Here is a 126,713-nt window from a genome sequence, read left to right as displayed (position 1 = left end):
CTGGGATCCTCCTGGCTTGACTTCCTGAGTTGCTGGTATTGCAGTGGTGCGCTGTAGTGCCCGGCTCAGTCCCTTTTTTCCCCCCTTTATTTTATTTTTATGTGATGCTGAGAATCGAAACCAGTGCCTCACACATGCTAGGCAAGCTACAACTGAGCTACAACCCCAGCTCCCAGTCACTTCTTAATGGCAGAGAGGACTCCGTTTGGGATTCTCCTCCTTCAGGATGCCTTCCATAAGAAGGTCTCTCTCTCTCTCTCTCTCTCTCTTACACACACACACACACACACACACACACACACACAAAAATGAATATATTGCTATAATTACCACCAATATCGAAAAAAATAAAATCTTCCTTAATTGTACACATAATCCGTGCCTTCTGGATAATTTATTATTACACATATGACTCACTTATCTTTAGCAGGCTCACTTCATAGGCTAAGAAGTTAGCTCCGAAAACCTAAGCAATTGGTCAAGGTCACACAGCTAATATGAAACACCATCAGAATTTGGTCCTATGTTTCTTTTAACTACATGGGGTGGGGTGTCTTCACTTTTTGTTTTATTTGTGTGTGGGGATTGAATTAAGGGTGCTTCACCACTGAACCACATCCGGAGCTCTTTTTAGTTTTTATTTTGAAACAGGGTCTTGCTAAGTTCCCGGTGCTGCCCTGAACTTGCGATCCTCCTGCCTCAGCCTCTTAAGTGGCTGGGATACAAGTGTGAACCACTGTGCCCAGAGTCTTTATTTTTTAATACTGTATAGCGGAGATGATAACACTTCTCTAAGTAGGCTCCTTATGAAGCTACAAGGGGAAATGCAGAGTGTGTAGGAATTTGGTAAGTGCATGCCAGAGAAAGCCACTTCTCTTCTGCAAAATAGGAATAATATCCATCTTACAGAATCTCCCCCTGCCTGTCCTGGGCATTCTTACTTCTTGTCCTACCTTGCCTGGCTTTCTTTTTTTTTCCATTCATCTTCCTCTATCATATAGGGTCTTGTGCATGCTAGGCAAATGCTCTACCTCTGAGCTAAACTGAGCCCATTTTTTATTTAATTTTAAAAAATATCTATTTTTTAGTTGTAGTTGGACACAATACCTTTATTTTATTGATTTTTATGTGGTGCTGAGGATTGAACACAGGGCCTCTCCCATGCTAGGCAAACACACTATTGCTGAGCCACAACCCCAGCCCTAATTTTTATATTTGCTTAATAATTGCTCTTGTGTGTGTATAGATACACTGTCTGTTTTGGGCCTTTGTGCATTCCCCTTCCTAAATGCAGTTTGTCTTTTTTTTTTTAATTTTAATATTTATTTTTTAGTTATCGGCGGACACAACACCTTTGTTTGTATGTGGTGCTGAGGATCGAACCCGGGCCGCACGCATGCCAGACGGGCGCGCTACCACTTGAGCCACATCTCCAGCCCCTGCAGTTTGTCTTTTATAATTATTTCTGGGAGATCTTTATATTTTAGAAAGATACTTTTTCTGTAGTATATATTGTATTTTTTTTCTTAATTTGGTACCTTTGTTATCTTGTGTGTTATTTTAAGTTTTTATTATGGAGATTTAAAAAAAAATTTTTTTTGGGTATACATGCACACAATATCTTTATTTTGTTTATTTTCGTGTGGTGCTGAGGATCCAACCCAGTGCCTCACAAGTGAGAGGCAAGTGTTCTGCCACTGAGCCACAACCCCAGCCCCTTATGGAGATTTTGGGGTTTGTGTGTGTGTGTGTGTGTGTGTTTTAGTGTAGTCAGTCAAATAATTATTCTTTTCTTGCATATTTTCTGAAGTTTGAGACATCATTAAAAAACCTTCCAGTTAAAGTGAATTTTCTCAGTTTTTCCCCCTAGATTTTTTCTTTTTCCTATACTAAGGATTGATCTCAGGGCTTTGGGTATGCTAGTTCAGCTGTTTACCAATAAGCTACTGCCTCAGCCCTATAGTTCCATTTTTTTCCACTTTGAATTTTTGACCCAGTTGGTATTATCTTTGTGTTTTGAGATAGGACTGCAACTGTTCTATCTAGATAATTACTCGGGTCTCGCAACAATATATAGACTGACTCCATAATTTGTGGGGGTCTGATGTAAAATGAACATGAGAGTCCTTTAAAAAAAAAAAAAAAAAGAGGGCTGGGGATGTGGCTCAGCGGTAGCGCGCTCGCCTGGCATGCGTGCGGCCCGGGTTCGATCCTCAGCACCACATACCAACAAAGATGTTGTGTCCGCCGAGAACTAAAAAATAAATATTAAAAATTCTCTCTCTCTCTCTCTCTCTCTCTCTCTCTCTCTCTCTCTCTCTCTCTCCTCTCTTAAAAAAACAAAAAAGAAAGAAAGAAAGAAAAACATGCCATCGCAAAGTAGGGTGACTATGGATAACAATAATGTAGTATAGATTTCAAAAATCTAGAAGAAAAGATTTATTGTTTGGTGCTGGGGATTGAACCAAGTGGCATTTTACCACTGAGTAAAATACACAGTCTTTTTAATTTGTTTCTTGGGACAGTTGCTGAAGGTGATTGGCTGGCACACGGTGGGCACTCAATTATGAATGTCAGGCACTATTTTTTTTCCTCAAGATACTAAGGATGGAACCGAGCCCACCTCAGCTGTGGGGGGAACTGATTCAAGAAGCTGGACACGTGGGTGCTGAGGGCCAAACATGGGGAGCTTGGTCTAGTTCTTAAAATAAGGGGGTCCGCTGGTGCCTTTATTTGAGCTTCACCACCCCTAGGGGAGCTGTGCCAACGAGACGCGATTCCCTTTTCTCAGCAGTGGGGGCAGCAGAGAGCAGCAAAGGCAGTCCATGCCAGAAGGGCATTTATCCATTTTCTGCTTACCTGTCTGTCCCATGATAAAACCAAGGTCTAGAGAGAGAAAGTCAAGGACACCAGGTGGTGGACAGACCGAGGCTCAAAGCCCAGCCTTCCTGTTCAGAGCCACCAGATCAGGTGGCTACACTCCATGATGGTGTCTGGTTTTATCTGAAGATGAACATTCCCGGCGCCCCCCACTTTCATATTTTTACATGTCAGAAAACAGGATGCATCTTATGTTTGATGCCCCAGAAAGCTGTGCTGCCATTATGGGACAGAGTCTGTCTTCTTTGCTTTCTTAGGGGTACAGAAAACAATAATGCCATGACATGTTAGACATTGTGAAATTTTATAATAAAAAAAGTCTCCATTGAGTCCTGTTTTAGAGATTTTTTTTAATTTATTTTTTAATTTTTGGCCATACTGGGGATTAAACCCAGGGCTCACTCATGCTAGGCAAGCACTCTAGCATTGAGCTACATCCCCAACCCTTTTTATTTTATTTTGAAAGAAGTTCTCACAGAATTGCCCAGTCTGGTCTCAAACTTGAGACCTCAGTTTCTTGAGGAGCTAGGACTGCAGGCATGTTCCACTGCACCTGGCTCTCCATTGCAATATTTTTAGAGTTATTTTATGTTAGATCCTTTATTTTTTTATTTTTATTTTTTTTAAAGAGAGAGTGAGAGACAGTGAGAATTCTTAATATTTATTTTTTAGTATTTGGCAGACACAACATCTTTGTTTTTATGTGGTGCTGAGGATCGAACCTGGGCCGCACGCATGCCAGAAAAGCGCGCTACCACTTGAGCCACATCCCCAGCCCTTTAGAGTTATTTTATATGCATATAAATGTGCTGTCAAGATAGATATCCAGCAACTAGCCTCTATTTCATCTATTGCATCTGGCAACTCTCATAAACCTATTGTTGCAAACAACAGCACTTCTTGGTGCTGGGAGAAGGAACCAGCAACTGTTTTACCAAAGGAGAAAAAGATCCAAAAAGGTTCAGCATCCCTCTGGGCCCATAGCAGAGCTGTGAAGTCCCTATCAGCTGTTCATATTTGGATGCCCCACTATGAGAGCTGGTATTTCCAGGCATTCCTTGAGGTCAACCAATAACCTTCACAGGGAAGCCTCCAAGACTGTGGTCTGCCTAAGTCCCCTCAGCAAATATGTGACAGAGCCAGGATTGAATTTGAATCTGTTTAATACCAAAGTCCAAGGTAACTCCACTACACAGCTGGGATTAACAGGTTCTTTGGAGCTGATCTGATACAAAGGTTGCTTTCCACCCTTCAGTGAAGGTTAGTGGATTTTGTATTTTCTTTTATCTTGACTCAACACAGACATTTATGGAAGGGGGAGAGTGAGGAAGAAGAGACAAAGGAGTGAGGAAAAGTAATTTCAGAGACTTTGGAGGGAGAGAGGGTCAACAGAGGGCCAGTGGTTGCTGCTGGAAACCTCTCAGGAGAAGTAGGGGGGAAAAAGACAGAAAGAAAAATGAGGAGACTTCCCTGCAGAATTGTTCCTGGGGCCCACTGAGACTTCACTCTAAGATGGGAAAGTGTCTTCTATCTGTTCAGGACCCTGGAGAGAAAGAAAGGAATTTAGCAGACTTACAGGTGTTTACCAGGAGCCTTGAGAAGAACAACCCCCCACCAAGGCAGGGTGGGGGACCTGCCCAGTTGCCCTGGCAGTGGCCACATTGTGAGGTGGTTGTGGTTATAGGCAGTGCATTTGGGGTAGGAGGTGACAGAGGTGGTGGGGGCACTGTCCTGGGCTGCCTGCCCCCACTCCCTGTTGGGGCTTCCACCATCCCACCATCATGGGTAGTGCCTACCACTGGGAAGCCCGGCGCCGACAGATGGCTTTGGACCGGAGGAGGTGGCTAATGGCTGAGCAGCAGCAGCAGCAGCAACAGCAGCAAGAACAGGTACATAGGAAGGACCAGGTCCAGCAGGGTTCTCCATGGAGTAGGAAGAAACCAGGAAAGACAATCCCCTAGGGAGAAGGCTGGTATTTGGTGAATGTTGCATACTGGGGTAGGAGGGAAGCACGGTCATTTAGAGTTCTCTCAGAGAAACTATGGTGGTGGTGGTGAGTTATCACCTTAGTTTTGCTGATGTAGGCTGGTGGGAACAGGGATATTAGGCCTGGGAGGGTTTTAGTTTGTCTGTTTTGGACTGAGGATTAAACCCAGAGGTGCCTAACCATTGAGCTACATCCTCAGCCATATATATATATATATTTATTTATTTATTTTGAGACAGAATCTCACTAACTTAGGGCCTCAAAAAGTTGCTGATGTTGGCTTTGAACCTGCAATCCTCCTGCCTCAGACTCCCAAGTCACTGGGACTACAGCATGTGCCACTGCGCCCAGCATGGCTGAAAGGTTTTGAAGCTGGGCTGTCTAATATAGCTGCCACCAGCCTCTAGGCTATTGAGCTACTGCAATGTGGCTAGTGAGAATGAAGAGCTGAGTTTACTATTTTATATAAATTTGATTAATTTAAATATAAAGTTTTTAGAACAAATATTCAACTTACATATTAGGAAAATTTTACGAATGTTTGGTATAACTCAGATGTCTAAATCTACATTTTCTTCTTTTGTTTTAAATACTTTTTAGTTGGGCTGGGGATGTGGCTCAAGCGGTAGCGCGCTCGCCTGGCATGCGTGCGGCCCGGGTTCGATCCTCAGCACCACATACAAACAAAGATGTTGTGTCCGCTGAAAACTAAAAAAAATAAATAATAAAATTAAAAAAAAAATACTTTTTAGTTGTATATGGACACAATACCTTTATTTATTTATCTTTATGTGGTGCTGAGGATTGAATTCAGGGCTTCATACATGCTAGGTGAGTGCTCTACCACTGAGCCGCAACACCAGCCCCCTGAATCTACACTTTCTTTTCTTTTCTTTTTTTAAAATATTTATTTTTTTTAGTTATCTGCAGACACAACATCTTTGTTGGTATGTGGTGCTGAGTATCGAACCCGGGCCGCACGCATGCCAGACGAGCGTGCTACCGCTTGAGCCACATCCCCAGCCCTAAATCTACATTTTCTACTGTAAATTTTATGAAATTTAAAAAAGATAAGAAAGAAAAAAAAAGAAATAGAGATCAACAATTTTGGTGAAAATTTAGTGTTCAAATGAAGATGTGCTATTAAGTATAAAATGTTTACTGCGTTTTGAAGACTTGGTATCAAAATAAAGAACATAAGATATTAATTTTATTTTTTGGTACCAGAGATTGAATGCAGGGACCTTAATTACTGAGCCACCCCTAGCTCTTTTTATATTTTATTTGGAAACCAGGACTTGTTAAATTGCTTAGGTCTCGCTAAGTTTCTGACTTTGAACTCCTGATCCTCCTGTCTTGGCCTCCTGAGCTGGTGGGATGACAGGCATGTGCCACTATATGTGGCTGAAATATTAATATTTTCATATTGATCAGGGGTTTGGGATGTATTTGGTTAAATAAAATATATTAAAATTAGCAGTACTTGGTGTTAACTGTAATCCCAGTTACTTGGGATACTGAGACAGGTGGAGTGCAAGTCAGGAACATTCTGGGTAATTCTGGAGACAATCTCAAAAATTAAAGAAAGAAAAGAAAGAAATAGGCTGGTAGATGTAGCTCAGTCCTAGAGACACTCTGGGTTCAATTCCCAGTACTGGGGGGTGGGGTGGGAATATATATATATATATATATATTTTTTTTTTTTCCTTTTTCATCTGTTCCTCCTGATCTCGTGTGTGGCTACTAGAATATGTAAAATTACACATGTGGCATACATTGTTTTTATTGGACAGTGGTGGTTCAAATTAAGGACCTGGTATCTGGCAGTCGCAGTGGCAGTGGGGAATGCCTGTAATCCCAGCAGCTTGGAAGGCCAAAGCAGGAGGATGGCAAGTTCAAAGCCAGCCTCAGCAATTTAGCAAGGCCCTAAGCAACTCAGAGAGATCCTGTCTCTAAATAAAATATAAAAAAGGACTGTGGATGTGAATCAGTGGTTAAGCACCTCTGGGTTCAATTTCCTGTGTCTCCCCCACCCTACCACCCCCCCCAAAAAAAATCAAAGTAAGGACTTATTCTTTATCCTCTGGCAATGAAAATTCCTTTCAGTGCCCGGCTCCAAGCCAGGCTCAGATGCTCAGACAGTGCCACCTCCTGGGAAGAGGCTGTGCTGGGTGGCACAGTCCCAGGAAATATTCTTGGACTTGTGGTAGGTGAGGGAAGGTAGCCTGGGCCCCATTCAGCCTCCAACTGCAGGGAACAGAGATGCTTCTAACCACCCTGGCCTCTCTATTCACTTGCCTCACTGTCTCAAACCTCTGTGGCCCCTGGGTGATGGGGTGGGAGGGTGGAAGATGCCACTTGGCTGGAGCTTCTTGTCAGCAACCAAAGAAACACCAAATGGAGGAATATCGATCTGAGAAAAAAATCCCAAACATATCAGGAGTTGGAGGAGTCCTGGGCTCCCCCCGCACAGCTGCACCAGCCATCCGTGCAGCCGAAGCCACCAGCGCAGCCAAAAACACCAGCAGAGCCAAAGCCACCAATACAGCAGCCACGGCACCAGCCACCACAAGCTCAGCTTCTGCCGCTGCAGCCAGAGCCACTGCTACCACCTCCCCCGCCACCACCACCACCACCACCACCACGGCCACCACAACGAAGTGATCAGGACCCGGTTACTCAGTGCAATTTTCCGTCCAGTGTCCAGGATTCCCAAAGGCAAGGACCCCAGCCTGACTCACTTGGGGCTCGTGAAGCTGGAGGGCAATTGTATAACCTCTCAGGTCCTGGTAAGTGAGGCTCCTGGGAGGGGAGAGGCTGAGGAGAGAACCCCTGGATCCCATCCCAGCCCCAGATCCAGAATCCCTATCTGCCACCACAGCTTGTCCAGTCCTCCTCAGCACCCTCAGCCTTTACTACCTCTGTAGCTACCGCCTCTGGGTGAATTTGTATCAAACTGGGGCTGCAAAGAAGCCTGTCATCTTCTACAGAGGGTGTCTGACGTGGTGTCAGCCTCTCTTCCACGGTGAAGATGACAGAAGAGGGAGTGGGGATGGTGGGATGTGAGTTGTAGCTTATCAGCAGATATATTGAGCCCTGGGAGATCGGGAACAGGGAACCACAGCATGGCTTCCTAGTTCCGAATCTTCAGGGTGGGTTCAGAATGTGTTTTGGGGCAGGGAGGGGTCTGCCCCTGACCATCAGACTTGTACCTGGGCCCCAGACATGATAAAAAGTCCAGTCCTGATGTGTTCTGTCCTCAGAAACTCCGGGATGAGCTGGGTACAGTGGAGCATGCCTGTAATCCCAGATACTGAGGAGGCTGGAGCAGGAGGCTCAAAACTTTGAGGCCAACGTCAGCAACTTAGTGAGACCTTGTCTCAACGTTAAAAAAAAAAAAAAAAAAAAAAAAAAGGGCTGATTTTGTAGATGTAGACGTATAGTTTAGTAGTACTACCAGAAAAAGAAAAAAGAAACTTTCAGATGAGTAACTTATGCTTGTTTCATCACCAGGTCTCATGAACTCCTGCCTTTCTAGCCTTAACAAACACCCTGGATATTCACGTTTCAAGGTGAGACAGAGCACAGAGGAAGAGAAACTCTGGCTGAGTGTTTGAGTGTGCCCTTGTGTGTGTGTAGTCCACAGAGGCATCCTTAGCAGGAGGCAGGGAAGGGAACTGGAATTATTTCAAAGTCACTCTGAATAGCCAATTTCTCTATTCTCTATTCCTTGACCCATAAAAATATCTGGCTAAGTCCTTTTGCTAACATTAAGCATAAGGGAGGAATTGAACAACCTGTTTGGAAAGATAGGTACCAAACAAGGTAAATAAGGGGGATTTTTTTTTTTTTTTGAGAAATGATCTCACTAAATTGCTTAGGGCCTCACTGGGTTGCTGAGGCTTGTCTTGAATTTGTGATCCCCCTGTCTTAGCCTCCCAAGGTGTTGGAATTATAGGAGTGAGCCTAAACTTCCAAGAATCTGTTTTTTTTTGTTTGTTTGTTTTTCTTTGAATATAGGGGCACTTTACTGAGCCACATCCCCAGCCCTTTTTATATTTTATTCAGAGGCAAGGTCTTGCAAAATTGGTTAGGACCTTGCTGAGTTGCTAAGGCTGGCCTTGAATTTACGATCCTCCTGTCTCAGCCTCCCAAGCCACTGAGATTATAGGCATGTGCCACCACACCTGAGAAGGGGCTGTTTTAAAGCTGGCTAAAGAGATAGAGGCAACTGGAAGAGGAGGAAAGCAAGACCTAAATCAGAGGCTGAGTCTCAGGATCACCACTCCCTTGTAGCATGATGTGAGCTCTGAGTCTCATACATAAATACCACTTTCTCTAGAGTAGTCAAGAGGACTGTATGTGGTAATTAAAGGGGATAGCATCAAAAGCACTCATCTGAGTCTGGCTCAATGTAGGCCATCAAATCTAGGATGGTAACAATATTTTTTTTCTTTAAATCAGTGACATAGTCACTTATAATCACTATAATATTGGTAATTTTTTTTTTCTGGTACTGGGATTGAACTCAGGGGCACTTGACCACTGAGCTATAGCCCCAGCCCTATTTTGTATTTTTATTTAGAGACAGGGTCTCACTGAGTTACTTTAGTGCCTCAAGTTTGCTGAGGCTGGCTTTGAACTCATGATCCTCCTGCCTCAGGCTCCCCAGCTGTTGGGATTACAGGCTTGTGCCACAGCGCCCAGCTAGAATGGTAACTCTTTTTTTTTTAAAGAATTATTATTATTAGTTGTAGTTGGATGCAATACCTTTATTTTTATTTTTTTTAAGTGGTGCTGAGAATTGATCTTAGTGCCTTGTGTGTGCTAGGCGAGTGCTCTACCGCTGAGCCACAACCCCAGCCCTAGAATGGTAACTCTTAAAAAAAATTTATAGTTGTAGATGGACACAATGCCTTTATTTTATTTGTTTATTTTTATGTGGTGCTAAGAATCGAATCCAGTGCCTCACACATGCCAGGCAAGTGCTCTACCACTGAGCCACAACTCCAGCCCCAGAATGGTAACTCTTAATGAGCATAAAAAGGTGCAAGCTTTGGAATGGTCTCTGAGATAGGCACAAAGGATGAGAGAACTCGAGGAGGTTTAGGATATGGACCAGGCTGCTGCCTTTCACTTTGATTCCTCTAACCTTGAGGTACTTAACACAGTGTCCTGAAGCCAGCATACCCAGGAATTGCTAACTTGTTTTGTTTCCTGTGTCTCCCTTTTCTTAGTCAATTAATTATATCCAGCAGTGGTAATCCAGGCACAGATTCAAGATTCCACTGTTCACCGCCAAAAACCAGATAAGCAATCATACCTTCTTATTACCCCTTAAAAGCCATCCACTCTGCAAGACTAGCTAGGAGTAAAATGTGATCTTTCTAAGAGCCAAGAGAGTGGTCAGTTTTCTGAGATTGGGATGAGGGGAATGGAGAGGATGGAAGAGAGAGGAAGGCCTCTCCTTGCATCTTGAAACAAAGCCATGGGGAGATCTTGGGCCCAAGTCTCCACCTCCTACTGACCTTTATTACCCAGTGGTAAGTCCATTGGGGCTTCCAGTTTATGCTCATCACTGGAGCCACTGTTCCTCCCGAAAGCCCATGCCTAAGGATGGAATCAAAAAGAAGACAGGGGGCTGGGGATGTGGCTCAAGCGGTAGCGCACTCGCCTGGAATGCGTGCGGCCCGGGTTCGATCCTCAGCACCACATACCAACAAAGATGTTGTGTCTGCCGAGAACTAAAATAAATAAATAAATAAATATTTAAAAAAAAAAAGAAGACAGGGCTATGTAATGCCATACCAGGCCCGGGGCAGCAGCAGAGGTGGCAGGCAGGGACATCTATCTAAGCCTTGTGCAGTGTCTGTCCCACAGTGGGCACTCAGCTGTTAAATGACTGATGGTGAAGGGAAGAACTCAGAAGAGAGGCTTTGGTTTTCCCAGGCCGGGGACACCTGACCCTGGGAAGGAAGAGAGTGGGGGTTTCCTACTGAAATTCTCAGGCCTGTCCCATTCCGGGTTTCAGCCTTTACATCTACCAGAGAAAACCAGGAGGCTCCAAAAGCCCCAGGCATCCCTCCCTCATCAGCCCCAAGTGGAAGAGAGGGCAGGGCTGGGGGACCCCCCAGTGTCAGGCTTCAGAAAGATGCAAGTCTGACATAGTCTTATGAGACAATGTCAAGTCAGACTTCCCTGAGATAGACAAAGGGCAGGATCTGATGCTGGTCCCTGAAAGAACTTTAGAAATCAGAGGGTGGTTGTGTGTATGTGTATGAAATTAACATCACACAAAGCTCCCTGTGCTGAGGGTGTGGGAAGGGATGAAGTGAGGCTCTTCCTTTGGAAGTCACTGCAGTCCTTCTTGGGGACTGTGGAGTTGTGGGAGATGTGGACCAGGTTTGCAGGTGCACAGGGTACAGGGATAGCAGTCGGGTCACGGTGGGTGAGGGATCAGCAGGTGTGGCACTGACGTGTTTCCCCGGCAGTCCACATATTCATAGCTCTCAAGAACCAGCTGCTCTGAATGGCTCAGGTGGGACAAGGTCAAGGTGCCTCTGGAGAGGAAGCAGGCCTTGTTATGTCTGGGAGGAAAAGGACAGGTCTGACCCTGTTTTGCTGTCAGGGGAAGATTGGCTCCCACAACCTCTCCCCCCACTTCCTTCTGTTCCCTGCTGTTCCAAGGCACCAGGAACAGCTGCCCCACCTATGTTCCAGCAACTTCCATTATGAGAAAGGCTGTCTGTCACCTCAGTCACATTCTGGGGCTGAGAAACCAGAGGGGTGTGTGTGTATGTGCATATGTGTATGCAGGTTAGGAATTGAACCCAGCAGTTTACCACTGAGCTATATCCCTACCCCTTTTCTATTTAAATTTTGAGACAGGGTCTTGTTAAGTTGCTGAGACTGGCCTTGAAATTATGATCCTCCTGCCTCAGCCTCCCAAGTTGCTGGGATTATAGGAGTGCACTACTACACCCAGCTCAGGTTATTTCACTGTAGTCCATTCAGCATCCACTCTGGGTCAGACTGAAGAAGCCAAGCCTGATCTTAGTGTAACCCAGGGATGTTTCCTGAGGGGAGCAGTCGGGGGGAGGGGGTTGGGATGGAGGGAAAGATACAGAATAGGAAGCTAAAGTTGGCAGAGAGCTTAGAGATTACACAATTAGAGGGAGAGAATGAGCTCCTGTGAATAATCTCTCAGAAGCCAGCAAAGCAGGATATGTTCTCAGCAGCCTTGATGCTCACTGGAACATTAAGAAATAGTTTATGATAAGACTAGTGTCTGCCAGCTCCTTCCTACTCTCAGAAGACTTTAACACACACACACACACACACAGTTGAATGTAGTTTATTGAGTACAATATAAATCTTTTACATTTGGTGACCTATATACAGAAGCTTCAGGCTGGACTCCTTGGACTTCTGCACTCTTGTTGGCACCAGCTTGATCCCAACTATCCAGGTGTGAGCTTAGAGCCAGCAGATTCCTTCCTCCCCCTCACAGTCCCAGCTAGTCTGCTAGTTCTTTTACCACAGTCCCCTCCATTTACCTTACTCCAGATTCAGCTTTCATCCACTGCCTAGCTTTGTCACTCCACATGTAAAGGCCTAACCTTATTTAGAGAACAGATATCATTCCTGCTTTGCTCAACTACAAAAATCGCCTCCACTTGAAGCCCTATGGGAATCTGGGAATTACCTGACCAACAGGAAAGGGAGGCTCTAGCCTGGTCCTCGTGGATGGGCTCCTTGTGTCAAAGCCTGGAGAGCAGGGGCTGTTCAGAGCAGAGGGTGGGATCTGGGGCAGAGGAAGAAGTAGAACAGAGCCCAGAAGTTTTGTCTAGACACTGAGAGCTTCATCCCCTGCAGGCTTTCACAAGACAGAAGCTGGGCCCAGTTTGAACTGCCTGGGTCCACTCACATAGACTCTGGCTTGTGGGCTTAGAAACTTTGATAAACACATTTGAAAATGATTCTGGCCATAACTTCTTTCTTGTGTAGACTCAGGGGGTTTCCAGGTGCCTCCTTCCCCTCCCCTTTTACTTTAACTCCTGCCATGAAATAAAAGTACAACTGTTCTGTCTAAAGGAAAAGCTTTTGATGCAGGCAGCTTTTTCTTCCTAGAAACCAGGGATGGTCACTAACCCACTAACAGGGGGTTAAAGGGCTTGCCACTCTGTTAGATGGGTGGAGGACAAGTTACCAGAGAGAAGAGGCTACCACTATCACTTTGTCATATGAGCAAAGCAGAGAGGCACAGGGGAATATCTGAGGGCCTTGTAGATAGCATTGGATGTCCCCTGCTATCACTGGGTGGAGAACCTAAAAAGGGTCAATGTTTTAAAAGCCAGATAAAACTACAGCTTTTCCCATGTTCAGATAGGTGGAGGACGTGTTGCAGTAGAGCTGTGCAATCAACATGCTCAGCACAGAAAGGACAGGTACCAGTCAATGGACTCCAAGGAATGCCCCAGGGAAGTCAGACTTTCTTCAAGACAGACCAAGGCAGAAGCTGATGCTCTAAAAGAACTTTAGAAATCAGAGGGTATATGTGTGTATGAAATTAACGTCACACAAAGCTCCCTGTGCTGAGGGTGTGGGAAGGGATGAAAAGTGAGGCTCTTCCTTTGGAAGTCACTGCAGTCCTTCTTGGGGCACTGTGGAGTTGTGGACCAGGTTTGCAGGTGCCCAGGGTACAGGGATGACAGTCGGGTCATGGTGGGTGAGGGATCAGCAGGTGTGGCACTGACGTGTTTCCCCGGCAGTCCACATATTCATAGCTGTCAAAGACTAGTTGCTCTGAATGGCTCAGGTGGGACCAGGTCAAGGTGCCCCTGGAGAGGAAGCAGGCCTTGTTGTCATGTCTGGGAGGAAATGGACAGGTCTGACCCTGTTTTGCTGTTGGGGAAAGATTGGCTCCCTCAACCTCCCTCCTCCTTCCTTCTGTTCCCTGCTGTTCCAAGGCACCAGGAACAGCTGCCCCACCTGTGTTCTAGCAACTTCCAGACAACCCTGGGACTGCCACACCAATAACTTATAAGCAAGGTGAGACCCAGAGAAAGGTGTGGACTTGCTATTCTCCAGACACAAATATTCACAGGGTCAGCTGCAACGACTCTCTCTCCCCATAGGAGATAAAGCTGAGTGAGAATAAAGTCAAAAGTGGGACAGGAGACACCAGAGCTCCAAGCCCTACTTACTGGATGTGCAAAAGTACATGGTGGACTTTGATTTTCAGCCAGGTACAGATTTTGCTGAGAGAGAGAAAGAGAGCATGGGGTCATGTTTCATACTGAACAGCCTCTCAGAAAACTTGGAGACCTGCAGGTCCTGAAGGGCCTCATGGCCCTGATTACAATATCACTCAAAGTCCCCAGTGCTTAGCCCAGGTACATGCTGGCCTTTGCCCTTAGCAGAAAACAAAAGACTCCTTTTACTCAGTGATTCAGATCCCCAAGATCACATATTGAAAAAATTAACCAGGGGCTGGGGATGTGGCTCAAGTGGTAGTGAGCTCGCCTAGTGTGTGTGAGGCACTGGGTTCAGTTCTCAGCACCACATAAATGTGATATAAAGATACTGTGTCCACCTAAAAATTAAAGAAATAAATATTTAAAAAATTAGAAAAGATTAACCAAATTCCAGCCTGTTTTTCATTCCAATCTGGGCCCAATAGGCAGAAGCTAAGGACCCTAAGTCCTTGTATGCTTAAGTCCCAGCTACAAGGGGACAGGACTTAAGAGGCTGAAGAGTTTGCTAAGCAATGAGGAAACCCAGTGGGTATTATATGGGTTTCCAAGTCAGGCAAGGGACTATGGGAAAAGAGGTCAAGAGGTACTCACTATGTGTTTTCATCCTGTATTCTGCTGGCTACTGCATAAAACACCTGTTAACCAAATGGGCACAAGGTTAGCCTCACCTTAGGCTGCCTCCTTCCCAATACCACACACATCTGAATATCTGCGGGCAAGGCTGGCTTGGGTCAGGGAAGTCACCTGTTCACTGGCCAAAGGGCCGATGTGTAGGAAGAGACTGTTGGAAACTTGTCCTACCACAAGGGACAGGTGCAGAACCTCGATGGTCAGCTGGGTCACAGTGATGGGGTAGTAGTTGGTATTGGAGATATTCAAGATACTCTGGGGATAAAGACAAGGAAAGGGAGGGTAAGAGTGGCTCATCTTTGAAAGGGAGAAGCCAAATAGTTTCAGAAGTCTGGCTCTTGGGCCGGATTCCCAACCAACCATGACAGATCTTAGGTGCAGAGAATCAGTACCAAGAGCTCCTCCAATTTTTTTTTTTTTTTTTAATACTGGAGACTGAACTTAGAGGAGCTTAACCACTGAGCCACATCCCCAGCTCTTTTTGAGACTGTACCTCACTAAGTTGCTTAGAGCCTCACTTAGTTGCTGAGGCTAGCCTTGAACTTGTGATCCTCCTGCCTCAGCCTCCTGAGCTACTGGGATTACAGGTGTAAACCACCATGCCCAGCTTCCAATGGGCTCTTTTTTTAAAACATGTATCAGGAGGATTCTGTTATAGGAAATCTGATATAAAGTTCACTGCTTAAGTCAGAAGCAGAATCGGACAAATGGAAAAAAGTTTTCAGGTACAGACACAAGGATTATTTTTAGTAATTTATTAATAGTAACGTGAACAGAATGCTGTGTTGATGGTTGGCTACTTGGGTCCCAACATTGAGTAGGAGGACCCGACAGCATGGCTTGTGGTATCACCACAATACGGAACAAGTAACTTCTTCAAACCCTACCATTGTCAGATGGTCTTTATGAACTGCACAAAATATGGAATGCTTCACGAACTAACCTGCAGGTCATTCGTGTGCAGGGGCCATGCCAATCGTTCCAATTTTAGTATATGTGCTGCCGAAGCGAGCACACCAATGGGCTCTTAATGGTGAGGGGTCACCTTTAAGAAGTTGCTCTGAGCCAGGTGAGAGGGCACATGTTTATAATCCCAGTGACAGATGAGGCTGAGGCAGGAGGATTACAAGTTTGAGACCATCTCAATAACTTAGCAAGACCCCATCTCAAGATAAGAAATAAAAACAAAACAAAAAAAAAAAGAAGCTACATTGAGCTGGGTGTGGCAGCACATGCCTGTAGTCTCATCTACTCAGGAGGCTGGGTCCCAACATTGAGTAGGAGGACCCAACATTTGAGTCCAGGAGTTTGGACCATCCTTGGCAACAGTGTGAGACCCACATTTCAAAACAAATGAACAAAAACCATTAGGATCTAATCCCATTTTATATGGCTTCTTTCCATTCTGTCTGTCCATCCAGAGTTTCAGGCACTGACAACTCTACTCCACACTATGATTTATTAATCTGACCTAGATTCTGATCCCTGATTGTGGAGAGTTCCAGTTCTATACAATTTGTTATCAGATAGCTCATGCTATTCCCTACTTCTCTCCTCTGAGTGCCACAAGATCCTTGGCTATCCACACCTAAGTTGGACAAAGGCTTTAGGGAAGTACAGAGGGCAGAGCCAGGGCACCTACTACACACACACCGTCATGTTGAGGTGGATGTCAGACTCATCAAAGGCCACGGTGGAGGAGTTGAGGCCTGCAGGCTGCACACCGATGGACCGGGGAAACAGGAAAAAGATGATAGAGGAGGAAGTCATCAGGCAGATGAACACTGCCAGGAACACAGAGAGCTTCCTGTGGGAAAGCAGCACACAGGATGGAGGAGTGTGAACACCAAGGAAACCTGGGGTTCTCACACTCCTCTCCAGATGCAAGGCTCTCCACACATATCACCTCCATGACTGCTCATTTAGCTCTCCAGATGTGGTTCAGCATGGGTAGTAAGGAGCCCAGCACTAGGAGGAAGGCAGCTTGGCTTCCATTCCCACCTTCCTGTCCCCATTGACCTCATAACGTCAAGCAGCACACCTACCCTCCCAAATTCCCACTTTCTTTGTAAAATGGAGATAATTGTACCTACGTAATAGAATTTGCTATGATATAATACATGGAAAAATACTAATCACAGGTCCTGGCATGTAGAAAAAGCTCAATGAATGCTAGTAAGTATCACTAGAAGAACTAAGTCCACGTTAATTTTTTGAGAATTCTGATTCGTATATTTAGTTAAACAATATTCAGAAACAGGAAACCATCCATCTAATTCAAAACAGATATAATTAGAGACAGTTGGGCTGGCCACTGGGTTCCATTTTCAGCACACATAAAAATGAAACAAAGGTAAAGGTATGCTATCCATCTACAACTACAAAATTAAAAATAAAAAATAGAGACAGTACTTTGTATCTTATTAGGGACATTGCTAGTTTCCAATTCTGATGTAGTGGTGGGAAGGCTGTATGGAGGGTCTCCAGCTCAAGCTGAGGATTTTGGGAGGAGGTTGCAGGGATTCATACCAAATGGACCCTGATCTCACAAACAGGGTCACAGACATGCCAAAAAAAAAAAAAAAAAAAAAAATCCAGGGCTACTTCTGAGGTTTTGAATTGTGCCAGAATAGGCAGCAGCTGGTTTTCTATCTCTAATTTGAAGAAAAAAAGCAGGTCTAAAGACTGCCAGGGCAAGAGAAGATCTTAAGAAAAACAACTTCTCAAATCAATTTGCAAACCAATTGCAGCCAGGTCCATCCCCTCCCTCCCAGGAGGATTTGCAGGTCCTTTCTGTTTTGGAGAAAGGACCATGCCTCTTGAAGCAGTGATACTCCAGGAAAGGTAGGAAGTGGCCTCAGACAATATTTGCTATGCTCATTTTTTTTGTGCGTGGGTGAGTGGGGGAAGAGTTTTATTCCTATTTTTGATGCACTAGGGATTGAACTCAAGGGCCTCACACCTGTCAGACAAGTGTTCTACCACTGAATCATTTTGTGTATGTTGTATTTATTCTTTAGGTTTTGTGGATTGAACCTGGGGCACTGTACCACAGAGTTATATCCCTAGACCTTTTTTTTTTTTTTTTTGCGGGGGGTACCAGGTATTGAACTCAGGGACACTCAACCACTGAGGCATCCCCAGCCCTATTTTGTATTTTATTTAGAGACAGGGTCTCACTGAGTTGCTTAGCGCCTTGCTCAAGCTTAGCACATTGCTGAGGCTGGCTTTGAACTCTAGATCCTCCTGCTTCAGCCTCCCAAGCTGTTGGGATTATAGGTGTGCACCACCGTGCCCAGCTTAGACCTTTTTGAGACAAAGTTTTGCTAAGTTTCTGGCTTTGAACTTGTAATCCTCCTTGCCCCAGCTTCCAAAATCACTGGGATTACAGGCATGCTCTACTGTGCTCAGTTTGGTTTTATTTTTATTTTTGGTGTAGTTGGACAAAATACCCCCATTTTATTTATTTTTATATGGTGCTGAGGATTGAACCCAGGGCCTTGCACATGCTAGGCAAGCTCCACCGCTGAACCACAACCCTAGCCCCTGTTTTTATTTTTAAAAAATAGTTTTGCATGGGCTGGGGATATAGCTCAGTTGGTAGAGTGCTTGCCTTGCATGCACAAGACCTTGGGTTCAATCCCCAGAACCCCCTAAATTTTTTTTTTTTTTTGCAGTGCTGAGGATCAAACCTAGGGCCTCGGGCTGGGGATGTGGCTCAAGCGGAAGCACGCTCGCCTGGCATGCGTGCGGCCCGGGTTCGATCCTCATTACCACAAAGATGTTGTGTCCGCCAAAAACTAAAAAATAAATATTAAAATTCTCTCTTTCTCCCTCTCACTCACTCTCTCTTTAAAAACAAACAAACAAACCCCCCCCAAAAAAAACCTTGGGGCCTCCTACATGGTAGGCAAGTGTTTTACCATTGAGACACAGCCCTAGTCTGTGAATTTTCTGATTGACAAATAATTGTACATATTTATGGGTACAATATAATGCTTCAATATAAGATATATTGCATATAACAGGGTAATTAGCATATATACAACAATTATCATTCTTTAAATTTTTGGGGGGATGGTGCTGGGAATTGAATTTATGGCTTCACAAATGCTAAGCAATGTTCAACCACTGAATAATCCCAGACCTGACACTTACCATTTTATATATACATGTTTAGTTGTTGATGGACCTTTATTTTATTTATTTGTATATATGCAGTGCTGAGAATCAAACCCAGTGCCTCACACATGCTAGGTAAGCATTCTACCTCTGAACTACAACACCAACCCCAACACTTATCATTCTTTTTTTAATACCTTTGTTTTGTTTATTTTTATGTGGTGCTGAGGATCGAACCCGCGCGCTAGGCCAGCGAACATTCTACCTCTGAGCCACAACCTCAGTCCCCCAACCCCCTATCATTCTTAAACCAGGAAAATCTTTGGAAACAAGGAGGCAGGTGAAGCTCAGACTACCTGGGGAAGAACCAATGGGAAAAATTTAGGAGGGATCACAATGGTGACTCTAATAGGTAAAGCAGCCCCCTGGGGTGATGACCTGTGGAGATGGAGGAAAAAGAGTGCTTACGTGTGTCTGGGCTTCAGCCTCTGGTCCCCATAGGGGATGAGGGCCACCAGCTGCTCCTCCAGCTCTGTAGAAAGATGATGAGAGGGAGTTCAAAGATGTATCATGACAAATGTTTCCTGAACCAGCCTCCTAAAAGCATCCTTCCTCCACTCTATATAGCAGTATCAGAGGCATGCAGCCTTAGCCTCAGAGCAGGACTGGGAGCCTTGGATTGTGCTACTGAAGTAGCTAGCTCAGCTTTGAACCAGAAGGTAAGTAAGATTTCCAATAGGTAAGAAGACTCTCTGAAAGTCACTAGTGAATCAGAAAGGCTTACCTTCTTTGGAGAGGTCATCTGTTAACTTCCTGAATCCTAAGACACAGAGTGATGCTTGGGGAGCAGAGTGGCAGAAAAATACATCTAATATAGGAAGGGGGGGTCTCTGCAGGGAGTCCAAGGCTAAATGGGTTAATACTGACTGAGCTGAGAGCACTATTCAACCATTCAAGGAGACTCAAAAGGGCTGCCTCAAACTCTGGCTAGCCAAGAGCACTTCCTGGATTCCAGGCTATTTCCAGAGCTTTGGTCAACTTACCTTGGGGGATTTTCCCACTGCCTTGGCAGGTAGGGCAGGGCACAAATTTGGCACTAGCAGGCACACAGGAACAAAAAGATTTGCTGCTTCCAAAGCTGGAGTAGCTGGGAGCTGTATCACCAATGGCTGAGTTGGGGGGCAGTATTGACTTGATTTCATCTTTCTGACAGCCTATCTGGGAGAACATATCACCCATTGTTCAAGGGGGACGGTTCACTAGTGAAAAAAGAACAAAGTTCAATATTAAACTTCTTTTTAAAATTTTTTTTTTAGTTTTAGCTGGACACAATATCTTTATTTTTTAGAGAGAGAGAGAGAGAGAGAGAGAGAGAGAGAGAGAGAGAGAGACTCTTTTTTGTAGATGGATACAACACAATGCCTTTATTTTTTTTTTAATGTGGTGCTGAGAATTGAGCGCTCAACCACTGAGCCATAATCCCAGCCCAATATCTTTATTTTTATGTGGTGGTGAGGATGGAACCCAGTGCCTCATGCATACTAGGCAAGCACTCTACCACTGAGCATCCCCAGCCCCATAATTCTGGTTTTAAGTTATCAAGATTAGCAAAGAACCAAGCATTGGGGCGCACACCTGTAATCCCATCAACTGGAGAGGGTGAAGCAGGAGGATAGCAAGTTCAAGGCCAGCATCAGCAATTTAGTGAGAAGCTGTCTTAAAACAAAAGGGCTGGAGATGCGGTTTACGGTTAAGCTCCCCTAGGTTCAATCTCCAGTACCCCCCGCAACCAAACAAAAAAAAAACTGGCATGAGCCCTACCATATCTAAGCAAGCTAAAACCTAAGGAAGATAGACTTGAAGAGTTATATGGGTTGAAGAGTTATATGACTTGAAGAGTTATATGGAACTTGAAATGCCTTTCAATTCCTTTAATTATTGTTAAGAGAAATCAATCTGCCTACAAAAAAAGAAAACCAAAGAAAAGCAGAAGTTATTTCACTTTAAGGAACTTCCACAAGAGAATGGTACAGTTCTTTTTTTCTTCGAAAGTTGCTGAGCTGTCATTTTAAAGGAAGGCAACTGGATAAAGCTCAGGGCAGGGAGGGCAGCAATCTGGAAGGTCCCTTCATCTTCCCCAATTACTCTAAAAAATGCCTCTAAGAGCACCCTGACAGAAAGGCTAAGGCTGCCTCCTGGGCGTTGCTGGCTTAATAGGAAGGCAGCTGCTCTTTAAACAAAGGAGAAAGGAAGCTACAGGTCACAGGTGTAGGTAAGAACCTGTCTAAAAATATCCCAGGTGCGAGCAAAAGTGTCTTCCTCACTACTTTTGAGATGGGGTAGGAAGAAAGCCCGGGGAATCCCTTAGTCATGTCAGGGACTGCCCTTTATTAGGAGAGAGCAAGACTAAATCTGGACCCCCCCCCCAAAAAAAAAAGACCCCCAAGAGTGGTACCAGAATGAGGTGGGTAAGTTGAGCCACTCTGATCTTTCTGGACTAAAATAAGCCTCACCTGGTTTAGGTATGGGATCCGGGATTCCTTTTCAGTTGCAAGAAGGTGAATCTTCTGGAATGTGCCTTTGGGGAGAAGAGCCTCCAGCGCAGGCAACTAGCCCTTCAGCGGAGTCGCAGGGGAACTTCGGAAGTTGGGGGGAGAAGGGGTCCTTGCCTCCAAGGCCAAGCTGTTTCCCAACCGGATCGGGGCTCTGCCAAGGGCCGGCTGGTGGGCGTGGACGGAAAAGGTCGGATTTCATTGAGGGAGGGCTTCAAATTCTATTAGACAGCTTTAGTCGAGTTTAGTACGTAGGGCGAGCAGGAGATACAAAAGGCCCTCGCCTCCAAAAGAGGAAAGCAGAGGAGGGTCCCGAGAATGCCTTACCCAGGGACGACGGCAGCGACAGAAACGGCAGCTTTCGGAATTGAAAGTGAGGGAACTGAGCCCTCGCCCCAAGCTTCGACTTGAAGCATCGGGAAGCTCCGCCCCTCCCCTCCGGCCCCTCCCTGCTCCAGGACCCCGCCCTCTCCACGAAAAGAAGGGAAGGTCTCCGATGTTCAAAGGTCACTGACTGGAGGGTACCGGCGCTGCTTCCGTAAGGACCAGCAGATACATATAGGAGTTTAAATGAACATTTATTTCACCATTCTTTAAGTGGCTGTGCACAAGAACAACCGGCCGGACTATCCGACCCACGGGCCCTTCTGGACCCCTATTGCAGGACCCAGAATGTCCAGGCAGGTCCTGCCCCAATCAATCCAATTACAGACACCCGCTCTAGAAGCCAAGATCAAAACATTTTAAATAATAAACAGCCTGGTTGGCTTGTAGTCTGAATTCTGGCTTATTTAGTAGCATTCAAGAGTTATACTGCAAATAAACATCATTATGACTAATTAAAATTGCCATTCATTATAAATGCCAACCAGATTAAATAATACTATTTTATTATCCTCACCCCTTAGGGTTGGGGGTTCAGATTCTTCCTTTTCAGGAAGCAATTTTCATGAATATAATTTAGCGTTTTTTGTTACCTCTTCCTTCACCAACTGTCCCCAAGATTCTCTTCTACAAACAAATGAGTACCTGGGTCCCTGGGAGCAATCTCTTTCTCACTTAACCTGGAGTTAAATCAGTGAGTTTGCCCCATCCAGGTTTTGAAAAACACCAACCACAACTTCCTGTTCTAGACTCTCTAGGGCTAGATAACCTTTGAAAGGATTTCAAATATTCAAGAAGTCAGTAGCATATCCTATTTGCCCCCCACCACATTCACTCCTCCAATCCTGAACTTAGATTAATATAGGAGCTTGCCTTTCACCTGTTTCCACTTCCCTTACTCTACTGTAAAATAAGATCTGCCCTGACATGAAGAAAAAAGGTAACTGTTAAAGTGACTTTTCCCTTTAAGTAATAGAGGGGGTATTTTCCTTCCCTATAAGACTAGCAAAATATTTCACACTACTATTTTTCTCCTTAAATAAAAGAAAAATATATGCAAAATTACTACAATAGACACTGCTCACTAGGTGCTGGTGAGTTAACTAGCACACTCTTCCCTCCTTTCATGAGATTCCTGCAAGGTGGATATTCAAATGCACCAATATGGTCCTCAGAAAGCAACAGTGTCATTTACTAAGAACTCTTGCAGGGAGATAATTTTTTTCTCTGAAAAAGGAAGAGCAGCAATACTTCTATCATGTTCTTGTATCCTCTTTCAATGCCACATTGAAAGTTACTGAGGGTAGGAGTTGGTTACAGAAATCATAAGTCTTGAAAACAACTTCCAGTTCAAAAAACTGACAACAGATATCCCCATTAAAAACATCCACATGAACTGAACAAAAATATTTAACTTCAATATAAGCAGGGAACAACAACAACAAAAAAAGGTTCTACAGGAAGTTCAAATTACACTCTTCAATGCACTGAAATGGAGAAGGGAATTTTATCCAAATCAATTGAAAAACAGCTTCCTCCTATTCATCCAATTCCTAAAGTGAAAATTTAAGTTCTGGTCTTTGATTTGTTCCAAAATATATTGTAATGGGTATTGTCTTGACAATTCAATGAATATCTCCATATAGACTCATCAGTTTAAAAAACAAGCAAGGGCTTCTACCCCACACCCCAATGAAAGAATAAAGATCATCTCTGAGCAGCAGGCAGTTATTTAATACAAGGTCACTCCTCAATATCGGTGGCTGTACCAGTCATTGTTGTTGACCTGAAGGAGTTCTGTCACAACCTGCAGGATGTTGTAATTGTGTTTCTTCAACAGCCTTAGGTTCAGCTGCCTGTCACAGAATCCCATTTCAAAGAGATGGGCCATCAGAGCTGCTGTCTGATCTTCAGAAACTATTGGCTGTGCAGACAAAAAAAAAAAGTAGACAACATTTTCTGTATAATTTGTTTATTCTGCAAATTTTTATTATCTTGCCATACTAGTCTTTCCAGATTTATTCAAAATGCAAAGAAACTAGATGCAAGGGTATGATATTCCTGTCTACCTGACATTAATGGGTCTTCTGAGCTGAGGAAATATGCTTCAAATTAGGTCTGTCAGTACCAAAGAAAAAGCTGGGAGATGATGAACTATCCTTAGAACTAGGAGAAGAGGTATGGGGCGGGGGGCGGGCGCCCTGGGGTTGTGGCTCAGTGGTAGAGCATTTGCCTACCATATGTGAGGCACTGGGTTCGATTCTCAGCACCACATATAGTAAAAGATCCACCAAAAAATAAAGGCTACATTTTAAAAAGAGAACTAGGAGATGGCTTCAGAGAGGACTTTCAGAAAGAAGCATTCTTTGACCAGATGAGGTAAAAGTAGAAAACAAGGCTTAGGGGCACTATGAACATGAAGATCATTGTGACGATGGGGCAAATATAAGCAAGGAAAGAGACTGTTACAGGAAGATGGCATGAGAAATTCTGTCTGATATGCAGAGGAGGTAGACAAAAACTGCTTGGGAAATTATATCCTATAGTATTTTTTACTTTTTCCTTCAAAATAAAGTGGTCCAAGTTATGAGGAAGCTAACATTCACTACTCCCCTCTTTAAGCTAAGCCCTTCTGTGGTCAAAATTACTTCCATAAATGGTTGGTCTGTTATTATCTCTACTTCACAGAGTGGGGAGGGGGAAACTGTAGAGCAGAAAGATGACTGACTTTGGAGGTAGACAAGCTTAGGCCCCAACCCTCACTCTACCATTAACTCACCAATTGGGGTGAGTGTCAATCCTAAATTTATGAAATGCAGATACATCATATCTCTATTTTGCAGGCTTGTTGAGAAAGTATGTAAACATGTTGAGCAGTCTCTGGCAATTTTCTCTATACCTAATTCCAATGGTTCCCTTCTTCCTCTTATTTCGGAATAGTTTATCAATCCTTCTTTCCAGGTTTAATCCTTCCACATGGACGTTGTTTTGTATCTCTTACCTCTTACCACCTCGGAAATCTTTCTCCATTAATTGTTCTATCATCTTTATTGTTAACCCCTTTCATTACTGGCTTGCACACTTCAAGTCTCACTCATCTTTACAAATGTCTCCTTCTGATATTTGCCCCCTTTCTTCTTCCCAGCACTGAGGCTTGAACCCAGGGGTGCTTTACCACGAAGCTACATACACAGTGCTTTTTAAAATTTTGAGACAGGGTCTTGTTAAGTTGCTGAAGCTGGTCTTGAATTTATGATCCTCCTGCCTTAGCCTCCCATAGCTGGGATTATAGGCATACCAACCATGCCCAAGACTTCTGCTCTCTTTCTCTCTTTGTAGTCTACTGGAAAGTGAGGCATACTTGAACTCTCAAAATTCCTCATTACCAGTTCACACCTCTCCGCAGAAGCTAACACTGCTGAATACATCCCTCTCATTAAAACTTCCTAAATTCTAGTAGATAATTCTTCATTTTCTTCCTAGTTTTGTCTTCTTTGCAGGATTTTCCTTTCCCTGATGTTAAGGCTCCTTTTTGCCTTCCCCATTCTTCCTGGATAATCTCATCCATCCACATGGCTCTTACTATAACCTGTATGCAAAAAGGCTCTCAAACTTTGTCACCAAGCCAAACCTCTCCCCTGTGATCCAGATGTATGTATTCACTGTATTCTGGTTATCTTTACTTTTACTAGGCTATGCCTCAAACAACCCTATCCAAAACCGAATTCCTATTCTCCTCTTACTCAAATATATCCTACCTGCAGAGCCGCTCATAATGCATGCTACTATGAACTATGTAACAGACTTGGGATTTATCCTTGACTTCTTTTTAGTCACTTAATTATGGTCTCCAAGTTCTGAGATTTATATTTTTAATTATTTCTTTGAATCTTCCTTTCTAGCTATATACGTGGGTTTTCATATGGATTTCTTTACTGGCTCTATCCAAGCCTCCAGATTATAGCAGAGTGATCTCACTAAGAACAAATATGTTCCTGTTAATCACTTCCTTAGAAACATTGTATGGTTCTTCATTAGTATTAAAATAAAATCTAACCCCTTAATCTACAGTTGGTCTTTTCTCTTCTTATTCTTTTCAGACCAGAAGCACCCTCTACATTCATATTTCCAAGTCTTTTTTATTACTAGCTATTCCCTTTGTCTACAACACTCTTTTTGTTTTAAAGAGATGAAAGTCTTGCTGAGTTGCCCAGGCTTGACTTGAACTTGTGACCCTCTTGCATCAGCCTCCTGAGTAGCTGGGATAATAGGTGTGCACCATCATGCCTGGCTTATAATACTCTATCACTCTTTTTATTTTTTATAACTTTATTTTATGTATTTATTTTTATGTGGTGCTGAGGATCGAACTCAGGGCCTCGCATGTGCTAGACAAGCACTCTACTGCTGAGCCACAACCCCAGCCCCATAATACTCTATCACTCTTCCCTGACAAACATTTGCTTTATCCTTTAGGACTCAGTTCAGGTATTATCTACTAGTGAGGCTGAAATGTTTCATCTGTTTGATTATACCAGCATAGTATCTTACCCTGTACTGTAAATGTGTTCACCTCTCTTGTTTCCCATTATCTTTGGGCAAGAACCAGTGTGTTATTTATCCCAAAGTGCCAACACTTGGACTAGCTCCTCTCTCAATCTAAAGCCTATGCTCTTTCCACAATGTTAGTTTACTGGCCAATCCAGACAGATGCCATCGTTTTCATTGGTGATTTGTGAGTTGAGGTTCAGGAAAATAAAACATACACTAACCTGTGCAGTGACTGGTGGTGCAGAAAATAGGGCCTTGTATGCAGAGGCAGCAACAGACAAAGCCCCCTTTACCAGTCCTCCAGCAATGCTGCTCCCATGGTGGTACCTACAGAGGAAAACCAAATTATCTCCCCAAATACAACAAACCATTACTTCTTATAAAATAATCTGGGTGCTAATCCCTGAAAAAAAAATTTCCTTAAGGAAAAAAAAAAATCAGACGTAAAAGACAATGTGATGATTTTTATCAGTTTTCTAGCTATCTTGGTTTGATGTAGGGCCCAGCTCTACTGGTACATTGTATGGGCACTGCAGGAATCACACCACTCTGGTTATCATGACAGCTTTCAGTCCTAGTTGATTATTAATGTGGTCATGGGCACACTGGGGTACTGACTGACAGCTCACCTCAGAGAGGCAAGTGAGTCTATGAAAAAATTACTAAGATGTACACTGGGCTTGACCTTCCTGCTTTCTCTGGCAGTAAGAGTGAGGTGAACTTTAGGGCACTCCCTTTTTGTCTGGAATACAAAAACACTTAAATATCAGTTTTAGCCCTCTGTCCAGTGTTGCTCACAAGACTTAGGTGAAATCGGAACAAGAAAAACTGCTCTTTTTTTCTGCTCTCTGAAAATGGACACATGCTCTGAGAGGCTCTTTGAAGCAGAAGCAATACTAGGATATCCACCTGCTTCTGAAGAAGAGACTGCACAAGGTCGTTACCTTGAGTGGTCATAGCTCTTCTGTCTGCTGTTTACAAGTCCTGATGAGCCTCTGGGCTCTAAAAGCAAAAGAGCTGTTGGTTAGATGCAGCATCCATAAGTACCTAGTGTATCCTAAGTCACATCATGGCTATCATAGAGGCAGGTGGCAATCTGTTCACAGTGTTTGAAGTTTTTCTTTCTTTCTTAAATTTATTTTTTAGGTGTAGATGGACACAATGCCTTTATTTTATTTACTTATTTTTATGTGGTGGTGAGGCTCGAACCCAGGGCCTCACCTGTGCTAGGTGAGCGCTCCACCGCTAAGCTACAACTCCAGCCCCATGTATTTCTCTCCCTTTTTTTTAATGTTTGGGAAGTTCTATTTAGGGAAGTAATAGAGAGAAACTATCCAGAAATGTAAAATGACTGTTGATTGATCCAAAAAATTAAGCCTACAATCCTATCATATTGATACATTAGTTCTCAAATGTTTTTATGCTTGACTTTTTGGGGAAGAGTGAGAAGTGATGTTGAGAGCCTAATCACAAGTTCACAGTGATACTGTCCTGATTTTGTGGGGGTGGAAGTGGGGGGAGATGGTATGTCTCACTCTACTGCCCAGATAGGTCAGTTATTTATTTAATATTTTAGATACCAGAAACTGAACCCAGGGGTGCTTAACCACTGGGCCACATCCCCAGCCCTATTCAGTTTTTATTTTGAGACAGGGTCTTGCTAAATTGTTTTGGGCTTCACTAAGTTGCTAAGGCTGGCCTTGAACTTGTGATCCTCCTGCCTCAGCCTCCCAAATCATTGGGATTATGGTGTGCACCAATACACTCAGCACCCAGGTAGATCTTAAACTTATGAGCTCAAGAGATCCTCCCACATCAATGCTATGCCATTGCATCCAGTTCTAAAATCCTGATTTTATAGATAAAGAAACAGACCCACAGGCATTAACTGAAATGCCACAAGGGCTCTGTCAGGAAAGGTGGAACTAGAGCTGGAAACCTATACTAACCTGATGAGCCTCTGGGCTCTAAAAGCAAAAGAGCTGTTGCTTAGATGCAGCATCCATAAGTACCTAGTGTATCCTAAGTCACATCACTGCCATTATAGAGGCAGGTGGCAATCTGTTCACAGTGTTTGAAGTCTTTCTTTCTTTCTTTTTTAAAATTTTTTTGTAAACAAAGCGAAATGTCTAGCTTCCTGGGAAAATGGTAAATTGTACTCAAAGCTCCAACATTTTATACTATATGTGCCTGTCCATTATAGCACAATACCTACCTCTAGGAGGTCTCATTTAATAAATATTTAGCTAGAGAATAGAAATAAGAAAGTATGAGGGAAGAATGAAGAAAGAAGGAAAAGGCAAGTTTCTAAAAACTGCCAAGAATTATGAAGATGGAGAGCCTATTTATACCTGGTTTCCATTAGAAAGGAACAAAGAAAAAGAGATGACTTTCAAGCTATTCATTACCTCCTCTGATCTGGTCAGGGACTGAAGAAACTTCTGGTATGATAACTGGTAAATCCACTCCTGGGGAACCATGCTGTACACAAGGAGGGCTCCTTTCAGAAAGACACAATATTCCAAGTAAGTTAAAAACATCTATTCATGCAAAACAAAACAAAATCAAACCATCTATGGTAATGGTGGAGAAAAGTAAACACAGCACAGCAATGCCAAATTCTTCATAGTGGCTTTACATTTTTGATCCAGAGAACTTAGCAATTCTGTCACAAGGGCTACATTCTATTCCTGGCTTTTCTGCTGAACCACGATCAAGTTAGAAAGATTGGCTTCAGTCTGGTTACTTCCCCATTACTTCAAGTGATATAAACAAAGGGAAATGTCTAGCTTCCTGGGAAAATGGTAAATTATACTCAAGGCTCCAACATTTTATACTATTAGGAACAAGCAATAATTCAGATCTAGTAGAAATTTAAATAATTTCTTTCTGGTTTTGTAGTGTATTTTTTCCATAATGGATTTAGCTTTCTAATTATGCTTTGGGTTAATATATAAAGTTTTTGCTGCCTTTACTCATGAATCAACAGAACAAGGGAAAGTCCAGGGATGTTTGTGTTTAAAAACTGTTTCTCAATAATCAAAAAAATAAGTAGACAGGCTATATTTAGATATCTAAGGTTGACGTTTAAAACAAGTAATTTTTAAATCCAAAATCCACAAATACTGGAAAATATGACTTTTATTCATCTAAATTCAGACTTCACTACAGGAAATAGTCTCTTCCCAAACAGATGAAAAAAAATATTTTGAGATTAAGTTGTCTCTTCCCACTCTATTTCACCTCTGAAGAACACCCCAGCTGAGGTGGGTGTGAATGGTACCTGGGCAGTGGTGGTGGGAGGCCCACCACCTCTGGAATTAGGGGAACTGTTTCCAGAGTCTGTGAGGTTGTGAGGATGTCACTGATGCTGTGCTCCTGTGGCTGGTTCTTCTCTTCAGGAAGTCTCTCCCCAGCCTCTGCTGGTTCCTGTCCAGCCTCAACTCCAGGCTCGCCTTCAGCCCCTCGATCCAGGCCTGGCTGTGAGAGTGCAGAGCTATACATGGAGTCCCCTAGGGGGCGGCTGGTATCAAAACACTCAGGTAGGATGATGATATAATCCTCTGAGGAAGCAGAGGACTGACTCTGAACTTCATCTTTGAGTTCCTCCTCTTCATCCTCCTCCATAACAATCTCTTCCTGCTCATCTCCAAGTGGTCCTTCTTTAGGCAACGCAAATTTCACTAAAGGATGAAAGAAATCAATTGAATGTAGAATCCTAAAAGCAGCCTCTGGTGTTATTCTTACTTGGTAAAGCTTTGTGAATCATGAGCTAGAATTATAAATGCCAGAGGAGAGGGAAGAACCAAAGGGAAGGGCTGCTACTGGAACCAAGGCTTTACTCCAAGTTTGAAGACTATGCAAAAACAAAAAGAACCAAAGCTCACAAAAACAAGGCAGGCAGAACATCCAGGCTCCTGACAAGCAATATGAATCTTTTTTTTTTTGCAGAACTGGGGATTGAAGCCAGGGCTCACGCATGTTAGGCAAGCACTCTACCACTGAGCTATACCCTCAGCCCAGCAATACAAATCTGAAAAAGAGGAGGCACCATCATAAGAAGAGGAAAAAGGATGGGGCATTTTGATAAGCCCTTCCAGGGCTTTTTGTTACACATTTACACGTTTGAAAAAAACATAAATATATGTCATGTATGTGTATACTTTAAACAAAAGTGAGACAAATCATATTTAAAAGTACCGATCAAATTAGATGCCCCCCCCTTTTTGGGTGGTACTTGGGATTAAACCAGGGATGTACTACCATTGGGCTACATCCCTAGTGCTCTGCACCTACCTTTTCAATCTTGAAACTGAGTCTAAGTTGCCCAGGCTAGCCTCAAACTTATAGTCCACTTGGCTCTGTATTATTTTTATGCACCAGAATTTGAATTTTTGGACAGTTCTTAAAATACATACTATTGGCTCTACCTACTTGACTCTAGAATTTTCTGTTATAAAAGTATTTATTTATTTATTTTAAGTGCCGGGGATTGAACTCAGGGGCACTCGCCTGCTGAGCCACATCTCTAGCCTTATTTTGTATTTTATTTAGAGACAGGATCTCACTGAGTTGCTTAGCACCTTATCATTGTTAAGGCTGGCTTTCAACTCATGATCAGGATTCCTGTTTCAGCCTTCCAAGTGCTGGGATTACAGGTGTCCACCACCGTGCACAACTACAGAGAGATTTATTATAGCAGGATTTAACGGCCAGAAATTTAGTTTGCAGCTGGGTATGTTGGCACACACCTGGCTTTGGAGGCTGAGGCACGAGGATCATGAGTTCAAAGCCAGCCTCAGCAAAAGTGAGGCTCTAAGCAACTCAGTGAGACCCTGTCTCTAAATAAAATACAAAATAGGGCTGGATATGTGGCTCCATGGTTGAGTGCCCCTGTGTTCTATCGCCGGTACACACCCCCCCCATACACACACACACACACACACACAAAAAAAAAAAACCCCACAAAAAACTTAGTTTGGTATTCCTTCTTCTCCTCACTATTTTCCTGACTATTGCTCTTGGAGAAAGCAGACAACTTAGATGCCAACAGGGGTCTGTGCCGAAGAGCTCTGTCAACTTACGGGAAGACTCCTTTCTGCAGAATCCAGGCAAAACAACTGATTGCTGTTCTTCTGTGGAATGCAGCTGTACTTCTGACCCTGGGAAGTACAGAAATAAGTTAGGGCATCTTCTTCTTCTCTCTTTTTTTGGTGGTATACTGAAGACTGAACCTAGAACTCTGTACATGCTATACAAGTGCTCTACCACTGAGCTACATCCTCAGTGTATCCTGTCTTAATATTTATTCTGAGACAGAGTCTTGCTATGTTGCCCAGGCTGGCCTCGAACTTGGGATCCTCCTGCCTAAGCCTCCCAAGTAGCTGGGATTATGGGTGTGTGCCCATAATCCTTTGCTCTTGATTCTTTAATGAGAAGAATCAGACAGCATGCATAGTTTAAAAAATACATGTCATCTAACAAAGATCATATTCCCTCGCCTCTCAATGAAGTAGAGTACTTCTAACTATTCAGGTCTGGCAATCACAATTCAGGTGTCACCCTGCTGGCTGGTGAAAATGCAGGGAGAACTCACTTTGCAGGGACTTCTGTCTGCAAGGTGGGTTGTGGTCTGGGGCAGCATCCAAGGTAAGGGATCGGATTACAGTCTCACACACAAACTGGGTCCCACTCAGGTCTTCTTCTGTTTCCTCCACTGAAGCAATGTTCTCAGCTTTCCTCTTTGTGGATACTGTGGAATCTGAAAGAGACATAAACCTTGTCTGCACTTGGTGTTTCAAGATTTGAGGACTTTCACTATTCATTATCCACGCTAAGACCAGGTCAAGGAATAGCTGCTCTCTGTGCCATCTAGGGAGACAAGTGAGATGCTCTTGGACACCCATTTATATGTTAAGGTTAGTAAGAAACAAGAGTTAAAAACGGATGTGGTATTAGAGAGGCAGCAAATGCATTACAGATATTTAATCCCTTACCAGGAAGTGCTTTAAATCCCGCCCCTTCACTTTCTTCCTGTATCTGCCCCAAGCCTGGCTTCTCTATTAAAGGACTGTCATGTGGCAGAGGAGACATGCAGGGAGTCATATCTGGAGAATTGAAGACAGGAGAACCATCAATTGAGAAAAAGCATCACATCATAAACAGTCAAGTGTCCAGAAGTAGCAGTTCATAGGTTTCACACCTCCTGCAGGGCTAAAATAAAACCAGATATGCTTCAACACCTGTAGACCAACAGGTGTGCAACTACCTCAGACAGATCAACCGATTTGGGAAGGATCATAAAACAGTTACTTGGCCTGCAAGGCAATGGCCAAGACACAAAATCATGGAATATAAAGGAAAAAAGGCAGGAAAACAGAGAAAATGATCCCTCTATGGTGGAGAAGCCCTGCACACTTTCATGTTGCTTCTGATACATAATGGGAAGGAAAGAAGGAAAATGGACCCATGGGTGCAGCTTTAAAATCACACTGTAGGAGAAATCCTTGCCATCTATTTCTTCAGAATAAACCAGCAACTACCAGAGCACAGGCTACAATACCTTTGTGCCTGATAATAACATAACCACCATAAACTGAGTGACAGTCTTACCCACAGGTGTGTTGTGAGGTACTCTCTCCAACTCCTGAACAATGTTTATATCCAATAGCTCAAAGGACAGCAGGTCCTAGAAAAAATACAGGCCATGTTAGGCAGCTTGTAGTGAATACTAGGACTGTGTTGTTTTGATGAGATCTGTAGTTCATTTGCAGACCATGCTGGATTCAACTGAATTCATGCCTCCCATCAGTCAAGTGAAAACAAAAAGAGTTAAATGGGAACTAGATGTTCACATGACCAAATGTCAAGAAACAGAAAAAATGTGGTGGATATGAAGGTAAACCAGACAGGCTAAAACAAAGAGGCAACTAAAGGAAAGTTGCAGTTAAGCACAGGACTGAATTCCTAATTCAATTAGTAAAAACTCAAGTTCAGAAACTTAGTATATTGGGTGATCTCATTCCTATTAATTACATTTGCCTGGGAACCACCTATGGCTATACCACCTTCTCTTCAACAAGGTTAAAAACTCTTTCCCGAATGTGGTTTCTCTTGTCCCTTGCCCCTCAAAGTGCTGAATCTTCCACCTGCGCAGTCAGAAGGTCCACAGATGGAATGTAGAGTTCTCTCTCGCTGGAAACATTTTTTGTCTTCTGTAGAATGCAGGTTCCTGTCCCTTCTGTCTGCTGAGTCACTTCACCCAGTGGAATTTCTTCTTTAGCCAGAAGAACCTATAAAGTCAAACCATTGGGGACAAATTTAGGCCGGCAAAAAAATTAGGCTCACAATACCTCTCCCCTGAAACACACACACACACACACACACACACACACAAACTACATTTAAAACTGATGATGAGATCTAATTTTTTTTTTTTTTAAAGAGAGAGTGAGAGAGGAGAGAGAGAATTTTTAATATTTATTTTTTAGTTCTTGGCGGACACAACATCTTTGTTTGTATGTGGTGCTGAGGATCGAACCCGGGCCGCACGCATGTCAGGCGAGCGCGCTACCGCTTGAGCCACATCCCCAGCCCCGATGATGAGATCTAATAATTTTAGAATTAAAATAGTACAAAGGGCCAAGTACAGTGGCACACGCCTGTAATCCCAGCAACTCAGGAGGCTGAAGCAGGAGGATCGCAAGTTCAAAGCCAGCCTCAGCAACTTAACAACACCCTGTCTCAAAAAATAAAAAGGGCTGGGAATATAGTTCATCGATAAAGTACCCCTGGATTCAACTCCCAGTATCAAAACAAAAAACTAGCCACCCCCCTCCCAAACCAGCCTTCCCCCCCAAAAAAAAAACCCTCTCTCTCTTTTTGTTGTGCTGGAGACTACAGCCAGGGCCTGTGCATACCAGGTAAGCATTCTACCAACTGAGCTATATCCCCAGCCCCCAACCTTTCTCTTTTTAAGTTAATTATCTCAGGTACTTTGTTACAGTGACAGAAAGATGACCAACACACAAACCTTTCATGATTTCTGGAAGAATAGCCAGCTATAAGTAAGCTATTTTAGTCTTACTCACATCTGCCCTAATTCTTGAGAAAATACCTTGGCATACTGAACCAAAGTCTATCAATCCTCACCTCTTGCTGGCAGGTGAGATCATCAGCTTTGCTTGCACCAATCAGGCCCCTTTCAATGTTATCAGGGCTCTCTGCAGAGGGGAAAGGATCCACTATGATACTGCACCAGACTCGAGGCCCAAACTGCTGGCCTTTGTGAGAAAGACGCCAATGGGAAGTGTATGTTCCCTCCAAGGTTGGGGCAATGAACTCCACAGACACAACCCCCACATGGCCTGCCTTTAGGCAGGGAACCAAAACATCCTTCTTTTCTGTAGAAGCCAAAGTCAAATTTCCCCACATGAACTTGAGCTGAAAAGAACAATGACCAGAGAAAGAAAGCTTGTCAGGTGAAAGCTATGGCATTTTAAATCACCTCATCTTCACTTTTTGTGAGAAAAAATACCTTTGTGTCTGCACTCCACTTTACATTTCCTGTATTTTTCATTCTCCAGTGTTTTGTAAACTTGGTTCCTGGCTGAAGATGAGTCCCATCAGGCAAATTCTCATCCACAAATGCTGCACTGAGTGTTGGCATAACTGGGGCACAGGGTTGCAAGGGGAGCCTGAAGACAAATTCAGATGCTTAGTCACTTGCTGTTGGGTGTGATGGCTTAAGAATATCTCACATTGACTCTAGAAGCTGACTCACTCTTGAGGATGTACTAATGCATTTGCCTTAAAATGTGAACCAGGCACAGTAGTAGCATATGCCTATAATCCCAGTGACTCGGGGGAGTCTGAGCTAGAAGGATCATGAGTTCAAAGCCAGCTTCAGCAACTTAGATCTGTCTCAAAATGAAAGATAAAAAAAGGGCTGGGAGACTGGGGTTGTGGCTTAGTGGTAGAGCGCTTGCCTTGCCCGTATGAGGCACTGGGTTTGATCCTCAGCACCACATGAAAATAAATAAATAAAATAAAGGTATTGTATCCATCTACAACTAAGTGTATATATATATATATATATATATATATATATATATATATATATATATATATATATATATATATATAAAGCGGGGGGCTCAATAGTAGAGTGCCTCTGGGTTAAATCTTCAGTAACTCCCAACTTCCCCCAAATAATAATAAAAAGTGTTGTGGGCATGCTGGTACACATCTGCAATCCCAGCAACTTGGGAGATTAAGGCAGGAGGGCTGCAACTTCAAGTTCAGCCTGGGCAATTTAGTGAGACCAACAGCAAATAAGCAAGACCCTGTCTAAAAATAAGATAAAAAGAACTTGGGATATAGCTCAGTAGTAACATACCTCTGGGTTCAATCCCAGTACCAAAAAAACAAATCAAAATGACAATAAAAACCCCAAAAAACTGTCCTTATTTTTTTGGTGGTGGTACCGAGGATCAAATCCCAGGCCTAGGAATGCTAAGCAAGCACTCCACACTAAGCTATAGCTCCTAGACCATAAATCAAAACATGAGGAAGAAAATTAAAAGGGTCCATATAAAAACAACTGGAGTGTAAAACTCTTAAATCATTTTTCCCTTTCACTTCAAATCTAGACTGCTTCCATCAAAAAGGGGTCACAACCATCCCAGTTCTGAGCCTTACTAGTTTCTAACTTTCTGAAGAAGGCAATAAAGCAAATGTCAAAAATAACCATTAAACCACCCAAAGCTAGGATCAGAGAAGGGAAGTTATTATTTTTTGAGGTACTGGAATTGAATCTAGGGCCTTGCACATGCTAGGCAAATACTCTAATATTTTTTTTTTTTTTTTTAAAGAGAGAGTGAGAGAGGAGAGAGAGAGAGAGAGAGAAAGAATTTTTAATATTTATTTTTTAGTTCTCGGCGGACACAACATCTTTGTTGGTATGTGGTGCTGAGGATCGAACCCGGGTCGCACGCATACCAGGCGAGCGCGCTACCGCTTGAGCCACATCCCCAGCCCCCAAATACTCTAATATTGAGCTATATCCCCAGTCCAAAGAATGGGAAGTTTCAAGGTGTGCATATTAGGAGCCGCCAATGGATAAAGATAAAAGATGGCTAGCCAAGCACAGTGGTACATGTCTGTAGTCCCAGTTACTTGAGAGGCTGAGCCAGGAGGTTTGCTTGAGCCCAGGAGTTCAAGACCAGCCTAGGCAACCTAGAGAAACCCCCAACTTGAAAGAATAAAAATAAATAAATAAAGCTTAAGTTATAGTTTTAGAGAGCTGGACCTGAAATTTTTGATCCCCACCATGGCCCTAGGCTTACATTAGGGTGTTAGACTGCAGCAAGCTCTCAGGTCGGCCCAAAGAGGACTTGGGGCTCTGCAGTCCATGAATAGAATTCCAAAGATGAATCTTCCTGTGAAGTTTAAGCTGCTTTTTAAGTTCCTTGACCTCTGCTTTACGCTGTTTCTTCTCAGCTCGCAATCTCTGCTTTTCTGCTTTAAGAAAATTCTTATCAACCTGTTTCTGGAGCCTGTGAGATAATAAACAAAAATCTTTAAAAAACAAAAAATGCACTCACAAACAAATCTCAAAGCAATTTGGAGCCAAGTCCAGTCCTTATCAGTGTCAACTTCTAGTTTAGCTTCTTAAATTCTAGTACGGTTATTGTTGCCACTTCATTAGCCTTGGATAACTGCCTTCATTATAGCACATCAACAAAAAGAGTAGAAATAAGGAGACAATCTACAGTCTATGACATTACATATTATCACCATATTTTTTGTTTTTGTTTTTTTGAGTACTGGTAATTGAACCCAGGGGCACTTTACTATTGAGCTATATCCCAGTCTTTTTTTTTTTTTTTAATTTTTTAATTGTAATTGGACACAGTACTTTTATTCCATTCATTCATTTTTATGTGGTGCTGAGGAGCGAACCCAGAGACCTGCACATGCTAGGCAAGTGCTCTAATGCTGAGCCACAACCCCAGCCCACATCCCAGCTCTTTTTGAGACAGGGTCTCACTAAATTGCTGAGGCTGGCTTCAAACTTAATCCTCCTGATTTAGCCTCCCAAGTGATTACAGATGTGTGTCACCATGTCCAGCTCATCAGATTTTTTTTTTTTTTTGAATCAGGGATTGAACCTAGAGAAGCTTAAAAACGGAGCCACACCCCCAACCCTTTTTATTTTTTATTTTCTGATAGGGTCTTGCTAAATTGCTGAGGCTGGCTTTGAACTTGTGATCCTCCTGCCTCAGCATCCCCAGTCTCTGGGATTTCAGGTGTCTGTCACCACGCCTGGCTCAGAATTTGTTTTAGGAATCTTTTTATTTTATTTTTTTTTATGTAATTGTATTTTTTATACCTTTATTTATTTTTATGTGGTGCTGAAGATCAAACTCAGTGCCTCAGACATGATAGGCAAGCAGTCTACCAATGAGCTACAACTGCAGCCCCAGATTTTTTTATCATTAGCATTTTGTGTTACCAGAACCAAGAAACCAATCAGAGAACAATGATCTTCAACTATATGGTTTTACCTGACTTGTTCCAGAGCAGCAGGAAGACGAGGAGTAGAGTACTTTGACTGAGGAAATGGTTCAGAAGAACTCACAACAGGTCTCCGTAATTTCAGCAGGACATGGTTAGTGTCATGGGCATATGGTCCTGCTTCACAATCTTCACAGATGTTGTAGGATGGGCATAGGCTTGAGGAGAAGAATGGCAGAGTACAGAATGGCATAGCAGGTACCAAGGTAGGGGGGTGAAGATAAGACTTCTATATTTGCTCCAATGCCAGCTTGGTGGTAATCTGACCAGGCACCTCACCATATCAAGTCTTTTTTTTTTTTTTTTTTTTTTTTTAAATATTTATTTATTTTTTTTTAGTTCTCAGTGGACACAACATCTTTGTTGGTATGTAGTGCTGAGGATCGAACCCAGGCCGCACGCATGCCAGGCGAGCGCGCTACTGCTTGAGCCACATCCCCAGCCCCAACCATATCAAGTCTTAATGTTCCTCATAAATAAAATGAGGACAATAACATTTAACATGCATCCATTTCTGTGGGACAATCTAAGTGAGGAAGCAAGATATGAAAGCATTTGGAACAAGAGGGGAACTATCCTTAGTTATCTAATTTTGTTTTGGGGAACATGACTTTGCCTGGCTCTGTTAATCCAAATGCATATCTGAACACAGCAATCTGAATAGTCATCCCTCAAACCACAAAGCACGTGTGTGCTTCCCTTCTAGAGCTACAACATCTAATGTTCAGACACACCCAATTTTCTTTTACTAACTGAGAATGCTAGGAAGTCACTGCTTTAAAGCCCATCAATCCTAGCTATTCTCAGGCAACTGCTTACCTACACTGGTATCGCACACCAATGATCCTCCTTTGGCAGTTGCTGCAAGCAATATGCCAGCTGAACTGGTTTTCTGGCAGAAATAGTGTTTCCTCTGAAATAGGCATTGAGACTTCTGAGGGACAAGAACCCAAAGGTGGGTTTTGGAGAACAAGCTTCTCATGTAATTTCTGTTCAAGCTTCTCAACTGTTTCTTTAACCACTTGCTCTCTGAACTAGAACACAGAACAGAAGATGGAGACAACTCAGTTCCAATATTGCAAAAAGCTGTAACAATATCAACAAATCTGAAACCTCATTATCTCTGGTATAACATAAAAACATAACAACTAATACCTAAAGAATGAAATAAACAGTAATGTAACAAAAGGTCCATTCCCAGTTCAAAGAAAACAACAAATCCTTTTGATTTGTTGCTCACTAGGTGAGCGCTCTACTGCTGAGCCACAACCCCAGCCCACCGCCCCCAGCCGTTTTTTTTTTTTTTTTTAATTTATTTTGAGACAAGGTCTCATTAAGTTGTTTAGGTGCTCCGTAAGTTGCTGAGCCTGGCTTAGAACTTGCAATCGTCCTGCCTCAGCCTCCTGAGTTGCTGGGTTTACAGGTGTAAGCCATCATGCCCTGCCCCAGCCCTTTTTAATTTTTCTTTGTGACAGGATTGTTGGCCTCATACTTATGGTCCTCCTGCCTCAGCCTCCCAGGTAGCTGGGATGACAAGTGTGCACCACCACATGTGGCCAAAGACTAGTATGTTCTTGACTAGATCTACCAAGTTTGGAAATCACTAGCTACCACTCTTCAAGATTCACTTGCACCAGAGGCAGCAGCCATTTGGGTTCAGCTTTTTATTTTCCATATTCCACCTGGGTCAACAATGCTGCTAAAACCCAATTCAGAGAGAACACTCACTGTCTCCAAGTAGCTTGTGAACCAGTCTGGAGGCTTGTCTTGAGGCTGGTCTTTGTCACATGGGGTAAGTGGAAATGGCTGTATGAAAACACAATTCAAGATCTTGAAGTTTACTTTTTCTATTTAAATTAATTGCCCTGAAATGTATTATTTTGAGTTTGTCAAACTATACAGCATAAGGTTTTAAATAATCACGGTGTAAAGGAATATAAAAGGAAAATAAAGCCTCTATCCTACTCTGCTCTCCCTTCTCCAGAAGCAAACCAAGAAGTTTCAAAAAGTCAGACAGATGGTCACAATAACTTTTGTTTTTGGTACTGAGGCTTGAACCCAGAGTCATTAACCACTAAGTCGTATCTCCACCCCTTTTCTTTACATTTTGAGACAAGGTCTTGCTAGCTAAGTTGCTGAAGTTGGTCTTGAACTTGCAATCCTCCTGCCTCAGCCTCTTGAGTTTCTGGGAATACAGGCATGTGTCACCACGCCTGGCCAACTCCCACATATTTGATGAATACTTAAATCTTATAGAAAAGAAAATGAGATGTAAGGTGAGAGAATTTGACAGACAGGTCCATCTCTTCATACCTGGGCTGCAGGTTCCTCTGGGGTCTTCATGTCTGATCCCAAGACTCTCACCAGTGAAGAATAATGTGCAAGTGGCTTCTTCCCTGTCCTGGCAGCTACTCGTTTTTCTGCTACAACTGGGAGTGGGGTTTCATCAACAACATGGTGCCCTTCATGTACTTGCATCTGCAGTTGGTTTCCCTGCTTAACTGCCATCTGAGAGCATATGTTATGAAACAAAAACACATTGTGTGATTTTCTTTTCCCAAAGAAAATTTCAAAATACATGAATAGTATGGTAAATTAGAGAATTTGGAAACTTTTGTTTGCATTGTTAAATAAATATATAGGTTGAGCATCCCTAACCTAAAAATATGAAATAAATTCAGAATTTTATGCATACTGGCATGATGCCACAAGTGGGAAATGTTAATCTGAACTCATATGAGTTGCAGTCAAAATGCTAGAATACCAGGAATATTGTAAAAAATTATCAGGCTGTGTATAAAGTCTATGTGACATATAATTCAATTCAAGTTTAGACTTGGGTCCTCCCAAGATATCTGATAATGTATATGCATATATACCCCTCCCCCGAAAAAAAGAAAGAAAATTCCAACACTTAATTTTTGGATAAGGGATACCCAATTTATCCATTACTGTCCCTTCTATTTCCTTGCCAAGATTATTATCTATGAGTAGTTTTGCTGTTAAACCTAAACAGTAAGTTTTTAGTGAAGCGACTTGGTGAGATTTTTCATTAACTGAATTATTACCTTTTTTTTTTTTTTTTCTTTTTGTACTAGGGATTGAACCCAGGGGCACTTTGCCACTGAGCTACATTATCCCCAGACCTTTTCATTTTTTATTTTTACACAGGGTCTCATTAAGTTGCCAGGTTGGCCTTCAGTTTGCAATCCTTCTGCCTCAACTTTCCTTAGTAAGGAAACTTAAGTATGTGGTACTGAGGCTTTCAATTTTTTTTTTTTTGGTAGCAGGTATTGAACTCAAGGGCACTTGACCACTGAGCTACATCCCTTGCCCTATTTTGTATTTTATTTAGAGATACGGTCTCACTGAGTTGCTAAGGACTTCACTAAGTTGCTGAGGCTGGCTTTGAACTCTTGATTTGCCTGTCTCAGCCTCCCAAGCTGCTGGGATTACAGGCATGCACCACCATGCCTGGCTCAATTGGTTTTTATGAAATACTCCATCTTTGAATTTTAATCTCCACGATCTCAAAAAATTCAATCCTAGACTAACAAAACTGGAGGAACTTAAAACCATATCCTACAATGAATCATTTACTTTTCTAACAACATATTTTGGAAAATAAGCTTAAGTGGTCACATCTTTACAAGTTTAGGGGCCAAGTCAATGGGGTTCTAATTCTCTCTCACTGTCACCAATAACTGTTCTTTATTATTATATTTTTTTGGGTATGGCAGGGGATCAAGGTACTAGGGATTGGAACCCAGGGCTTTGCATATGCTAGGCAAGTGCTCTATATCTGAGCTATATCCCTAGCACTTTTTGTTTTTATTCTGAGACAGTTCAAGACTGTCCTTGAACTTGGGATCTTTCTGTCTCAGCCTCCTGAATCCTCCTTGGGATTATAGAGGTATACCATTAAGTCCGGGTGCTAACTGTTCTTTTATCTGCTTTTCTACCTTACACTTAAAAGATTTCATTTAAAAAAAGCACTTCATGGATAACTATATGAGGTGATGGATATGTTTCTTAGCTTGACTGTGGTAATAATTTCACAATATACACATGTATCAAAACATGTTGTTCTGGAAGTGTAGCTCAGGAGTAGATCACTTGCCTAGCATGTGCAAGGTCCAGGGTTAAACCCCTATAACCACAAAAAAAGAAAGAAAAATCATGGGACTGTATACCTGATTTTTAAAACAAAACAAAACAAAACAAAACAAGGTCTCCTATGTTGTCCAAGGTGGCCCCCAACTCCTGGGTTCACATGGTCTTCCTGCCTCAGCCTCATGAGTAGCTAGGACTATATGTGCATGACACTATAACCAGCTTCTTTGCATGTTTAAATAACAGGATAATGGCACCAGGACCAGCAATGAGATGAGACAATAACAGAAGAAACTTGTTTTTGGAGTTGCCTTTTGCTGAGATATGCCTTCCCCATCAGAATCTCCCTAAAAATATGTTTCACTGTGTTTTTACTTACTAGTTTTTAATGAAATTCAATTTCAAATTTTTGTCAATAAATCTGTTTAAAATTATTTGCAAACAGATTAAATAACCATTACCTTAAGTGCTTCTTCATATTCTCCTACAAGGACAAAAAAAATACACAGTGAAATTCAATATAGTCAATTCTGAAGATCTAATTACAGTATGAGGACTATAGTTAATAATAGTGTACTGTATTAAGGATTTTTGCTAAAGGCATAGATTATAGCTGCTCTTACCATGGAGTGGCAGCGGAGGGGTAGAAGAATAGGTAACTATGTGAGGATAAATGTTAATTTTTTTGCTATAATAATGATTTACTATGCAAATGTATCTCATAACATCATGCTGTTATTTTATACACAATAAAATTTATTTTTTAAAAAAGTACAGGCAGGGGCTGGGGTTGTGGCTCAGCGGTAGAGCGCCTGTCTAGCATGGGTGGGGCCCAGGTTTGAGCCTCAGCACTACATAAAAATAAAAGTATTGTGTTGTGTCCATCTACACCTAAAAAATAAATATTAAAAAATAAATAAACATAAAATAAAGGTATTGTGTCCAATTACAACTAAAAAATAAATATATATTTTTTAAAAAAGTACAGGCAATTTTAATAAATTTTAAGAATTTTAAGAAACCTTAACTTACTATTTTTTTATTAAAAAAAAAAAAAAAAAAAAAAAACTGGAGGGGACAGTGCTCGGAAAATCCAGGGGTGTCTACTACTGATCTACGTCCCCAGTCCTTTTTATTTTTATTTTGAGTTAGGTTCTCACCAAGTTACCCAGGCTGGCCTCAAACTTGTGCTCCTCCTGCCTCAGCCTCCTGAGTAGCTGGGATTATAGTTATGCACCACCATGCCTGGATATTAGATCTTAAATACAAGAGAACTTTGCATTAAAGCTATTCAAAGGCACTAATCTTATATACAAAAAAAAAAAAAAAAAAAAAAAAGAAAGAAAGAAACACAATAAAAACCCAGGGCTGGGGAGGTAGTTCAGCGGTAGAGTGCTTGCCTAGTATTCATGACACCCTGGGTTTGACCCCCATCACTGCAAAAAACAAAAAAACACAAAACCTCATGTAACTAATGCCCATGGAGACTGAGATCAATGTCAATTTATAGTATACCAAATTTGATTCTAAAATGAATATTACAGTAAGATCGAGTGTAAGTGGAATCATCTCATTGCTTCAATGAACAGATTATGGCATTTAAGTAAGACTGAATATATCCTCTCAGGGACTCACCTTGACTGTTAATGGATACCTGTAAAAAGGAAAAAGCAACAATGATTTCACATGTCACCAGTTGAGTATTTCTTTTCATGGGGGCACGGTGGGGAGGTGGTACTGGGGATTGAAATCAGGAGTACTTGACCACTGAGCCACATCCCCAGCCCTATTTTATGTAGAGACAGCATCTCACTGAGTTGCTTCATGCCTCGCTTTTACCAAGGCTGGCTTTGAACTCTAGATCCTCCTGCCTCAGCCTCCCCAGCTGCTGGAATTACAGAAGTGCATCACCTGACTTCAATTGAGTATTTCTATTACTAGGAACAGGATAGACACAAAAATCTCAGGTTGGGGGTTCAGATTTTCCACTACCACTTCTATTCATGAATAATAATTAAGGAATTTTATTTCTTAAGTACTGTGCCTTTCTTTATTTCAGGTACATCAAAAGGCAGCATAATATATGAATTCAATAATAATATATTAGCTCTGAAGCCTGAGAATATGAACTGAACCCCTACTCCATTACTTCCAAGTTTTTGTGCCTTTGGGAAAGTTACTTAAACTTAAGATTGCTACATAATTGTAAAGTAATTTCTCAGATATTCTTCTTCAATGTTGTTTCCCTATTTTTCAACTCCATCAGAGGTGCCACAAATCTTCTTAGAACATGCAATTATCAAATATATTTAAACCACTGTATGAATGAGATAAACACTATTCCTGACTTTTCAAGCCCCATTTCATAAATGGAGAAATAAGATCCCTATTTTGAGTATCTAGTAATAGAGCCATAATATAATTTACCTTTTCATTTTCTTCATCTAGGTATTTTATTTGAATAGTGTTCAGGTCAAATGAAACTTTCACCTGCAAATGAAAAACATTTGCTATATGATCCAAACATCAAAAAGGCAGTTTGTAACAGAAACCCAGAAGTCATAAAGGAAAGGGTGGGCACATTTCACTATATATAATTAAACATTTTAAACTAAAAAAAAAAAAAGTTACTGATGATTGAACCCAGGGATATTCTAGCACTGAGCTACATCCCTATCCCTTTTTTGTTGTTCTCACTAACTTGTTGAGTCTGGCCTTGAATTTGTGATTTTTCCTGCCTTAGCCTCCTGAGTTGCTGGGTTTATAGGTGTGTGCTACCATACTCTGCAAAAATCAAACATTTTATATGGTGAAAAAAATACTACAAGTCAAAAGCCAAACAAGAGACTGGGATAAATATTCGCAACTGATTATAGACAAAAGCTTAATATCCATAACACATAGAAAGCATCAGCAAAACTATAACTAATAAGATTAACAACCCAAGCGAGCCACCATGGTGCATCCCTATAATCCTAGCTACTCTCAGGAGGCGGAGGCAAGAGGATCCCACATTCAAGGCCAGCCTGGGCATCTCAGGAGGACCCTGTCTTAAAATAATAGTAAAGAAAAGGGCTGGGGATGCAGCTCAGTGGTTCAACACATTCTTAGTATGCATGTGGTTCTGGGTTCAATTCCTGGCACTATAAAACAAAACAAAACAAAACAAAACAAAACCCATGTAAAAATGGCCAAATTTATTCTGAAAATTCAGGAAATAAAAATAATACATAGGGGCTGGGGATGTGGCTCAAGCAGTAGCGCGCTCGCCTGGCATGCATGCGGCTCGAGTTCGATCCTCAGCACCACATACAAACAAAGATGTTGTGTCTGCCGAAAACTAAAAAAAATAAATATTAAAAAAACAGTAGATCCCCCTGATTAAAAAAAATACATAATAAATGTTTGATTTTTACCAATAGTCAAAACAATGCAAATTAAAGCAATAAGATATCAATGCATCAGAACAGAAAGAAAACAAAAACAAAAAACAAAACCGAGAGCACTTTTTAGTGTTTATTTTGACAGGGTCTCACTAAGTTGCCCAGGCTGGCCTCAAACTGGTGATCCTCTTGCCTTAGCTCCTGAGTAGCTGGGACTATAGGTGTGCCTCACTGAGCCCAGGATACAAGGGCAGGCTTTTAACACCAGGGTTTCATTAGATAAATAAAGGCATGTATGAAACATTCACCATTGCAAACCCAACAAAACCAAAAGAGTACAAAGGGCATCCAAAGACAAGGAAAAGCACTAGCAAAAAAGGAACAGTTAAACTGTTGTCTAAGCATTTGTGGGAGTTTTTTCAGGCCAACTTCAGATATTCAACCTCTGACCTGGCAATAAAAACAATCAGGCTCTTGCAAAATACAAGTTATATCCTTAGTAGTGGACAAACAACAGTGACATATCTGCCTTCAGGCAACAGACATTCCTCTGAGGCCTGGTTGGGTAGGACTAATTCTTCAGACTGTTTCTGAATATTTCTAACTCCTATCTCATTTAAATAAAAGTAATTTTACCTTCCCTTTGTAAACTCTTCAAAAGCAACTTAGTCGTTTGTTGCCTTTATCAGGGCACATCTTCTACACAAATACTAAATCCCTGTCAAACACAATTTTCCAAAAGGCCCAGAAATGGTAAATATGACAGATTTAACAGCCACAAAATAACAATGCTAAAAATAGCTACTTTGAAAAAAAAAAATCCATGCTTAAACTACTGAGAAGCAAAATAAAACAATACTCACCATAGCTTCAACATCAGCCCAAGTTGTATTTTCTGGATCCGAAACCAGAAAGCTCTGAGTTTCATTTTTAAAAGTCACATTTAGAGTAACCTGTGGTTCCATGCTGTGGGGCTACAGTTGGGAGGGTGGGCAAAAGAGAGAGAGAGAAGGAAAAACATATATACACACATTAAAAAGGTTCTGTAAACCAAACAAACATTTACGAATACTTATGAGGATCTATTATGGACTATGCTTGAGAGTGACAGAAGCAAATAGAGAAACAATGTCCTTACTCTTAGGGAATTCACAATTTAATAGGTGTTTTATTTATTTACTCTGGTGCTGGGGATCAGACTGAAGGGGGATTTTCCATTGAGCTACATCCCCAGCCCTTTTTATTTTGAAATAGGTTTTCACCTTGCTGCTTATGATCTCACCAAATTGCTAAGGCTGGCCTGGAACTTGTGATTTTCCTGCCCTCAGCCTCCCCAGTGGCTTGGATTACAACTGTGTGCCTCTGCTCCCAGTTCTAGTAGGTGCTTTAAACCAATTTCATTGTTAAATAGGAACTGCTGGCTGGGTCTAGTGGCACAGGCCTATAATCCAAGCAGCTCAGCAGGAGGCAGAAGGATCCAGAGTTCAAAGCCAGCCTCAGCAAAAGCGAGGTGCTAAGCAACTCAGTGAGACCCTGTCTCTCTGTGCCCTCGAATCCCCCCCCAAAAAACAGAAATTGTTCTAGCTGGGCACAGTGGTCCATCATGCTTGTAATCTCAGCAACTAGGGAGGCCAAGGCAGGATTCTGTCTTTAAAAAAAAAAAAAAAAGGAGGGGGGGCAGAGGCTGGGGATGTAGCTCAGTAAGTGTCCCTGGGTACTAGTACTGCAAAAAAAAAAAAAAAAAAAAAAAAAAAAATGAAATTAAATACCTTTATTTTATTTATTTATTTTTATGTGGTTCTGATGATTGAACCCAGGGCCTCACAAGTACAAGGCAAGCTCTCCCCCTCTGAGCTACGACCCTAGCCTGGAACTATTTCTTCTAAGAAATAAGGATATTAGTGCCCAAACTATGTCATAAAGACTTTGACTCAAATAAAACACAAAAATTTAGTTATTAGAAACCTCCACATTAGAAATAGAAGTCGAGCGAGGTGCAGTGGCATAAGCCTGTTGTCCTAGTTACTTAGGAGGCTGAGGCAGAAGAATTGCTTGAGCCCAGGAGAGGTCAGCCTGGTTAATATAGTGAGACCCCATCTCAAAAACAACAAAGTCTGCTCAGTATTTAAATTTTGACTACATGCACAGAAATCATCTAGCATTTGTAAAATCTCTAAGGACTGACTGCACTTTATAGGCCCTAGGCAACTTAGCAAGACCCTATCTCAAGAAAAAAACTGGGGGGGACTAGAGTAGATACTAGATTAATAAAATGTAATGGTATGATAATGGTATCATGGTTGTTTATACACACATGTATACATATGTATATACATATATGTACATATATACACAACCATATATATATATATATATATATATATATATATATATATATATATATCTTTATATATATATCTTTTTGGTACTGGAGATTTAGCCCAGGAGTGCTTTACCATTGAGCTATATCCCAGCCCTTTTAATTTTTAAATTTAGCAAGACCTTGTCTCAAGAAAAAAAAAAAAATCTTTTTAAACCAGAATAGATACTAGATTAAGGAACTGTTAACTTCTTAGACACAATAATGGTATTATGGTTGTTTATACACACATACATATCCCAGCCCTCTTAATTTAAATTTGAGCCAGGTTCTCGCTAAGTTGCTTATTTTCCCACTAAGCTGCTGAGGCTGGCCTCAAACTTGTGATTCTCCTCCTCAGCCTCCTAAATGGCTGGGATTACAGGTCTATGTGCCCAGGCCCAGCTCATCCCATTTTTAATCTGCAGCTACTCAGATTCTGTCCTGCATATAGGCGATATGAGACGAATAAGTCCTGGAAGTTCCCAAGAAGGGGTAGGAAGACTTGGGTTCTAGATATAGCTCTGGCACAACATGAGTCATTTAACTCTGAACAGTCTGTTCATCTCTGAGCTCTAGTTAATTAATCTGTATAACAGGACTAATATCTCTGCTTTGCCTATCTCACAATTTTATTGTAGGGACTAAATAAAAATGAGGGGGTGCTGGGATTATAGCTTAATGGTAGGGAGATGCTGGCATATGCAAAGGCATGGGTTTACTCCTCAGCACAAACACAAAAAGTGTGTGCAAGTTCTTTGAAAACATTTAAAATACAAAATTATTATTATTATAGTAAACCAGTCCTTAGGGCATTAAAATAGTATAAAGCACTGCCCTGTGAAACAATACACTTGAGATTATCATTCTGAGAATCTTGAACTCTCTGAAGATTACAGATTTTTTTAAAAACCCATAAATTTTTTCCCGTTCTTTGTCTTCACCTAAAGTTCAGTTCACTGCCAAAATAATACTAGTCTCTAGCCCCAATCCTGCTGCCATCAAGCATTTATTCACATTGCATAAAATTCTTGGAGTCCTCAAGATTGGTCAGAATTCCTATAAAATTCCCAGGACTTTGTGAAAAAAATGAGGGGAATGAAGTGATTGATTCAGTCTGCCAAAAGTGACATTCCAAAGTACATTCTCACTTTCCAACTTCAAAAAACATTCTTCCCGCCAGGGATGGTGGCACATGCCTGTATTCCAGCAACTCAGGATGCTGAGGCAGAAGGATCTCAAGTTTTGGGACAGCCTCAGTGACTTAGGCCCTAAGCAACTTATCAAGACCCTATCTCAAAAATAAAAAGAACTGGGAATGTAGCTCAGTAGCAAAGTACCTCTGGGTTCAATTCCCAGTACCCCACCCAACCCCAAAAGAAAAGAAACATTCTTTTACACTTTTTGAGAATCTGGAAGGAAACTAATGTATCCTTCCCTTTTCTCAAACTACACAATTAGAATTAGTTGGATAATCTGGAACTCACCCAGCTGGTTTGCCAATAGCAGAAAACAGGAAGTCAGAGATTCTAATTCAACTGGACCACAGCCAGGTCTTTATCATAAAGAACTGCTTAACACCGGATGTGGTGACACATGCCTTTAATCCCATCTACTGTGGAACCTGAGGCAGGATGATCCAAGTTCCAGGCTAGCCTGGACAATTTAGTAAGACTCTGTCTCAAAATAAAATTTATAAAGAGCTGGGGACATAGCTTAGTGGTAGAGTCTTGCCTAGCTTGAGCCAGGCCCTGGATTCATCCACAGTACCACACACACACACACACACAAAAAAAAAAAAAAAAAAAAAAAAAAATCCATGCCCATCTCTTTTGCTTACATTTGAGAATTCTTTCAGTAAGAGCATTAATCTTGAACTTGTGGAAATACCAAAGCTATAGTTAGTTCCATTTGTTCCTGTAGACTTTAAACCAGTAGAATCAGATAACTTGGGCCTAGAACTTCAGCTTTCATAATTGGTGTTATAAGTTCATGCTACTGACTCACCTTCACTTGGCACAAATCAGCTTTTCCTCTATGCAGATTTTTTTTTCAGCTTCAACAAATACTTTTAATGAAACCGACCTGAGAACCTAACCTTTGATTATTGTCTTCACCAGAAGCCTGTGCAAGCTATCCAGGCTTTCAAATGTGGGACCTGAAAACTAGATAGTTGATAAATAGGAAAGAGTGACTTTCCAATATCAAAAGTCTCAGACCAAGGAGATCTCTTTAAGAGGGTCTCAAAAAAATAATAAAATAAAAGGAGGATGGAATGGGGAAGGTGTATGGGTAATGCCATTTCTTTCTTGCAGTCTTAATCCTAGTCTTCCAATTATCGTTTCCTAGTACTCGATGTCCCCAAGACAGTGTCACCACCCCCTTAAGGCTCTCATTTTCTTTGCCTAGGAGCTTTTGAACTGGAGAATCTCGGTCTTCCTTCGGAAGAAACCCAGCGTTCTGATTCACGGACTCTCCATCCCTCCAGCGGTATCCACCCTCACGATCCCTCAGAACACGAATGGCTCTCTCATCTGGTCACTAAAAAGATTGGCTGCCCTAGACACGGAAAAAAGTCTCTCCTCTTTTCAGGAGTCTCCTCTGAACTTTCCCAAGCCCTCTTGGTGCGACGTGACCCCACACCAAGGTAACCGCATTTGCTTCCTTACCAGCTCACCGCCCCCGGGGGGCGCTTGCCGGAGGCCAGTGCAAGGACCGTTCGCTGCTTGGCCTGCTGTTATCCCTGCGGAGTGAATCTAACATGGCGGATAGAGACAGGGCCTAGTCCTCTGTTTCTCTGAGTTTCCAAAAAGATGATTGGCTCTGACAATTTGTCCCTCAAAATTATTACCCTGCTGATTGGTTGAAGCTGCGTTGGCGGGGGCGGGGCAGGACAAGCCTGAACCTCACAACAATAACAAACACTGGGCCGGAGGGGCGGAACTACAGGTGCGCAGACGTGGGCCTGGGCGAATTTCCCCTTCCTAGGCGGAGCGGGTAACTCCTGCTTTTCCTCAGTTCACTGACCTTAGAGGACTACTTGCCCTAGACTTGCGGGGCTGATGGGAATTGTAGTCTTTCTAACGTTTAGTCCAGTGTCCGCTCTTAAGACGCGAAAAACACAACACTCCAATCCATAGCTGTTGATGTACATAACGTGAAGAGGTCTCCAATCTACCGACTGGGTTGCCTTAAGAATTGTGTCCGCTTCCGGTGTCGGAAGCTCCTCTTCATAAGACTACAGTTTCAAAGAAACACTGTAGCGAAGGCCTTTGGTTCCGCAATGCATGCTGGAAGTCGCAGCCCCTCCTACCCGACTATCCTCTTATTTATCTAAACTGAAGACTTCCATTGCAGTGGAAGGTTGGGGGGGGCAATGTAGCCTCCTTGCCACTGCTTTGGGTACTATGTTGCGCTCTTATTCGAGACTTAGATGACTATTCCAACACTTGTACCGTAATTACTGTGACGTAATACCCCACAGCTGGAAATTTAGAGGCAAGCTGGCGCGTGCGTAATAGAAGACTCAATTCTTTCTCTTCCGTCTCTCGCTCATTATGTCATTCAGGGAAAGAATGGCTAACCAATCCCGAGCCCCGAAAGTCCCTCGACCCTTTTATGCCCCGCCCTTCCGCCAACGTGTCTTGATCTTGCATTCTGAGAGGCTATCGCTTGGCTGCAAAGGCCAGTTTCCTTGGCGACAGAAAGCGCGGGAATTACAGATAAATTGAAACTGCGACTGCGCGGCGTGAGTTCTTGGAGACTTTCTGGTTAGTCCATCCTCGGAGCTTTCTCAGATATCTGGGCCCCTGGGCCCGGGAAACTTGGATGCTTTGCTTGGGTAAAGATGGAAGAGCCCTAGGGACGGGAGAGGGGTCCAAAGAGAATTCATGGTGACAGGCGGGAGGCTGGTGTGAGAATAGCGTCTACTAAAGGAGAGGAAGACGGGTGTTATTCGGCTCCGGGAGAAGGTGCGGCGGACGGATCCTGAAGGGCCTAAGACAGTGTGAATCTGAGTGAAATCCTGGGAGGGGAACAGTTTGTGGATTGGAAGGGGCGCTCTCAGAATAGGAAGGCGGCACAATGTGTTGGAGGGAAAATCCTGGTAAGAATATTGGCTGGTAAATGTGAGAGGACAGGACCTTTACGAAGAGGAGCAGACAGGATTTTGCGGAAAAGAACCCTTAAGAACTGGATCCAGCTGGATGCGGTGGCCCACTCCTGTAATCCCAGCAATTTCGGAGGCTGAGGCAGGAGGATGGCAAGTTTCAGGCCTGCTTCAGCAATTTAGCGAGACCCTGTCTCAAAGGAATGAATAAATAAAAAGGACCGGGAATGTAGCTCAATGGTAAAGCATCCCTGGGGTTCAATGCTTAGTATCAAAACGAAAAACCTAACTGGATTTTTATGCGTTTTGAGATGGCAGTAGGAGGAAGTACATGTTGGGGGACATCAGTAGTAACATGTGCAACTGGCTGAGACATTTGTGGAGTATTGTGAAATGAGTGCAGATCACTGGGAAACACTGGGGAAGAGGTGGAGTAGGGAAGGGTTGACGTGTATTGGTTTTATTGTTGGTGGTGTTTTGGGGTGCTTGTTAAGAGGTGGAGTCTCCTGTTGCCCAGGCAGACCCCTGAACTCCTGGGCTCAAGAGATCCTCCTGCCTCCGCTTCCAGAGGAGCTGAGGCTACATGTACATGCTATCATGCCTTGCTTATTTTTGGTTTCAAGCAAGAAAAAGAAAACAGCCAGGATGATGGAGAAAGCTGACAATACCACTCCACACCCAATCAGTCACCCACAGTGGCTTTCCTTTTCTTGGAAAAAGGAGAAGACCAAAGGAAAGGGTTGGAGGCTATGTATGAGTGAATTGAGAATTCAAATAGTCTAATCACAAAAATCAACTGCTAGAATTTTTTTGAATGAAAGCTTTGTCATTTGGTCTGTGGTTGAAATAATTATAAAGCGCTCCAGTCTTAATTTTCTTTTATTTAGAACTTAAGATGCTGTTCTTGTAAATCTTCTAAAGAGGTTTATTTATTTATGTTTTGTATTTTATGTGTTAAAGTTCAATGGAACAGAAAGAAATGGATTTATCTGCAGTTCGTGTTGAAGAAGTACAAAATGTCCTTAATGCTATGCAGAAAATCTTAGAGTGTCCAATTTGGTAAGTCAACAGAAGAGTTTATTAGTTTGTGATTCTTCCTTGTATGATTATCTCTTAAGCAAATGAGAAGAATTGACCATACATAGTAGGAAGGAAAAAATATAATAAATCTATTAAGATTAGGGTGATTGGGCTGGGGTTGTGGCTCAGTGGTAGAGCACTTGCCTGGCATGTGTGAGGCACTCAGCACCACAAAAAAATAAATAAATAAAATGAAGGTCCATGGACAATTAAAAAAAAAAAAGATCAGGGTACTTAAGTCAGCTCCCTTTTTCTCCAGTTTACAGACTGTCTGGATTAGTGCTGTATTGGAACAGGTATCTGTTTTGGATTAAGTGGTACTTAGGCTTTTCTTCCAGCTCTAAAGCCAGCTTGATTGCTTGAATGGGCATGGTTAACAGAGAAATAAAACCACAGATGCTTGGTGTCTCTGAGATGATTGATCTTTGGAATAATATTTGATGAAAATTGACCCAGTTAATTTAAATAACAAAACCTCAAGTAACTGAAGTGTCATAGCAAACAAAGTTTGGGGCCAGCCTGGGCAACTTACAAGACCTTGTCTGAAAATTAAAAATAAAAAGGTCTGGGGATATAGTTTAATGGTGGAATAGCTCTGGATTCAATCCCCAGTGTTACAAAACAAACAAACAAAAAAAAAAAAAACTGAAAGTGTTTGAAGCTTTTTAGAAGGTCTGATTCTGAGTGAGTCTTTGTTTCTCTCCATCTATGAAATGAAGAGAGAGCTGGATTATTCAATTTTTTTTTCTTTTTCTTAATTGAGGTAAAATTTACATACAGTAAAATACAGAGATGTTAGGTGTGCAGTAGAGATGTTAGGTGTGCAAGGCAGTGAATTTTGACAAATTATATATCTAGGGTTGGGGAATGTGGCTCAGCAGTAGAGCACTTACCTAGCACACTGAAGGCACTGGGATCAATGTACAATCAAGATATAGAACCTGGGGCTGGGGTTATGACTCAGGGGTAGAGCGCTTGCCTCACACTTGCAAGGCCCTGGGTTCAATCCTCAGCACCACATAAAAGTAAATAAATAAAATAAAGTCATTGTGTCCAACTAAAACTACAAAAAATAAATATTAAAAAAAAAAAAACTTTGCCATTATCTGATAAAGTTTCTTTGTGTATATTCTGGAGTTCTTGTAGACCCTCCAGGATCCTTGTAGGTTAGATTTTTGTATAATTTTGTATCTTTAGGCATAAAAGCATTACTCAGGGCTGGGGGTATTGGTCAGTGGTAGTGCACTTGCCTAGCATACTCTAGGCCCTGAATTTGATCTCCGCAGAAAAAGTAAATTAAAAAAACTTTAAGAGTTACTCTGAGAAGGAGTCCATGATACAACAAAGGTTAAGATTTAGTTTCTCTTAAATCTATTAAATAGATGGGAATCCATATTTTAGACCCTTTTGGTAAAAAAAAAAAAAGGAAAATCAGAAGAATTAGAATTATTGCCACTCTCCTCTCTGGACTTGAGACTTTGGCTTTTTAACTGTTCTTCATATATGACATATTCTGCCTCTGAACTGTTGTATTTCTTGTTCCCTCTGCCTAGAATTTCCTTCCCCTGATAATTGTGTGGCTTAAAAATCTTGTTTCATATAATACCTTTTCAAAAAGTATCTCCAGGCAATCCTATTTAAAATTATAATGTCCCAACATGCCCCTTATCCCCCTTTCATGTTTCATTTTTCTCTGTAACTATCTGAGTTATGTATGATTTATTCATCTCCCTACAGAATATAAACTCTATGAGGACAAAAGTTTTTGTTTGTTTGTTTAATTATGTATCTTCAATAGTTAGAATAGTACTTAAGATATGGAAGCCACTCAATAAGCTAAATTAATTGATAAGCTAAATTGATTCTTTGATAGTTTATTTTCATTTTTTTCTTGGTGCTGGTGATTGAACCCAGGATTTCTTAAATGCTAAGTACATGTTCTACCACTCAGCTATACCCCAACCTCAGCCCCATTATTATTATTTTTTTAAAATATAGTGATGATTAGTAGTAGGTAGCACTCAAAAACATAAATTGAGGCAGGCATGGTGACAAGCACCTGTAATCCCAGCAACTCATGAGGCTGAGGCTAGAGGGTTACAAGTTTGAATTCAATGAGACCCTTAGCAACTTAGCGAAACCCTATCTCTAAATAAAAAAGATTTTGTAAAAAGTTGCACCTCTTGCCCTTTACCTTCAATGAAGAAGGGAAAATTCAAGTAAATTTGCTTTCATGCTTCATGAGAATTGTTTTTCATATTTGGAGTCAAGTTAATAAGATTAAAGAAAATACAAGTTGTGTTTTCAGGGAAATAACGAAATTTATAAGTAATCATTCTCTTACCTCTCAACATTTCAGCTTGACGAAAACAATAGATAAATAAAATTTACAGCCTAATTTATGAAACATCAGAACAGGAAAGCAGGAAATAACATCGTAGGGAGACAGCTGCTTTTGAAAAAAAAAATTACAAAACATATATGATAATTATAGTGATCAAAAAATTTTCAATAATGTGGCATCTGGGTCCATTTATTTTACATGCTCATGGGACTCAGTCATAAAAATATAATGTGCTTTCTCATTCTGGCAAGTTAAACCATCAATTTAAAAACTCACACAGTGAGCTGGGATTGTAGCTTAGTGGTAGAACGCTTGCGTAGCACATATGAGGCACTAGGTTCAATTCTCAACACCACACATAAATAAATAAATTAATTAAAGGTCCATCAACAACTTAAAAAAAAAAAAAAACTTACACATTGCCAGGTGCACTGGGCACGTCTGTAATCCCAGTGGCTGTGGAAGCTGAGGCATGAGGATCTAGAGTCAAAGTCAGCCTCAGCAAAAGCAAGGTACTAAGCAACTCAGTGTGATCCTGTCTCTAAATAAAATACAAAATAGGCTGGGGATGTGGCTCAGTGATTGAGTGCCCCTGAGTATCTAGAATTAAAGACTTGCACTATTGCTGGGTGCAGTGGTTCACAGCTGTAATTCTACAGGCACAGGAGGCTGAGGCAGGAGGATGGCATGTTCAAAGCCAGCCTAAGGAACTTAGTAAGACCCTGTCTCTAAATAAAATATAAAAAAGGCTGGAAATGTGGCTCAGTGGTTAAGCGTCCCAGGGTTCAATCCCCTGTACCAAAACAAACGAAAACCTGTCACTACTGCCTCTGGTCCCAACTTCATTATTTTTTTCACAGTGTTCAGAATAGTACAATAGTACAATTTGTAGTTATATCTTTTTTTTTTTTTTCTAGTCTGGAACTCCTAGGCTCAAATAGTCCTTCCATATCAGCCCTTCCACCATGTGTAATTATAGGCCTTTGATACTATACCCAATTCAGTTGGCAGTTTTTTGTGATAACTGGTTACTCTTTCTAACTTTTTACATGTAAGTATGTAAAAGTTTTGACTTTTCAGAAGAATTTGCTAAAATATGTAGTCTCGTCAGGCACACTGGCACATGCTTATAATCCTAACTACTCAGGAAGCTGAGACAGGACGATGCCAAGTTCAAAGCTGGCAACTTAGCAAGACATTGTCTCAAGGAATAAAAAGGGCTGAAGAGCTGGGCATGGTTGTGCATGCCTGTGATCCCAGTGGCTTGGGAGGCTGAGGCAGGAGGATCCATGAGTTCAAAGCCAGCCTCAGCAGAAGCGAGACACTAAGCAACTCAGTGAGACCCTGTCTCTAAATAAAATACAAAATAGGGCTGGGGATGTGGCTCAGTGCTTAAACACCTTGAGTTTAATCCCTGGTGCCAAAAAAAAAAGGGTGGTGGTGGCTGAGGGTGTAGCTCTGTTAAAACACTCCTGGGTTCAATCCCCAGCACTGTACAAAAAAAAATACCCTAGTGGTTTGTTGTTTTTTAAACCTAGGCTCAAATATTGCCTGGTTTGAAAGAGTTTAAGATATATTTTTTTTAAGTTTTTAAAAAATATTTATTTTTTAGTTTTAGGTGGACTTAGTATCTTCATTTTTATATGGTGCAGAGAATTGAACCTAGGTCCTCATGCATTGCTAGGCAAGCACTTCACCACTGAGCCACAACCGCAGCCCAAGTTTAAAATATTTGAATCACCTTTATAGTAAACATTTATTCTCATCAGGACTGAGACAGGGAACATATACATTTTTTTTTCTTTTTTGCTCCTGTTTGGTCTTCAAGCTCTTCTTTCAGTAGTCATTACCTTTTTACATATTGGAGTTTTCATCTGTTCAGAGTTTGTGTTTACAGTATGTTTGTGTAGCTTGGATTATAATTACCATACTGAAATATAATTATTTCAGAATTGAGTCAGTGGTGAGAATGTAAGCCATCTGGTATCATAGCTAAGTCCAATTTTCTCTTTTACTGAGAATTTCTTTCATATCTAGCTTTAGTAATTTAGTAACAAATTGACATTCTTTTTTTTTTTTTCTTTTTAAAATCACATTTGGTCTCAATAATAATACTGACTTTGGTACAAGTCATCTCATATTGTGAAGCATTTGCTCAAGTAACGTTAAATTTTATTTTCATAATAGTCCCAGAAGACTGGAAGGATAGGTAACAAAAGGAAACTGAGATTCATGTAGAGGACTTGGCCCAAGGGTATGGTGCTGATTAAAAATAAAGAGAGACAACTGGGCTTAGGGATGTAGCTCAATGGTAGAGCATTTGTCAAGCATGTAAAAGGCCCTGGGTTCAACCCTCAGTACTATAAAGACAAAAAAGAGATGAAGAGAGAACTGATAATGGAAACCTAACCTTCTGACTTTGGCCAGTACTTTCCTTTTCATTGCCCTATCCTGCGTCAAAAACCCCATGATTACTAGAGTTGTATTACCAAACCCTTTAAAACAAGGCTATTATTCCCCCAGCTTTTCTTGTGATCCTTTTCTAAAAAGTTAAACATTTAATGAAAAGAACCATATTCCTCTCAAATGACCAGGTTATACCCTTTCTTTAATGTCCTGTCTAGACTTGACCACCGAAGTTCAGTTTCTAAAGCTCTCATTCAGTATGAATCTAAATAACTAACAGATTCCTACCTGTTTAGGCTTCCAGCTACCTCTCTACTTCTTTTACTATTTCATCCTAGTACCCTGGCCTACCTGCTGTCTGCACAAACACCAGGCATAATCTTGCTCAGGGTTTATCTTTGCTCCCTCTGCTAGGATATTCTACCCACAATTATTGTATAGCTGATTTCATCACATTATTCAGCTGTCTTCCATTGTCACTTTCTTAGGCCTCTTATGACCACCCTATATATGTGTGTGTGTGTGTGTGTGTGTGTGTGTGTGTGTGTATATGTATGATCCTCCTGCTCCACGTATCCCAAATCACTGAGATTATAGGCCTAATACCACTCTTCCTAGCCTTAAGTCTCTTTTTCTATAGATTTTCCCCTCCTGTTTTCCTTCCTTGTCATTTGTCAAAAACATATTTATGTGTGTGTGTGTGTGTGTGTGTGTGTGTGTGTGTGTGTATATCCCCCATTACACACACATTGCACTCCGTGTCCCCTTTGTCCTGCCTTATTTGTCTCTTTAACATTTCCCCATCTGTTCTTATTTGTCAACTGCCTACTGCAACTGGAATATAAGCTTTATGAGGGGAGGCTTTATTTTGTTCACTGTTATATTTCAAAACCAGTGCCTTCCTGGTAGATGCTCAATACATGTTTGTTGTATTACTTAATGAATTAATTTCAAAAAGGCCTTGAAATTTCTTGGATAGACAGGTAGGGATAGGAATTTCCTTTAGTGAGTATTAGTTACATTGGGGTTTTTTTGTGTGTAATGCTGGGAATTTAACCCAGAGGTGCTCTACCCCCAGATCTTTTTTTTTTTTTTTTTAATGTAAGAAAGGATCTCATTAAGTTTCCCAGGATGGCATCAAACTTGCAATTTTTGTACCTCAAACTCCCCAGTCACTGGGATTATGGGCATGTACTGCCTCATTCAGCTATATCACATTGTTTTTACCAAGTAATGGAAAATCAACATGACCCTTCCGAAGTGATGTAATAGAAGTACACAGTACATCTGTAAAGTGTTCTTGCCAAACAATTGAATCTGACTTTGATTGAGCTTATCCGTATACAAAAAATAAAGAGGCTAAAAGAACATGTTAAATCACAACATAGAGTTACAATCAGCAACATCCAGAATATGGGAAATTCTGAAGGTCAGATGATCTTTTTACTTATTTATTATTTTTGTGTGCTGACGATTGAACCCAGGGCCTTACATGCTAGACAAGTGCTATACCACTGAGCTATACCACCAGCCCTTGTTTTTTTTAAGTTTGTTTTTAGTTGTCAATGGACTTTATTTATTTATATGTGGTGCTGAGAATCAAACCCAGTACCTCACACATGCCAGACAAGTGCTCTACCACTGAGCCACAACCCCAGCCCTTTTGTTATGTTTTTGACATAAATGACAAGGAAGAAAAACAGGAAGGGAAAAATATAGATTAAAAGAGACTTAAGGATAAGCACAGTGGTACAAGCCTATAATCCCAGTGGTTTGGGATACCGAAAGCAGGAGGATCACAAGTTCAAGGTCAGCCTGGGCAATTTAGGAAGAACTTGTCTCAAAAAAAATGTAAAGGGGCCAAGTATGTAGCTCAGTGGTAGACTGCCCCTGTACCACCAAAAAGAGACTTAAGACATAGCAACTAAATACAATGTATGAATCTTGTTTGGGTCCTGATTTAACATATCTTACTATTTAAAATAATTTTTATGAGATAGCAAAGCAACTTGGAACATTAGTTATATTAAATTATATTAAGGCAATTCTTTTTAGAACTAATAATGGTTTCATGATCATGCTAAAAAAGTGTCTTTTTTGAGAATATAGTTAAAATATTTATACAGGAAATGATATGATGGCTGGGATTTGTTTTAAAATAATCTAAGATAGAGGCAAGTATGGATAAAAGAAGATTGGCCGTTTGTTGAAATCAGTTGATGTACCTGGAGTTTATTTTACTATTGTTTTTTTTTTTATGTGTAAATGCTCAAAAATTCCCACACTGAGTTACAAAAACAATCACATACCAAAAAGTATTTTGAGGGAATTCAAAAGAAATACATATCTGTGTGGGATGCATTTCAAGATCCCTAGTGGGTGCCTGGATATGCTGAACCCTATATATACACTGTTTTTTCCCCTACACATACATAAACTAAGATAAACTTTCATTTTCTCACTTAAAGCATTTTATGCTTTACTTTGGTATATCCAAATTGCCAGCATCACTATTCTTGTGCTTTGGGGCCATATTAAATCAAATAAAGATTACCTGAACACAAGCATTTTCATACCCTGACATTCAGTACAATAAACAAGACTTCTACTAAGTGACTAACAACAAGTAGCAAATACAACCTGAATACACTAAGAAAAGAGATGATTCAAGGTCCAGAAGGGATGAAGCGTGATTTCATGGTGTTACTCAGGATGGCATGCAATTTAAGACTTACTGTTTATTTCTAGAATTTTTTACTTAACATTTTGGGACTATGATTGTCTGTTGGTAACTTAAGACTTTAGAAAGTGAAACCAGGAATAAGGGGAAAGTAACGTAAGAGGAAATTTTTTTTGTTTTTAATGGAGTTTCATTAGGTTGTAAAATGCATACTCAACATATTAGCTCAGAAATATATACCAGTGAAATGTAATTAATTGAAGAATTATCAGCTGATCTTTTTCAGTGCTAACAATTAAATATAGAGTATTAAGTTCACATAATTCTGTTTTAATGTCTGAAAGTTCAGTAAAGTTAAGGATCATATTTTCTGCTGTATTCTTAGCTCCTACCATAGCAGACATTTAATAAGAATTGAATGAGGGCTGGGGATTTGGCTCAAGCGGTAGCGAGCTTGCCTGGCATGCGTGCGGCCCGGGTTTGATCCTCAGCACCACATACCAACAAAGATGTTGTGTCCGCCGAGAACTAAAAAATAAATATTAAAAATTCTCTCTCTCTCTCTCTCCTCTCTCACTCTCTCTTTAAAAAAAAAATCATTAAAAAAAAAAAGAATTGAATGAACTTAAAGTCATACTTTGACTCAGTTATAACTGCTTAAAGTTAAACTTCTTTTTTTTTTATTATTTTTTATTTTTTTTATTTTTTTTAAACATTTTTACCTTAGTTCTCGGCAGACACAACATCTTTATTGGTATATGGTGCTGAGGATCGAACCCGGGCCGCACGCATGCCAGGCGAGCGCGCTACCGCTGAGCCACATCCCCAGCGCCAAAGTTGAACTTCTTTACTAAAAGTTATTTATTTTTAAATAAATTATTAAGCCTTATTTATTTTCTCTTGTTTTTTTTCCCCCTACCCCTCTAGTCTGGAATTGATCAAAGAACCTGTATCCACAAAGTGTGACCACATATTTTGCAAGTAAGTTTGGGTATTTTTGTGGCTCCATTATTAGCTTTTGTGCTTATTCTTTATAACACAGGAAACACCTAACTTTATAGAATCTTTAGTTTCTTCAATTAAATGACAACATAACCCAATTCTATTCATTCTTCCTCAGAGAATTACTTAGGAAGTCATCATAAAGTGATTGTAGCCATAGTTCCTACATAGCTTATCTGTATATAAAAAGTGATGTAAGGGGCTAGGGTTGTAGCTCAGTGGTAGAGTGCTCGCCTAGCATACACGAGGCACTGGGTTCAATCCTCAGCACCACATAAATGTAAAATAAAGATATGTATCCACCTAAAACTTAAGAATAAATATTTTTTTAAAAAATGATATAAAATCACTTTGAATAGCTGTTTGGTTTTTGTGTCCAAGGATAAAAGCAGTTGTGAAACAAGCAAATTGTTTTTCAGCCTTCCCAGTTTCTCCTTTCTATTCATTTCTTCATGCCCTTCTCTTTTCCCTCTTCTAAGGTTCAGTGCTTGCCTGCTTTATCATCTTTGCAAAGATAGGAAGGGATCTGAAATTAGTTTTTATTTAGGCTGAAATTCATTCATATCAGTGATTCAACTTAGTCAGCCTTCCATCTGCCCTCAAAATCTGTAGGCTCTCTATGCTTGGATTCAACCAAACATGGGTCAAACTATTCAGAAAAAAAAAAAAATGTCTGCACTGAACATGTACAGACCTTTTCATCATTCTCTTAAATGATACAGTATAAAAACTTTACACAGCATTTACATTGTATTAAATATTATAAGCAATCTAGAAATGACTTAAGATTGTATGTACTTATATGCAAATACTATTTCATATAAGTGATTTAACCACTAGGAGATTTTTGGTATCCATGGAGGAGTCTTGGAACCAATATCCTCTCATAGGGGATGAGTGTATTTACATATTTAAGGATCTTGCCCTTTGAAATGAAAATGTCTCTTAATTGAAGAATTTCAGTGTGGGAAGCCATTTCTGACACGTGATTGCATGGTTCCCGTTAAGGGTCTGAGGCGTTCTGGCTGTGTCGGAACTTTCCCGGCCCTTTCCTGATGAGAGAGCCCATCCGTGTGGGGGTGTGCCTGACCACTGACCTCGGGGGCCCAATCACTGACCCTGACCTTGGAGTGCAGTCCCCCCTCAACCTTCATTGGATGAAATTTTCCCCTGAATCTCTTGTTCCCCAATAAAAAGCTACTCCCAGGCGTGTTCAAACTCTCTCTCTCCTGCTAGCCCTGAGTAATCTTTGCTGCCCTGCTGGGCAGTTAGAGGAGGGAACCAGAGAGGGGAGCCGTCTCGGACCTGGCAATAGAAATAAGGTAACTGAGTCTGTGTGTTTTATTTCGATCTCTTCTAACTAACTTTATGCCAAGAACCTCATTAATGAAACCATTACGCTGGCCACATGGTGGATTTCAGGAAAAGTAGTGTAGGTAATTTAGTGAAACATGACTTTCTCTTTTCCTTGATGTTGAGCTATTGATTGAGTCTTACTCTGAATGTCAGCTAGTTTGTTTAAAGTAATTTTTCCTTTAATTGAAAAAGCAAGCCATGTACCTAGTTATGAGTTTATTAATACAAAAAGGTACATGATGCACAGTATGTTTTCTTCCCACCCAAGAACCCCACCTCCTGCTTTCCTCCCCAGAGTTGACCACGATTACTAATTTTCTATCTATCATTTCGGAACTTTTAAAATTCAAGAGTTCTTAATTTGTTCATGAATCGTCTTCATGAATGTCCTAAAATTATATTCAATTTTAATCTTAATTACGTTAAAAGCTATGAGCATGTACTTTTTCTGGGAAAACAATCCATAATTTTGATCAGTCTTAGGATGTTTCCATGATCTAAACAAAGGGAACAGCTGCTGCTTTAAGGATAATGAGTGCTGGCTGAAGCTGTAGGAAACCTGTTCCTTTGGAGGCATACCCTCTGAGCACAAGTCTGCCAATTGGCTGGTGTCTTCCTTCCTCTGAATTCTGTATTATTCTTTATTTTCTTTTGTCCCAACAAAGACCCAGAGGCTCATTTCCATTGTCTTTTTACTCCTTTCCCGTGTTACCCCACTGGTTTAAATCTGTTTCCAACAGTTTTCTTGTGATTCTTCAGCCCAGTTTCTTCACAGATTGGTAACTTTGTGAAACAAAATAATAAAGTCCTAGTTTTTAAAAGTTGAAAGAAAGTTGGAAATTAACCTTTGTTTTCTTCTTTTTTTTAATGGGGATGAATTTTGGACTCAAGGCCTCCTGTATAGCTAAACCAGCATTGTACCACTGAGCTGTATACCCAAACCTAAAGGGTTCTTCTTTTGTTTTTGTGGAATGAACCCAGGATCTCACAAATGCTATACAAACACTTTACTACTGAGCGCCCCTAACCTTTTTTATTTTTGTATTTTGAGACAGAATCTTGCTAAATTGCTGAGGCTGGCTTTAAACTTTTGATCCTTCTCCCTCATTAACACTAAATAGCTGGGATTGTGGGTATGCCCCACTACACAAGTAAATGTTGTGATTTTCCTTGTTTCTTTTTTTTGGTAAAGGGGATTGAACTCAGGGGGGGAATCAAACACTGAGCCACATCCCCAGTTCTTTTTTGTATTTTATTTGGAGACAGGATCTCACTGAGTTGCTTAGTGCCTCACTGTTGCTGAGGTTGGCTTTGAACTCCCATCCTCCTGCCTCGACCTCCTGAGCTGCTAGGATTTCAGGCATGCACTATCCCTGTTTCTTGATGAGAATCTTTTTGATATACACTATATGCTTTCTGGTCATCTTGACTAATGAATACTGAATATAATATTGTAGTGAGTTAAGAAAAGGTTGAATTGGGGTACGTGCTTAGCATATGTCAGGCCTTGGGTTCAATCTCCAACATGGCTTCCTGCCAAAAAAAGAAGAAAGAAGAGCCAGGCATGATAAGGCATGTCTGTAATCCCAGCTACTCAGGAAGCTGAAGCAAGAGATCATAAATTCAATGCCAACACAGAGCCTATCTTAAAATAAAAATGGCTGGGATGTGGCTCAGTGGTAGAGCACTTGTCTCTGGGTTCAATCCCCAGTACTGCAAAAAAGGAAGGGAGGGAAAATGGACTAAATTAGTTACTTTGAAAGAGTTTATAGAAAAAGAAAATTACAGGCAGAGGAAGTAACATGAACAAAGGTAGGAAGAGAAGAAAATAGAATATATCTAGGAAAAAAGGACCTAACTTTGCATATGTTTATTGTGTTAAGAGAGGAATGACCCCTCAGGGAGGAAAAGACATTAAGAGAGAAGGTCCAAGAAAAGGCAGAATGGATTGGAAATGAAAAATGGATACAAAAAAAACAGGGGGATATTACTTATAAGCAATAATGAATGAAAAGGAGAATGATTCTACAGGAAGCTTTTTCAGGGGAATAAGGTGGTTGACCTTGGCAGAGATGGAGAGGAAGACAATTGTTGAGATCCAGATCGAGAGGGTTTGTGTTTTTAAGTAATTAAGAGTGAAGAAGGCTTGGAATTCCTAAAATAGACTTATGTTAAGAACAGCCAGTCTTGTGTTTTGAATGATAGACTAGATTAAAATCCAATATAATGTCTGCTTTGGTTTGGATATAGTTTGACTGTGTCCTCAAAGGGTTCATGTATTAAAATTTAACTCCCATTGTAAGGTACTAAGAGGACTGAAAGTTAATCTATACTGTTGGGGGGGGGGGGGGCGTGCTTTAGGAGATGATTAGGTTTAGATAAGGTCATCAGAGTGGAATACCCTTTACTGAATACTGATAAGTTTATAACAAGAGAAAGACCAAGGGCACACTTGGTACTACCCATATCTTGTCATGTGATTCATTGCACCAACTGCCAGCAAACAGGCCATCAATAAATGCCTTGAGCCTCTTGAACTGTGAGCGAAATAAACTTCTTTTCTTTCTAAGATTATCTAACCTTAGGTATTTTGTCATAGAAATACAAAAGTGGACTAATACAATGCCTATGTAATACATCAAGTTTTTCATGAAATTTCTTCTGTATTATCTTTATAATCTATATAATACCTTGATCTATATAGTGAGAAAGCTGGGAAGAATATTCCCAAGCATTAATTGTGCTAACTGAATTTTCTATGGGTAAACTCTGATTGCTGAGAATAAAATAGTTTTATTGACCTGGGTAACTATAGAGTTCCGAAATATTTAATGAACTTTACCCAAAAGATAATAGTACTAATCTGAACAAAAAAATTACCTAGGACATTCATTACTGACTTGAAGTTTTCAAACAATGAATGAAATTTATAATACTTTCTAGAAGGACTAGAATCACATGTGAATCATAATGTAACTTAAAATTTCTAATAAACACTAAGTTGCTGAGTGCCTTGCTAACTTGCTGAGGCTTACCTTGAACTCGTGATCCCCCTGCCTCAGCCTCCCAAGTTATTGAGATTATAGACGTGTGCTTATACCTGACTAATAACCACATTTTAAAAAGTAAAACGAAATACATAAAGTTAATTTTAATTATATATTTATGTAGTATATATTATCTAATTCAATTGTGACTAAGATTTTATCATTTCAAATTATCAGAATCTTCTTTTTCTTTTTTTTTTGTACCAGCGTTTGAACCAGTGGTGCTTAGTCACTGAGCCATATCCCTAGCCCTTTTATATATTTTATTTAGAGACAGGGTCTCTATGAATTGCTTAGGGACTTGCTAAGTTGCTGAGGCTGACTGAACTCATGATCCTCCTGCCTTAGCCTCCTGAGCTGCTGGGATTACAGGCATTCACCATCATGCTGAGCAGAATCTTCATTTTAACAAGATGCCCCAGGAGAATTTTTTTTCCCTCCGACAAGGTTACAATGTTGCCCAGGCTACTCTGGTTTCTTATGTACATTAAAGTTTGAGAAGCAGTGCTCTGGAATGATGAGACCTTCTTGTACATTTTTTGGTGTATAATAAGATGAAATAGACTAAGGGTGGTTGAGTTCTAAAGACCAGACCATGACATACCTTATTGGTATGTCAAATAAGGTATGTCATGAAGTGACCAATTGTGGAAATCCAGTTAAGTGGTGAGTTAGTCAGTGTTAGGCAGGTTTAATACCCAGATTATTAGATCATGATTTCAGAGAATTATTGTGTCTAGTAATGGGTTTGGTGTATCAGAGAGATCCAGAAATAGGCAAGAGATGGCTTATCTAGCAATGTATATTGAACAGTCTCTCAGGAATCTAGCAGCAGAAATGAGAAGAAATTCAGTAGCAGGGATCAAGCCACAGGAGGGTGAGGGTTAAGGATAAAATTCTTGTCTCTAGGAGACAAAAAGCCTTGACATATGGAACTGGGATACCAAGCAGGAAATCTAGGCTGAATCTTCAAATGAAGAGCTCAAGACAGATGTGTAATTGTTAGAACTAAAGTACAGACAGTAGGTTTGCTCGAGAAAACAAAGCTTTGCCAAGCAGAGTATGTATGCCTGTAATCCCAACAACTCAGGAGGCTGAGATAAAAAGATCAGAAGTTCAAGACATCCTCTGCAGTTTAGCAAGGCTCTGAGCAATTTAAGTATGACCGTGTCTTTTTTTTTTTTTAGGTTTTAAAATAACTTTTTTTTAAAGAAATTAGATTTTTAAAATTTGTTCCAATTAGTTTTACATGACAGCAGAATGCATTTTGACTAATTGTACATAAATGGAGCAGTTTTCATTTCTCTGGTTGTACATGATGCAGACTCACACCATTTGTACAATCATACATGTACATTGGGTAATAATTACCGAAGACCCTGTCTTAAGATAAAAAAGGACTGGGGTAAAGCTCAGTACAAAAAAGGAGGGGGAGGGGAGGGAGGAGGAGGAGGAGGGGAAGGAAGGAAGGAAGGAAGGAAGGAAGGACAACAAAGTCTTGTTGAAATGGACAAGATTTGGAGGAACCAGTCGCAGGATATCTCAGGATATGTATTTTCCTTCTTAGAGGATATATTGGTCCACAATCTTATCTCTGTTGACAAGGCAGTTACGAGAGTAGGAATCCTGAGTACCCAAGATAAACAAAGGTAGCCAGAAATCAATCTGTCATTATTTTGCCGATTTAAGATGAATTTAGTGTTCTCTGCCAGAATAGACTTGGACAAGCATTAATAAATTAGGTGAGTTTCTTCAACATTGTTAAACTGCTTGGAGTATAGATGTGCCCCAAACTGAGTACTCTGAAAAATCTCCAGAATTGGTTTGTGGCACTGTGATTTGCTGTTTTCTATTTGCTGAAATCACCTTTCAGAAAATTTGCATTTGCTTAAAAAATGCATTGTTGGGCTGGGGTTGTGGCTCCGAGGTGTGGCTCCGAGGTGGAGCACTTGCCTATAGAATTACATAAACAATGCAAGGGAACTAGGTATGTGAAAATCAACCAAGAAGGGATTCTAATCTATCATTATGTTAGGAAAAGAGCACATAAATTAAACTCAAAAAAAAAATGAATTGTATATGACATGAAAAGACTGAGCTAAGGAAAATATTGACAGATCAACAGAACATTGGCATATCCTTCAGGACTCAGAAAAAGAATTCATTAAATTCTGTTTTAGAGCTCTGGGGAGTCTACATGATGCACCAATTAAAGAAAAACATATATATAAGTTTTAAATAAGGTTCTCAGTGAAAAGGTCTGAGGCAAGTTTTGGCCTTTGTGGATTGCTAAAGCCCAAATGTTAAACAAATGGTAATGCATTTTTTAAAAATATTTGTTTTTAGTTACAGGTGGACATGATACTTTATTTTTTATTTTATGTGGTGCTAAGGATCAAACCCGGGTCCCGCCCATGCTAGGCAAGCACTCTACCGCTGAGCCACAATCCCAGCCCCATCTATTTTGTATCTTATTTAGAGACATGGACTCAGTGAGTTACTTAGCACCTCACCAATGCTGAGTCTGGCTTTAAACTCACGATCCTCCTATCTCAGCCTCCCGAGCCACTGGGAATACAGCACTACCGCACCTGGCCCCGGGTAGCTTTTTGACATCTTCATCCCCAAAACTACAGAATCATTATTGAGTACAATATGGTAGTTGAAGCATTTTTGTAGGTAAAGAAGGACAAAGTCTTCATCAGATCTCTATACATTCACTGACTCTGTTAGAAAGACCACGAGAAAGACCTCGGGCCTGTTGCAGTTCAGTAGTAGATCCAGTATCACCTTCACCACTTGATTACTGTGATTTGGGACAAGTCTCTATTTTATTTTTTTTATTTTTTTTATTTTTTAAATATTTATTTATTTATTAGTTATTGGCGGACACAACATCCCTGCTTGTATGTGGTGCTGAGGATGGAACCCGGGCCGCATGAGGTAGCAAGGCGAGCGCGCTACCGCTTGAGCCACATCCCCAGCCCCAAGTCTCTATTTTAAATGGAGATAATTTTTTTTAAAATATTCACAGCAATGTTACTGTTTTTTAAAAAATATTTATTTTTTAGTTTTAGGTGGACACAATATCTTTATTTTATTTTTATGCGGTGGTGAGAATCGAACCCAATGCCTCATGCATGCTAGGCGAACTCGATACCTTTTAAGCCACATCCCCAGCCCCTCTTTTTTTTTAATATTTATTTTTTTAGTTGTAGTTGGACACACAACACCTTTATTTCACATGTTTATTTTTGTATGTGGTGCTGAGGATCGAACCCAGGGTCTCACACGTACGAGGCGAGCGCTCTACCGCTAAGCCACAACCCCAGCCCCTAAATGGAGATAATTTTTTAGGGTTGTTGTGTGGATTAAGAGAGGGCAATACACATATCCAGGACATACATCTCCCTGACCCTAACCCTGGAAAAGAGTCTGTGTTCACCAAGTGTCCCTATCAGGAATTCACCAACCATCTTGTAAAACCCACACCAGTGTGGGTTTTTTGGGGGGACGGGGGTACCAGGGATTGAACTCAGGGGCACTTGGCCACTGAGCCAAATCCCCAGCCCTATTTAGAGACAGGGTCTCATTGAGTTGCTTTGTACCTTATTTTTGCTGAGGCTGGCTTTGAATTTGTGATCCTCCTGCTTCAACCTCCCGAGCTGCTAGGATTACAGGCGTCTTCCATTGTGCCTGGTGGTTTTTAAAACCTGCACCAGAGTGGGTACAAAGGATCCAGACTCCAGCTGTGGCTATAATATAAGGTTTTTAATACGAGAAAAATAAAGTAAATGTAACCTATTTTAAAAAAGAGAGAGAAGCCAATACATGTGGGCTAAGGATATAGCTTAGTTGCCATTACCACTGAGCTACATCCCCAGCGCCAGGTGCTGAATTCTTTAATGAATTATAATCATTTTACATGAACTACTTACCATTTATGTCTAATTATGCAATATGAAATAATTATGAATATATCATTAAATATGCCATATTAACTTTTTAATAAGTTTTATTTGATCATAACCTTAAGCTATATGCAGGTAAGTTCAGTTTTCATAGATCATTTCTTACATAGTTTGGTTTCCTGCTTATGCAGCATCTAAAAAAATTAGAGATAACTATTGGTTGTAATTCACCTGTCATTACTTTTTAAATGATTCTTCAGGGCAGTTATGAGTTTATCTTTTCATGGCTGTTTGCCTTTTGAATGTTCTCTCCACAAAAGAAAGCAATTTGAATTGTTCTTTTCTTTCTTTATAATTTATAGATTTTGTATGCTGAAACTTCTCAACCAGAAGAAAGGGCCTTCGCAGTGTCCTTTGTGTAAGAATGATATAACCAAAAGGTATATAATTTGTATAATGGTGGGAGAGTGGAAGCAACAATGGCAGGAAACCGTAAAGATTCTTTGATAGCATAGCTAGTGTTCCTAAAAAACTATTCACCAGTAGAAAAATGTATAAAAGTGTGTTTATCAGACAGAGTAAATTATTTCTAAGGTTATTTTCCTGAAAGTTTTATGGGACATCTGCCTTACAGAGCAAACTGATGCCTTTATTTTCCCATCCAAATACCAACCAGGCCCAATCCTGATAAGCTTCCAACATCAGAGGAGATCAGGCAGTGGTAATGCTGTAGATAACTTATTGCCTTTTTCTAGTGTTTCTGAATAATGCAAGGACTTGCATTCTTATCTAAAGTACAGCAGCACAATCCTGCCCCAATTATCCACTAATCCTGCTTTTATTTTTCTTCATTTCATTTATTTTTACCTAATTATTTACCTGTACATATGTATTTATTTATATATCTTTCTTGCCATAGTGGAAGTTCTGTTAAGACAGTGACTTTGTCTATCTTGATCCATAATGTCTCTCCAATGTCTGGAATGTTGTAGGTGCTCAGATATTTAAAAGAATGAATGAGGGCTAGGGTTGTAGCTCCATGGTAGAGCGCACGCCTCGCATGTGGAAGGCACTGGATTCGATCCTCAGCACCACATACAAATAAAACCAAGGCATTATTCCATTTACAACTAAAAATAAAAGAATGAATGAGGGGCTGGGGCTCAGTGGTAGAGTGCTCGCCTGGCATGCATGAGGCACTGGGTTTGATCCTCAGCACCACATAAAAATAAAATGAAGGTATTGTGTCTACCTGCAACTAAAAATATTTTTTTTTAATGAAATAATTGGCTGAGTGTGGTGGCACATGTCTGTAATCCCAACAACTTTGGAGTCTGAAGCAGGAGGATCAGGAGTTCAAAGCTAGCCTCAGCAACTTGGTGAGACCCTAAGCAATTTAACAAGACCTTGTCTCAAAAAAAAAGGGCTGAGGATGTGCTCAGTAATGAAGTACTCCTGTTTCAGTCCTCAGTACCAAAAAGAAAAAGAAAAAAATATTAACACTGCCACACAATATATTCTGATGTCAATGATATGTTAATTATAGTGTAATGTCACTAATAGCTCTAGTTTTTAAATACGGTTTTCTACCATAGCTGTAGTAGAAAACAGTTATAATCTTATATTTATTTGTTTATATTTCTTTCCTTATTTAGTGTCCTTAAAAAATTGATAATCAGGGCTGGGGTGTGTGTTCAGTGGCAGAGCACTTGGCTGGCTTGTGTGAGGCACTGGGTTTGATCCTTAGCACCACATAAAATTAAATAAAAGCATTCTGTCCATCTATAAGTACAAAAAAAAAAAAGTTGATAATCACTTGCTAAGTGTGCCTCGCAAACAATTTAATTTCAGAAGCCTACAAGAAAGTACAAGATTTAGTCAACTTGTTGAAGAGCTATTGAAAATCATTCATGCTTTTGAGCTTGACACAGGATTGCAGTGTAAGTATTGCATAGCCCCAGAGGCAGTGCTGTCCTTAAATTCTCAGGAAGTCTGAATAATTATTTTCTGTGAACAGATGATAAGACCTCCTTGGTCTAGGTTAATTTTAGCTCTGTATCTGTATTTTAGCTCTGAATCTATATTTTAAATCACTCCTATTAATCTCAGACCTTATTTTATTAATCCTGATATGCACATCTTAACATCTCTGAAATTGGGAATATTTTAGTATCGATGGTGTGTCATTGTTTAATTTTTTTTAGTGACCCATAAAATAATGCTTTAGTTTACATCATTGCTATCTCATAGTCAGTGAAATATTATATTAATAGGCAAATTTGTTAGTTTTAGGTGGACAAGAAGAAATAGAAATCACTTTGACCGTCTGTATATGTTTGTTTCTTAGAAGTAGAATTTCCAAAGTTGATTTTTTAGAAAATTAAGGTAAACTTAATGCATTACCTTAACACAATAAAGCACACACAAGATATTTCTTGGTTTCTTTAATGAAAATTAATGTATTTTTTTCTAACTGAAAAAATAATGTGTTCCAGGCTAGGGATATAGCTCAGTGGTAGAGTGCTTTTTTAATATGCACAAAGCCTGGGTTTGATTTCCGCATTCCAAAAATAAGAAAATAATGTGTTCCCTTATAATTTATAGTTGCCAACAGTTATAACTTTCCAAAAAAGGAAAATAACTCTCCTGAACATTTAAAGGAAGAGATTTCTATCATCCAAAGTATGGGCTACCGAAACCGTGCCAAAAGACTTCGAGAAAGTGAACCTGAAAATCCTACCTTGGTAAAGCCATTTTCATTTATTCTGGTAACATTTCTTCATTAAATATTGTGAATTAGCAAATGAGCTAAATGTTCGTGGCATTATATGAAGTATCAGTAAAGAAAGTATGGGCTGGGCATGGTGACACATAACCTGTAATTATAGCTACTCGAGAGGCCGAGGCAGGAAGATCACAAGTTGGAAGCCAGTCTTGGCAATTCAGTGAGACCCTGTCTCAAAATAAAAAGGACTTGGAGATATAGCTCAGTGGGAGAGTGCTCCTGAGTTCAGTCCCTAGTACTGGAAAAAAAAAAAAAAAAAAAAAAAAGGAAAGGAACGTGGTAAATTAAGTGGTTGGACAAGTGTTCTAATCAATAAGAGTTCAAGAAATTTGGAAAGGTCAGGGTGACTGGTTTGTCGAGAGAGACATTTTAAGAACTGACCCTACTTTGGAGCTTTATCAGCTCTGATGCATGTCAAAAATAGCTTCAAGGGGCTGTGTTTGTGGCTCAGTGGTAGAGCACTTGCCTAGCATGTATAAGACCCTGGGTTTGATCCTCAGCACCTCATTAAAATAAAGGTATTGTGTCCAACTACAACTAAAAAAATAATAAATATTAAAAAACAATAGCCACAAAGTCCCTGATCTTTTTAAGCATTTGAAAAGTGCTTTAAGCCAGGCATGGCTATTCCCAGCTATTTGAGATGCTAAGGCAAAGGATCTCAAGTTTGAGGTCCAGCTGGACAACCAAGCAAGACTCTATCTCAGAAATTTTTTAAATGGGTTGGAGTTGCTAGGAATGTAGCTCAGTAGCAGAGTGCTTGCCTAGCATGTGTGAGGTCCTGGGTTCAATCCCCATGTCACCAAAAAAGGGGGCTGGGAAAATAGCTCAGTAGTAGAATGCCCCTGGATTCAATTGCCAGTATCAAAAAACCAAAACAAACTTCAATTAAAATGTGTAATCAAAGGAAATGTAGTTATTTGCTCTGATGTTAACTAATATGTGAATGCATAATGGATATCTTAAAAATAACAGGTCTTATGGTATTAACATTTGTTTTTCTGTAGAAGGGCAAAATAGGAAGCAGAAAAATCTTCATTCAAAGCGATGTTGGGCCAGGTGCCATGGCGCATACATGTAATCTGAGCAATTTGGGAGTCTGAGGCAGGAGGATTATAAGTTCCTCAGCAATTTAGCAAGGTCCTGAGCAACTAAGTAAAACCCTGTCTTGAAATAAAAAAGTTTTTAGAAGTTCTGGGGATGTGGCTCAATAGTTATGTGCCCCAGGTTCTAGCCCCAGTAACCTGCCCTCCCCCCCAAAAAAGTAATGTTGGACGGTGCTCAGTGGCAGACACCTATAATCCCATTGACTTGGGGAAAAAGATGACAAGTTCAAGGCCAGCCTAGGCAACTTAGCATAGACCCTATCTCAAAATAAAAAATAAAAAGAACTGGGTATGTAGCTCAGTGTGAAGCACCCCTGGGTTCAATCCCCAGTTCAAAAAAGCATTGTTGGGACTTTTAAATATTCTGTTACTAAATTTGTTCTTAGGTATACTGGGGTTTTATTATCATCATTTCTCTCTTTTTAAAATTTATCTTAGTTGCTAACCCTTCATCAGATGTGGTCATAAGTATATATCAATTATTAGCTTAATATATACATATATATATATTCAAACATACATACATACATATATATTGAGCCACTGGGATTACAGGTATGTGCCACTGTACCCAGCAAATTTTAATACTTTTAAGAATGTACATAATGGGACTGGGGTTGTGGCTCAGTGGTAGAGCGCATGCCTTTCATGTATGAGGCACTGGGTTCAATTCTCATCATCACATAAAAATAAATAAATGTATGTGTCCATCTACAACTAATAAATAAATGAATGAATGAATAAATAAATAATTAGAAATGCATATGATGGTACATAATCGGTTTGGAAAATTTTTAAACAATAGAGAGGAAAAATACTCAACTCACAAATAACCCTGACATTTTAGTGAGTAGTTTGTCAGGTTTTTCCCCAGGTATCATAAATTTTATTTATCTGATTGTGGTGGATTTGTTTTGCCCATGGTCTCAAGTTTCTCTTTATGAAAAAAGCACTGAACTGGCCATCGATTTGTTGACCATTCTTTACTGTACTGCTTAGCAGGAAACCAGTCTTAGTGTCCAACTCTCTAACCTTGGAATCATGAAATCTCTGAGGACAAAGCAGCAGATACAACCTCAAAATAAATCTGTCTACATTGAATTGGGTAAGGTGTCAGATTTCTTAAGTGTAGAATAATAGTTGCTAGATTGCTTGTCTTACTGTTTTACCAAAAACCTTAGTCATAATTTATACATGTGACAGGGAACTTTTGGAAGTGAAAATAAAATAATTTTATGGGCCCTATGGTGAGTTATAAATAATGTAAAAGATACAGTTTACACCTCAAAGAGTCTTACTTTATAAAGGGAGCAAAAGAATGGTTATAAGCTAGCGTGAATCAATTTTGGAAAAATGGAAAATAGCAGTAAGAAAGAACATGATGGGTTTCTATATCATTTAAAGGGATCCAAAATAATTTTTACAGGTTTAGTAAGCCATTTAAAAACAAACCTGGGGCTGGAATTGTGGCTCAGTGGTAGAGTGCTCACCTAGCACAGATGGGACCCAGGTTCGATCCTCAGCACCACATAAAAAAATAAAGGCATTGTGTTGTGTCCATCTACACCAAAAAAAATAAATATTAAAGAAAAATAATAAACTAAGAGTTCAAAAAAGTCTAATTGCCTTCTCTTTTAGAATTGGGAAAGGCGGCCCTTTTTTGAGCTTTTAAAGACTGCCATGTGTTTCCTTAACACTTACTGGATTTCACTGAAATTACCCATATGTCTCCTACCCATAAGATAATAAATTCATGAGCAATAGGTATATGTCTCAAAAATAATTATAGTATTTAATATTTAGGACCACTTACTTGTATCCCTGGCACTGTTGGTTTTTCTTTTATAACTCATTTAAAAATGCATGTCAAACTTCTGAGGTTGTAAATATGTATACTTATTTTACAGATGAAGAAATTAGTCACAGAAGTTAAATATTGCTAAGTTAGTAAAGCTAGTAAGTGGCAGATCCATTTTTTAAATAAGCTTCAGAAATAAGCTTCAGAGCCTGTACTTTCTACTTCTCTGTGTTGCATGACTAATCTGTCTTGCTTGCCATGTAATATAGATGTTCAGTAAATGTTTCTAAGTGAATGAATATCTACTTTGCAACAAGTACATTTTTCAGATTTAACCCTTTTAATAAACAAAAACTGACTGATTTGTTCTGGGGGGTTTTTGATGGATATTTTTAGGATCTGATTCTTCTGAAGATACAGTTAATAAGGCAAATTATTGCAGGTGAGTCAAAAAGAGCCTTTGTCTATGAAGCTGTTTTTTTTTTTTTCATATTTAACATTTAGGATTAGTATTTTCCTAGATTTGAATGAAGTCCTTGGAAGAAACTTTAGAGATCATCTTATCTTATCCCCTCATTTTATATCTGAGGAAATACTGTTTTTGTTTGTTTAATTTATTTATGAGTAGTGTCCAAAGGACCTTAAGATAACATTGAAACTCTATACAAACTTGCTTTTAGCAGATGGTTATTTTCTAGCTGATTTTCTCATATGTAGTATTGACCCAGTGGTAATTGCTAATGGAATTATTAGAGGATTATATTTGTAGTTTTCTTTCTTTCCTCAGTTCTTTCATTTCACCTATTCCCAAACTTTATCAATATAAGTAACATAATAATCTACAAGGGACCCCCAGTTGGGTTACCTGCAAGAATGCTTTCCTTAAGAATTATTGCTTGACCCTGATTAAGATAACTGATCTGAATTATGGTGATGTCATTAGCAATCAGTTTTTGTTTAAAAATTACTTTTTCCTAATCTTGAAATTAGAAGGACATTATTCTTGGCCAGAAAAGAAGCAAAGAAAGCAATGAAGCAAAGTAGTAGCTTTTGCATTTCATTGGAATGCCTGCTCTTCTAGTGCTTCCTTTGTTGTTTTTTGCTCCTACCTTCTCATTAATATATACTTTTTTAGCTGGGTGTGGTAGCACATGTCTGTAATCCCAGTGTCTCAGGAGGCTGAGGCAGGAGGATTGCAAATTCAAGGCTAGCCTCAGCAATTTAGCAAGGTCCTAAACAACTTAGTGAGACACTGTCTCAAAATAAAAGGACTAAGGATGTGGCTCAGTGATTAAGTGCCTGGGTTCAATCCCCTGTAAAAAGAGGGTTTTTTTGTCCCTTTTTTTTCTTTCAATACAGAGGATTGAAACAGAGGCTCTGTACCACTGAGCTACACCTCCAGTGCTTTTTTACTTTTAGTTTTGAGACAGTCTTATTAAATTGCTAAGGCTGGTCTTGAATTTGTAGTCCTCTTGCCTCAGCTTTCCAAGGCTCTGAGATTATAGGCATGTGTCACTGTGCCCAGCTAAGATATTCTTTTATTTTGGGGAATTGGGGTTGAACCCAGAGGTGCTTAACCACTGAGCTGTAACCCAATCAATCCTTTCTACTTTTTTTCTTTCTTTTCTTTCTTTTTTTTTTTTTTTTGTGTGTGTGTGTGTGTGGTGGGGGTGGGGGGTGGAGAAATGGTTACTAAGGATTGAACCCAGCAGTCCTTAACCACTTTACTACTGAGCTACATAAGGTGGAGTCTCACTACATTGCTTAGGGCTTCACTGCATTGCTGAGGCTGGCTTTGAACTTGTGATCCTCCTGCCTCAGCCTCCTGAGCCTCTGGGCTTACAGGTGTGGGCCACCATGCCCATCTAAGCATTTTTTAAAAACTATCTTTTAGCAGTCATGTAAATTGTGACTCTCGTTTGCATCTTTATAAAGCAATGTTCTGTCTTGCAGACAGAATTTTGTGACTGGATATTCTCAGTCTAACCATTTCATTTTGATTAGAGGTTACTTAAAGGAAAGACCAGGAATCACAAAATGAGTCAAATTGGGCAGCAACTACAGCCCTACCTAGAGGAGTTAAAATATTTGATCTTGGTCATTTGACAGTTCTATGAACATATAACTAATGATTCTAATTAAGGCTTCTGTGTTTTCCTTATAGTGTAAGAGACCAGGAATTGTTGCAAACCACCACTCAAGGAGCCAGGGCTGAAACCAGTGTGGATTCTGCAAATAAGGGTAATGGCAAGTCTTCCCAACTTACTAGACACTGAAGATAGAGAACTGTAGATAGAGAACCCAGGCATCATGCATGCTAGGCGAGGACTCTACCACTGAGCCACAACCCCAGCCCTGCCTTTTACTTTTAATTGACATATTTGTATTTCAATTTTTTCCAACTTCTTTCTAAGTGTATGGAATATGAGTGTGTAGATAGAATAGAATACTGTGTGTCTGATGACCAAACAGACTGCATTTAATTCACTGTTAGAAGTTGGGGGATAGGAGATGTGGTTTATGCATAGGGAAATTCTGAAATTGACTTTTTGATTGGCTTGAGGGGAATAATGAGAATTTAGGCAAATAGAAATTATTTGAAAGAGCATGAGTTACATCTTCAGTATATTTGGTAGTTTATGATATTAGTTTCTCTAAACTAGTTGCTTGATTTCCACTCCCAAGTTGTATTAATTATGTATTTATTTATGATAATTCAGTTTTTAAGAATCTTGTTATTTTTATGTATTTTCAGCTGCTTGTGAGTTTTCTGAGAAGGACATAGCAAATATTGAACATCATCAATCCAGTAATAAAGATTTGAACATCATTGAGAAGCATGCAACTGAGAGGCATCCAGAAAAGTATCAGGGTATTTCTGTTTCAAACTTGCATGTGGAGCCATGTGGCACAAATACTCGTGCCAGCTCATTACAGCATGAGAACAGCAGTTTATTACTCACTAAAGACAGAATGAATGTAGAAAAGGCTGAATTCTGTAATAAAAGCAAACAGCCTGGCTTAGCAAGGAGCCAACAGAGCAGATGGGCTAAAAGTAAGGAAACCTGTAACGATAGGCAAACTCTCAGCACAGAGAAAAAGGTAGATCTGAATGTTGATCCCCTATATGAGAAAAAAGAACCAAGTAAGCAGAAACCTCCATGCTCTGAGAATTCTAGAGATACTCAAGATGTTCCTTGGATAACACGAAATAGCAGCATTCGGAAAGTTAATGAGTGGTTTTCCAGAAGTGACGAAATGTTAACTTCTGACGACTCATATGATGGGGGTTCTGAGTCAAATGCTAAAGTAGCTGGTGTATTAGAAATTCCAAATGAAGTAGATGGATTTTCTGGTTCTTCAGAGAAAATAGACTTGTTGGCCACTGACCCACATAATGCTTTAATTTTTAAACGTGAAAGAATCTGCTCCAAAGCAGTTGAGAGTAATATTGAAGATAAAATATTTGGGAAAACCTATCGGAGGAAGGCGAGCCTCCCTAACTTGAGCCATGTAACTGAAAATCTAATTATAGGAGCATTTGCCGCAGAACCACAAATAACACAAGAGTGTCCCCTCACAAATAAATTAAAGCGTAAAAGGAGAACTACATCATGCCTTCATCCTGAGGATTTTATCAAGAAAGCAGATTTGGCAGTTGTTCAAAAGACTCCTGAAAAAATAAATCAGGGAACTGACCAAATGGAACAGAATGATCAAGTAATGAATATTACTAATAGTGGCCAAGAGAATGAAACAAAAGTTGATTATGTTCAGAAAGAGAAAAATGCTAACCCAATAGAATCATTGGAAAAAGAGTCTGCTTTCAGAACTAAAGCTGAACCTATAAGCAGCAGTATAAGCAATATGGAACTAGAATTAAATATCCACAATTCAAAAGCACCTACGAAAAATAGGCTGAGGAGGAAGTCCTCTACTAAGCATATTCATGCGCTTAAACTAGCAGTAAATAGAAATACAAGTCCACCTCATCACATTGAATTACAAATTGATAGTTTTACTAGCAGTGAAGAAATAAAGACAGGAAATTCCAACCAAATGCCAGTCAGGCATGGCAAAAAGCTTCAACTCATGGAAGATACAGAACCTGCAACTGAAGTCAAGAAGAGTAACCAGCCAAATGAACAAATAATTAAAAGATATACCAATGATGTTTTCCCAGGACCAAAGTTAACAGGCATATCTGGTCTTTTTACTAACTGCTCAAGTTCTAGTAAAGTTAAAGAATTTGTTGATCCTAACCTTCAGAAAGAAGGAACAGAAGAGAACATAGAAATAATTCAAAGGTCTAATAATACCAAAGACCCCAAAGATGTGCTAAGTGGAGAAAGGGGTTTGCAAACTGAAAGATCTGCAGAAAGTACCAGTATTTCATTGGTACCTGATACTGATTATGGCACTCAGGACAGTATCTCATTACTGGAAGCTAACACTTTTGGAAAAGCAAGAACAGCATCAAATCAACATGTTACTCAGTATGTGGCAATCGAAAACCCCAAGGAATTTATCCATGATCATCCTAAAGATACTAGAAACGACACAGGGGGTTTCAAGAATTCATTGAGACACGATGTTAACCACATTCAGGAGATAAATGTAGAAATGGAAGAAAGTGAACTTGATACTCAGTATTTAGAGAATACATTCCAAGTTTCAAAGCGTCAGTCATTTGCTCTGTTTTCAAATCCAGGAAATCAAGAAAAGGAATGTGCAGCTGTCTATGTTCCCTCCCAAACCTTACAGAAACAAAGCACAGAAGTCAATCTTGAATGTGAGCAAAAAGACAAAAATTGGGGAAATAAAGAGTCTAAAATTCCGCATGTCCAGGCAATTAATGCCACTATGGGCTTCCCTGTGGTTTGTCAGAAAAATAAGCCAGGTGATGATGCCAAATGTAATATTACAGAAGTCTCTAGAATTTGTCCTTCATTTCCGTTCAGAGGCAGTGAAACTAAACTTATTACTGCATATAAACATGGAATTTTACAAAACCCATATCATATGCCATCAGTTTCTCCCATCAGGTCATCTGTTAACACTAAATGTAAGAAAATAGAAATAATTCAAAGGTCTAATAATACCAAAGACCCCAAAGATGTGCTAAGTGGAGAAAGGGGTTTGCAAACTGAAAGATCTACAGAAAGTACCCTATTAGGGGAAAAGTTTGAGAAACATTCAGGGTCACCTGAAAAAATAGTGGGATATAAGAGAATCATTCAAAGTACAGTGAGCAAAATTAGCCAAAATAACATTAGAGAAAGTGCTTTTAAAGAAGCCAACTCAGGCAGTATTAATGAAGTAGGCGCTAGTACTAATGAAGTAGGCTCCAGTATTAATGAGGTAGGTTCCAGTGGTGAAAACATTCAAACAGAACTAGGTAGAAACAGAGGACCCAAATTAAATGCTGTGCTTAGATTAAGTCTTATGCAACCTGAAGCCTATAAACAAAATCTTTCTCTAATTAATTGTAAATACCCTGAAATAAAAAGACAAGGAGAAGATGAAGTAGTTCAAGTTGTTAATACAGATTTCTCTCCATGTCTAATTTCAGATAATTTAGAACAACCTATGAGAATTAGTCCTGTCACTCAGGTTTGTTCTGAGACTCCAGATGACCTGTTAGATGATGATGATGATGAAATAAAGGAAAATACCAGCTTTATTGAAGGTGGCATTAAGGAAAAATCTGCTGTTTTTAGTAAGAATGTCCAGAGGGGAGAATTTAGCAGGAGCCCAAGCCCTTTAGCCCATACATCTTTGGCTCAGAGTCACCAAAAGGGGGCCAGGAAATTAGAGTCCTCAGAAGAGAACACCTGTAGTGAGGATGAAGAACTTCCCTCCTTCCAACACTTACTATTTGGTAAAGTAACCAAAACACCTCAGTCTACCAAATACAGCACTGTTGTGACAGACTGTCTGTCTAAGAAAACAGAGGAGAACCTGGTATCATTTAGGACTGGTGTAAATGACTGTAATAATGAGGTGATACTCGAAAAGGCCTCCCAGGAACATGACTTTAGTGAGGAAGCGAAATACTCTGGTAGCTTGTTTTCTTCCCAGTGCAGTGTATTAGAAGACTTGACAACAAATACAAACTCCCAGGACCCCTTCTTGATGTTTGATCCTCCTTCCAAACAAATGAAACATCAGTCTGAAAACCAGGAAGTTGTGCTGAGTGACAACAAATTGGTTTCAAATGATGAAGAAAGGGAAACTGGCCTAGAAGAAGATAATCACCAAGAAGAGCAGAGTGTGGATTCAGACTTAGGTATTAGAACCAGATTTTTGTGTTTGCCTCTGCCTGTTTTATAAAATGAGCTAAATGTTTATGCCTTTTGGGGAGCACATTTTATGAATTTCCAAGTACAGTTACTTAAACTTGAAACATGTTTCTTCTAAGATTCTTTTCCTAAAGTCAGAAGTCCTTCACCCAGCTATCACATCTTCCCTGATTGAATGAGCTTTTAAAAATCCTATTTGTTGGTGGACTTGCTTCCAATTTTTATTGTTAAAAAGTTGTAAGAGGAAATCCTGGTAGCAAGGAGGTTAATCATTTTGTGTAACATGAAGATGAAACCAGTCCTGCCAATGGGAAGAAACAGTTAAAGCAAGATGCAATTTTTATAGTCTTCCTACATCTGAACCTCTGTTTTTATTATCGTTTAAGGTGAAGCAGCATCTGGCTATGAAAGTGAAACAGTCCTCTCTGAAGATTGCTCAGGGGTGTCTTCGCAGAGTGATATTTTAACCACTCAGGTAAAAAAGGCATGGGATGGGGCTGGGGATATGGCTCAAGCAGTAGCACGCTTGCCTGGCATGCACACGGTGCTGGGTTCAATCCTCAGCACCACATAAAAATAAAAAAAAGATGTTGTGTCCACCAAAAACTAAAAAATAAATATTAAAAAAAATTCTCTCTTTCTCTTAAAAAAAAAAAAAAGGCATGGGTACTTATGTGTATGTGGTATCCCCTGCATTTAGTGGTATGTATCCACATTCTTAAGTCTGCTGATATCTTCCTGTGAATTAATGGCATAACAATTAAGTATGATGCCTTGCTTCCCCAAATCAGATTATAAACACCTCTGTGGAACTCATGTCATATACATACGTACACCATCTAGCTCTCTGAAGAACACTAAGTACTAAATTTAATAAATAAGCTGAACCTTGAAAACCATATGCCCTGTTACAAAACATATAAAAGCACTTTGGTATCCAGAGAGAGAGGTGATTAATCTTGGTGCTTAATTGGAGCCTGTAGGGCTCTCTTCCCATTAGAGACCATCTAGTATTTCACTGTTTTGTGCCTATTTTTTTTTCTGTTTATGTCTTTTATGTGAAATCTATTAGTTGAGTTTTCTGTAGTGCCTGTAAATCATCTTTAACAACAACAACAAAAGGGCATAATTTGGAACCCAGTAGATAAGGCCAATAATTTGGTTACTTTTTTTGAGTGTATATGTGGTACTGGGGGTTGAACCCAGGGGCTCTCTATCCCTGAGCTATATCTGCAGCCTTTCTATTTTTTATTTTAAAATAGGGTCTTAGGAAGTTGCTGAGATTGGCCTTGAACTTGTGATCCTCCTGCCTCATCCTTCTAAGTTGCTGGGATTACAGGCGTGAGCCACCCACACTTGGCATAAATAAAGATCTATAACAACTAAAAAAAATTTGAAAAAGAAAAAAAAATTAGGGGACTACAACAGATAAACAAGAATCATCCATGGATGAACCTTGAAAACATTAAATAAAATGTTATATTCCAAAGGACAAATATTGCATAATTTCTCCTTATATAAGGTACTTAGAATAATCAAATTTATAGAAACAGAAGATAGAATAATGGTTATCAGAGATTTGGGGGAGGAGGGAGTAGAGAGTTCCTTGTTTAATGGTATCTGTCTCATTTAGGGAGGATGATGATGATGATAAAATTTTAGAGATAGTGGTGATGGTTACACGACATTGAGAAAATACTTAATGTCACTGAACTGTACTGTTCAAAATGGTGAAGATGATGAATTAGGAGCTGGGGTTGTGGCTCAGTGGTAAAGTGCTTGCCTAGTGAGGCACTGGGTTTGATCCTCAGCACTGCATAAAAATAAATAAAGAAAGGTATTGTGTCCATCTACAACTTAAAAAAAAAGATGGTAAATTAGATAAATTTTATAAGCTATCCAGAGATGGTTATAGTAACTCATTGGTCTATAGCCACTGAGTCTTCTTTCTTTGTGTATAGGGTGTTTATGTATACTTTATCATTATTTATTTATTTCTTGGTGTTGGAGATTGAACCCAGTCCTTGTGTATGCTAAACACACTCATTACAACTGAGCTATGCCCCCAGCTCCCCTACACCTTATCTTTTTAAAAAATCATTTAGATAGGGCTAGGATTGTGGCTCAGTGGCAAAGCACTTGCCTAGCATGTATGAGGCTCTGGGTTCAATTCTTACCACCACATAAAAAATAAATAAATAAAATAAAGATGGTGTCCGCTACAGAATAAATAAATAAATAAATAATACTCTACATACTTACATTGTAATTTAATTTTTATCATGTCATTAAAATTCTTCAGTGCCTTTAGTTTTAATTATTATATAGCATTTTATTCTGTTGGGTGTATTATGATTTATTCAACCTATTGTTAAATGTTGAAGATTTCAGGGTAACAGTCACAGTTTGCTGTTATATATAATACTATGGTAGACATCTTGATAGCTAAATATTTGTCCACATCTCTGATGATTTCCTTTGTATAAATTCCTGAAACTGAAATTTTTTTTTATTTTTGATACATATTGTTAAATTGACCTTTAGAAGGATTAAACCAAACCAGACAGATGGCATATGCTTGTAATCCCAGTGGCTCGGGAGACTGAGGCAGAAGGATCACAAGTTCAAAGCCAGCCTCAGCAATTTAGTGAGGCTGTAAGCAACTTAGTGAGACCTTGTCTCAAATTAAAAAGGGTATATGGTATATAGGGATGTGGCTCAGTGGTTAAGCACTCTTGGGTCAAACTCTAGTACCCCCCCCCAAAAAAAAAAAAAAGATTAAATCAATCTGTGCTTTTTTTCCAGCCTCTGTGGTATTTGATGGTTCCTGTTTCCCTGTGCTTTTGCCCACACTGGGTAGCATCCAATTTTAAAATCTTCCAAATCTTGGCATTGTTGTGAGGAGCAGAGATAGAAAGGACATGTCTCCTACTGCCTATTCTCTGTTAAGAGTAAATCCCTAGACCTGAAGCCCCTTGGAATCAGGGAAGAAACCTTTGGGATGACTACATGTTTGATACCTGAATTGTCACCAGTATTCAGTTCTACAGGATTGTTATGGTGACTAAATTGATGAAAATACTTAGGTGACCTTTTATTTATTTGTAATTCCTCAGATTATTTCTGAATATGGATTTGGAGCTCTGTCAGTAATGCCTGTCAACTAATTGTTTCTCTTGTGTTTTAAAGTTTTAGGTTCCATTTTTTTATTCCATCTACCTTAGCCATTTTGTGTTATAACTGACATTCAAATAAACTACTCCTTTGCTTTTTTATATCCTTGATATTATTCCCAGGGATAGGTTTATTTGTTCTGGATATATTTTACAAAGTTCTTCTTATCATACATCTACTCAGACAGGTAGAATGATTGAAGTAGGCCAGGTATGGTGGCATGTGCCTTTAACCCCAGCTACTCAGAGGCTGAAGCAGGAGGATCACCAGTTTGAGGCCAGCCTGGGCAGCCTAGCAAGACCCTGTCTCAAAAAATAAAAAGGGCTGGGATGTAGCTCGGTGATAGAATGTCCCTGGATTCAATCCCCAGTACCACAAAAAAAAAAAAAAAAAAAAAAAATCCCCGGTTTATACAGAGCCCAAGAATTATGTAGAAGATAAAGAATGTCTAGGGCTGGGGTTGTGGCTCAGTGGTATAGTGCTTGCCTAGCACGTGTGAGGCCCTGGGTTTGATCCTCAGCACTATATAGAAATAAATAAGTAAAATAAAGATATTGTGTCCAACTGAAAAATAAATATTTTTTAAAAAAGAATGTCTAATTTGGTATCAATAGTATCTGTTCAAGGGGCAGTTCTTTCCATCAAGGAGGTCATATGTTCCACTTGTAAATACTAATATTAGTAGTATAGTCCACATAATGAGGGGATCCTCTGTTCATGATGGATAGATTATTGGTGGGGACTTCTAAGAGAGACATTTGAGCTGGCCCTTGAAGGATAAGAAGAATTTTTCCAGGGCTGGAGCTGTAGCTCAGTGGCAAAGCGCTTGCCTAGCATGTATGAGGCACTGGGTTCCATCCTCAGCACCACATTAAAAAAATAAATAAAATAAAGGCATTCTGTCCCCACATTAAAAAAATAATAATAAAATAAAGGCATTCTGTCCATCTACACTATAAAAAATTTTAAAAAAGAAAAAAAGAATTTTTCCAAGTGGAAAAAAAGAGGAGGCAGCAATTGAGGCAAAGGTTCAAGAGGCATGAAATGCCCAGGAAACACAAAATTGTCCTGTGTCACTGAGAAATGGGCATATGGGAGATGTTGGAGAGAAAGAAGAGAAAATCAGGGTGTGAAGGGCCTTTTGAATGCAGTGCTTAGGAATTTGGACTTTACCCTGAGGGCAGTAATGACTAACAATTATATAGTGTTCAGAAAGTATTAACTAATCATCTGAGCAGTGGTATATATACCACTAAAAGGTCCTCATAGAAGAAACAGGCATGATGTACATAGCTTTCAGGGAACTTCTGCAGTAATGTAGCTGTATTAAAAGTAGGATAGAATAGGGATAAAAGAAGCTCTTTAAGAAGATATTTCAGGGCTGGGGCTGGGGCTGGGGCTCAGCGGTAGTGCGCTTGCCTGGCATGTGTGAGGCACTGGGTTCAATTCTCAGCACTACATATAAATAAATACATAACAACAAAAAAATATTAAAAAAAGAAGAAGATGATATTTCAAAATTAGAAGCAAGAAGACTTGGTAACCTGTTTGGTTTTGTTCTCCCTAAGTATTGAGCCAATTGCCTATAAGGGAATTTGTCCAAGTTATAAGTAATTTGTTTGAGAAAATCTAAAGGAAAGTTATTTAACTCTAATTTTCCCATTACTGTTTTTTTTTTTTTTTTTCTGATTTAATGGCCACATAAAGGATAGATGTGGTGGTTGTAGCCCTGCTCACTAATTAGTTTCTGAAGCATTGGTCAGGCATCTGTGTACAGTTTTTTTCTGGGTTTACTGAGGCAGGGCCTTGGCTCCGGTTTGATCAGTGATGTAAGTACTCAGGAGTACCACGTGGTGGCAATGGCGTTGCTGCAGATGTTGGCAACAAAGCAGTCTCGAGACAGCAGTAGAAACCTTTGTGAAACTGGAAATGCATTTTCTATCATAAAAACCTCCTGAAAACTATGAACTCAGTGTAGCAGGAAAAAGAAGATGGCTTGTTTTTAGTAGAGGGCAAACTAATTTTCAAGGATCAGAAGAAGAGGAAAGAAACAGAGGGTGGAACAGTCTGTGTTTACACTCTCCCAGCTTGCCAACAACCATCAATGTTCTTTCGAAAAGTGATGAAGAAGTGTATATTTTGGAAAACTCCTTATGTACCTAAATTCTTTGCTTATCAAATACCTTAGACTTCACAGATTGCTTCTTGAAATGGAGTAATAAACAACAGGAGCTTCATAAGCAAAGAGAATCCATTATCTTGAATTGAAAACAGTTAATTGTCCTTTAGGCTTTCTTAGGGCTCTTTTTATTAGATGCTTTTTTCTAACAGCACATTCTAAAATGTACTGCAGGTATCCTGTACCAATTTAGAATCCTGAGGGCCACATCCCCAAAATTAGGACAGGGCTTGGCTCAGTAGTTGTTGAATGAACTGAACAAATAGCTAAATTAAAGAATTTACCTTTTCATTAGAAACTAAAAAGTCAAAAGAATCCCAGAAAAGGAAAAGTCTCATAAGCTAATAATGTAGGCAGGATTATTGATAGTATTTTGTAAAATACCATAAGAAATATTCAACATTATATCAGTTTTTTAAAAAATCAAGATTTTTGTGGGGACTAATTTTAAAGTCTTATGAATTTCACAATACCAAAACTTAGAAGCAGCAGTGTGAAATGTTATCAGATTTGTGCTAATTTTAAATATCAATAGTGCTTAAGTACCTAAATTATTTTTTCACTTCCTACCTTTATTTTATTTTATATTTTTGCTTTTTGTGGTGCTAGGGATTATATCCAAGGCCTCACACATGGCTAGACAAATGTTCTACTATTGAGCTGTACCCCCCAGTGCTAATCAGCTACAAAAAGACATCACAATAAAGCAAGTCTATTTGTGAGAATTGGAGGGTTTTTTTTTTCCCCTTCTAACATCATTTTGAAATAATTTCAAGGACATTAATTTGCATAAATATGGTTGAAATAAAAGGTGTTCAGCCCGAACTTATAATTCCATACTAGGTGATTTCACTTCCCATGTTAAAGTTAATTGGTGTGACATATTTTTGTTTTATGGCAAGTTTTTCAAAATGTATAATTTTCTTGGTGTCCTTTCTTGTTTTTGCAGCAGAGGGATACCATGCAAGATAACCTGATAAAGCTCCAGCAGGAAATGGCTCAACTGGAAGCAGTGCTAGAACAGCATGGGAGCCAGTCTTCTGACAACTCCCCTTCCCTGGTAGCTGACTCTTGTGCCCCTGAGGACCTGCCAGATCTGGAACAAAACCTATCAGGTGAAGGTCTGTAATATCAGCCAAGTGCCAGTATCTTTATTTTTTTTTAATATTTATTTTTTAGTTGTAGTTGGACACAATACCTTTATTTTATTTATTTATTTATATGCGGTGCTGAGGTTAGAACCCAGGGCCTCACACGTGCTAGGCAAGCGTTCTACTGCTGAGCCACAACCCCAGTCCAAGTGCCAGTATCTTTTTTTTAATTATTATTATTTACTTATTTATTTAGTTTTAATTTGAAGTAGACACAATATCTTTATTTTATTTTTAATGTGGTGCTGAGGATTGAACCCAGAGCCTCAGGTATGCTAGGCAAGCGCTCTACCACTGAGCCACAAACCCAGCACCTGAGTGCCAGTATCTTTATTTATTTATTTATTTTGGTTTTCAGCGGACACAACATCTTTCTTTGTATATGGTGCTGAGGATCGAACCCGGGCTGCATGCATGCCAGGCGAGCGCGCTACCGCTTGAGCCACCTCCCCGAGTGCCAGTATCTTAAGCACTATCCTAAGCCTATCTCCTTCTGAAAAGTAGGCCTAATTCCAAAGCTTTATGACTTTTGCTCGTCTCCTGTTTACTGAGTCACTCTTAAGGATAATCTGGGAGCCTTGGTTCTAGTCCCTGTTCCAACTTATGTGCCATTTAGAGGGACCCAAGACATTTATTCATGTCCATGTCTGAGTACCTATAAGTACCTACAGGCTATGGAGAGCCTTTAGGAGACTGACAGTATAGTTCTTGCTCTTGGAAGCTGAGTGTAATTGTGGAAATTTGCAAAAGGTAACCCCATAATATCAGAAAGCTATTGGGGGCTCAGACAAACTCTTTATAGCACTTTGTCAGAATACAAAGACATAGTTAATGTGCTTTCTGATTTATAAGAAGAGACCTCTACTTCAGATAAGAGCAGGTTTTTGGTTTTGATATTGGGAATTGAGGCAAGTTTTTTTTTTTTTTTTTTTAGGCATCAAGCTTTTAAATAGGGACAAACATTGACACAGAGAAGAGAGACTTGTTAGGGGATCCACATAGGGATCTTGGTGTTTAAGGACAGGCAAGGGTGGTGAGCCCTCCCTTCACAGCTATTTCAGAGACCCCCTAGCTGACTTAGTGTTGAAGTCCTTTCTCCAGTATTCCTTTCCACAGTCCTACTAGGGGCCTGAAGGCTTTCTTTAGAGTCTTTCTAGGAATTCAACTCTATATAAAACAGTGTTCTTGGTCCACAAGTATGCCTTGCAGGATTTTTATGTTCAGAAAGAAACAGTAACTCATGCATGGAAGCTAGAAACTCTGTTGCTATGGCAGTGCTTCAAAATGTATTTTCTTAAATGCTTTCTTTGTAACTGCATCTTCATTTAATTCTCCTAGATAATGAAGCTCAGAGTCCCATTCCTAGTAGAGTTCTTTTCTTTAGGGTACTCTCACAGTCTTCATTCTGAACACAGACTGGACTTTCAGTTCTAATGCCCAAGATATGAAATGTTATTGTCTGGCTTTGAATATCTGTGTAAATATACTATCTTGTCTTTGGCATATATGTGTGTTCATCTTTTTTCTGAAGATCTGCAGATAAAAATGTTTCTTTGTGAAACAAAAATATTTCTTTGTGGCTTCATTTGGAAAACTTTTTTTTAATTTTTTTATTTTTTATAGTTGTAGACAAACAGATGCCTTTATTTAATTTATTTTTTTATGTGGTACTGAGGATCGAACCTAGTGCCTTACACATGCTAGGCATGAACTTTGCTACTGAGCCACAGCCCCAGCCCTGGAAAATATTTTGTGTATCTCCTTGCTATCAACTCATGAAAATTAAAAGAGAATATCAAGAAAAATTTAAAAAGAATTTCTAGGCTTCTTCCTTGAGAATTCTGAATTAGTTGGGTGAGCCTTTTCCTCAAGATGATATGGGTCTAACTGAAACTCAAATTTCGTAACCTGGGAAAAAGACTTGATTACCTTCTGCTGTACTCATGACTTTTAAGTAGATTTTTTATTTTAAAATAATTTTGGATAAGTTGCAGAAAAGTTGTAATGATAGTGCAGTGTTCCTGCATATTCCTTACCCAATTTTAGCTCCTCCCTAATATTAGCTTATATTCCCATTGTATTTTTTGTCAAGTAGTAGATTATTATCTCTGTGTGTGTGTGTGTGCGCGCGCTCATGTGGGTGTCTAGGAATTGAATCAATAGGTTTTCCACTGAGCTACATCCCCAACAATTTTTTTGTTTGTTTGTTTTATTTTGTTCCTTTTCCCCAGGGTCTCACATATACTAAACAAGTGCTCAACCATTGAACTACATCCTCAGCTTAACTCCCCAGCCTTTTTTATTTTTATTTTTTAAATTTTTTGTTTTGAGATAGTATCACACTAAATTGTCCAGGCTAACCCTGAACATGTAGTCCTCCTGCCTCAGCCTCTGAGTCACTTGGATTATAAGTGTGTGCCACCATGTCTAGCAAGATCTGGTTTATTTGTTGTTAGTACTAGGAATGGAACCCAGGGACCCTTTAGCACTGAGCCACATCCTCAGTTCTTTTATTTTTTGAGACAGGGTCTTGGCAGTTTGCTGAAGGTCTTTCTGAGTTGCTGAGGCTGGCCTCAAACTTTCAATCCTACTGCCTCAGCCTCCCAAGTTGCTGCAATTGTTGGCGTGTACCATCATGCTGGCCCAATAGTCTTTTTTTTTTTTTTCTTTTTTTTATTGGTTGTTCAAAACATTACATAGTTCTTGATATATCATATTTCACACTTTGATTCAAGTGGGTTATGAACTCCCATTTTTACCCTGTATACAGATTGCAGAATCACATCAGTTACACTTCCATTGATTTACATATTGACATACTCATGTCTGGTGTATTCTGCTGCCTTTCCTATCCTCTACTATCCCCCCTCCCCTCCCCTCCCCTCCCCTCCCCTCCCCTCTTCTCTCTCTACCCCCTCTACTGTAATTCATTTCTCCCCCTTGTATTATTTTTCCCTTTCCCCTCATTTCCTCTTGTATGTAATTTTGTATAACCCTGAGGGTCTCCTTCCATTTCCATGCAATTTCCCTTCTCTCTCCCTTTCCCTCCCACCTCTCATCCCTGTTTAATGTTTGTCTTCTTCTCATGCTCTTCTTCCCTACTCTGTTCTTAGTTACTCTCCTTATATCAAAGAAGACATTTGGCATTTGTTTTTTAGGGATTGGCTAGCTTCACTTAGCATAATCTGCTCTAATGCCATCCATTTCCCTCCAAATTCTATGATTTTGTCATTTTTTATAAACCAACCAGGGTTTTAACATCAATGTTCTCCTATTCAGCATAGGCCTTCCTACTGTTTACAAAGGGTTATTCCCAATAATATTTGAGTACTATTTTTTACCAGGTGCTTTTATTTACTTCCTGGATTTCCTATCATTCAAACCATAAATGTTAACATTTGTGAGAATATGACCCATTACAGTGCAAGATATGCCTGAACTTTTCTGTCCTACAATATATTTCATTCCTGGAAGCAACTGTTAAGAATTTCTAGGCTTCTTAGCCAGGCATGGTGGTGCCCGCCCGTAATCCCAGCGGCTTGGGAGGCAGAGACAGGAGGATCATATGAGTTCAAAGCAACTTAGTAAGACTCTATGTCTAAATACAATATTTAAAAAGGGCTGGAGATGTAGCTTAGTGTTTAAGTACCCCAGAGTTCAATCCCTAGCACCAAAAAGAAAAATTAAAAAAGAATTTCTAGGTTTCTTCCTTGAGAATTCTGAATTAGTTGGGTGGATTGGTTAGGTACTTTTTTTTTAAAGTTTGTTTTGTTTTGTTGGTAACAAAGATTGAACATAGAGGTGCTTAACCACTGAGCCACATCCCCTGCCCTTTTTATTTTTGAGACAAGGTTTCACTGAGTTACTGAGGCTGGCTTTGAACTTGCATGTAACACCATGCCCGGATGGGTTAGTTACTTTTTAAAGCCAAATTTCATTATGGGCTGTATGTTTTCTATTTTACTATTTATTTTTAATATTTTTAGTTGTAGATGGACATGATACCTTTATTTTATCTATTTATTTATTTATTTTTATGTGATGCTGAGAATTGAACCCAGATTGAACTCCCACATGCTAGGCAAGCTCTCAATAAGTTACTGAGCCTCACTATCTCAAATCAGAAAATTATTCTCAATAAGTTACTTGTAGGGGCTCAGAGGTAGAGTGCTCGCCTAGCATGCGTGAGGCACTGGATTCAATCCTCAGAACCACATAAAATAAAATATATTTAAAATAATAATAATGTTACTTGTACAATGCTTAGTACAAAGTGGACAGTCAATAAATTTATTAAATGTTTGATCCAGCCCAAATTCCCTACCCATAAAGAATGTAACATATTAAGATCCCAGATGAGAGAATGATTTAAGGGAGTTTCAGAGCCAGGCCTATAATTCCAGCTGCTCAGGAGGTTGAGACAGAAGGATCTCAACTTACTTGATAATTTACTAAGACCCTGTCTCGAAATTAAAAAAAAATTAAAAGGGTCCAGGCATGTTGGCACACACCTATAATCTCAGTAACTCCGCAAGACCTTCAGCAATTTAGTGAAACCCTTAACAACTTTGCCAGCTGTCTCAAAATAAAAACAGGACTGGGGATGTTACTCAGTGGTGAAGTGTGCCTGGGTTTAATCCCCAGTACCACAAAAAAAGGGGTTGAAATTTCTACACAATCTTGGAACCTGACCTCTGGATCCATACATTTATACTTAAAGTTAACAAATAGTTCATGATATCACAAGGTGTGGATTTGGCATACTGTTCAGGGAATGAAATAGAATTAAGGAAAAAGGAGAGCAGAAAAGTTTTGCTTTTCAAAACTTTTTTTTGTTTGTTTTTTAGACTGTTAAGTTATTGACTCCTGACTCTGGTTAGCTTAAGGTAAATGTTTTGGTGATTTATTTTGTTTTGTTTTGTTTTGGCAATGCTGTGGGTTGAATCCAGGACCTGGTGCATGCTACACTGAACTAAATCCCTTTTTATATTTCTTTTAAGACAGGGTTCCACTAAATGTCTATGGCTGGCCTCAAACTTGCAATCCTCATACCTCAGACTCCTTTGTTGCCTGGATTAAAGATTTGTGCCACTGCACTTGGTTCCAAGTGGCTTTTTAGTAGCTGTGTTTATATGTGAAGCTTCCCCTTTCCTTCCTTTCCTTTTTTTTCCCTTTCTTTTTCACCTTCACAATGGTTTGATTCTTTAGAAGCTGCACAATTTCCTTTATCAATTATCACTCTGTATTGGAAAGATAAATGACACCTATATTTATGGTTAGTTTATGGTTAGGACCTACTTATTTTCAGCAGCTGGTGGCTTTACGCAGAGTTCTTGTGTTCCTAGAAACTTACAGTTCCAGAAAAGATGAGCATAAAAGAAACTATGAATAATGCATTTGAAGATTAACTCAGAAAATCAATGATTATCCCCCCTAGCAGTGTCTTTAAAAAGCAGTTTAATTAATAAAACCTTTTGTTTAAATTTTTTTTGCCTCTATTTATGAATTTTAGCTTTTCTATTTAAAAGCTCAACATTAATTACAATGATCAGTGACTTTTTAAAGGATAAACATTTTATTTTTTTTGAACTGGGGATTGAATCCAGAGGCACTGTACCACTGAGCTACCTCCCCAGCCCTTTTTTATTTTTTATTTTGAGACAGGGTTTCACTAAGTTGGTTAGGGCTTCTCTAAGCTGCTGAGGCTGGCCTTAAGCTTGCAATCCTCCTGCCTCAGCCTCTTGAGTCACTAGGATTACAGGTGTGCATCACCACTCTTCTCTTTAAATAGTTACGCCTTTAAGCCACAACAATATATCTGGAGGAGTTAATAAGTAAAATGTACTAAAATGCCAGAACTTTGCCTTAGGTCTGTTATGTTTTTTCCCTTCTATGCCATTTTATTAGTTCCTTATGTCACTTCAAGGTTCCTTATCCACTAGTACCTTTTTGTTTGTTTTATTGGTTTTTTCTTGGGGGGGGGTAGTATTTTTTTGTACTGAGGATTGCAGCCAGGGACACTCTACCACTGAGCTACATCCTCAGCCCTTTTTTAATTTTGTGATAGAGTCTCTCACTAAGTTAGTTGCCCAGGCAGCCTCAGACTTTCAGTCCTCCTGCTTCAGCCTCCTGGGTTGCTGGGATTATAGGCATGCTCCACTGTACCCAGCTAGCATCTTGTGTTGTATATTTATGTGTTTATTTTTTCAGCTTGTTTGTTTGAGGAGTTGGTTTTTGTTCTGTTGTTTTAGTAAATGAAAATGTGAAGCAAAATGTGACCTGCTTCTTCTTACTTATCTTCATCTGACTCCTCCAACACATGCAAAAAAGCTGAAACCCCCATCTCACACAGACTTGATGTACAGGCATTGGGGAAGGAAAAGGAAATGTGCTTTGCGCTTTCTCGTGCTTTTTATGTCCTGAGGGGTTTGGGTATAATTTAGTTTGCTGCAGAGATAAAAATACACGTATTCCTATTTTCTGATCATTTAGGTCCAAAAAATAGAAATACATGTTTTTTCTAGCCTTGACTCAGCTGAGTGTTTTTAGTTATTGAATTGTATTCTTTTTCGTTATCATTTTTATTTACTCATTTGTTCAATCAAACAGGGTGTCGTTGCCAGTCACAGTGGTGCATGCCTGTAATTCCAGCAGCAGCTCCAGAGGCTGAGGCAGGAAGATTAGGAGTTCAAAGGCAGCCTCAGTAACATAGCAAGGCCTAACCAACATAGTGAGACCCTGTCTCGAAATAAAGAATAGGGCTGGGGGTATAGCTCAGTTGGTAGAGTGCTTGCCTCACATTCACAAGGCCCTGGGTTCAATCCCTAGCACCACAGAAAAATAAAGTAAAATAACAAATAAAAAAGGGCTGGGATTGTGGCTGAGTGGTTAAGTTCCCCTGGGTTCAATCTCTGGTACCAAAAGAAAAGAAACAGAGTCGAGTAATTAGGATTACAGACTTGACCACCATATCTGACTTCATTTTTATTTTTTAATTATTTAGTTCCATTTGGTGCTAACACCTGTCTTGTATCACTTATACCTGTAAAATTCTGTCCAATATTTAAGAACAAATTGGAGCAGGGCGAGGTGGCACTCAACTTGTAATTCTACTGACTTGAGAAACTTGAGGCAAGAGGGTTGCAAGTTCAAGGCCATCTTGGGCAATTTAGAGAGTCTGTCTCAAAATAAAAATTAAAAGAGCTGAGGATGTAGCTCAATAGTAGAGTGCCCTGGTTTTCATCTGCCAACCTGGAGTAGACAATACATCCAATTTGATATTCACAGATTGCTGCTTTTACTTTTTTTTTTTTTTTTTAATTGCAGTACTGAGAATTGAATCCCGAGATGCTCTACCACTAAGCTACCTTCCCAGCCCTTTTTATTTTTATTTTTTTTGGTACTAGGAATTGAACCAGAGGTCAATTCCCACTGAGCCTCATTCCTAGCCCTTTTTTTGTATTTTATTTAGAGACAGGGTCTCACTGAGTTGCTTAAGGCCTTGTAATTTACTGAGACTGGCTTTGAACACGTGATCCTGCCTCAACCTCCCAAGCAACTGGGATTACAGGAGTGTGCCACTGTGCCCAGATCCTTTTTATTTTTTGAGACAATCTCAGTAAATTGCCTGGGTTGGCCTCAAATTTACAAGCTTCCTGAATTGCTGGAATTTCTGAACCACCACACCTAGTGCAGATCACTGCTTTTAAAAAATAAATATCCTGCTGGATGTGGTGTGTGTACCTGTAATCCCAGCACCTTGGGAGGCTAAAGAAGGAGGATTGCAAGTTCAAGGCCAGCCTCAGCAACTTTGGCTCTAAGCAACTTAGTGAGACCCTATCTCAAAATAAAAAAAGGGCTGAGGATGTGTGGCTCAGTGATTAAGTGCCCCTGGGTTCGATCCCTGGTACCAAAAAAAAATTTTTTTTAAATATATATCCTCTGGCTGGTGTTGTGCCTCAGTGGTAGAATGCTTGCCTTAGCATGCATGAGGTATTGGGTTCGATCCTCAGCACCACATAAAAATAAAATATTGTGTCCACCTAAAACTAGGGAATAAAATATTTTTTAAAAAATATTTTTTTAATATTTCTATATATACACACACATACATATATATATATATAAAACCTAAATTATACCCACCAGGACAAAGAATTAAAGTAGATTTCTTTGTTTTCTCGTTCCATTTAAACAGTGTTAACGTCACAGAAAAGTAATGAATATCCTGTAAGTCTGAATCCTAAAAAGCTTTCTCCTGACAAGTTCTGGATATCTCCAAATAGATCCATTAGTAAAAACAAAGAATTGGAAATAAAAAGGTAAGAAATGTCAAGTTGTGGTCTTGAAGTAACATATGTATGCACTGCACTCTTATTGTTAATTTTCCCCCTACTCTGCAGGTTTTTCCTTTTTCTTTTCTTGTAGAAAGGCATTTATAACCTCTCATTGCTCTTTAACACTTCCTTTATTTAACTGTATATAGGCTTTTAGGACCTATACAATGCATAAGCTACACATGAGAATTGTACAGTTATTTGAAGGTCAGAATATACTATGGTAGAACTAAAACCTAGACTGGTCTGGTGGCACATCTGTAATCTCGCTATTTGGGAGGCTAAGGCAGAAAGATTACAAGTTTGAGGTCAGTCTGGACAATTTAGCAAGACCCTGTCTCAAAATAAAAAAGGCTGGGGATATTGCTTTGTGATTGGAGCACCCTGTGTTCAATGCCTAGCACTACAAAATCAAAAAATTAAATTAAGTAGAACTAAAACCTGAGCAAGCCTTCAGGATGATGGTAGACTTCCCCAAGACATCCCTTTCTCTGATTGAAATGTTTGCCTTTCTAGAAAAAAATTGCCTGTTGATTTACCTCAGGAAATATTTAGAGTATTATTAAAGGATGTATGTTCAAAACATTGTTTATATATGACTGTATAGCACTTTATATTTTAAAAAATACTCAAGCCATTAGGGTCACATATCTCACCACTCCAGAAAGTATAAAGAATTCATATTTATTAAATCCCTACTGTGTGACTTCCTGTATATGTTTCTTACTTAACTTTGGGAATGGTGCTAGGTTGTCAATAATCTAACCACATCCTATTTTCTAAGCCCTTTGGGCTTAACTGAGGTCCTGGGAATTAAACTTAGTAGTGTTTTACCACTGAGGTACATCCCCAGTCTTTTGTTTTGTTTTGAAGCCTGGTCTCACTAAGTTGCCGAGGGCCTCACCAAGTTGCCTCAAACTTGCAGTCTTCCTGCCTCAGCCTTCTGCGTTGTTAGGATTATAGGCATGCACAATCACTCCTGGCTTCTAACCAAGGATATATTTTTGAAGCTAGTGATTGTGATGGATAATGAAAAGATCTGGTTTCTGTAGGCATGAAAGCCATGTTTAGGAGTAATGTCCACATTGTCCTGCTTTAACCATTTGAGCTAACTGTCCACTTAATATTCAGATTAAATAGAGACTTTTATCATAGACCCTACACATAATTGAACTTCCTCCCTCTACTAGACAACTAGCAATTCAGTTATTGCTCATCTTCTGTCCACAGGGTTTGACTTTAATGCCTAACTCATAGTAAGAAGCCAGTAATTAAATGTTCAAGTAATTAATGTCTGAGCTCTTTAAACCTATTGATAATTATTTTTTCAAAGTCCTAAACACCTGAAAGAGTAGAGGAACTGCTTATGGTTGCATATTCTAACAATATTTAATGGTTGGCTTTTTTCTTTTTTTGGGGGGGTGGGGGGGGACAATGCTGAGATTGAACCCAGAGCCTCATACATGTTAGACAAGCTCTCTACCACAGAGCTACATCCCTGTCCATTATAAATGACTTTTGTTTTTGGACATTGAAAAGGCAAGGCATAAGGATGATTCTGTAAATTCTGCCCAAAGTAGGTAGAAAGAATAAGTATACAGATGTCAACATTAATCAAATTTCTATCTTCGTAAAAGGTCTGATTCTAATATATTCGTGTGGACTCAAGTAGAATACTATATAGAATTTGAGTGAGTGGTGGTGTATAATTTGGTAAAAATTACTGATGTGCTTTTCAACAGCTAGGAGATATATTGCCTTAGAGTAACCCCTCAGAGGAGATGTCATATGTCAGCCATGGCATGTTGGCAGGCAGCATGAATCCAGACTTCTAGGAGGTCATGGGAGCTTTTTTACTAGTCATTCCTTATTTCTCTGACAGTGAACTGTTTCACTTCTGCTTTAGCTGCCTGGGAATTATGATCAGTCCTTTCAGAGTTGGTGGTGATGGTTTTCTTCTTTCATCTGTCTTTCCAGGTCTTCTCCCACTTCTAAAGCCCAGTTGGTAGATAATAGGTGGTCTGCTCATAGTCACACTACGAGTCTTCAAAACAGAAACTGTCCCTCTCAAGAGGATCTCATTAAGATTGTTGATGTGGAAGAGCAAGAACTGAAAAAGTCTGAGCCACCTGATTTAATGGAACAGTCTTACTTGCCAAGGCAAGATCTAGGTAATATTTCAGATATTCTAATAGGAAAAACACTTTTTATTTTATTTTAATCCTATATAAAGGTATTCTGGTTAATCACGAATATAGTCATAAGCCAGGCACAGTGGTACAACTTCAGATATACTAACCTATCATGGATACTTCTGTTATACTGAAGCCTAATTTTGAAAAATAGCTTGAGTTAACACTTGAATTACTCCAAGTTTACTTGAAAATTATTGTATTTTTTGGGGGGCTGGGGATGTGGCTCAAGCGGTAGTGCGCTCGCCTTGCATGTGTGCGACCCGGGTTCGATCCTCAGCACCACATACCAACAAAGATGTTGTGTCCGCCGAGAACTAAAAAATAAATATTAAAAATTCTCTCTCTCTCTCTCTCTCTCTCTCTCTCTCCTCTCTCACTCTCTCTTTAAAAAAAAAATTATTGTATTTTTTTAATCTGTTTATATTGGTTTAAGTAACAGTTTTAAGAATGAAGGAGTCAAGTATACTCTAAATATTTTACTTCAACTATTAGATAAAAGTTCTAAGGCCCTAGAGTAAAGTTTTACACCTGTTCTTTATTGAAAAGAAAATGGAATCCCAATGCAACCTCTTATTTATGAATTAATGAATACAAATAACCATATATTTATACTTTATAAATCTCTTTTAATGGATAGTATCTTGGATGGCTTTTAAATCAAAGTTTTAATCAGTAATGAAAGTTTTTAATTAATCCTCAAAAACACATTATCATCAAAGGCTGTACGTGGCATCAAATGTGGCATTTGGCCAGGTTCATTAGGGTCAATTTTAAGAATCTCAGACCTTTTATTTATCTACTTACTTTCTGACAGAATGACACTTTTTGAAATGTTTCAAGGATGGTGTCTACTGTTTCTAATTTGGTAGTGCTTTCTGTTGATTTATTAAATAGAAAATGTAATGGTATCATTGTAAGTGCAAGAAGGAAAATGGAGTCTTTCTCATATTTTTAACCTCCTTCTCCTTCCTTATAAAAGTACTGTATGTTCATTGTCCACAATTTGGACAATATAGGAAATAAAAAATGAGGGATATTAAAATTACCTGTGTTCCTATCCATTAACAATGAAACATTGCTTTTTTTTTTTTCCAGTTACTTTACGTAAAATTTTAATTTTAAAATACAGTCAAGAGCTGGGGATATAGTTGGTATATTCCCCATTGGTAGATGCTTGCCTTGCGTGCACAAGGCCCTGAATTCAATCCCCAGGACCACAAAATAAGTAAAGAAAAAAAAGCCAGGTACAGCCATATAGGCCTACAGTTCCAACTACTTGGGGGATCACTTGAGCCCATGAGTTTGAGGTCAGCCTGAGCAACGTACTAAGACCTCGTCTCAATCAAAAAAAAATAATAAAATAGAGTCAAGATAAATAATATCTTTGCTATCATCTTTAATATATTAGAAACATTTCTTCATTTTATTGAACATCAGCATTTGTATTCAAAGTGTAATAAGGGAAGAGTAACTCCTTTGAAATAAATGTATCACAATTTATTTAATCTCATATTGGACATGAGATCATTTCTAAAATTAAACTATTATATAAACAGTGTTGCAGTGAACATCCCTATGACTAAACCTTTGCATATATCTCTTATTTCCTTAGGATGCATTTCTAAAATTAGAATTGTTGACTGAAAGTGTGAACACATGTTAAAACTTTTGCTACATAATGACATATTGTTAAGCCACTGCACTTCCACCAACAATGTATCTGTGTATATTGTACCTGTTTCTGCTCTTAACCTAACTTCACCTTTAATTCTTAGCCAACACTGAAATCTTGTAATTCAAGATTCATTGTCTTATAAATTAAATTTCTCTGGTTCCTTTCAGAGGGAACCCCTTACCTGGAATCTGGAATCAGCCTCTTCTCTAAGGACCCTGATTCTGATCCCCCTAAAGACAAAGCCCCAGAGGCAGTTCATGTTTGCAATGTACCAGCTTCATCCTCTGCATTGAAATTATCCCAGTTTCAAGTTGGACAATCTGCCAACAGTCCAGCTGTTGCTCACACTACTTGTACTGCTGGGTATAACGCACGGGAAGAAAGTATGAGCAGGGAGAAGCCAGAATTCACATCTCCAACAGAAAGGACCAAGCAGAGAATATCCATGGTGGTATCTGGCTTGACCCCCAAAGAACTTGTGAGTGTATCTATATGTATCTCTGTAATGACTAAAATTTAACAACATGCTACAAATAGTTTTACATAGTTTAAATAGTTATGTATAGTTTTATATAGATACTAGCAATGAATAACCTATAGGAAGAAATTTATGCAATAAGCAGAATTATATGTGATTTAATTTTCACTCCCAATTTCTGAAAATTTGCATCTAGATAAAGTTCAGGTATGGGATTTCTCATATATTTACTTGTGAAAAAGAATTATTAAATATTAGCAGAAAAGGCATGCTTTTGAATATGATATAAAACTTTAGAATTAAAATTTTCTTTTTACTTAATAATTCAAGTAGGTATGGCTCTGCTCTCTGAGAGGCATTCTTTGTTTTTCCCCCCTCAGTTTGAACTTACTAACATGTTTCTGCTTAACAATGGTGTTTTTTCAGTGTGTGTTTGTCTTTATCCTGGCTTCTAAGACAGCTATTCAGTACCCTGCCCTGTCATTTCTGCCCTATAACAACCTTTGCTATTAGAATTTTGGCATCTCCTTGGACCCCTTGTGCCAGAAATGGGAATTGTTTCACATTGTAGAAAATACCCACTAACATATTAAGACCCTTGAAATCGGGCTGGGAATGTGGCTCAGGTGGTAGCGCGCTCGTCTGGCATGCGTGCGGCCCGGGTTCAATCCTCAGCACCACATACCAACAAAGATGTTGTGTCCGCCAAGAACTAAAAAAAATAAATAAATAAATATTAAAAAATTCTCTCTCTCTCTCTCTCTCTCTCTCTCTCTCTCTCTCTCTCTCTCTCCTCTCTCTCTCCTCTCTCTCTCTCTCTCCTCTCTCACTCTCTCTTTAAAAAAAAAAAAAAAAGACCCTTGAAATCTTGTTTGTTCTTAATTAGGCTTCTTGTAGATTTTAGGCATCCTGGGAAATTTACTTTACCTGTAATTGGCATTGGTATTACTTCATAATAAAATAATGAGTGAATTTCTTTAAGATAAGACTGGTGTGATAGTACATGATTCTAATCCCAACAACTCAGGAGGCTGAGGCAGGAGAATTGTGAGTTCAAAGCCAGCCTAGCAATTTAGCAAAGCCCTAAGCAACTTAGCAAGACCCTGTCCCAAAATAAAATTTTTTTTAAAAAGCTGGGGATGTGGCTTAGTGGATTCAATCCCCAGTTCCAAAAAAAGAAGACAAGATAACATATCAGCCTATCAATTGGATTCAATAGTTGGTGCCATGAACTGCACACAGAGAGGCAACCAATTCATTCTGAAGTATCTTTCATAATATATCCTTCTTAGGATGAGAACCATTTCTCATCCTAACTTCTCCATGGATAGTGACTCAGAATAACATTCTCTGGTCTGATGGTCTAAAGGGCAAAGAAGCAACCTGTTTGTGCCCTGATAGATACAATATTTAAGTGCAAGATGGCAGCTGTTGATGTTCTCACTTCACAGCAATTGGCTCTGAAAATTCTTATGGTATATCTGATTAAATGGCTCTTGATCAGTTGTCCACACATTGAGAATTCCCGTATATCCATTGAAAATTAGCATTCCTTATTCCTTTGTTTTGAGAGTTTAGGTTTTCAGAGATGCCTAAAATGATCTAATCTTTTTTGCCATGGGCAATTCTAAACTGCAGATTAAACTATAGTGGCTTGGGTACATGCTGTTTTTAAACAAGCAAAGAGGAAAACTTCGAGCTCTTTTCAGACTTGCTGAAGTGTGATAAATTTATGATGAAAGCTACTGACTGTATTACACATGATTAATTCTGAAGCCTGTATTAAGATGATCTTTTCAGCAGTTGCTCTAACTGAACACTGTTTCAAGGCTGAGGTTTCAGCAATTAATCAGTTCAGAATTGCTAATGATCCTGGCAGAGGGCAGTGGCAAAAGGAGGAGGATGTCATTAGCTTCTCTAGTCTGCCTTTTTTCAGTGCCTCATGGCAGTATGGAGTGAGGCAGCATGAAAGAAAGATGGCCTGACCTCCATTACAATATTATACAGCACATAAATATTGGAGTGGGTGGTGATGGCTAGTAAATGATGGCCCTTGGTAAACAAAGTTATTTTCCATACAGTAGCTACCAATTATGTCAGCTGTGCTCATAATGGTTCTGGTTAATTTCTTTCACTGCCTATTGATTTTTATTTGGTTAATAGATAATAGCTAAAGGACTCCAGATTTCTTTTGCAAAGAATGAGTCTCTTCGAATCCTCCTTAGAGAGAATTGATAGTTTTTGCACTGACCTTTAGAAACATCTTCACTGAGTGTTTTTTAGCTATCAGAGAATCGACTCTTGTTTTTTAGCCACATTTATCTGTAGCATAACTTTCTGTAGAGGTTAGTTACCTCTCAGTTTATAAAGTGAAAGCTAGATTATAGATAAATCTAAATAATAATAAATAATAATAAATCTAAAGTATAGTTGAAAAGAAATTGTATTAGGGAATCAAATGATATCTGCTATTAATGATAAAATTTATATTATTTGAATTTTTGGTTTAATTCCATGTCTGCTAACACTGTTACATTATATTAGAATGTTTTGCTCTAGTTTGTACATAATTTTTATTAGATTATTCATTTTTGAGACTTCAAGCATGTTAAGATTTAAAAAATGTACCTTTTCTGAGAAAAATGGAGATTTAGAGCTAACATAATTAATACTTAATTTATGTACTAGATGTAATTTATTATAATACAGCATTTGATTTGATTTCAGATGCTTGTACACAAGTTTGCCAAAAAACACCATATCATTTTAAGTAATCTAATTACTGAAGAGACTACTCACGTCGTTATGAAAACAGGTATACCAAGAACCAACTATCTTCCTTCCTTCCTTCCTTCCTTTCTTCCTTCTTTCCTTTCTTACTTTTTGAGATAGGGTCTCACCAAGTTGCTGAGGCTGGCCTAGAACTTTCAATTCTGCTGTCCCAGCCTTCTAAGTAGATGGAATTATAGATGTGCACAACTGCACTGTCCTAAGAACCTTTATAGAATGTGTTGCATCTGCTGCATAAACCACATGAAGAAATAAGAGCTAGATCTTGGGCTGGGGATGTGGCTCAAGCGGTAGTGCGCTTGCCTGGCATGCGTGCGGCCCGGGTTCGATCCTCAGCACCACATACAAACAAAGATGTTGTGTCCGCCGAAAACTGAAAAATTAAATAAATATTTTAAAATTCTCTCTCTCTCTCTTTTAAAAAAAAAAAAAAGAGCCAGATCATGGTAGCACACACTTGTAATCCCAGCTACTTTGGTGACTGAAGCAGGAGGATGACAAGTTCAAGCCCAGCCAGGGCAATGTAAGTGAGACTATGTCTAAAAATAAAAGAGCTGGGCTATAACTCTGTGGTAAAGTGCACCTGGATTCAGTCCCAAGAATCAGGGTATTAAAAAAGAAGAAAAACTTCAAACCAGGTATAGTGGTACATGCCTGCAATCCTAGCACATGGGAGGCTGAGGCAAGAGGATCACAAATTCAAGGATACTAAAAGCAACATAGCAAGACCCTGTCTCAAAAATAAATTGTAGGGGTTGGGGTTGTAGCTCAGTGGCAGAGCACTTGCTTAGCATGTGTGAGGCACTGGTTCAATCCTCAGCACCACATAAAAAATAAATTTAATAAATGATAAAAGATACTGTGAGGACTAGGGATATAATTCAGTTAGTAGAGCGCTTTCCTCACATCACAAGGCCCTAGGTTCTATTTTTTTTTTAATTTAATTTAATTTTTTTTTTTTTTTTAAGAGAGAGTGAGGGGCACAGAGAGAGAGAGAATTTTAACATTTATTTACTTTTTTCTTAGTTCTCGGCGGACACAACATCTTTGTTGGTATGTGGTGCTGCTGAGGATCGAACCCGGGCCGCACGCATGCTAGGCGAGCGCGCTACCGCTTGAGCCACATCCCCAGCCCGGCCCTAGGTTCTAATCCCCAGCACCACAAGAAAAAAAAAGAAAGAAAGAAAGAAAGAAAAAAGATATTGTGTGTCCCTCTACAACTAAAAAAAAATATATTTAAAAATAAATAGATAAAATGTAAAAACACAGCTGGTGCTATATCTCAGAAGTAGAGCACCCTTGGGTTTGATCACCAGAACAACAACCAAAAAGAAAAAAAGACTTCAAAAATAGTGAAGAATTCTGTGAGGGAGAATGGCCTGCTGTGTTTAGCATCTAGTTAAATACATTTCTCTTGTTTAAAACTAAATGGCTTTTTCTTGGTTTTTTAGTTCTTCAAAAGGATCTTTGAAACACTAGGAAATAAATAGAAGTGATTTTTCAGTTACTGCTTTCAGAAATACTTATGTAGGGAAGAAAAAAGCTATGAAGAGACTGTATTTTTCTGTCCCTCTCAGAGGAATACAAGGCGGGTAGGATTCCCCAGGTAGAAGTTATGTGGGTGAAAATTTGTCATGTTGACATTTCAAAATTAAGGTTTCAACAATGTTTTTTTCTCCTTTCACATATTACCATCCAGTAAAGTAGATCTTTTCCATCTGCATCAATCACCACTGCTGACGTGGATAATTCCTTGAACACAATAGTGGAGCTCTTGAGCTAGCCTTGGCATCTAGAAGATGGGACAGACATTTCCTCTAGTCTTTTCTGTCTTTTTCTTCGGGCTTCCAAAGATCCACATCTGCTGGTGATAATTAGTGATGCTTCCAGCCTCGGATGCTATCTCCTGGGATGTGGGAACCATCAATCCAGATTGATCTTGAGAGCAGGAACTGGGCTCTTTCTCTTCTTAGGTGCAACTTCCTGACTTTGTTTTCTTCTTGTAATCCTTCATATGCTTTTCATTTTGCAGATGCTGAGTTTGTGTGTGAACGGACACTGAAATATTTTCTCGGAATTGCAGGAGGAAAATGGGTAGTTAGCTATTTCTGTAAGTACAATACAGCTTCTCCCCTCCTTCCTTTAACACCTCAGAATTGCATTTTTACAACTAACACCTGAGGTTTTTGCTGATGCTGTGTCTGAATTACCAGAAAGGTCTTTATTGGTAACACAAAACTAGCCTTATCTTTAATGCATATTGCTTTGTTCAGTTAAGCTGGTGATGTTGGGAAATGGATTTATTTTATAACTAATAGGACCTAATCTGCTTCTAGCAATGTTTGCATATGAACTGAGAATTTATTTAATAGTAGGCAGAATTCCATGTGCAGCAGGTACTTTTACAATGTTTAAATTAAGCATCAACTGTGTCTCCAGGAGGAAATTTCTACCATAAGCCTCATTAAAGAACTATGGCTTCAGAGAGAACCTTCTTCCCATGCTCTTTTGTGAATTGCTCAACTCTCCACCTTCACATAAAAGATTGTGTTCTTCTGCTCTATGTAACCTGTTTTTTTCTGTGATCTCTTTAGGGGTGACCCAGTCTATTAAAGAAAGAAAGATCCTAGATGAGGTATGTATTTGATATTACAAACTAATCAAGAGACATTTGATATCATTGAGTCACACAGTTAAGAAAAATTTATCTGCTTCCTTCCATGAGTGCAGCACTTTCCATAAATTTTCCTTGACAGTGGAGATCATCAGGAGTGATATAGAAACCTATGAGGTGATGCATCCCAGCTACTCATAAGGCTGAGGCAAGAGGATTTCAAGTTCAAGGGCAGCTGGGCACTTTAGCAAGACTGTCTCAAAATAAAAAATAAAATGGTCTGGGCATATAGCTCAGTAGTAGAGCACTTGCCTAGCATATGTGAGACTAGATTCAATCCAGTACCACAAAAAGAGAGAGAGAGATCTAGAACAGACCAAGAAATTCTGTGTTCTCATTCATTTATTCTAGATTTCAAAAGAAATAATCATCTCTTTGAGGGAAAGGGAAAGGAATTTATAAAACAAAGAAAAGATTCATAAGGACAAGGTTGGGATAGATCTTACATGTGTACACAAACTAATTCTTCACCATTGTTAAAGAAAAAGACTTTGTATTAATAAGCAAATGTGTCTCCTTAGAAATCAGATTTCTTCAAAGAGATGTTGCTCTTGATGATACTGAGAACAGTGAGAGGTAAATAAGATAAAATGTAGGAGGAGGAATAATTTTAGAACAGCCAAGAAGTGCTGGTGACAATAGATCAGGCAAAATAAAATTAGCAAAAGCAGTTTTAAAATATTATGTGTTATTCAGTATATTCATAATTAACTGACATTTTTGTTGGTTTTAACATTCATTCAGTAACTATTAACTGGGAGCCTACTATGTGCCAAGCACTAGGAATACAATAATAAACAAAACCCATCAATTCTGTGCTGTTATATATTTATGTTCTGTTGAGGGAAGATACTCACTAAGATGAATTTAAGATACCAGGCAAGGTGGCACACACCTGTAATTCCAGTTTCTAGGGGGGGCTGAGGCAGGAAGAGCACAAGTTCAAAGCCAAACTCAACAACTTAGCAAGATCCTGTCTTAAAATAAAAGAATAAAAAGGCTTGTGGATGTAGTTCAATTGTATGTCACCCTGGATTCAATCCCCAGTACTTGAGGTAGGGGCAGTGGGACACAAGAAATGCTTTGAAGAACAACAGACTAGCAATCAGCTGGGGATAGGATCATGGAAGCCCTTTCTGAAAAGATTGAGCTGAGACCTAAATGAAAAGAAAGAATTGTTAGTGGCACAGCGGCACACACCTATAATCCCAGCAGCTCAGGAGGCTAAGGCAGAAGGATTGTAGTTCAAAGCCAGCCTCAGCAAAAGCGAGCCACTAAGCAACTCAGTGAGACCCTGTCTCTACATAATACAAAGTAGGGTTGGGGATGTGGCTTAGTGGTCAAGTACCCCTGAGTTCAATCCTCGGTACCCCCAAAAAAGAAAAGAATTGTTTTTGAAAAAATGTAGAGGACAACTGTTATAGGCAGAGGAACAGAAAATGTTAAAGGTCTTGAGGTAAGAATGAGCTGGGTTTACTAAAGAAAAATACACCATGGTTTGGGGAGGTAGCTCTGTGGTAGAGCACTTACCTAGCATGTATAAGGCCTTACCTAGCATATATAAGGCCCTGAGTTTAATCCCCAGCACAGAAAAAAAGAAAGACCAGTGTAGCTGGAGAGTAATAATTGGTGAATTATGTGTACAGGGCAGAGATTGGACAAGGGCCAGATCAGGTAAGTTTAGGTATAAGCCATGGTAAGGAATTTTATTCTTAGAATAACGAGAAGGTAAGAAAAGGTAGGTTTGGGGCTGGGAATGTAGCTCAGGCGGTAGCATGCTCGCCTGGCATGCATGCGGCCTGGGTTCGATCCTCAGCACCACATACAAATAAAGATGTGTGTCCGCTGAAAACTAAAAAATAAATGTTAAAATTCTCTCTCTCTCTCTCTCTCTCTCTCTCTCTCTCTCTCTCTTTAAAAAAAAAAAAAAGAAAAGGTAGGTTTGGGGGCTGGAGATGTGGCTCAAGTGGTAGCGCGCTCGCCTGGCATGCGTGCGGCCCGGGTTCGATCCTCAGCACCACATACAAACAAAGATGTTGTGTCTGCCGAAAAACTAAAAAATAAATATTAAAAAAAAAAAGAAAAGGTAGGTTTGGAATATATATAAAGCTAGGATCTGCTAATGGATTAAATTTAGAGGATGAAGTAAAGAGAAAGCAAAGAGGTAATTCTTGGGTTTGGGACCTAAACAACTGAGTGAATGTTAGTATTATTATAGTTGAAAAGACATGAGGGAGGAGCCCATTGGGAAGAGGGAGGACAGGAGTGGGATCAAGAATTCTTTTAGATGAGTAGATTTTTGAGATTTATACAAGACATCTGGAGAGAATGGTTAAGTAAGCAGTTAGACACATTGTAAGAAGCTCAGGGGTGCAATCAGGACTATAAACATGGCAGTTATCTTTAAATAAATGGCAAATTCATCACTAGACTCTTCTTATTCAAGTGACTAGGAAATGTTAGGTGTTCTTTCCCCTAGTAATAGCCTGTGATTACAATCTTGCCTTTATTTTTCTTAGCAATACATGCAGTCTTCTCCATAATCTGAGTTTCAGTTTGAATGTGTGTGTTGGGCATGCATGTGTGGTTCTGGGGATGGAACCAGGGCCTCATGCGTGCTAGATAAGTACTCTACCACTGTCCTATATCCCTAGCCCCAGAATTATTTCTAAGCATTCTGCCCCAAGTTTCTCCCCAAAATTCTAAACTCCCCAATCCCATTAGTAATAGTAGTAGTAGTAGTAGCAGCCAGGGATTGAACTCAGGGGCACTCAACCTCTGAGCCACATCCCCAGCCCTATTTTGTATTTCAGTTACAGACATGGTCTTACTGAGTTGCTTAGCGCCTCACTATTGCTGAGGCTGGCGTTGAACCTGCAATTCTTCTATCTCAGCCTCCTGAGCCACGGGGATTACAGGCATGTGCCACTGTGCCTAGTTCCCATTCTTTATTCTCTCTTCCTTGACCAAAGTAATGATTATGAAAGACCTGTAACTTTCTTCACTATAGTAAATACATATTTTATCATTTTAGCTTCATTAACTATAACTCTCTCAGTGGAAATCTGAAAAGCCCTTATTTCTTTAAATGGCAATATACAATTGATTTAAGAGATCAGGAATTCTCCAGTTATCTTTGTAACAGCACAGTATTAGCAGTTTAATCTAAATGCTAAGTGAATATTTTGAGAGAAGATAGATGTTGAAAATTAAAATACATTAAGTCCCAGTGAGGTGAAAAGCCAATTGTTAATTTCTGTATATGAAGATTTGCTTCAATGAATTGATTTCAGCAGCTGAGATCCTGGTCATTTCATCCAGTCCACCAAAAAGAATGACTTTATTTATTTATTTTTGGTTAAAACTCTGGCAATTCTGGATTCTTTAAACAGACCTGTTTGTTCCACTTCCACTGAAGGAGGCTTCTCTTTCTCTGATCCTGATGGTTTGGGTTTGGTTTCTTTCAGCATGATTTTGAAGTCAGAGGAGATGTAGTCAATGGAAGAAACCACCAAGGTCCAAAGCGAGCAAGAGAATCCCAGGGCAGAAAGGTAAAAGCTCCCTCCCTCTTATTGACAAGAATTCCATGGTTCTCCATTCCAGCCAGCTTTGTGTCGGTGGTTTTCATCAGGTTAGGCACTGCTATAGCACCAGCTCAGTGTTTTCACACAGCTCTTCTTAGTTCTCCCAGCCCAACAAGGTAAATAATGTTTCTATTGTACGACCAAGAGAACACAGAGGTTTAGAGAGGCTGTATAATTTAGTGACTAGGAAATGTTAGGTGTTCTTTTCCATAGTAATAGCCTGTGATTACCATCTTGCCTTTATTTCTCTTAGTAATACTCTTAGCAATACATGCAGTCTTCTCCATAATCTGAGTTTCAGTTATTTCTAAGCATTCTGCCCCAAGCCCCCTGGGCTTCAAATTCCAGCTGATAAGTGGCAGAGCTAGGTTTTTATAGAAGTGTAAATCTAAAACCTTTGCTCTTTCCACTTTACCATGGTATCTTTCTTAAAGCAGTGTAGTAAATACTATGAACAGGGGATATAGAGGGCTATCTGCTGGAGCATATAAGAGGAAGTGGTTAATAATCAACAATAGCTGGCATTTATAGAACGTTTACCATATGTTAGGGAATGTTCTAAATCCTCAACCATATTTTGACTATCAATTTTCCAACGACCTTATGAAATATGTACTATTATTACCTATTTTACCTATGAGAAGAGCTCAGAGTTTGAGTAAGTGGCCCAAGGTCACATAGCTAGTTAGTAATGAAACCAGAAATTGAACCCAGTCCTCCTAGCCCCAAGTCTAAACTCTCAACCATGCCATGGCTTCTTAGAAAGTTACAGAAGGCTTTATAGAGGAGAAAAATAGATATTCAAACAATTTTGTAAATGAGGCCCAGGGAGATTCAGTGGCTTTCCCCAAATAATATTGTAGCAGATGATGTGGCCAAAACTGTGTCCTTTTCTCAGGGAGAAGTCCAAGCAAGATCTCACACTTGTCTGTCAGGCCTGAGCCAGCTGCTTTCTCAAGTTCCTGACTAAGTGCTTGTGTTCCTGGTGTTCTTTTCTTCTTTTCTCAAGGAAAAAAAAAAAAAAAGTGCCACAGGGCATTTCAGAACATCCCCATTAGGAGCACCTTCTGTCCTTTTACACAAACTTAAGCAAGAACCAATAGAGTTTTCTAAAGAAAACTGCTTTGGGAGACAATCATAAATCAAGCCTGGAGTTCTCAACACCATCCTCACGCTCTCAGCCTATCAAGTAACTGTTGCTAATGTCAAGAAAAGTACTTGCCCTACTTCTTCCTCTGCCTTCTGCCCAGGGGAAGCTCTGTGAGAACCAACCATTTGTTTTTTACTCTTTTTGATTCAAGGCAGAATTAGCACCAGATTCCTCCCACCTTCAAAGGAAATTCCAGTGCTTTGAGAATTTTCCTGCTTTCCAGGATGCCATTGCTGGGCTTGGTGGTTTGTGCCTGTAATCCCAGTGACTCGGGTGGCAGGAAGATCACAAATTCTAGACCTGCCTGGGCAAGTTAGCAAGACCTTGTCTCAAAAAGGGATAGTAGAGTACCCCTGGTGCCACTGAGGGGAAAAAAGTACCTGGCCAAAGGAATGACATTCTAAAGATACTAAATGTCATCTAGTATTTTCCTCTAGAAGAGAAATGTATTTGTAGAAGTAAAGCTTCAAATTCCTTATCTCATGGCTAGACATTCTCATCAGTGTCAGCCTGGATGCAAAAATTCCTAATCTGTTGTACTTTTCATGGTACTATTTGGTTCCAGCTGGCTGCCTGGGGAGAACTCTTAGCATTATGATCATCTAGGTCCTATCAACAGGTTCAGGATGCATTTTATTCATGCAGATGGGAAGAATGGTACAAATGGAAGCTGTCACTTAAAACAAAAACAGACTTGTCCTGCTGTCTTTTCTTTTTCCTCTGCCTGTAAAGTGTGTGTATAGGGAGAGGGGGACACATTGCTGTGTTTTTAACTTCCTGATTTTTCTCTATTTTTGTCTTTTAGAGGCCAGATAAATTTGAGGCCTATGTAATTTTCTTTTTAGTTGAATGGGAAGTAGGAAGAGGGTCAAGACAATAATATATTTTTTAAAAAAGTATTCACCTGCTGGGCATAGTGGCACATTTCTGTAGTCCCAGCTACTGGGCAGGCTGGGGCTGGAAGATTACTTGAGCCTAAGGGTTTGTGAACATCCTAAGCAACATAGTAGGACCCCTATCTCAAGGAAAAAAAAAAAAAATATATATATATATATACACACACACACACACACACACATATTCGGGCTGGGAATGTGGCTCAGTAGTATGACACTTGCCTAGCATGCAAAAAGCCCTGAATTCCTCTCTTAGTATTGATTTTCTTAAAAGTGTATATTTGTTTATTCATCCAACTGACACAAATGTATGGGGTATTTTTTTTTTTTTTTATGCAGTGCTGAGAACCAAACTTGGGGCCTTGCACATGCTATGCAAGCGTTCTACCACTGATTTATTCCCCAAACTCTAGGTTTCTTTTATTTTTTATTTTTTTTAAAGAGAGAGTGAGAGAGGAGAGAGAGAGAGAATTTTCAATATTTATTTTTTAGTTCTCGGCGGACACAACATCTTTGTTGGTATGTGGTGCTGAGGATCGAACCCGGGCCGCACGCATGCCAGGCGAGCGCGCCACCCCTTGAGCCACATCCCCAGCCCGTCTAGGTTTCTTTTATATAATACCCAAGTATTTTTCTAAGAATCTATGCCAATGAATTTGTATTGTCCAACACAGTTGCCACCAACAACATAGAACTGTTCAAATTAAGATTGAAATATGAAATTCGGGTGCTCATTCATCCTAACCACATTTTACAGGCTTAACAATCACATGTGACTTGTGGCTACCTTACTAGCACAGATACAGAACATTTCCAGTATCATTGAAAATTCTTTTGTTAGCACTGCCAAACACTTGTAAGTGGAAGTACCCCTAGGAGAAGTGTGTGATCTGTCTTCAGAAAACCAAGCAATCTGATCAACTTAAGATACAAACCAGTCCTCGTGTTCACATTAAGAACTGCGTATGCCAGGCACAGTGGCACACGCCTGTTATCCCAGCGGCTTCAGAGGCTGAGGGAAAAGGATCATGAGTTTAAAGCCAGCCTCAGCAAAAGTGAGGTGCCAAGTAACTCAGTGAGACCCTGTCTCTAAATATACAAAATAGGGCTGGGGATGTGGCTCAGTGGTTGAATGCCGCTGAGTTTAGTTCTTGGTACCCACAAAAAATAAAGAACTGTGTATAGCTGGGCGTGGTGGCACATGCTTGTAATCCCAGCAGTTCCAGGAGGCTGAGTCAGGAGGATCACAAGTTCAAAGCCAGCTTCAGCAATGGCGAGGCACTAAGCAACTCAGGGAGACCCTGTCTCTAAATAAAATACAAAATAGGGCTGGGGATGTGGCTCAGTAGTTGAGTTCCCCTGAGTTCAATCCCCAGTACCAAATAAACAACAACAACAAAAATCCTCCTGGGCTGAAGTGATCCTCCTGCCTCAGCCTCCTGAGTGCTGGGATTATAGGTGGGTACAACTGTACCTGGCTAGAAAACTTTTAATTTGTTAATAAAAGAGATTTCTGTGCCTGGTGCAGTGACCCACACCCGTAATCCCAGCATCTCGGGAAGCTGAGGCAGGAGGATCATGAGTTCAAAGCCAGCCTCATTAAAATTGAAGCACTAAGCAGCTCAGTGAGACCCTGTCTCTAAATAAAAATACAAAATAGGGCTGGGGATGTGGCTCAGTGGTTGAGTGCCCCTGAGTTCAATCCCCGGTCTCCCCCAAAAAAAGAACTGTGTAGACCACATAATATGCAATGGCCATTCTCAAAGGAAAGTGAGACAGAGAGATATTTGGGAATCAGAAGAAAGTCAGGAGAAAAGGAGCATGTAAACAAAAACATGACCGCTTTGCTGATTGGTCTCATGGTTAGTGCTGTGCCACTCTGGATAAGCATCAAATTTCAACCAGTAGCTTTGAATCTCTTGCCATCCAGGTCTTATTAAATATAAAGAAGTAATGCACTCTACTGTATGTATATAATACATACAGTATATATATAAAGAACAAATAATTTAAAAATACATATATATATATATATGTAAAATTCTAGGTACTTGGGAGGCTAAAGCAAGAGGATTATAGTTCCAGATCCTGTGTCAAAATAAGGATTGGGGCTGGGGCTGGGACTCAGCGATAGGACATTTGCCTGGTGTGAGTGAGATATTGGGTTCGATTCTTAGCATCACATGTGAATAAATAAAATAAAGTTATATCAACAACTAAAAAAAAGTATTTTAAAAAATAAGGGCTACGGGGCTGGAGATGTGGCTCAGCGGTAGCGCGCTCGCCTGGCATGCGTGCGGCCCGGGTTCGATCCTCAGCACCACATACCAACAAAGATGTTGAGATGTTGTGTCCGCTGAGAACTAAAAAATAAATATTAAAAATTCTCTCTCTCTCTCTCTCTCTCTCTCCTCTCTCACTCTCTCTTTAAAAAAAAAAAAGAATTAAAAAAAAAAAAAAAAAATAAGGGCTAGGGATATAACTTAGTGGTAGAATAATTGCCTAGCATGCACAAGGTCCTGGGTGTGATCCCCAGTATCACTCCACAAAAATGAAGAAATAAATAATACAGGAAGCTTCTTTTGAGAGTCTTTATTTTTTATAAAAACCCATACTCAATTATAACCATGTTTCTCTCCATCCCTTGTCCCTCTTTCTCTCCTTACAGATCTTCAGGGGCCTAAAAATCTGTTGCTATGGGCCTTTTACCAACATGCCCACAGGTGAGGATCTTAAAAGAAATACAAAGCTCCAGCTCCAGCCTCTTTCTTACATGGTGGAATAGTACAGGCAAGATCACACTATCGGAATCCTTCAAATCAATGAAATATTCTGAAGTTTATTCTGTTTGCCCTGCTCCAAGCAGAAGAGCCCCTAAATGTCATCTTAGGGCAAAAATCTAGGCCTTCTGCCCCTTTCAAGAGCTTGAGGGCAGTGAAAAGTTAGGATTTAGGACACAGAGATGGGGTAAAATTGTTGTTAGTGCCCATTTGGACTAAGAAAGAGGTAGGGATAATAAATTAGGAAGAAGATACTTTGGGCTTGTCAATGTCAAGAAAGAGTTTTATTCTTCCTAAACCATCTTCATTTAATACAGAGAAGAAAGCACAGCAGTTGCATAAGCCCTGTGAGTCTGGGGCCATGCACAGGCCCAGAGCAGGGGCAGACTCTTGATGAATATTTTCTAATTACATTTGACATTGAATGTGATGATTAGGACTGCTGTGGGGCTCAACTCTGGTATTGTTTGACACTAAGGCCCTTGTGTATATATAGATTTTGTTCTTTTCAAAACAAAGACTACTTACCTTTGCTTCCTATGCCCCACTTCTGCCCCAGGAGCTCAGGTCCTCTTGCTCATGAGAAGAAGGCTTTAGCATTTGGTTACTGGCAGATAAGTGGCTACAAGGGAGACTGGCAATATAATTTTGCTTCCTACTTCCACTGATTATTGTTGGATTTTTATGAAATTTCCAAGTGTTCATTGAAGAATTTCTTTCTTTTTTTTTTTTTTTTTTTTTTTTTTACTTTGGTATGGTGAAAAGCAGGTATCTCTAGCAGGTACCATTTTTGGAATGAGTTAGTGAGTTTTGATTCAGTCAGACAGTCAGGAGCACTTCAGCAATTCTCAGAAATGAACTGATAGGGAAGAGCTCATCCATGGATGACTTATTGCAAAGCATGTCCAAAGGGACCCAGAAGACACCCATTGATTTTACTGATTCTCCAGGTGCAAGTGGAACATCTCTTCAATCTCTGTTAATTTCTGTACCCCTGAGTCTGCTGATTCCATCTCAGCATGTAGCCTTTCCCCACTGATACACTGAGTCTCTGACCAGGATGATGTATATTTTTTTCACTGGATGAATTATCTTCCTGTCTCTTGACATTTACAGTAATTACCACCAAGTATGGTGCTCTCAATGGCTGTGATTATCAATTACCAACACAGAATTAGGATGCAGGAAGGGAAGGAAGGTGGATGTTTTGTTACACAGTATCTTATCTAGCAACTTAGCAAATTAATGGAAATTAGATCTTGGATTTTTTTTTTTTCTTTCAAGCTTTTTTTTTTTTTTAAAGATTATAAAACCTTATCTTCCAAGTGGACTTATGGAAATGGATAGCCAGAGTAGATGGCAGCAAATCAGTGGCAAATTGACTTAGAATACTTTACAGCCTTTCTGTTCTTTGGGGCAGAGATAGAAACTCTCCTACTAAGAAGTCTTGCTGTAATCTTTCCTCCAGGGATATGTAGTATAGGGTTATATATGTGGATCACCATGGTAATTTTGGGTCTGATTGCCCTGTTTAGATCAACTGGAATGGATGGTGCAACTGTGTGGAGCTTCTGTGGTAAAGGAAATTTCGTCACTCACCCTTGACACGGTAAGTATTTGCTGCCCTGTCCGAGGAAGGACACAGTATTCTGTCTTGCAATTGAGCAAGGCTGGTACCCAGCAGTCTCATAATTTCCCAAAATGTAGCCTCAGGAGCCTTCTCTGACCATGTGCTTGTGTCTTTTGGGCCTCCATCTATGAGGCCCAAGTAAGAATTTGATAACTACAAGTATTTAATAATACACTGAGAGGAGGCGTCTTCCTTCCCCTTCTTGCCATGTGCCTTTCCCCCTCTTTTCTGTGGCTGCTGCCAATGTATTCTGCTTTAGAAACCAAGAAGTGGTGAAGTGGCAGTGCCAGCACACATCTGTGATCTCAGCAGCTCAAGAGCTGAGACAGGAGGATCACAAGTTCAAGGCCAGCCTCAGTAACTCGAGACCCTATCTCAAAAAACAAAAAGTACTGGGGTTGTGGCTCAATGGTTAAGTGCCCATCAGTTCAATCCCTAATACCAAGACAAAAAAAAAAAAAAAAAAAATGGTGATGTAACTATTGCAAAAGCCCTGCTATGACACCCTCAATACTTTTTTCTTCCTGGGGATGCAGGGTGCTCAGCCAATTGTAGTTATACAACCAGATGCCTGGACAGAAGACAATGGCTTCCATGGTAAGATGTCTGCATGCTCCTATGTTATTTGGGGTTCTGTTGGATGGGTTTGGTTCACCATTTATCACCTGGTGCTTGAGTAGCATAGTTCTCAGCACATTTTAAATATTTATTGAAAGAATGGATAGTTACAATGTCTTTTTAGCCAGGTGTGGTGGTTTATGCCTGTAATCCCAGGGACTTGAGACGCTGAGGCAAGAGGATCATAATTTCAAAGCCAGGGCTGGGGATGTGGCTCAAGCGGTAGCAGGCTCGCCTGGCATGCATGCGGCCCAGGTTCGATCCTCAGCACCACATACAAACAAAGATGTTGTGTCCGCCAAAAACTAAAATAAATAAATAAATACATATTAAAAAATAATAATAATTTCAAAGCCAGCCTCAGCAACTTAGCAAGACCCTGTCTCAAAACCAAAAACGAAAGGGCTGGGGGTGTAGCTCAGTGGTAGAGTACTTTTCTTTTCTTTTTCTTTTTTTTTTTTTTTTTTTGTTGTGTGTGTGTGTGTGTGTGTGTGTGTGTGTGTGTGTATGTTGCTGGTTTCAAATCCCCAGTACTGCAAAAAATAATAATATGTAAATGTCTTTTTAACATTGTTCTTGTTTAGTTTTTTGTTAGAGAAGTAATCATGAACTTTTTGCATGGGGGGCAGGGTTTTTGGGGGGAGGGGGCATTATCATTTTGAGATGTGGGTCTCACTATGTTGCCCAAGCTGTCCTTGAACTTGTGATTCTCCTGCCTCAGCCTCCTATGTTGTTGGGGTTATAGGCATACATCTCTTGGCCTGGCGTTGAAGGGTGAAGGAGGTTTAAATATGAATGTTTGTCACAGAAAACATAATCTAGCACGAGAACAAAATAATTGCTAAAACCCAGCACTTGAAGATGATCACCATGTTTTGGTTTTTTATTTGAGATATTTTTTCACATCATGTCAGGTGTGGCACACATCTGTAATTCTAGTGATTCAGGAGGCTGAGACAGGAAGATCACAAGTTTGAGGCCCGCCTCAACAACTTAGTGAGGCCATATCTAAACTACCTCTGGGTTCTATCTCCAGAACCTAAATAAATAAACAAAATTAAAACAAAAGACATTTTTCTAATCTTTAAATTGCAATGCCATTTTGCTCTTTCTGGTGGCGTTTCCTTTACCAGATTGTAGCCCATGCTAATAAAATTGCCAGAGGCTGGTTTTCACCAGCAGTCACCCCTTAGGTTTTTGAACAAGGATTTATGTCCTCAAGCATTGCATATAATTGCAATAATTTGGCTTTTACGTGATTAGTCCTAAGAACTCACATAGCCACGTCCCCAGAGTAGATTGATTAGAATCTGTTCTGAGAGAATGAACTGACACTAATCTCTTTGTGCTCTGTCCCCAGCAATTGAACAGATGTGTAAGGCACCTGTGGTGACCAGAGAGTGGGTGTTGGACAGTGTAGCCCTCTACCAATGCCAGGAGCTGGACACCTACCTGATACCACAGATCTCACCCAGCCACTGCTGACTGCAGCCAACCATGTGTCTAGAACCACAGGACCTCAAAGATGAGCTTAAAAAATGGCCTTTCCAGCTGGGTGTGGTGGCACACGTCTATAATCTCAGTGGCTCAGGAGGCTGAGGCAGGAGGACTGAGAGTTCAAAGCCAGATTCAGTAAAAGCGAATTCCTAGCAACTCAGTGAGACCCAGTCTCTATATAAAATACAAAATAGGGCTGGGAATGTGGCTTAGTGGTTGAGTGCCCCTGAGTTCAATCCCTGGTACCCAAAAAAATAAAATAAAATAAATGGCCTTTCCACCTTAGGCCTGAGGAGCTCCTCTTACTCTTGAGTCTTTCCATAGTTATTAAATATTTATACACATCAGCCTGAAAAGAACTTCTGGCTTTGTGAGGGTCCCTTAAAGATTTTCTACTTCAAATGTCCCTTTGAAATCTGCCATGAGAACAAAATTGTTACAGCTTTTCACCTGAGAAGAATTTAAAACCATTTAAATTCCACCAATTGAGCTAGATACTGATTCATTTTTATCAGCCCTGTTTCTGGTACTGGACTTGTTGACTTAGGCCTAGAGACATATAGTGGCTTGGCCTCAAGAGAATAGCTGGTTTCCCCAAGTTTGTTTCTCTAAAACCCTGTGTTCATAAAAGCCAAGAGTCAGGCCCTTCAGTGAAAGGATCTGTGATACAACTTACAATCAGAACAGTCCTTGAGCAGCTCTTAAATGTTAGAGTCGAGCATTGGGGAGGAAATTCAGAGGCAGATAATGAATATGAATATGAAATTTGAGAGTGAGTTAAAGGAGATCTCCAAAAGTCTAGAGTATAAATTGCTAGATTTTTAAAGAATATGCTCTGAAACAGAATATTTTCAAGAACTCCCTATATCCAGAGAGAGCTCTCTAATTCCTCATTAGCAAAAAAAAAAAAAAGTTTATTGTTATTGCTCCAGTATATAATCCATTCCTCTTAAAATATAAGATCTTAGATACGAATATTTCATGCCTGTAAAATGATGGATCCCACGGAAAGGAGCTGTTGCTTTCTTTGAGGTAATTTTTTTCCCTTTGCTCCCTATTGCTGAACCATAAAACTTCATAAATAATTTTCCTTGCTGAAGGAAGAGGAAGTATTTTTCATATACTCGTTATGCAAAACTGTTTATAGCCGTTGGAAGGACTAGGTCTTCCCTTGTCCCCCAGTGTGCAAGAGCAATGCAGACTTGATTGTACAAAATATATTTTGTAAATATTGTGCTGTGAACACTTCAAATAAACTCAGTAGCAAACACCAAGAATGTTCTTGGGGCTTATACCTGCAGATTTTCTCTGTGCTTCAACTTCTTGGGGCAGCTAAAGGGCCTTTTGTATTTTCTACTGTGGCCACAACAAATTATCACAAATGCAGTAGCTTACAGCAATATCTGTTTGCATTCGTGTGTGTGTGTGTGTGTTTGTTTTTAAACAGGGTCTCACTGAGTTGCCAAGGCTGACCTTGAACTTGTGATCCTCTTGCCTCAGTCTTCCGAGTAACTGGATTTATGGGCATGTGCCACTGCATCAGCACAACCTCTGTTTATTATTTCTGTAAGTCAGAAGGCTGGAGATGTAGCTTAGTGGCAGAATGCAAGTTTAATATGTATAAGGCTCTTGGTTCAATCCAAAACCAAGGTGTTGGCAGGGCTATGTTTATTTCTAGAGGCTCTGGAGGTCAGTCTGCTCATTCGTGTTATTGGCCAAATTGTTCCTTGTGGCTGCAGAACTAAGATCCTTATTATGGAGGCCACCCATATTCCTAGGCTCCTGACCACTTTCCTCCATCTTCAAAACCAGTCTTGCCTGGGCCAATTTTTCTCATGCTATATCTCTTTGTCTACTTCATGGTTCTAACTCCTGCTGAAGACTGTTCTGTTTTTAAAGGCTCGGATGAGGGCTGGGGATGTGGCTCAAGTGGTAGCGCGCTCGCCTGGCATGCGTGCGGCCCGGGTTTGATCCTCAGCACCACATACAGACAAAGATGCTGTGTCCGCCAAATACTGAAAAATAAATATTAAAAAAAAGTTCTCTCTCTCCCTCTTTCTCACTCTCTCTCACTCTTTCTTTAAAAAAAAAAAAAAAAAAAGTCTCGGATGATTAAGTTGTACCTACTAGGTAAGCCAGGGTGATCTCTCTGTCTTGATGTCCCTTACTTTATTAGCTATAAAGTCCCTTCACAGCATTATCTAGGTGAATGTTCTATTAAATAACCAGGAGACAGCAATTGAGAGAGGACAGCTTTAGAATTCTGTCTACCACTTCTATTTAACATGCTTAATCCACAGATAACACTCTGTTCATCATTTCCTGGCCCTTACACTATTCAGAGATTGGAATCCTCTTTGAGGCAAAGAAAATAGTCATCACACAATTCAGTACTGCTGTATTTGTAGAGGGCGAGGAAAGAAAGAAAATGGAGCTAACTGCCATTATTATATTTTATCTGTTAGTCCTCATCATAGCCCTGTAAAGTGGGTATTTATCACCTCTTGAAAAATGGGGACTGAGGTTCCAGTTCCTTATTTATAAGATGTTGCTCAAAAGTTTACATAGCTAGTAAATGACTGTATGGAGATCTGAAACTGCCTTTCCATCCCATCATTCAGTTTTCCACCTGAATTAGTCATGAACCCAAGCCAGAAGACTTTGGTTAAAGTCTTAAGGGAATTTTGGAAGAGGAGCAGGTTGTATAAGGAATTGGCACTTGCTTCCTTTGGGGGCCATGGTGAGAAACAGTAAAAGCAACCCTATGACAGGCAAGTAGACTTATAAAATTGGATCACGGCTACCATTTCTACTCCCTTCCAATCTTCCAGCTTCTGACTGTATTTTTCACTTGTCAGAGCCTTCCAGTTCAGCCTCAACTACATCAGGGCCTCCCCTGGACCAGTGCCAGCTCCCTGTCTTCCTGCCAGAGAGTTGATTGTTCTTGGGGTTAGTGGTAAAAGCAGGTGAGAAGCAAGCAGAAGTGCAATTGGTCCAGTCTTCTGTCTCAGTGTCTCATTTCCAGGGACCAGTCATGACTCACTGGGCCTTGGAGATGAATTTGGCCTCAGTCTTCTGCCCCCCATCACCTGATGGGTTAATAGAAAAAGCAACATCCATCTTGTAGTACATTACTGCCTTTCCAGGAATCCTAGATGAAAGCAGATTTTTTTTTTAAGTCTTTTATAATTATCTCTCAAGGTTTTCTAAAAACTGTATACCCCATCTGATTCATGCTCTGCAAAACCTTTCCCAGAATTCAACTTCTGGCCTTGTCCTCAGACTGCCTGGCCCAGTTTGAGTCCTATCTGATGCTGGGATAAATATTCTTGTTCCCTTGACTTCTGACTTTAAGATGTCCTTCCACGTTTCCACCCCACAATCTCTATCCCTCTCTGGGCACAGCAGCACTTGGGAAATAGTTCCTACACTGCCTTTTATCTCATTTCACAAAATGAACTGCAAAGAAGCTGGAAGGAAAAGAGGAGGAGGATTATAGTGAGGGCACAGGGGGGGGGGGGCTAGAGAAGAGCTCCAGCAGATTATCTCCTTGCTAAAAAATGCAACCAGCATCATCAACAAAGTATCAGCTCAAAAACATGCAAGAAAGGAAAAAAAAAAATCAGCGTTTGGGTGGTCTGAGTGGAAGGAGCCAAGCTGCCCAGAATGTATCCTGCAAAGGCTGTCAGGAACCGATAAGGACAGCCCCAGATGCAGATGGCACAGAGAAGAGCAGGGTGAGGGGGAACTACAGATCTGCTGAAAGAAGCCTGAGAGAATGGGGCCTGCTACCCAGGGAATGTGGGGGCTCACTTATAAATGGCTGCAAAATGGCTGAGCTGGGGACCTCCTCACCATATTTCAATGAGGCCTCACTCCCACTAACAGCCTGTAAATCTGCCTGTAACAAGGAGAAAATTAAAGAAATGAATCTGGGCAAATAGAAAATTAAGGAGAGCTGGTAACAGCCAGCTCCTACAGAGAGCAGAGGTTGGAGGAGTATAGAAGGCTCTTATTCTGTGCATTAGGATGATTGGGAGAATCTAAGCCATTATTTGAAGGGCTGGGAGGAATTAAGATCTGGACATTTCCCCAATATTATGGTACCTGGGAACATGAACTTTGAAAACCTAGTTTCCAGGACCCAAAATGATATGGTAGCTTGAAATGCAGCTGAGTGCAGTGGTTCCCAAAGCATAGCATCCATTCTCTTCCATGTGAGCAGTAGCATCACCTAGTAACTTAAGTGTGCAAGTTCCCTGGCCTCACCCAGACCTGCTGAATTAGAAACTGGGGATGGGGCCCAGCAACCTGTGATTCTACAGCAGACTCAAGTCCCAGAACCTTGGGCTGAGTATAAGTCATGCTAGTTGGTATAAAATGTTATCTGTGGCCCCTTAACTTTTGTCTCCAGGAGAGGTGAGTCTTGGGCCTGTTGAGAATAGTCTGTGGGGTGGTAAGTGGTTCTTATCTACCAGGTTACAGCAGCTGGCTTCAGTTAACTCCAAAATGGCTCTTTAAGCAAATACAAAGCAAAGGACAAAAGATTAAATTATATTAGCAACTTAGGAGCAGAAGGGCCAAACTACTTAAAAAAAAAAAAACAGCTAGAGGTTTATGAGGTTTTATTAATATTTAAATTGCAGTGAAACCACAGCTGCAGCCTTTGACTCTAGCATAGAGATATGCAAATGTGGCTTTCAAAAGCAAGGCAATTTTAGACAGCCCTCAAGGTAATAAGAACAAATAAAACAAATGATTTTGTAATTTACCTTTATTGACTGATGTTGCCGAGGCATGAAGAGCCCATACCCTGTGAGAGTCAGCAGCAATTGAGCTCTCCAAGGGGAACAAAGGAAGCCCACCCAGAGGGAGAAATGCCAGCAGACTCAAGACTGGTGACAGAAAAGACCCAAAGAAGACAAAACAGAAGGAGGTCAATAAGAGGGAAAGATGACTAACTTAAAAAGTAGAATGGAAATCCATCCCTGGGGTCTGTGGCCCATCTGATCACAGGAGCAACAGCAATGATAGTCATTAATAATTATCATTTATAGGCTGGGATGTAGATCCTGGGTTTGATCCCCAGTACCACACACACACATACACAAATTGCCACATTCCTACTATGTTTCATGCACTATTCCCCACATTCAAATGAGAAAAATGAAGCTTCAAGAGGTCAAGCAAGGACTGGGGTTGTGGCTCAGTGGTGGAGCGCTTGCCTAGCGTGTGAGGCACTGAGTTCGATCCTCAGCACCACATTAACCACATTAAAAAAAATAAAGATATTGTGTTCATCTACAACTAAAAATACTAAAAAAAAAAAAAAAAAAAAAAAAAAAAAAGATCAAGCAACTTGCTTAAGGTCACACAACAAAAGGAAGGGGTAGATTCAAATAAGTATGTGGAGCTGAGGTCCTTGCTCTTTCCAGGGCATTGTGCTGGCAATCTGGAGGCAGCGAATAACCCCGAGGTCAATGAGGGGAGACTGACTGGTTCTGTGGTAGCCTCTGTGTGTGTGTATTTGTGTGTGTGCACGCACGCATGCTTGGTTGTGGAAGAGAGAGTGAAAAGATCCATTTATGACTTTGAAGTTGCTTGCTATCCAATAGATTTGCCAAGAAAGCCACAGAAGACCTTTGCAGAGTTCTGGTAAGAGGCTCTTTAGAGTTCAATTCCCAGCACCATCAAAACACAAACAAAATCCTTAAAGATTATGTAATGACTTTGCCCACTCTAGGTGAATTTCTGGAGGAGATATCTCAACTGGGCTTTAAGGCTTGGGTAGGGTAGAATGTGGCCAAAAGAAGCCAGGAGATGCTAGAAGGACTATATGAGAACTCCCAGTTGTCAGAATTGGAGGGAGGGGCACCTAATCCAAAGAGAGGAGAAGAGATGGAAAGGTCCTCTAATGTACCTTTCTCTGACTCTTTCTACCTACCATCCCAAACCTAGCCTCTCCATGCAGTACCTGATGTCCCTTTTAGGCATGTGGCCTCCACATGTAGCAATCCATAGACTTTGCTCTTGCTGCCAGATGTGGTGGCACCCTCTTCTAACCGACACAACTCAGAAGCCTAAAGCAGGAAGATCACAGATTTGAGGCCAACCTGGACAACTTAGTGAGACCCTGTCTTAAAATAAAAAGGGCTTGGGGACTGGGGCAGTAGCTCAGTGGCAGAGCACTTGCCTTGCATGTGTGAGGCACTGGTTTGATCCTTAACACCACATAAAAATAAATAAAGGCATTCTGTCCATCTACAGCTACAAAAATTTTTTTAAATAAAAATAAAAAGTGCTTGTAAAAGCATCAGTGTTCAAGCCCTTGTACTAAAAAGAAAATTAAAAAAAAAAAGGTTTTGCTTTTACTATATTTTTACTAGGTAAGTCCTGATCTGCCATCTCTGCCAATCAATACTTGCCTAACCTCTTTTCCAAAAACCTTCCCCAGGTTTTTCTCCCCATTTAGAATATCCCAGAAGTTTTATTTTGAGATGTGCTCCTTGATAATTCCTTATTAACAAGTTAGTACCATTTTTTCTTTATCATAACCCTGCTCCATACCTGGCAGATATGTTATTAGGTACTCAATGAATATTTGTTAAGGGAATGAGTTAAAGGATGCATGAATGAACTCCATTAATTAAAGAGTTTATCCAATTGCGAGACCCACCCTCAAAAATTTTGGAAAGCCACTTTTGCCATTAGGAATGCTTCAATTCCTCCCACCCATCTTTTAGGGCCCTGATTTACTCCAATATTATTATCATTCATCTATTTATTTTGGTACTGGGAGTTGAACCCAGGGGTACTTTACTACTGAGCTAAGACACAGCCCTTTTCATGTTTTATTTTGAGAAGGGGTCATACTAAATTGCTTAGGGCCTCAATAAATTGCTGAGTCTGGCCTTGAATTTGTAATCCTTTTACCTCAGCCTCTGGAATCACTGGGATGACAGGCTTGTGCCTTGGCACCCAGCCCCAAAACAATGTAAGTAATCAAAATGTCTTCCTCTTCTAAACCCATTCCCATGGATTTTCTCTGATTTTTTTTTTTTTTTTACTATCATGAAGCCCCACCTCTTTAATTAATCAAATCAACACCCACCCACACAGCTTCCCCTAACATCAGTGAGTCAGGCCTTCTCCAGCCTGGACACTCAAGGCAGACAAACTATTGCTGCCATCACTGAAAAAATAATTATGATGTTCATGGTAATCCCTTGGCAGATTCAAAGCACTACCAGTCATCTCTCCTTACTATGGTAGAATGCTAACCCTACTTTACAGATGATAAAACTGAGGTCCAGGGCTTTGTCAAAAGGGTCAGTTCATGAGTTGGTGGCAGACTTGGAACTAATAAGCCCAGGAGTCCCTATTCATTAGACCACAGATGGAAATGCCCTCATTATGTTATCTGGACTATGTCTGGGAGAGAAGGAATATGGATTCCAGCCGGGGAGGAGGGGAGGCTGGAGAAGGTCAAAAAGAAAGCTTTTTCTTTGCAATGCTATAGTAGTTGGCACTAGATAATTCCAGAAAGGTTTTTAAAGCATTTTACACGATCTAGATGAGGGGAGAAAGAATTCATCCAAAGGTAACAGACACACAGGTAAGCAGATGTTTTGCCATCTTTTCTTGAAAACCACATATGGTAGTATATGGTAGGAAACTCAAGTTACAATTTAGAAGGGTCTTCCCAGGTGTTAGGCTGTAAGACTCAGATAAGCTAGCGTATGTGCCAAGTAAGTAAAAAATCTTCTTTTGGCAAGCCCTGTTCTTGGAGCCTGGTGAGGGGTGGGGTTTTCCTGGAGACACAGGGTTTGTGGGGGCTGTCTCAGGGTCTTCCACGGTCCTAAAATGAGAAGGCTGCTGATGGGATCATCCCCAAACTCACAGAAGCTCTGAAAGCCATGGAAACCAAGATCTGTGTAGAAGCTACCTCTGGTATCTAAACAAATACCAAGGAAATTGAGAGGGGGAAATGATCCTCTGAGAAATTTATTTCCTAAAGATATGTGGCCTCAGAGCTGGGCATGGTGGTGCATGCCTGTAATCCTTAGGGCTCTGGAGGCTGAGGCAGGAGGATTGAGAGTCAAAGCCAGCCTCAGCAAAAGTAAGGCTCTAAGCAACTCATTAAGACCCATAAATACATTTTATTTCTAGATAAAATACAAAATAAG

General features: G+C 39.9%; 3 protein-coding genes and 1 pseudogene across 28 annotated transcripts; 1 reads left to right on the top strand and 3 right to left on the bottom strand.

The window, feature by feature from the left end:
* Positions 1-12,261: 12,261 nt before the first annotated feature.
* Positions 12,262-21,806, bottom strand: Tmem106a (transmembrane protein 106A). Of its 3 annotated transcripts, XM_026382446.1 has the most exons (9): positions 21,756-21,806; positions 21,390-21,596; positions 19,920-20,135; positions 19,345-19,408; positions 16,408-16,561; positions 14,869-15,009; positions 14,716-14,759; positions 14,074-14,127; positions 12,262-13,737 (listed from the first exon to the last, which is right to left on the bottom strand). In XM_026382446.1, exons 3-9 carry the CDS (start codon positions 20,113-20,115, stop codon positions 13,587-13,589), a joined length of 804 nt encoding a protein of 267 aa, XP_026238231.1. In that variant the 5' UTR covers positions 20,116-20,135; positions 21,390-21,596; positions 21,756-21,806; the 3' UTR covers positions 12,262-13,586. The 3 variants fall into 3 exon arrangements, with proteins under 3 accessions (XP_026238231.1, XP_077657254.1, XP_026238232.1); XM_077801128.1 differs by having other exon boundaries at positions 21,390-21,794; XM_026382447.1 differs by having other exon boundaries at positions 12,262-13,707; positions 21,390-21,794.
* Positions 15,670-15,769, bottom strand: LOC113177950 (U6 spliceosomal RNA; annotated as a pseudogene).
* A 181-nt stretch (positions 21,807-21,987) lies between the features above and the next one.
* On the bottom strand, positions 21,988-50,570 carry Nbr1 (NBR1 autophagy cargo receptor). The gene is made up of 22 exons (XM_026382445.2): positions 50,465-50,570; positions 46,300-46,410; positions 44,481-44,543; positions 43,689-43,707; positions 42,515-42,537; positions 40,254-40,448; positions 39,669-39,746; positions 38,760-38,974; positions 37,931-38,098; positions 36,710-36,919; positions 34,900-35,059; positions 34,515-34,805; positions 33,512-33,655; positions 32,976-33,051; positions 32,360-32,470; positions 31,960-32,124; positions 31,448-31,525; positions 29,647-30,046; positions 28,772-28,863; positions 27,308-27,365; positions 26,585-26,690; positions 21,988-23,736 (listed from the first exon to the last, which is right to left on the bottom strand). The coding sequence occupies exons 2-22, from the start codon at positions 46,399-46,401 to the stop codon at positions 23,563-23,565; spliced, it is 2,928 nt and encodes a 975-aa protein (XP_026238230.1). The 5' UTR covers positions 46,402-46,410; positions 50,465-50,570; the 3' UTR covers positions 21,988-23,562.
* Positions 50,571-52,882: 2,312 nt separating this feature from the next.
* On the top strand, positions 52,883-118,629 carry Brca1 (BRCA1 DNA repair associated). Of its 24 annotated transcripts, none has more exons than XM_077801104.1 (23): positions 52,883-52,962; positions 61,341-61,394; positions 70,092-70,169; positions 71,581-71,669; positions 72,334-72,473; positions 74,623-74,725; positions 75,815-75,860; positions 77,583-77,659; positions 78,174-80,508; positions 80,584-81,707; positions 82,107-82,195; positions 88,026-88,194; positions 96,422-96,545; positions 98,538-98,731; positions 100,598-100,908; positions 103,636-103,723; positions 105,731-105,808; positions 106,293-106,333; positions 109,840-109,923; positions 114,671-114,725; positions 116,318-116,391; positions 116,949-117,009; positions 118,391-118,629. In XM_077801104.1, the coding sequence occupies exons 1-23, from the start codon at positions 52,883-52,885 to the stop codon at positions 118,513-118,515; spliced, it is 5,619 nt and encodes a 1,872-aa protein (XP_077657230.1). In that variant the 3' UTR covers positions 118,516-118,629. The 24 variants fall into 24 exon arrangements, with proteins under 24 accessions (XP_077657230.1, XP_077657228.1, XP_077657229.1 ...); XM_077801102.1 differs by having other exon boundaries at positions 88,023-88,194; XM_077801103.1 differs by having other exon boundaries at positions 74,620-74,725.
* Positions 118,630-126,713: the final 8,084 nt, after the last annotated feature.

This window comes from Urocitellus parryii, chromosome 7 (assembly GCF_045843805.1).
Source record: "Urocitellus parryii isolate mUroPar1 chromosome 7, mUroPar1.hap1, whole genome shotgun sequence".
NCBI classification, from domain to species: domain Eukaryota; kingdom Metazoa; phylum Chordata; class Mammalia; order Rodentia; family Sciuridae; genus Urocitellus; species Urocitellus parryii.
The sequence above is the reverse complement of the archived record's forward strand: the minus strand, read 5'-3'. Positions and strand labels throughout refer to the sequence as shown.

Excerpts from the sequence above, each read along its gene's own strand:
- Tmem106a (XM_026382446.1), bottom strand. The coding sequence starts at position 20,115 with ATGGGTGATATGTTCTCCCAGATAGGCTGTCAGAAAGATGAAATCAAG. Across the intron at positions 19,409-19,919 it reads CAGTGGGAAAATCCCCCAAG|AGCTGGAGGAGCAGCTGGTG; the intron begins GTAAGTTGACCA and ends ATCTTTCTACAG. Across the intron at positions 15,010-16,407 it reads ACATCCACCTCAACATGACG|AGTATCTTGAATATCTCCAA; the intron begins GTGTGTGTGTAG and ends CTTTATCCCCAG.
- Nbr1 (XM_026382445.2), bottom strand. The coding sequence starts at position 46,401 with ATGGAACCACAGGTTACTCTAAATGTGACTTTTAAAAATGAAACTCAG. Across the intron at positions 38,099-38,759 it reads GGTGTGCGATACCAGTGTAG|CCTATGCCCATCCTACAACA; the intron begins GTAAGCAGTTGC and ends CTTCTCCTCAAG. Across the intron at positions 35,060-36,709 it reads CTGCAGTCTAACACCCTAAT|GCTCCCCTTGCAACCCTGTG; the intron begins GTAAGCCTAGGG and ends ATTTGTCTTCAG.
- Brca1 (XM_077801101.1), top strand. The coding sequence starts at position 52,883 with ATGGATTTATCTGCAGTTCGTGTTGAAGAAGTACAAAATGTCCTTAAT. Across the intron at positions 74,726-75,814 it reads ATCTGTCTACATTGAATTGG|GATCTGATTCTTCTGAAGAT; the intron begins GTAAGGTGTCAG and ends GGATATTTTTAG. Across the intron at positions 77,660-78,173 it reads TGTGGATTCTGCAAATAAGG|CTGCTTGTGAGTTTTCTGAG; the intron begins GTAATGGCAAGT and ends ATGTATTTTCAG.